Consider the following 144,179-nt stretch of genomic DNA (forward strand, 5'->3'; position numbering starts at 1 on the left):
CACGACTCTTTACAAACCCGATTGCACGTCCATCCATGTCTTGACCACCAAAACTTTGATTTGATGATTCTAATGTTGATTTGCTTTAAATTTCATTCCCTACAAATCTGCATGATCAATATAGCTTAAAAACTTAAAAAGACCATAAACCATCCAAAAATTTAAGATTTGAATTTAATTAGTTGAAATTAGATGTCCCTTTTCGGCAATATAAGATGTTGTTGGGTTAATTATGAAAATAAAGGCAGAATAAAACTGAGTTGTAGATTAATTGTTGTTTCAATAATTGTCATATAAGCTAATAACTGGTATGGATTTTTTTATAAGAGCATTACAAAATGAAAATTTGTGTAATTATTTTAAGTTAAAGAATTGATTGAAATTCGAATCTTTGTCACGTTTTTTAAACCTTACAAAAATTACTTAATCAAAAAAGAATTGACTTAGATGTATTTTTGTTAAAATTAGTTCAAAGTTGAATGCAATGGAGATGCATTATCCCTGAAAAACCCCTCAAGTCGTTGTTGTTTACTTTGGTCACTTTAGAATCCAAAAGAGCTTACTTAGGCATAACATCACCATGCAAGCACACTAGAGCAATATAAAATTTGAAAAACATAGCAAAATTATTAACCTCATTCATTTTACCATCAAAATTTTACCCCATAAAGAAATTAATGGCGACAGCGGAGAGAATGAAGCTTGGATCACAAGGGCTGGAAGTGTCAGCTCAAGGCTTCGGTTGCATGGGCATGTCGGTCTTCTATGGCCCTCCAAAACCTGAACCTGAAATGATCGCTTTGATCCACCATGCCATCAACAGTGGCATCACCTTTATTGACACTTCTGATTTCTATGGACCTCACACCAATGAAATTCTTCTTGGCAAGGTTCCCCCTTATGGTCTGTTTCTTTGCTCTCAATTGTATTTTGTTGAGCTTTATCAGGCATAGCTTTGGTCTAATTGCATACATCCGTAATTCCATCTGGTTAAGTAGAAAAAGAAGGGACGATTTTATGTTTGGGAGATGTTTAGACTTATTTTCACAGATTTGCATAAGGGTTATGTTGAAATTTTTACTGGGCCTGAAACAGAGCATTTTGTTCTCCGAATAAGTGAAACGTGTATCATAGTTGAATCTAACTGGAGTTGGTGGTGCTGGAGGGACTGGCTCGAAAATCCAGGAATTCTAGTTGAAAGATATCTAATGAAACCTTCTTTGTAAATAGCCAATGTATAAATACCATATATATTGGACAGTTCTTAGGGAGGGCTATGATTTTGGTTTCATATTTGTTTTGCAGAGGCTTTTTATGGGTTATAAAATTGATTGGTTTGCTTTTAATGTGAATTTTGGCAGGGTTTGAAGGGCGGGATGAGGGAAAGAGTTGAATTGGCCACTACATTTGGTGTCAGGCTCAAGTTGGAAATTTGTGGCGATCCGGCTTTTGTAAGGGCTGCCTGTGAGGGGAGCTTGAAGCGGCTGGACGTTGATCATATTGATCTTTATTACATTCAACGAATTGACACTCAAGTTCCCATCGAAGTCACGATTTGCCTCCATTTCAGTTTTTTTCCACTCTTTGTAGTTGAAGCATGCATCTTATTCTTTGTTCTTTTCTTGTGTGCTTTGAAAGATGGGTGAACTGAAAAAACTAGTAGAGCAGGGCAAAATAAAGTGCATAGGTCTGTCTGAGGCATGTGCATCAACAATTAGAAGGGCTCACGCTGTTCATCCAATAACAGCTGTGCAGTCAGAATAGTCCTTATGGGCACAAGATGTGGAGGAAGAAATAGTTCTTACTTGCAGGTAAGCCAACAATACCAGATGGAGCTAACTAAAGTGTTTACAGCCAAATAGAAAAGAAAAAAGAGATTATAGAAATTAGATATATTTATGAACTCTGATGCAAATCCGGCTGATTAATTTCTCGGGGAACTTGACATTGGGATTGTTGCATACAGTCCTCTAGGACAAGGATTTCTTTCATCAGGACCAAAGTTGCTTGAGAACATTTCAAAGGATGATTTTAGATTGGTCTGTACATAACAATTCAATCCTATTATTCAGAATGTATTTTGATGCACAAAAAAGAACAGCTTCCTAAAACAACATTTTAAATTCATCTTTTTGCAGAATTTGCCCAGGCTGCGACCTGAAAATCTGGAGCATAACAAAAAGTTGTTTGAGCGTGTTAATAAAATAGCAGGAAACAAAGGGTGCACCACATCACAGCTTGCTTTAACTTGGGTTCATCACCAGGGAGATGATGTTTGTCCGATTCCTGGAACCACCAAGATTGACAATTTCAACCAAAATATTAAAGCCTTGTCTGTGAAACTAACTCCAGAAGAAATGGCTGAACTTGAATCCATTGCCTCAGCGGACTCTATAAAGGGTGATAGATCTATGTATAGCTACGCTAGTTACAAGAACTCTGAAACTCCACCGCTGTCTCCATGGAAAGCTTCTTCTTAATAAAGCCTTCTCATTAAGTAGTTAATGTTATAAATTATTATGTTTGATAGGATTAAGAGTAAAATAATGCAATGTTTTTGTCTCAAACTAAATAAAGTAAAATGAAAAGGAACTAATTAAATTAAACAATTGGCTAGAGGTATATACAATTATGATCAACATTCCAAGAATTACACTGATATAATCAACAAATCAATATCATGTTTATTATACACTCACTTCTAATTTATGTAAATTTTAGTCTTTTCATCGGATTATTTTTATTTTTATCAAGAATTTCAGTAAATTGATACTTAAAAATCATAAAATTCGGCAATAATATCATTTGAATCTTGGTAAGTAAGTTTTTTTTGTTGTTTCTTATTTTTATTAAGGATTGTTGTGAATTTAAGCTAGAATTTGTGCAAAATATTAAAAAAACCATGAGTAGGCACAATTTGCATATTTGTTATTTTGTTGTAGGAATAGGGCACAAGTATTGTTTATAAAGTAAAAGCTTATATCAAGAAATGATTCTAGTTTGTTTTCAATTGCTATTTAGTGATATTTAAGAAGTAGTTTGAATGACAAAAGAGAAGACTTAATATATAAGAGTATAAGTTTAAGTCTTTTTTGATAACATATAAAAATCAAACTGTTGACTTAATTGGTTCAATGATAATGGGTCAGTCATATCCTACTCAATGTCGTTCCTCATTACCAAAAAAAAAAAGTCCTGAAAAATATATAGGGAAAATTAAATCATCATTATATCCTTATTGATAGTGTTTGAACTTACGGAGTGTAATACATGTGGGGAAATTTAAATCATCATTGGATCATTATTGATAGCATCTGAACTCACAGATCGTAATATTTGTTGGGTTGTGAGCATCAATCCTTGTTGACTTCAGCCATATGTTTACACTAACAGTCTGGACTCACAGAGTTAAACACTGCCTTTTTCATACAGTTGGCTTTGTTCCTTGTATCGATCACATCTTCTGAACGAGCTCCCTGTGAGGCAAACACTCATTTTTGTTTCATTTCTTTTGTCTTTTCAGAGATCGGGGAACTCAAAAAAACTAGTTGAAGAGGGTAAAATAAAGTACATTCGTCTACTGAAGCATTTGCTTCAACAATTAGACGAGCTCATTTTGTTCATCAAATAACAGCCGTGCTGTTGGAACGGTCCTTATGGTGACGAGATGTGGAGGAAGAGATTATTCCTATTTGCAGGTATGACATCGAAGAGACTAACTAATTGCTTTGGGTCGAATAAGAAAGAGATTGTAGCAGAATATAACTATATGAACACTACTCAGGGAACTTGGCATTGGGATTGTTGCATACAGTCCTCTGGGATGGGGATTCTTTTTATCAGGGCATAAGTTGCTTGAGAACATTTCAAAAGATGATTTTAGACAGGTTTGTAAATCACAATTTAATTATTAGTATTTGTAATGTATTAGGCATGCATTCAAGACGTGTTTTCTGTCACAACATTTTGCGCGGTGTGGGGAAAGGGCGGCAATACTATCGTTGTTCTCATGTGACCTCTCCTCCAAGGTAACAAACTTTATATGTTGCAGTGAAGGGGAAGAGTCGCCTGGCCATGTGTCCAAAGGGGTCTGTATTGTTGCCTAGTGGCATGGGGGATGTCAGCCGCATCATTAGTGCTTGTATTGTTATATAAGTCCCATATTGTGCTGTGTCAAACAAGTGGGACAAAAGTGTTAGAAAATCCAAGTGGTGAAAGACAGGGATTGAGAGGGCTTTATCTGTGGCAGAGTTAGTAGCTTGCTGGGTTGCGAAAGACAGGTTGGTGTGGCGCTATCCTGTGGCAGATTTAGCTCGTTAAAGCCGAGTATAGCATAGGAATTGAGTGAAACTGTAAAGCAGAATGCTTTGTTTAGATTGTTCTTGTGTTGTATACTTTGTAAATGCCTTGTATTGGAGAATGGTATAAGATTGGGGGATTTTCCCATAAGCTTGTGTCCTCACAGTTTTTTAGTCGTTGTATCATGTGTTGCCTATTTGGTACGTTTTCTTTATTTGTGGATATTCGATCCTTGGGCTTGGAGGGTTGATCAAGTTCACGCAACTTTTGCCATATTTATCCAGGTTGCAACCTGAAAGTCTGGAGCATAGCGAGAAGTTATTTGAGAAAGTTTATGAGATAGCAACCAAGAAAGGATACACCATATCACAGCTTGCACTAGCATGCGTTCATCAAGATGTTTGTCCAATTTCTCGAACCACCAAAATCGAAAACTTCAATCAAAATATTAAAAGCATAGTCTGTGAAACTAATCCTGAAGAAATGGCCGAACTTGAATACATTGCTGCAGCAGATAGATGCTGTAAAGGGTGAAAGATATGAGTGACTTTGTTACTTACAAGGACTCCAAAACTCCACTGTTGTCTTCCTGGAAAGCTTCTTAAAGGCATGCAAACATGAATATCATGCCCTCTCCACGCTTTTATCTACTTTCTGCAAGCCTACAAGAGTGCTGCATCTCCTCATTTTTTTGTGAGATTAGTAATTTGTGTGAAATGATTACTATGTTCGATATGGATAGGAGCAGAATCGCGCAATGTTTTTCTTAGAAACCTCCTTTGAAAGAATTCTGGATATGAATTTTTGACAGTAGTCCTTGCATGTTGATAAAATAAAAGAAATCATTCCATTTTTTGATTCATTTCTTGTAGAAATTTCAAAACCAATATGGTAATAACTTGAGCTTGTCTCTGTTGTGCTTGTTCTAACTCAGCCTCTTAAACTTAGGATGAGTAATCAGATTAAATATAGATCCACCGTTTTATTCGATTATCAATTCGGTTCCTTCTGCATGCTATCAGTTTGTTTTATGTATCATTATTACACCGAATCAAAAACTGAACGGTTTAGTAGGATTTGACACTCGCTTTGTCCACTTATTGCCTGAATCTTGAAAAAAATTAAACTCAAATTTAGTTATAAAATTCAATCAAACCGTGTTTTAAATTCTATTCAGTTTTGTAACTGAACAAAAATAATTAAAATAATATTATTTTAATACATATTGATTAAAACGATGTTTTTTTAATAATTTTTTGTTAATTTTTTTTGAGTTTACAAGTTTGATGAATCGAATTCTTCTTAAATTTGAGTTTGAACTCAAAAATATTTAATTATAGGACCCGAGCTTGAACTCAAGTTTGCTTGAGTCGAGTTCATTTCAAACTCATTTGAGCTATACTTATTTTCAAGCTCGAGCAAATACAACTCAAATCCAGCCCACCTGAATAAGAGTCTGAAAAAGGTTAACACAACCCAATTGAAATCCTAAATTTTCCTTCCCAAGTAACATGACACTAACATTTCGTTTACCACATAGGCTGTTCGTTTACATGACAACATCACATACCATACATTACTTGAGATGGAAAATTAGGGATATCACTCAAAATGTGTGATATTACTCCTTAAAAATAATACACTGAGAACAAATATTTGCTGAGATAAGATACAAACGGTATTGAATAAGCAACAACTATATTTCAACCGAACCTGAATCATAAACATTTCAGGTTTCTTTTATTTAGACCTCATGGCATTCAAGTGTCTCACAATGTTGAAGTGGCTAGTACATACATACAAAGCAGAAAGTCATATGATATGCTCCTATATCTTTAAATTAATTGAAATAATAAATAGGCTTTTTACCAGAAACTAAAAATATACAATCATCTATATGATTTCAGAACTATCTAAATTTAACAACTATTGTTTCTAATTACGCTGTTTCTGCTTAAATTAAAGCTGCTTTTCCTCTTCCATCCAACAAATGTGCTTGCTACTAATAAGGTCTAAACAGCCTCATCATCCAACATATTTAGTATATATAGTAGTTTCTTCCACATTACCTGCTTTATCTGATTATTCATGACGGCAGAATCTACACACTTTGCCGCCAACAATGTATACAGCCATGCTTTTCTCAGAACGAGGAAATCAGCAAGAAATGTTGCATTGGATGTATTAGTGTGTTCCCACATAACAATGTACATTTAATCTAGGATGGATTCCTCTCTGCACCACTACTTGGCTGAACCACTTTACTAGATACTCTAGAAGGTGGCCTATTGATCTTCTCAAGTAACCTACTGAACACTAGTTTCACTGGTATGCAAGCTACTGTTGTCGGCCCAGATGATGCCGGTTTGATCAATCCATTCATTTGATTACTTTTAGTATCGTATAGGGTCCTAGAACTGAGACTATAGTCAATAGCAATTGATGACAGGGTTCTTGTTTTTTGGCTAGCTGATAAACTTGCTTTTTTTGGCTGCCTTTTTGGGAACTTCTTATCCGTGACAGACCGGAGACCATGTGACTGGCTTTTCTTAACCACACTTTCCTTGTGATTAAGATTTCCTGTATTTTGTCTCTTGAATAGTACTCTGTCATCATCTAAAAAAGAATGACTTTCCGCAGCCATATCACCATTGTGTGATGATGATAAATGAGACCGTGGGACCCGAAGATTAGTCCTCCTTGCGGTCCTCCAAGCTGGTGAAAGTATTCTATCATGATCAATTGCTTCACTGCTGCCAAAAATTTCATTTGCAGGAATAAGACAATTGGATGAACCATCTTCTAGTTTTTCAATCTGAAGTGGATGTCCTATTATCGCCTTCCCATTTAACTTGCTCATCAAACAAACTATGGGAACACGCTCTTTTGGATAGCTTGCTTGGACCTTCAGATCTACATCCACCATCATAGTCCGTGACCTGCTGCCAAAACTATAGCGGCCAAAAAATCTCGGGCTAAAATGCTCCGCTTGGTGCCCCCAGCGTCCTCTAAAGGTGGGCTGCTCTTCCCACACCATGTCATCCCAATCAAGGATATTATGGTTGAAACTATTTTGACCTCTTGATGCGGCCCTAGGCATAAATCCATATCCTCCATCCAACCCAACCATAGGGGAAAAGAAATCCCTGTCATCAAAATCCACCTCATCCAAGGCATCATTGAAATAATCCTTTCTCCCAAAATTCATACTTCTTCGTAATGCTCTGGGGGTGAAAGCAGCTCCCTTTTCATTCTGATAAGTTCTGTAAATGGATCCATTAAAATCTCTTCGGTCAGCTCCCTCAGCAGAACTTTTAGTAAGATTGCGAATGTTTCTTTTGCCCTTCAACTGCCATTTAGAAACTGCTTCATTAGCAGAAAAAGGATCATGAGGATGGACATGAGAGATATCACCAGATAGTGCAGAGTGATCATGCTCTTCACTGCTCAAACTTCCATGTTCTCCTAGAGTTTTTGATCTACATCCTGCCTCTTGAGGTTCAGAAGCACCTGAATTGTTGATAAATTAGAGCAAATGAGCCAAAAAAAGCAAAAAGTCAATAAAAAGTAGATTGAATTGATAAAATTCTGAGACCTTTGTTAAAGTACCTTAGGTGAAGTACAATATAATGTAAAACAACTTAATTTAAGAAGACCAAGGCAAACAAAAACTATCACAGAACATCAAAAAGATTAATTAAGAGAAAGAAAAATATTGATAATAAGTAAATACGACAATAAAAATATTCATTCTTAAACAATTGATACTTTACAAAATGTCAACCACTTGTAACCCATTTTCATCTGAGATACTAAAAATTTCAGACAGCTTATTTGATCATATGACATGAAAGCATTCAAAAGCATATATCTACTAATATACACCTCGAGCATAATTTACGGGACCAAAAAAGATGCAGAGAACCATAAAGTGGTTTGTCACTAAGGATTCATCCCCGCAATTCAAGTGCTATGACTTGGGGAAAAAGAAATGAAAGGTGAAAGAGAATGGCAAAATCCTTGCAAAAAGAAAGACAAGAGGAATAAAGATGAGTAATATTCTATTATAAGTAAATGGTGAACACCAAAACCTTCTGTTCTGGGTTAAATGGTCACTAACTTGAAAATAATTATGGTTGTTGCATGTACTATATGTAAAAATGACACAAGCAAAGCATGGGAACACATCCAAGTGGAACATTTCTCAAAGCACCTATCAGGGCAAAATAAGCATACCTAGATGTCATATAAGCTCCATAAGAATACATTAATCTATATGGTTGAACAGAAAACAGCAAACAGTATATGAGCAACTGATTTTTGACTGTGACACTAAACTACACAAAACAGTCAACTTTTTTCTCAATAGAGAAAATAACAATTGGGACAAGGGATAGAAATAGTAAAAATTCAACCTGAAACTGTAGTCATCTCATGATCAATATCTGGTTCAGTCTCAGATGAATCAGCTTCTGACTCAGACTCAGAAGAACCAGATTCATCATCTTCAAGAAACCCTGAAGAGTTTTCTTCAACGTGAATACGCGGACCACAGTCAGTATCTTCAACCGGAAAACTTGACATCTCAGTCTGGCTTGGATTTATTTCTTTACCATCCAAAGCATCATTAGATTCAGATGGCAAGTAAACAAATCTACTCCTTTTTGCTGGGAAAGTACCTCCCATTTGCTCCTCTCCTGAAAAATAAGTACAAACAATATCAGATTCACGTGGAAGAGACAAGATAACTCTGAACTAATCCACAATAATTGAAAAAGTGTCACTCCTATCATGTGCCTACAACAAAATTTTCATCAGTAAAACCCTCTTATGATGACTTTTTTTTCTCTAAAGAATTTTACCATTTGCAAGGCTAGTTCTTCCCATGCTAGGATCAGCACTGGAAGGAGTCTGCAAATTGTTGTCAACTGTAGGTTTCTCTGGACCATCTGAAGCATCAGGAGTAGAAAGTTTCCGCTTTGCAGCAGCGGTTCTAAGCCCAAGGTCCTGTAAGCCTCTCATCCTAGGTATGACTTCAGAATGCTCATCTTCAAAGCTCAGTTGACTTTCATCTTTGATCTTTTGCAAATTTAAATATGTATCAGTAACCTCATCCTTGGTAGATGTTTCAACTCTTTTCAAATTTTGATTTGACTTGGAATTCCCTGATTTTCCACCATTACTATCTGAAGCTTCTGAAGGTGCAATGATATCCTTTTTCACAGAACCAGATGATTTACTTCTTGCATGATCTGAAGCTGAATCTAATTTTCCTTGTTTCCTCAGCAACTCCTTCTCCAGTTCCAGTGCATGAAGAATAGCATCTTCTCGACGAGCATATTTCTCTCTTTTCCTGGCAGGCATGCCCTGGGATGCTTCAGCCCTTTTAATACAATCATCAAACTCAGCACATCGAAATGCCTTCACACGTTTAGATTTTTCCAAATTGTACCAATCCCTGAGAAGAGACGCCAGTAACTATATCTTACAAGTGAAAACAAAGGGAAAATGAAACCGCTTGCAGATAGAGAATATATAAAAAAAATTTTTGCTCCACACTGCACCTAAGAGAAACAAACCAATTCAACAATGTGTAAGATGAATGATTATATTTCCATCAAAAACTTGCTTGCAATTATAGAGTTTTGCATATTTTGGGAATGGAAAGGAGATTAATGCATTGTTATGGTAATATCTGGGGAAAAAATGATACATTTGTTGGTAGCTAAAAGTAACAGATGAAATAGATAAGATTGCTTAATCCTAGTCTGATTTGCAATCTGGATACAGTTCATTTTAAAACAATATACACAAAAACTCTGAAGAAAATGCATTCGGCTTTTCTTCATAAACCATTAAGGACACATGCAAATTACAGCTAGAAAAAGTTTGTGGACCTGCCTAAAATAAGAACTAGGACCAAGAACCAAGAAACAAGCACAGCTAGAGGTTAGCAGTCCTTTCAAAATGCCACCAGCCAACAGCTCTGATTCTAATAACAGTATGATTATCTAAATATTTATAAAAACATGCAAACTATCTTGACCAGTAAGGAATGTTACTTATTAACTATTCACATACAAAAAAAATGGTCCACCAATTTAATATCACCATCACAGACCTTCCTTACTTGGCAAGAAGGTAAGAATTGGAGTAATCCCCTGAACCCAAACTAATTATATTTTACATAGATATCAGAAAAAGGTCCAAATCATTAGAAACGAGAATGATTTAACTTCCATCCCTAATTATTGTGCTAAAGCTGATGTCTGCTTCTAAGCATTGAGTGGCACACAAACCATATTTTTTTTAATTTGTCCAACATGTAAGGTTGGGATCGGGTGATAGGCACCATAGAGAAAGTTCAATATCAACCCCCTCTTCTCACTCAAGCATATGAAAAGTTAGAAAGAAACTGACAAACATCTATTGTTCTACGCCAATCCCTATTTTTAAGGCAATTAATCAATTAAGACATATACAATACAACCAATAAGCACAGCAACCCCTATAGGTTGATATGCTAGCTTGGTGTGAAACCAATAAATAACAAGAATCATTAGTGTATTAACCTTTACATACAAACATTCCATATTAATCAGAACAAGCAACTGATATCATGTATGCAATATTAGACTGGAATAACATAGTACCAGCCTTAAAGAACTTTATGCTGATCAGCATCTACTATTAAGAACATAAATTGTTAACCTCATAAACTTAGAGAAAACTTTCTCATTCCAGCTTCAATTATTAACAGCAACAAATTAACAATAATACTTCATCTTTTATATCACTCATCTACAACAACATACGATCCAAAAAAAAAAAAACAATCTTTTTGTTTCACCCAAATAACAAAGAAATCCCAAACCTGCTTAGCAGATGTAAACTTAAAACCAGGTCCCCGAAAATATCAAACCCGAGACCTTCATGAGGAAACCACAGTAAACTTTCAAATTTTAAAACCAAACAACTCAATACACAATGCACCCGTCAACAATTATACCAAAACTAAACTCTAAACAAAAAAACAAAATATCATTATAAACTAAAATTTAATTTGAAAGAATAAATGCATATATACAATGAAATACTGAACTACAAATACTAATTCAAAAAACGACACTTACACACTAGCATCATCTCGTCCAAGCAGCTTAACCGGGGTGCCCGATCGCGGTGAAGTGAGATGAGTACTGTTGAGCTCTTCGGGTCCGAGAATCTTGCCGGGCCACCACGACCCGTTTCTCCGTCGGACCCACACAATCGACCCGACTCCACACTCCCCTCCGCCTCCTCCTCCTTCACCTCCCGATGCCGCCGAACTACCCATCTATGCAGAAAACACACACTGTCTGGCCCTAAAATCCCTATTTCTCTACACAAAAACTACCCAAAACAAAACAGAAACAAAAACGGCTGGCTCGATCCGGGTCGGGTCCGGATTCAATTTCAGCCGCCAGCAAAGAAGAGAGAGAAACAGAAGATCCGGTAACGAAATCGAGTTGAGGATCCGAAGGGCAGGAATCGGGTCAGGGATAGAGATTCCATTCAAATTTGGGGATTTTTCATTTCTAGGGTTTGTAAATTTTTTGGTTGGAAATTTGATTTTTGGTATTGTTTTTATTTATTTTCTCTAGAAGGTTCGATTTTTTTAATTTTCTTTTAACGGTGTGTTTCGTAGCCAACGCGTTTTTTTAATGTCGTGGCTTATGATACGCATTTGTACTAGTTTCTAGGCGGTGGGGCAAGTCAACCCACGGGATTTTGGATTTTAGGCCCAATACAAATATATTTTTTGTTTTATTTGACTGTTAGGTAGAGAAGTGCCTGAGGAATACGCATTCTAAGGTTTGATTTTTTTTAGTCACGCTTTTCAATAACCAATTGGTTCGGACCATTGGTCGGCCTTTTATGCATCTCCCTCCTTGGTGGTTTTTCGATGTGAAAACCACTTAAAATCCAACTAAAATGATTGGATGACATCGCACAAATCTGTGTAGTGTCAATGGATATGTGCATCATTCAATCCTCTATGCATCAATCAAATGATGCACATGCTTGTGCATTGTCCAATCGACGCACAAATGGTTGAATGATGTACAAATCTGTGCAACATCACACAGATTTGTATAATATCATTTGACCATTTTGACCAATTTCTGGGTAGTTTTCACATCAGAAAACCACTGGAGAGGGAGATGCACAAAAAGCTAGTCGACGGCCAGAATCTATTGATCATCGGAAAGTGTGACTGAAAAAAATCAAATCCTAGGAGAAAAATGCATTTTTTCAAACTTTGGATAGAAAAATTGTTAGTTTTTTAAAACTACGGGGAGAATGAGAAACTACAGTTTTTACCTTTAACCATAACAAATAATTTTAACAAAATGGTAGATATTTGAGTTTTTAAAACTTTACGAGTGGGAGTTTGGAAATACACCAAACTGTGGGTGGGAAAAAGTCTTTTGGCCAATAATTTGGGAATATTAAAGAAAATTTAAAAAGTCATTAAAAGAGATTTGAATTTTTGCCTTCAATTAAAGAGTCGGTTGATAAGATATTCTAAATATTGTTTAAGATATTATTTTTATTTTCCAACCCACAATAGAAATACGCACTTTTTGGAGAAAGAGTTCTTACAAGAAGATAATATATAAAGAAAAATAGAGCTTAAAAAAGAGTTCGAAAAGCCATAGATCAAACAGGCTGAGCTAGGATAATCCTCTCAGTAAACTTCATATGATACACTTATTCTAATTCAAAGATTTTCTAGAGTAATGAGTTCTTCATATAGATATATATTCTTTCATAAGCAGAATTTTGAATCTTTGTTAGTGAGAGAAATAAATCATAATAAATGAAATATAAATGTCTTTGCACTAGGCTTTACTATAACGTTGTATGAAACCTATTCTTTAATTGTTAGCCAAAGTGACATATAACTAACTTATTATTACCTTGTCATGTCATTCAATCCCATTGTTAAGAAGACTTGTTGCTACTTTGTCCTCCATCTCCTAGTGGACGTTTATTTACCCATTCAAAGAATTTAATTATTTGTTGTTTTATGGATATAATATATTATTAATAATTATTATTATATTAAAAATTAACTACTACCACCAAAATCAATATTTCTATGTCTTTTTTTAATTTTTTTTCAAATATGATTCACTTTGTTAATGTTACACCAAGATCTTGGCATAATAATATGGGGCGATAATCCACATTTATAAAAATATTTATATTTCCATAAAAATATTACTTCAAGCTTATGATGGAATAACTAGATGCCATAAGGAACATTTATAAAACAGTTTTCATTTTCAAAACTATAACACCCCTCTTCTGAAATACCACCTTTTAGCGGAGATAATACATATTTAATTACTTTGCATGATTTTAACTTAAAATAAAACTTATGAAATTAACGAACGACTTTTAATTACTAAAATAAATTAAATATCATATAATATAATAAAAATGAAGCATATAAAAGATGTCTCAACCATACAAAATTATAAACTGTGTAGTATAATACTCAAATACAGGACATATCATAAATAAAACTTATAAACTCAACATAACCCTCATGCTCATCATCGGCTAGTGCACATCTACATAGTCGTTATCACTTATATGTAATACTCATAGATACATCTTAAGGACAGTTTAATCTTTTCACATGTATTTGTGGTTATACTTGATTGTGGCATGAGATAGAGTTTGATATAATTGAATTATTGAATTTCTAAGTTGGTGACTACACATGAAAGATACACACCTATTTATTTGATGTCACATCAACTAAGTGGATAACGTTTCTCATATAAAATTTTGAAAGGGATACACGACCATGTATATCAAGCATGCAGGCCTGTGCAACATGTTCTTGCATAAAAGTCTATATAAGACAAGTTATTGAGAGTTTAGGGATATTTGTTATTCCACATTCAGTGCGTTCTCATCTAGAGAAAAGAGAGGGATTTTTATAAGCTTTCAGTGATTTGACAATAGTCTGATGACATTTCTTGGTGAAGGTTGAAAGAGGAAAAGGAGAAAAGAGAGGGGAAGCAATTGGGGTCAAATCCACATACTGCGAAGGACAAGTAGCAAGACTCCTAGTTAAGTTATGGGGAAAAGGACTATTTCCCACCCATGTTTTAGGCCTATCTCAAACTCATACTTATGGGAGATGAAAATCCAGTTTTCCCACCCATGATCAAACTGTCGTCCAATTTCCCAGTTAGGGGCATGGGTAAAATCGATATTTTATTATTTAAAACCTTAAAACTTTAAAATTTCACCATTTCCCCTCTCCAGGTTTTAAAAACTGACAACTAAACTCATCCTCAAAGTTTAAAAAGTTTAGATTTCATCCTTAGGGTTTGCTTCCTTCTTCCACCACCACTGACGGCCGACGTATTCCACCGATCTCGCATCTTCGACTACAAAGGATGATGAAGGACGTCGCCCAGATCTGGACGACGAAGCGTCGTCCAGATCTGGAAGAGCATCGCGTCAGGATGACTCGACGAGAGACGAAGGACGACGAAGCATCGTCCTTCGTAGTCTAGGTAGAGCGACGAAGAGAGATGAGGAGATAAAAATCTCTTCATCGCACCACCGCCGTTGCACCAGGAGAAGGAGGAGGTCGATGACGACACCAGAGACGACGTTGGAAGATGAAATTGAGGAATGGGGGTGAAACTGCTATTTTTGAAAGTTATGGGGGACGACTGCGTTTTGAAAAATATGGAAACCCTAGGTTTGCGGGTGAAAATGTTAGTTTTCAAAGTTTAAAAACTTTGGTTAAAGATGAAATATTAGTTTTTAAAACCTAGGGGGGTGAAAAGTAATAACTTTATAACTTTTTAATATAAACAGTAAAATTTCGATTTTACCTCTATCCCTAACTGAGAAATTGAACGGCAGTTTAGTCATGGGTGGGAAAACTGGATTTTCATCTCCAGTAGGTATGAGTTTGAGATAGGCCTAAAAAATGGGTGGAAAACAGTCCTTTTCCCTTAAGTTATGACTGAATGTTTTATGGGATGTTGATTGCGTGCAAAGCCTAAAGATGTTGTTAGAATTGGTTAATGATGATTAAATTGATATGTTGCTATTATGTGCACAACACACACAACACAAATAAACCAAATAAAATTAACAAATAACCAAAATAAAATCAAAATATTGGTTGAATTGAACCTAAAAATAACAATAAAAAGCCATGGATTTTGAAATGTATCTTATGGGAAAACACAAAAATATTGAGATTAATTTTATAAGATTTAGACAGAAGAAAATCGATTCACAATGTTTCAAGATGGTGAAACTTTTTCTAGGGTTTGTATTGGAGGTACCAAAATAGTTTATGTGTGATGACAAAGAGAAAGGGTTTTTGTACTTGGATTCAAAAATATTTTAGTGACAAATATATATGAACAGTGTAGAAATTCCATTTGCTAAGAGAAAAAGTGAAATGTTAATGTTCTCAACTCAAGGGTCTCAACAGTGTCTTCTAATATAATTTCTCTTTATCCTTACCATTTCCAAAAATAATAGATCAACCCTGACAGCCTATCTGTCCAAACTTACATAAAAAATATTGGGCAAGATACTTTCTTTACCCTTTCCTTATTTTATTTTCCCCAGTAAAAGAAAAGGTAAAAAGAAAGAAAAAAATGTTTTTGTTTGAAGATGATCAATGGATGCTTCCAGTGGAGACGGCGATAGAGCTGGAATGAATTGGTACTGTCTTGCTGTGACTGGAGCAGGAAATTTTTTACCCTTGCACATGTTGCATGATTTGTAACAAAACTATGCTGAAATTTTTAACACTTTCACTAGCAAAAATGGAGAAGGGAGGAGTGATTGGCAACAACTTTGCGTTTTAAGCAAAGAGAGTGAGAGCAAAACAATTTTTTTTCTTTTAAGTAAGAAGGGCATGTTATATCATACACTAGAAACTAATAAAGTAAAAAGGGCATGGCATGTTATATCAAATTTTTTAGGAAAAGTCAGGGAGGGTCATCAAGTGACCTCCTTGACCTCATCTTTGTCTACTTCAACTTCCAATATCTTATTTGGAGTTTTATTTAATATGAGGTGTTTTTAGTGATTTAATTGTTTGTTTCCACTAGCATGATTTATAAGTTTAATCATACGTAAGTAGTTAAAAATAGTAAGATATCTCTTCGGAGGGTATAAATTCTAGAGAAGGGTGTTACAATCTTTAACTATTGTTTGTAACCTATGTTATAAAAGTACATTTTTGCATCAAGATTGATATTAAAAAGTGTCTTCATTGCATTTGGAAAACCAAAAAATTTATGCTCTTGGGCATTTTCCAATACATTTGTTCAATGGACTTTGTTCTTTTGTATTTTACTTGTACGTGTTACATTGAAGTGGTGATGACAACAACATAGTATGTATGTGGGAATACATTGGCAACCATAACGATAATCTTGGTATGTCGACCTTGTAGCAAAATTCAATTCAATGAAGCTTTTTCATGCCTAATCAAAATAATGGGAAAGTAGTTGTGGTGGTCCAAGACCTTGAAAAGTAGGTGTTGATTGTAACTAAAACTAGTTGCTAACTTAACTAATTTTTGGTTAAGGATAAACAATCTCTCGTCAGACATTTGATTAGGGACCCCACCCATTTTGATTGGACAAGTAAACCACCAGATAAGCCAAATTTCACATGTGTGAATAAGGCTCAAACTTATAATTTTTCTTTGGAAGTACTAATATCTATTAGTTTTACTAACTTTTGAGGTCTATTTTGTATTTGTTGTATACTTCTACTAAAATTAAATTATCATTTAATAAAAAAAGCGCTCTAAATATTATAAGAAGAATGACATTTGTTAATTTCTTTAAACTATTTCCCACTTAAGGTTTAGTGAAAAGATAAATTCTTACTCGTTAACTTTAAAAAACCTAACTGTTTATCAATTTGTTAAAATTCACTATTAGAGTTAAGAGTAAAATTTTCATTTAACTAAAAATATTTAAAAACTAAAAAATTATTACATTTTTCCTAGGTTTAAAAATCTAACATTCCCCCCCCCCCCCCAACCTAAAGTTTGAAAAGTCACCATTTTCCCTTAGGTTTTTTCTCTTCTTTGCCCGACATTTTCTCTCCCTCCAGTCTCTCTCATTGTTGTTCCCTGCCTCTCTTGTCACTGATGAAAACAATTCGTCATCTTTGTTTTTGTCTCCGATAAAGATAATTTTGTTTTCGTCCACAATAGGGGAGGTATGGAATGATAATGAAATAGACTAAAGGGAGAGAGAAATTGGGAGGGAGAGAAAATGTTGGCAGCCAAAGAGGAGAAGTGGTCACTAGAGAGAGGAAGAAAAACCCTATGAGAAAATAATGACTTTTCAAAGCTTGAGTGGAGGGAAATTATTAGATGTTTAAACTTAGGAGAAAATACGATAATTTTTTAGTTTTTTTAAAAATATTTTTAGTTAAATGACAATTTTACTTTGAACGTTAATAATAATTTTTAATATATAGGTAGATATTTAGATTTTTAAAATTTAACAGGTGAGAATTTGTCTTTATAATAAACCTTGGGTGGGAAATAGTCTTTTGACAAATCTTAAAATCACAAATTTGGTGGGGGTCAGGAATTCAAGTTAGGAGAAGCGAATTTTCTAAAAATAATTATATTAAAATAAAACCCACTAAAAATAATGCTTTAATTTAATATAAAACAATACAAATACAATATATATATATATATATTACCGAACTTACAAAAAAAAATTCTATTTTCTTGCAATAAAATTTATCTTTTGGAAAAAATTTTTAAAAATATATAATTTTTATGTTATTTATTTTCAAATAAAATAAAAAATAATAATTCACCAAAAATTACCATAAAAATCCGGAGATTTCTCACTCTCAAATTTTAGCCTTAAAAATGAAACCAGCGGGAATCACATTTTCAAATTTGAAATCGTGTTCCAACGGTCATATTTTTCTAGGTTTTTCTTCAGCGAAAGCTGTATATAAAATCCCAAGCTCTTGATGTTTTCTGCAGCAAAAACCAGAACCAAAACAAAACCAAACCCAAATCCAATAACATATATTTTTTCAAAACCCTAAACCCTTTTTTGGTGTTTTTGTTTTCAAATTCATCAATGGATTTCCACAGCCTTACAAGGAAAGAACTCCAGACTCTTTGCAAGCAAAACAAGATCCCGGCCAACATGACCAACGTCGCCATGGCTGATTCTCTTGCCGCTCTTCAATTCGTAAGCGTTACTTCCATTTCAGCAGTGCACATTTCTTGTTTCTGTTTGATATTTTTGAAATTTTATGGAAAAAGTTTTTCTATTTTCTGTCTGGTATCAATAAATATAGATTTTTTTAATTAAATTGTTGGGCATGAAAGTGGAGTTTTATTTGTACAGTACTTGTGTATGGAAATCTTGAAAATGATTTTTAATTCACTGTTTAATCTTGAAATTCGTTGGAGAATGGGAAAATCTTTTATGTTTGGTGTCTTGAAATATATATATATATATATATGTATTTTACAAATTGGTGGAAATGAAAATGAAGTTTCAATGCCCACTTTTTTGCTAAATTCTGAAATCTTGTAAATGAAATTTCTTTTATGGGTTCAATCTTGAAATTAGTTGGAGAATGGAAGAGATCTTCGGTATTCTTGAAATGAAATCTTGGTAAAAAAAATGTAGTTTCTGAATTTGTGGCAATAAAGAAGTTCATATTAATGGTTGTTTTTTGGAACTTTTGATATATTGGAATCAGCTACCAAGTTCTCGTGTCATTGTTTTGTGATCTAGTGTTTCGTTGAAGAAAATAGAAGAAATTATTGGACATGTAGTTATTGATCTTTTAAAATCAAGCAGTTACAGATTTAAATTTAATATCCTGATTTGGTGTGAATTTTTTCTTGAAGATTCTGAATGATCGCCAAGAAACTGTTTGTAAAAGGTGCTTTTTGATTTTGAAGAAACATCTTCTTAATTCTATCCTAAGTAGGACTTTGAAGAGCCTTTTAAAAGCTGTATCAGCTGTAACTTTTTCTGATGAATACAACAGAGAATTATAGTTGACATTCTTGCATAACAATGTCTTCTCAGGTTGAAGGACTTGATGGGCTCAGGAACCAATGTCAGTGGCCAGGAAAAACTGTTGCAACTGAATCACCATTGATTCCACGGACTGCCTACAGAACCTCAACTAGAAAAAAATCCATCAAAGAAGATCCTGACACCGTGCAACCGATGACCAAAACCTGCCGCACAGCAAGGAAACCATTAGACAAAGATTTGGGGCAGAAAAACCAGAATGCAAATGTGGCGGAGACTCCTGCAGTGCCTGTAAGCAGCAGGAGGGCTCCAGCAGCTTCAGCTAGCAAAAAAATGGGTACTCAAGTGAAGGACAATATGGAAAAAGAAATGAGTTGTGGGGTTAAGACTGAGACCCCTATGGCGCAGACTGGTCGGGGGAGGGTGGCTCAAGTGGGTTCAACTAGAAGAAAGTTGGAGGAATCAGTACAACGCGTGTATAGCACTAGGCGGTCAGTGAGATTGCTGGAGAAGACCTTGGTTGACTTGAGTTTGAAAGATGTAGCGAAGGAAGAGTCTGTGAAGATGGTTTCCTTGGATGAAACTGAGGAGAAGGATGGCTCTGGTAAGTGGCTTACTTCAATTTCTTAAGTTTATTATGTTCTGCCTAATTGTCAAGAGAGTATGACCATTGTAAATGTTGTGTGATGCAGAAGTGAGTTTGGAAAAGAGTAATGATTCAGAAGTTTCTTTAGGTGTAAGTTTTCTCAAGTCTTTGGAGAATGAAAGCCAATTGAAAGAAATTCATGAGGATGAGAAGAGTAATGAGCATGAAAAGGAAAATATCAATATGAGCACTCAGGATTTTGTCAATTCGGATAATGTTTCAGTTGTTGATGGAAAGGATGACAACCGTGATGAGACTTGTGATGCATCAAATGAGCTTTCGGCTGAGAACTCAAATGCAATCAGTATGTGATATTCAGTTTTATTTTATGCTGTTTTAATCTACTATTTATGTGAAGTTCTCGTAAAATATGTTGATTGCCTAGCAGAATCTGTTGATATTCCAGGAATGGAATTCATATCCGAAACTGAGAATGCTTCAATTAAGGTGATAGAACCTGAAGAATCCCTTGCTACTGAGACGTCTGATGAAATTTCTGCTCAGATGGTGGAGGATGTTGTCTATGAAGACCAGATAATAACCTCTCAAAAGAATTCGGAGGTTGATTCTGATCAATTTGTTGCCAATTCTATTGCATCTCCGTTGAAGAAACAGGTTGCAGTTGAATGTGTTGTTCCTGTTCATCTGGACAATTTTGTGGCAACCTGCAATTCTGAGAGTCGAAATATTAGGATAGACGATGAGTTTGGGTCAGACAAAGCTGTGGTGACAAATGTTTCTATTGCCAATTCCATCGCTCCTCCATTGAAAATGCAGGTTGCAGTTGAATGTGCTGAGAAAGAGAGTGTTTATTCGGATAAGGTTGGGGCAACCCACTGTTCTGATGGTCCAAATGCTGAGACAGACAATGCGTTTGTGTCAGATAACAGAACCCACAGTTCTGATAATCCAACTGCTGAGACAGATGATGAGTTTGATTCAGACAATGTTGTGGATGATCCAAATTCTGAGACAGACGAGGAGTTTGATTCAGATAATGTTGTAGCCCACAGTTCTGATGATTCAAATGATGAGACAAATGAGTTTGATTCAGATGAGGAACTTGTTGACGTTCATTTGACTAAAGCAGAAGTTCCCATATCTTCTGTAAAAGGACCAGAAGATTTGATTGAAACAGAAGTTCCCATTTCTGATGATATTGATACAGAAGGGACTGAAGAAACAGATCCAAATTCGGAGACAGACGACGAGCTTGATTCAGATAATGTTGTAACTCATAGTTCTGATGATTCAAATGATGAGTTTGATTCAGATGACGAACTTCTTGATGTTCAATTAACTAAAGCAGAAGTTCCCATATCTTCTGTAAAAGGACCAGAAGACTTGATTGAAACAGAAGTTCCCATTTCTGATGATATTGATACAGAAGGGACTGAAGAAACAGATCCAAATTCGGAGACAGACGAAGAGCTTGATTCAGATAATGTTGTAACTCATAGTTCTGATGATTCAAATGATGAGTTTGATTCAGATGACGAACTTCTTGATGTTCAATTAACTAAAGCAGAAGTTCCCATATCTTCTGTAAAAGGACCAGAAGATTTGATTGAAACAGAAGTTCCCATTTCTGATGATATTGATACAGAAGGGACTGAAGAAACAGATCCAAATTCGGAGACAGACGAAGAGCTTGATTCAGATAATGTTGTAACTCATAGTTCTGATGATTCAGATGACGAACTTGTTGATGTTCAATTAACTGAAGCAGAAATTCCCATATCTTCTGTAGAAGGACCGGATGATGCCAATTTGATCGAAGCAGAAGTCCCCACTTCTGATGATACTGACACAGAAGGGACTGAAGAAGCAGAATTTTTTTGTGAGAACAAGACTCAAAAATCTGTGAAGCAAATGAACTCCTCATTGCCAATTGATTCCGTCTCTGGGGACAAGACTCCAGGTTATCATCCAATGTCACCGTTAGGAGCTGATTCAATTTCAGGCCAGTTTCCACGACCAACTCAGTCGACACCAAAGCAGACTTCCACCAAGAAACAGGCCACATCTGAAAAATTAACACTCCCTGCATACATTAATGAGAACATTGACATCAGTGTGATGCAGTTGGGTTCTAAAATGGAAAACGTAAAGACGGACAAGAGAACAACTGATGTTGACAACTTGCAGAAATCATTGAGCAAGAAAAGTCTAAGAGAGCTAAACAAGATGCTGAAAGAAAAGCTTCAAATAACCAACAAGAAGAACAATGAAGATCATAATGCCACCAACAGGAGACCGGCTCTGCTAGAGAATGTTATGGCTCCTGCTGACCCAACTGAGATAAACTAAAAATAAAACCGAGGATGGAGACCACTTTTTGATTGTGGTGATTTCACTCTTTTGATGATCACAGAGGGAGTTCAAACCTCGGTTTGCCTCCATTCTTTTGCTTCTTTCACAAATTAGAATCTTGATGTTACTGGCTCAATGAAAAACTCCTAAAAGGAAGTCGATTTTGCTTAGACGACATCCGAGCTCTTTTATATGATTAAGACTAAAATGGTCTTTTACTTCCCTTACACTTTCCTTTCCTCAATTCTTCCCCTCTTTCCTCATCTTTTCTTCCTCTCAATTCTTAGATCTTTCATGGTGGTGCATGGTGGTGGGGAGCCTCCTCCCCAGCCTCACCTTATCGAACTACCTTGCACCCAAAACCAGAGCCCTATCAATTACATTATTTCTTCAAACCCTCCTCCACCAAAGTCACTTTAGCTCCTCTCATGGATCATAATCCCAAAAAACATAATGCATGTTTTCTTTACTTTTTTTTTTTTCTTGAGATAAGAAGTGAAAATAAATGAGATTAAATCAGGGTTCATTAAACTCACTCTATGAAGCATAACCAAAACCAACAAAAAACCAAAATCTACTACCTTCGTCACAAAGCAAAGCCAAATAAACAAAACCAAACCTCCCCAAAACCACGAAAAATTAACAAAACCAAATATCCCCATTAACTGAACTGGGAAGCGATAGGTAGTTAGTGGGAAAAACCAGTTCATGGACTGGGAAGCGATAGGTAGTTAGTGGGAAAAAACGACATCCGCAGGCTAAGAGAAAAAGAGTGATAGTGGCCGTACGATGAGATCCTAGAGGACGACAATGGCCTGGGGTGGGTTTCCAAGAAGCAACGAAAGTCTGAAGAGGGTGAGATGGGCTATCATAGGAAACTCTTTTGGATTTATGGCTGATTAGGCGGTACTATCTGACTTAACCAAAAAAACAAAATAGTGGTACCACCTGTGATGTGTTTCATGTGTTGATCTGGTGAGTTACAACCTTATAGTTTGGGTTTCGGATCAAAGAACCTAAACCTAAATCTATTTTGAATTAAAATTGTATAGAAATCTCTTTAATATAATTAATTTGTATTATGTTTGAGTTGATTTAACATGACCCTAATTGACTTGAATTATGTAATGGGTCTTATCGTGTCAAAATACAATTTATTTAATTCATTTCCCATGTTTGACACCAAAAAATGATTTATTATAAAATGATATATTTTAACACAAAGCGGCATATTTTAATATGAAACAACCCATTTTGTTAAAATGAAATTGCTACATTACAACTTCATGGTGTGCTTATTTTGATCTTTGCTTATAAAGAACTTATATAAATGACTTAGCTCAATTAATTAATGCAAAATGACTAATAAAATTATACAAACATATAAATATATTAATAAGAATTAAGAGGCCCACCAATTAAAAATTACATTGCATAAAAACATACTAAAGTACCGAATGCTTATTTAGGAGATAATTATACAGAAGTTTTACACTAGACATTATATGTTCAAATCATTACTACTGAGAACACACCGATAAACTTATAAACATGTAAACAAATGATTTTTTTAAAAAAATTTCAAAATAGTTTTGCTCTAATCAAACAAGACTCGATTTAGTTTTGGGTTGATTTGAATATGATCGAGACTACATATTGTGTAAAACATCTTAATCCTAAATTTTTTTGCTATTGTGTCAAAAACTACCGGCACTAAATGAGTTGATTAATTTATAGTGTGCAAGTTTGTGGTTGATGATTTTAAGATGGCTAGTGAAGAAATGAGAGCGAGAATGAAAGAAAAGAATTTAGAAAAATAATAATAATAAAGGTGTAGAAAGGAAGAAAGATTAAAGGCAGAATGGACTTTTTCCTCTGCCTTGTCTTTCACATTGAATGACAATGGACTTATTTTGATAATCCTAAATAAGATCCAATGGACTTTCACATTGAATGATGACACTACAATTGGGTCGCTCTTAGCTTTTTCCAAATTATAGTCACTACAACTTTTAGCCTCTCGGTAAATGTAAACATTTGTTTTTTACCATGTTTCTTCATTTGTAAAAGATTTGAGTTAAACCACGGCTATAAATAATGACTTTCACTTTCTCATTCTCCATGTTATCTTTTGCCCTAGTTTTCCTGAGCTGCTCTTCAACAACCTAATACACACTATTGGGAAATGGGGCTCACTTCTTATAGAGGTTGATTTCAATGAGATCTGGTGACTTTCACTTTGAATGATGACACCACAACTAAGTTGCTCTTGGCTTTTCCAAATTATAGTCATTACAATTCTCTAACCTCTCGCTAAATGTAAGCATTTGTTTTCTTTCAATGTTTCCACATTTGTAAATGATTTTTGTTTTCTACAGATCTAGTGATTTTCTTTCTAGGAGGAGAGGTTGATTTTTATTAGTATATGTTTAATTTTTATGCAATGTTATTATGTGAGTTTGAGAAAATCTTTGTAAGGTAATGTCAAATTCTGTTGAAACCTTAAACAAATCCTACACCAGTAAAGAGCATGAGAGATATTGGGTTTATGTGTATTCATCCCACATCGCTTAGGGATGTTAGTTGTTAGGTTGTGATTGGTATGATAGACTGTGTATTCAAAGTAGACAATATTTTGACAGTGCACTGAACTGTTGGATTAGGTATGTTTCAAAATTAATATTTGATTTTTATCGTGTCAAATTGTTCCCATTTGATAGCAAACGAGTTGAGTTGATGATTCCTCCATTAATCATTCCTGCTTCCGACACAATCCGCAAGTCTTTCTTTTAGTTTGGGGTATAATAGCAATCATTTTTACCGGGGAATTAGGCTAAGATGCTTGTAAAGCCCATTCATCATTATTCTAATATCAATTTATATGTTTTGTATTTCTACAATAATTTTAGCACCATAGCGTCTCTAGCGCGTCTAAAAATTTTAAAATGTACACTTACAATTTGTAAGGAAGGCAGATGAAGCCAAAGTTTGAGTAGGAATGAGAGCCACTGAGTGAGCTAGAACCAAAGTCAAAGATTAAGTTGTTTTCAATGCTAATGATTCAATAGGAATTGGAGGCACTAATTGAACTCTAATCGAGCCACTAATTGAGTTGGAGGTTGACAAGGATTAGAGCCCGCGACAACAATTTAAGAGTTCGGGTTGAGATAATTATAATGAATTTTTTTATATTTATTGCATATGTACAAGCACATAATATATATAGAGAAGTTACATGAAATGAATCCCTATAATTAAGCTATGATCCCACAATTACCATCCTATTCGCTCAATTACAGCCCCTTAATTTCCTATAATTAATTGTAATCTTCTAAACTAGGAAAATATGAATAACAAGAATTTGTACAGCTCATTACGGTATATTTCAACACTCCCCCTCAAGTTGGTGCATAAATGTCACACATGCCCAATTTGTCTACAAAATTTGAGAATACTCGGTTTGAGACTGCTTTGGTAAGTATATCAACCAATTGATCCTCTGATCGAATCTTAGGCAATTCCACAATCTTTTCATCCAACTTTTCTTTAATGAAAAATCTATCCACTTCGACATGCTTTGTACGATCATGTTGTATTGGATTATGAGCAATATCACATGCTGCTTTATTATCACAAAATAGTTGGATAGGTTGGTTAGTTGAATAACCCAAATCCTGCAAAAGGAGTTTTAACCATAACGTCTCATAAATTCCAAGTGCCATACTTTTGAATTCAGCTTCAGCACTTGACCAAGCTACAACATTTTGTTTTTTGCTTCTCCATGTCACAAGATTACCTCCTAGAAAGGTAAAGTAACCAAACGTAGATCGCCTGTTATTGACATCACCTGCCCAATCAGCATCAATATATGCTTTTATACTTTGATAGTCTTCATTTTTAGTGAACAATACTCCTTTCCCTGGAGCAGATTTCAAGTACCTTAGAATGCACATAACAACATTCATATGTTGTTCTTCAGGATTGTGCATAAACTGGCTAATAATACCCAAGGTATGTGATAAGTACATCAATCTCCTTACAAGTCTTTGATATCTTCCTTTATTAATTGGTACTTGACTGGTCTCTTCACGAAGCTTTAAGCCTTCTTCTACTAGTGTATCAACTGATTGACATACAAGTATACCAATTTCCTACAATAAATCTAAGACATTTTCTTTGAGATAGAAATATTCCTTTATTAGATCGGGATACTTCAATCCCAAGAAAATACTTTAGAGAGCCTAGATATTTCATTTCAAATTCTTTGGACAAGTAGTTTGAAGAGCTTTCCTTTCTTCAAGATCATTTCCTATAACCACCATATCATCCACATATACAATGAGTGCAGTGATTTTTCCTTGCTATTTTTTTAGGAAAAGAGTATGATCTAAATTACTCTGATTGTAGCCAAAGGCTCTCATGGATTTTGTGAACCTTCCAAACCATGCAATGATTTCTTTAGCCTACAGACCTTCTGGTTATGTTTTTCTAGTATCTTATACCCTGGTGGGAGATCCATGTAGACTTCTTTGAATAGTTCACCATGTAGAAAAGCATTCTTCACATCAAATTGTTGTAATGGCTAATCTAAGTTTGCAGCTAAGGACAACAATACACGAATTGTGTTGATTTTAGCTACAGGAGCAAATGTTTCTGTGTAATCAATCCCATAGGTCTGAGTGTATCCCTTTGCTACCAACCTTGCTTTAAAGCGTTCAATTGTGTCATCTGCCTTGTACTTCACAGTGTAAATCCATCGACATCCAACTAGTTTCTTTTCGAGTGGAAGATCAACGAGTTCCCATGTTTCATTCTTTTCCAGAGATTCCATTTCCTTGTTTATAGTTGTCTTCCATCTTGGGTCTGCTAAGGCTTCCTGCACACTATTAGAAATAGATACAATAGATAATTGATTCAAAAATGACATGTTTGATTCCGACAAACGATGGTTAGACACATAATGACTCATAGGATATTTTACTTTACTAGACAATTCAGGTTCATATGTGGGTTTAGGAGTACCTCTATTTTGACGTTGTGGTAACTGTCTTTTGTGTGGCTCAGGATTATCTTTAACAAGTGATTGGTGTGGTATGTCAGATCAAAGTGTAGTCATATTTTCAAAGATCTCGATGTGAGGTTGAGTTGGAGGTAGCCCTACTTCTTTGGCTATACCTTGATCTAATGTCAATTCACCCACTTTTTGATTTTGTCTAGTCTGAATGTCATCATCATTGGAGTCCAATGTTAGACCACTTAGATCTAAGTTAATCACATTCATGTTACCATTTTCATTATAATTGAGAGTCTGAATTTCTTTTTGGTGCTCCCCTGACATTCAAGCTCAGAGAAATACATTGTATCTTCATGAAAGATGACATCCATTGTGACAAATAGTCGACAGGTTAGAGGATGGTAACACTGGTATCCCTTTTGATGTGTGGCATATCCAATGAAAACACATTTCACTACTTGAGGAGTTAACTTAGTGCATTGATGCTTGCGGAGATGTACAAACACTACACACCCAAAGACATGAAGAGGTAAATTTGGGACTGATGAGGCATCAACTATTTCATTAAGGATTTGGAATGGTGTTTTAAAATTGATAGTGTTGGAGGGTACCTGATTTATTAAATAGGTTGCAACAGTGAGTGCTTCTCCCCAATAAGATAATGGCATATGAGTTTCAATTAATAATGCTCAGACAACTTCTAACAAATGTCGATTTTTTCGCTCCGCAACTCCATTTTGTTAGGGTATGTTAGGACACGTAGTGTGATGAATCATTCCTTGTGCTTCTAGATATTGTTAAAGTTTAATATTTTGATATTCTCCACCATTGTCACTATGAAGAATTTGAATCTTTGCATTGTATTGAGTTTCAACCATTTTATAAAACTTTTGGAATACTGAGTTCATTTCAGTTTTGGATTTCATCAAGCACAACCATGTCATCTTGGTACAATCATCAATAAATGTTACAAATCACCGTGACCCACCCAAAGTAGTGACCTTAGATAGACCCCAAACATCAGAGTGAATAAGCATAAAAGGAAGTGGACTTTTATTCAATCGTAACGGAAAAGAAACACGATGACTCTTTGCAAGTTCACACACGTCACACTTGAAATTAGCAACATCAACTTTTGTAAATAAATTAGGAAATAATTTTTTTAGATATCCAAAAGAAGCATGTCCTAAACGGTGATGTCATAACCAGATTTCTGATTTCCTTTTATCCTCCTAATGACTACCCATTTTCAAAGCTTGTCATAAGCTTTTGATACTTTGTGATTCCAAGTCCAAGTAATATAGTTTTCCTTGCCTAATACTACAACCAATCGTCTTCTTGGTTTTGATGTCCTTAAACACACAAAAAACAAGCAAAAAAATTACAACACAAGATAGGGTAGTTGTTATTTGAGACACTGACAAAAGATTATATTTTAAAGATGGAACAACTAACACAGAGTCTAAATTTAATATATCAGTTAGAGTCAAGGGTCCTTTCCCAATGACTGGGGTAGATGTTCCATTTGCAGTAGGGACAAATTTTTAGTTGGAAGGATCAAATGGTGAGACCTGCCTAGAATCAAATGTCATATGATCTGTAGTACAAGAGTCAATTATCCATGCACTATTAAAAACAGGTGTAGAAATATTTAAAGCCTTACCACCATTGTCTGCAGATAATGTTAATGTTGAGGTTTGTTCAGTAACATCATCTTCGATTTTTGTTTTAACAATTGCTATAGTTGAAGACCTTTTCTGATTTTTCTTTGAGCGACTATGATCCCACCATTCTGGATATCCCACGAGCTCAAAACAACTACTTTTGGTATGACTAGATTGATTGCAATGAATGCATTTAAAAAATGACTTGTCAATCCCATTGTTTGTTCTACTATTTTTTGATCGAGCACGATCTTGTTGAAGGCTATGAAAAATGGTATGCTGAAAATCAAAAGGTAAAAAGATGGTTATTAATGTCTATGACTCCAGAAATTATGAGGCGTTATTTATGCTTATACACTGCCTACGAAATTTGGGATGCCTTGTCAAAAGCATTCTATGATGGAAATGATGAATTGTAAGTTTTCAATTTGAATCAGAGGGTCTTCTCAGCAAGACAAAATAGACGAGTTCTCTCTGTGTATTGCTACGAATATAAGAGATCTTGTCCCTTTCAGCAATTTGTTTTTCCACTAGCTGAGACCATATATCATAATTTGTTTCTGTAAGGATTATTCCTGCATTGAATATTCCTTCAGATTGGACAACAACAAGAACTGTTTTGGATCCTTATGTTTCACTCATATTGTTTTTTTTTTTTAAATTACTCACAAAAGAAAAAAATAATTAGGAAACGTGTAGTGGTCTAAAACCAAGCTCTGATACCATCTTACTTATAATGAATTTTTTTATATTTATTGCATATGTACAAGCACAGGATATATATAGAGAAGTTACATGAAATGAATCCCTATAATTAAGCTATGATCTCACAATCACCATCATATTCGCTCAATTATAGCCCCTTAATTTTCTATAATTAATTGTAATCTTCTAAACTAGGAAAGTATAAATAACAAGAATTTGTACAACTCATTACGATATATTTCAACAGATTTTGTAAGAATTCAATCGAAGTTGGCCTCAGGATCCAAGGTTGATTGATTGACTATAGTGCAAGTGGGAGGTTGTTCAAGGTTTAGGGTTTAAAGTAGATGCTCTAAATCAATTCATCGAGTCAATGTTTGTAATTGTAACATGTTTATAAATAAATAAAATTGACATTATTTCATCAATTTTTTCAACAAAATTTTACTTTACGTGTTTAGATGAATGCCTTTAGGATTATGAACCGTGACAAAAGATAAGTGTATGTCAACTAATTGTAATAATCCTATATTTATATATGGTGTAGAAATGTTCATATTCTCAATAATATTTTGACTTAGAATATAGAGAATATGATTAGAACTATCATAGTGTTAAACAACTTTATCGAAAAATAGTGAAAAATCTAACATATCAAGGTTGCTTGTTGATAATTTGGTGTAACACATAACTTCATGTTGATCAAAGTTGTTTAAACTTGCATTGATATTCGGTTTAGTTAATCCTATCGTCACTTTCATATTGTTGCACTAGAGCTTGTCTTACAAATGGTTTTTTTCTTTTCCAACTATTTGAGTTAAACTCAATCTAATACTGACTATTTTGTATTTGAAAGAAAATATGATGGTCCAAAGTATAGAAATTACTATTTCAAACTATAGTTATATTACACAATGGACCAATGCTATCATGACCCAAAATTAACTTATCTTTTCAATACTGATGGCTTTCAATCGATTTCAACAAGTCTAAATAGTGTTAATGATTGGACAATGAATCTTAATAATTCATTTGGTGGGATGAGCCTATTCACTTTATAAATCTCTGACATTGTTACATTTAGAGATTGAACTATAATTACTAGCATATATGCACATCTTGATGAATATCATACTTAAACGATTAGATTGCTCCCATTGTTCATACATGGTAACTTCGCCTTAAGTGCTAGTTTTTATGGATTCAGGTGGTTTGTCATTTCTAATAACATGATCAATGTTCATATATGCTAATTGAAGAACTCTTTCTCCCTACAAATTTTATAGTTATCATCATTTAAATAAGTAACATCTCGTGAAACATACTAATACATATATCGTATTTTACCAATATATAAATGAGCAACAAATATATAAAGCAAATAACATAAAAACTATATGTAGACTAAGTTTTTAATTTAAATAAGGGTACATACATATACAAGACATTATAATAAAACTATCAAATTATATTCATTTTTTAATTCATGTTGGTAGTTGAGAAAATAATTTGTTATTTTGTTCTAATTAATCACATAAATATAACAAAAAATTATGTGAGATAAAATTTATTTTATTTATAATAATTAATTATAACTGATGTTATATAACTATATGTGATTTCTTGATACTTAATATATAATTTTGATATAATGAAAAATGTTATAGCTACTCTATAATTAATAAAATCATACTATTCACATAACATATATTTTTATGTATATATTCCTTAAGAAATTATTTAAAATAATTTAATTTATTTTTTAGTTAGTCAGAAAATTAATCTATAATGATTAAAATACTAAATTTAGATAAATTGATTTTTTTTTTTTCACACAACACTGGGTAGTCTACCTTAAAAATCTAAAACCCTTAGTTAGTAAAAATGTATATTATTTATGTTTAATTTACATTATTGTTTAATTTATATATGAAACACAGTATTTTAAAATTTTAAATTCAAAACGTATTAAACACATATTTTATATATTTCTTGCATTAAACGCGTATTTTTGTCACTTTATATGTTTTTTTTATGAATTTTTAAAGTACGAAAATATTTTTTACATTTTTCATTAATTACCGTAATACCAAAATTATATAAAATAAAAAACTCAATTTTTTGTCATTCAAATCTCTAATGTGTATTATACATTTTCAATAACATTATGAATGTATTCTATGAATCTCTCATACACGTTTAATTTTCTTAACTCAAACATTAACAAATCATATTATTTTGGTGATGATTTGATAAAAAAATTCATGAAATGATAATTTAAAATTTGTTTAATAATCAATTAAATATTTTATATTTGATAAAACAAATCATGAAATAATTTTTTTTGTAATGATTGAATTTTTTAATTATATATTATGTTATATTATGTTTAATATTTTATATTTAAATTGTTATATTAAATTTAACTAAAAGATTTATAAAAAAATTAAAATTATTATTGATATTACTATATTTTTAAGAAAGCATTATTTACGATATATCGTATTAAATTAATATATACACATTTAGTATTTTTATCCAAATTTTACAACATTTTTTATAAATATATTATTTATTATATTATATTGTATAATTTCTGTATCTTTTTTTTTTAATTTTTGCATTTATTGACTAGATAAAAATATGAAGAAAATATTTGCAAGAAAAAAAAAAGTAGTAAGAGATATTCTGCATATTTTTAAAAAATTCATATTTAAAAATAGTGATAAATAAGGATAATTGAAAAATAGCCAACCCTATCCAAAAATATCCAAATGCCAGTCGCTCTGCTGTCTCCTCTCTTAAACTCTTCTTCAATACTTTACCCTTTCTCCTTCAAATTCAATCCCCAAGCCACTGTTCTCAAAACCCCACAATCCAACGCCCTCAACAAGGACAAAGCCATCATCATCGGCGCCGGCCTCTCCGGTCTCGCCGCTGCCACCAAACTCCACTCTCAAAACATTCCCTTTCTCCTCCTGGAAGCCTCCGACGCCGTCGGCGGCCGCGTCCGTACCGATACTCTGAACGGCTTCCTTCTAGACCGTGGCTTCCAAATCTTCATCACTGCTTATCCCGAAGCCCAGAAATTACTCGACTACAACGCATTAAATCTTCAAAAATTTTATTCCGGCGCCAAAATATTCTACAACGGTGAATTTCACACAGTAGCTGACCCTTTACGCCACTTTGGCGACTCGTTGAACTCGCTGGCGAACCCTGTTGGCTCAGTTCTCGATAAGTTTCTGATCGGTTTGACGAGAGTTCGCGTTCTAACTCAATCGGATGAAGAAATTTTCAGTGCAGGTGAAGTTTCGGTTTTGGATTTGTTGAAGAGTATCGGGTTTTCGGATTCGATTATTGATCGATTTTTTAAACCGTTCTTCGGTGGGATTTTCTTCGATAAAGATCTGGAAACGAGTTCAAGATTGTTTGAATTCATCTTCAAATGTCTTGCTCTTGGAGATAATACACTTCCCGCCAAGGGTATCGGCGAAATTCCGAATCAGTTGGCGGCGAAATTGCCTTCCGATTCAATCTTTCTGAACACAAGAGTTGTTTCCGTCGATTTAAACGACCGAAATTTGGCAAACGTAAGGCTGCAGAATGGAGATGTATTAAAGTCTGAGCTTGGGATAATCTTGGCCGTTGAAGAACGGGAAGTTGATAAGCTTTTACCGGGAAAAGAGTTAAACCCACAAAGAAAAAAGTTTCGGAGTACCGTTTGCTTGTATTTTTCGGCGAATCGGGATAAAATTCCGGTGCAGGACCCGGTTCTCTTCCTGAACGGTTCAGGAAAGGGCATTGTTAACAACATGTTTATAGCTACAAACGTAGCTCCGTCGTACGGTCCACCAGACAAGGCATTGATTTCGGTGTCGTTGATTGGGTTGTTTGAGGATGTTTCGGATGAGGATCTGAGGGATGCGGTGATTCGCGAGATATCGGTTTGGTTTGGCAGCGAAATGGTGGGTTCATGGGAACATATGAGAACTTATCGGATCCGGTATGCGCAACCGAATCAAAGCCCACCAACGAATTTGATGAAAAATCCGAAACGAGAACCGGGTTTGTATTTGTGTGGTGATTATATGACTTGTGCAACTTTTGATGGCGCTTTGGTTTCGGGAAGAAGAGCAGCTGAAGCTTTGATACGAGAAAGGGCATTATAATCCATTTAATTTTTATTGTACTGTATTATAAATCAATATGGAATTGGAAAAATAACAATTAATCATTTGTTCATCTCATCATTCTTTTTTTTTTTTTTTTTTTCTCGTTAAGTAATGTCATAATTCTTGTCTACGTGTATAAATACAAACTTTCTCTACGTATAAATGTATTTTTATATATTGTCGTGTCTTAACCCACTTTTCTTTTTTCTATCACAATGATGGTATCATCCCTTTCACTGTAAATCCATAATAGAAAATAGTGAATCCGACAATTCTGCAGGTCAACGTGAACAATGTCATCAGGAAAATGGATGATTAAATTTTGTTAATAAGTTTAAACACGGCAAGATAGCATTTATCATCATTGTAACGTGAGAAAATATGTACCTGCAAAATAAGGGTACCAATTGGGACTTGACCATGCAGAACACTTATACTATTCCTTTCAGTAAAAAATTTTAGGCCAAAAGACTTGTCCCCACCCTATGCATAATGAAATCCTAATTTCCCACTTTTTAATTTTTAAAAACTCAAATATCTATTTATAAAAAAATTTTTATTAAAAATTTCACTTAGTGTTATAGGTAAAACCGATATTTATTAAAAAAAATTTAAAAATTAAAATTTTATTACATTTTTTTTCCAAGTTTAAAAATAATACAGTTTCCCTTTAACGTAAAGTTTGAAAAGTAACAAATACTCCTAGGGTTTGTTCCTCTTCTCTCCGGCACCAATTCACCATCTTCGATTATCGATCGTCCTCTTTCCCACCTTATCTCTTCCTTTCTTTTCTAACCGTCTTTTGCCAAAACTTAAATAAAATCGTCTTCATATCAGACAAAGACTAACCAAAGATGACAAATCAGTGCCGGAGAAAAAAGGAACAAACCCTAGGGGGTATTTGTTACTTTTCAAACTTTCAATTGAAAGAAAATTGTAAGATTTTTAAACCTGAGAGAAAAATATAATAAAATTTTAATTTTTTAAATTTTTTTAATAAATCACGATTTTACCTTTAACTCTAACTAAAATTTTTAACAGAAATTTGCTTATTTGTGGGTGTTTAGATTTTTGAAATTTGAGAGTAGGAGTTCAGGATTTCACTTTACCTTCTTTTGGCCAAAATTTTGAAACCTCCAACATATGTTCATAAGACACTCTAAACAATGGAAGAGCTTTCATTCTTATTTCCGTCACGTTAGAAACTTCCCACTGCAACATATTCAAGGACACTGGGAAATGCTATCTCAAAGATTGCTCTCTCTGTCAACCATAACAGCATGTTCTTAGACATTCTAATACAATTAACCAGTCAATTACCGCTTGAAGTGGAAGCAAATGAAACCCACATGTTTTAATCCATTCAGTGATCTCCTTCATATGATACGATATCAGGAACTGAAAAAGATTGTAGCCTCTTCCACAATCTGCATAACCATTAAAGTGCAGTAAACAATTTGCAAAAATTATAAATGTTTTAATCCTGACTCTCATTTGATGTTAATCACACTGGGTACTGGAGACAGGTACTTTATAAAAGGGCTCATCCAGATAACCCTCTTTTTTCAAATAGTCATTGAGACGATTGTATCACCTTCGTTTGAATTATTTTAATTTGTATAATGAGTTTTATAATTTAATTGAGTATATGTCTCTTAGATTGACCTTTTTGTTTCAGACAATTTAAATCCTTCAGGAAGTTTCATATAAATTTTAGTATCCAAGTTTTTATACAAATAAGTAGTAACTACGTCTATTAGACACATATCTAATCCTTCAGAGACTGTTAAACTGATTAAATATCTAAATGTGATTATATCTATCAGAGGTACATATGTTTTATTAAAGTTTATACCTAACTTTTGAGAAAAATCTTATGCTATAAGCTTGACTTTATATCTAGTAATCTCATTTTTCTCATTTTTTTCCTCACAAATATTAATTTATATCTAACGGATTGTACGTGTTTGGGTGTTAGAACTATAGACCCAAACACTTGATATTTTACTAAAGAAATTAATTCAATTCGAATTGTTTATTTTCATTTAGACCAATTATGTCTTTGCTTAGACTCAATTGTAATACGTAATTTAAAATTATCATAATTCATAATTTTAGTAGCTACTATAAATAAGAATGTATCATTAATATTAACCATTTTATGGTTCTACATCTCTCATAAATAAATATAATTTAAATATTTTTTAAGATTCTCAGTATATATCATTTATATGACCAGCGCTATATATATTCCAAACTTTAGCCATCGAGCAGGTGGCCTACTGTAAAGAGGTGGCCATAATATACATGATAAATAAAATATTTATTATGAAAATAAATCTAATTTTAATTTTGTTTTTACATAGATCAAAAAAAAAATAAAGAGGGGAGCCGAAGGGAAAAATGATCGGGATACACTTGAAGGCATAAGTTAACATGCGCAAACACAGAGACGTAATGTCTATCATTAAGGCATAAGGATTAAAATTTTTTGGAGAATATGTTTTGAATACAATTCTAAGTAATTGTTTAACACACCATAAATCATTGCATAATTAATAAATAAATAAAGTTTTAACTTATTATTTCTATAAATATTTTAATATTATAAACTTATTCTTTTTAGATCGAAATCACAATTATGAACTTATTTTTTTTAGATTAAAATTATAATGTCCGATAATGAGTGAAATTATAGATGTGGATGCATCTTTTTTTAAAAAGAAGGATAATTTTGGTATTTTGTTAGATATTTTGAGTATTTTTAATTAACTCCTTAAAATTTTGGGAAATTTCATTTAACTGCACAAAATGTGGGCAATTTTGATTCGGTTCATGAAATATGGGCATTTGATTAATATCCCTTATACTAATTATTATTAAAGGTAATTAAACCATATGATTTTATGGTTTATTTATCAGGAAAAGACTATTTTCTACCTAAAGTATCATTTAATCTCAAGTTCTCATCTTTTAATTTTGAAAATCTCATTTACTCACCTATGGACAGTTAAAATTATCAGAACCCTAACCTCTTAAAATTTCATTTCTTTTTCCTTTCTAAACTTTAAAAACTAAAAGTTTCCTCCGAACTCAAGTTTTAAAAAATGATAATTCCTCCCTAGGGTTTACTTTCTAGATCTTTGGTGTCATTATTGACAACCTCTCCCTTTTGAAGCTTCCTCTCCCTCCAACTGTATCTTTCCACTCAGTTGGACACTCGATCGACATCCAATGAAGCTTGGGAGATGAAGAGCTTTGTTGAGAAGACGAAACTCTTCATCTTCCAAGATAAAGACGAGGATCCCATATTCGTTTGAGAAGACGATCATCTTCCTATAAAAAGACATGTGGAAAGACGATCGTCTTCCTAGACGAAGACAAGATCTTTGTCTTCTTCTGGGAAGACGAAGAGCATCGTCTTTGTGACAAAGCTTTTCATCTCTCATCGTCTTCAAAGCTTTGTTGGACACTAATTGAGCATTCAACTGAGTGGAGAGAAACCATCGGAAAGAGAGGAAGCTTCAGGAGGAAGAGGCCGTTGGCAATGACCCCAGAGATCTGGAAACTAAACTCTAGTGAGAAACTGTCATTTTTTAAAATTTCGGTTATGGGAAAACTTTTAGTTTTTAAAGTTTAGGGGAGGAAAAATATATTATATTTTAATTGATTTTTAATATTATAGATAAAATGATGATTTGCCTCTAGAACCGTTAATTTTAATCAGTCATAGGTAGGTATTTGAGATTTTCAAAATTAAATTTAGGAAAACAATATACTTTGGGGAGGAGTAAGTCCTTTGGCCTAATTTTTCTTTTAAACAAAATCTTGATATTTCGGCAATTAAAATGATCAAAATGGTTACAAATAGGAATATTTCTATAAATCTCATCCGCATACATCTTTAATTATTTAATTAACAAAAGGCCAAAGGACTATTTCCTACACAAAGTATGCTGCTTTCTCAAGTTTCCCCCATTAACTTTGAAAATCTTATTTACCTACCTATAGGTGGTTAAAATTAATGATTTCAAGGGTAAAATTATCATTTTATTTGTAATATTAAAAATAAACTTAAATTTGATTTCATTTTCCCCCCTAAACGCTAAAAACTAACAATTTCTTCCAACTTAAAATTTCAAAAACAGTATTTTCTCCCTTAGGGTTTCTAAGTTTTCAGATTCAATTTTTCAATGATGTTTCTTCCTCTTCGACAACCCCTAGGCAATGTCTCTTTCTCTCCGATGTGACCTCCTTCAAACTGTTTTTTTCGGCATCATCATCAACAAAGACAACTCATCTTGTCTCGACAAAGATCTCGTCTTCGTCGATGACAACACCGAGGAGAACTGCCAAAAGGAGGCTGCTTCAAAGAGGAAAAGACGTTGCTTGGAGGTCGCAGGAGAGGAAGACACGTTGTTTTTGAAAACGTGGGTTGGGGGAAATTGTTAGTTTCTAGGGTTTAGGGGGTGAATATAACTAATAAACTTAGTTAATTTTATCTTCCCATGGGTGAGTAAATGAGATTTACAAAGTTAACAGGGAGAAACTTGAGAAAACAACATACTTTGGGTGGGAAATAGTCCTTTGGCCTTAACAAAACTTAATGACAAAATTTTGGGGCTCTTTCATTTTTAAAACCTTGGACAGTCTTGACATTGCTACCCCTGGTTTTACTTGCGCATCTGCCAAGGTGTCTTCAGTGATCCAGTCCATATAAGTCAAGTCTTCTCCGCATCGCCAGTTACCTTCCTCTCAAAACGGGTCGTGTTGTAGTTCTCAAGTCGGATCAGACTCGACCCGATTCGGTGTCTTTTGCCCCATATTAGATCCGACCTTACCCCGCTCATCGGTAAGCTTCCACCGTTACCTCGAGACCGAAACTGTGCGAGGTTCGTAACACTCTCTTTGGCTTTGAAGCACGCCTACTGTTTGTGGATTTGTCTCAGCAGAAAATTTAACGTTTTTGATGACTCTTACTAATTTTAGAGTTTGTTGTGGTGGGAAGTGAATAATTGTTTCTTTCTTGCTTGTTTATTTGATGTTGTTTTAGTTGGTCTATATGTACTGGCGCTTATAGTACTGAACTACTTTAGAACTACTCTCCAGGTAACATTACTGGAATGATGCCAACCGTTGGATGGGCAATTGATGTTTCTGGAACCATACATAGTTTCCCGCATTGATGTTGTTTTTTGTGTGTTACTATGTTGGTATCAAATCGATGTTGAATATTAGAGTGGTACAAGTATGATGTTGTGTATTAAAAATTGGTGATTCTGATAATGGTACCAGTATTTCGTTATATTCACTGTGCTGCAATTATCCCTTTTTTAGTTGGTTTGAGTTCGTGAATTCTTTTTTTTTGGGTCTTAGCAGACACTGTGGAGTGTATATGGAGACAGCATCGAATGAAAACGTATGGCAGTTGGTTGATCAACATCATCCAGCTGATCAACAGCATCCAGTTGATCAGGAGTATCCAGTTGATCAGCAGCACTCAGGTAATGAAGAGCATCCAGTTGATCAGCAGCAATCAAATGATGAAGAGCTTTCAGTTGATCAAGAACATTTAGTTGATAAAAAGCATTCAGCTGATGAAGAGCATTTAGTTGATCATCACCAGGAAAACATGGTTGCTGATGTCTCAAATCATGGGTACTTGTTACTGTATTGTATAGTGCTGAATTCAGAATATATCTTACTTTTATTGTAAACTTAGCACATTAAGGGTGCTTTTGGTTCTGTTTGTGTTGAATGTATTTTTCTTAAGCTTTTGGGTGAACGTTATTTTTATGAAGAGCACCAATACTGTTATCAATAAAAAATTAAAAAAATTACTAAAGTAGTATCTCACTTGGATTTCAGAGTTTCAGAACCCAAATCTGATTTTGATGAAGAAGAAATTAGACACACTCTGGAAGTCATTGCACGCACTGGGAAATTTTGGTATGGCAATCATAATTCCTTATCATAGTAAGGCATGGCTATTTTAATGCTTTGTTTATTGATATGCTCTTTATTATATTTTGTTGCATATGGTACAGAAGCAAATACTCACCTTCTTTCAGCCAAAAAAGAAAAGTACAAACACTTATAGATGTCTTGAAAGTAGGTTGAGGTCTTTTTTTGCAGCGTTGACTGTGTTTGCCTACTGCACCATTGCCTCCCTAGAAATCCTTTTATTATGTTTTCATCTTGATCAGGTTTCAGATTGACATGGTAGTAGATAGCCTATGAATAACATAATGCACTCTGTCATATATTGATGTTTGCATCTGGTATATTATGCTCCTCCTGGTAGATCAGGCAATAACCATAAATTCTTTAGCAATTTACTGATTTTATAGATTATTTTATTTGAAAATAAAGAGAACCTGCATCAGTTTATCCATTTATTGAGATCACACAGAGGAAAGAGAAGTCTAATCCAAAAAATATCTTTTAAAGAGAATGAGGAAAAGTTGCTGATGATTTTGGAGTCTAAGAGTTGTCTTAAACTCTTACCATTAGATTTGTTTTAAAAGCAGTTTCTGTATAGTGTTCTAACTATTAGATGTTTGTCAGGAGGAAGACATTTCTCTCCCTTCTTGTTACTTATGCAATCACAAATAAGTGATTGTAAGTTAGCTTTGGGTCCGCCCAATGAAAGACCTTGAGCTATCTTTTGTTCCTGCAGTTTCTTCTATCAAGTTAGCTTGTCTGCATAAATGTAAGTAAAGGTGCTCACCTGCAATCACTTGGTCTGGCAGTCACTGGAATGCTTATATTGCATAACAGTTTTCAGTTTTTACTATTGTCATTGTTGTCATAGCTTGATGAGTGAAAGATTTGCATAGTAATGTTTTTATTTTTGATGGGCTAAGTTTTAGGAAAATTATAGAATTGGGGGAAATGGTTAGGGTACATATAATTGAATTAGGTTTTAGAAGGCTCAGTCTTGGGGTTATTGGTGGTTGGAATATGATCATCAAAATGAGGCTTAAAGGCTTAGGGCTATAGTTCAATTAGGTTTGATGACATAATGGATGCTAAAGTTGTACTAAAGCTAATTGTTGCTTAAGGAAGGATTTAGACTAACTTGAACATATGGTTCAGATTAAGGTTTACAACAATTAAAGCAGTAGTGGATAGATGTGGGGAATTACTGTAGGGTATTACAGAAGTATGACAAGGAAGAAAATAGAAGAGAGCATGTACAGCAATCTTTGAGAAAACTCAGTGGGAACAAGACAAATTTTAGCTCCTGTTAGTTATTTCTGCCATCCTATTAACAATATTATTTTGTTTAAGTTATTGATTGGACTGTCATTATATAGTCCAATATTGGATTCTGTGATTGAATCCAATATTGGACTATATAACGTGGGGCTGTCAAATAACAATCTGGCTAGGAGTAATGCTCGTCGTTGATATTAGATCAATAGATCTTGGTGAAGTATTGTACCATTGCTGTTTATTTATTAAAGTGGTTGTGATTGAATTTGGTAATGTCTCATGGTGCTTGCACAACTGCATATGATTTTGTTTTTTAATTATCCTTTTTTAGTCTGAGTTGCGGATACTGATTATATAGGTACTTGTATATAACCGTGTGCAGTCTCTTTTTGGTTATATACTTTGGAAGTTTGCTTGTTTTTGTCTCATTTTTAAGTGCTCGTATTTGAATACAGACTAGGGTAAATGCAGTGGTAAATATGGATTTTTGTTTATTAATAGAATGTATTCTATTGTAGGCATGATTGGGACAAATTGAAGAGCATGCTATCCTTTCAGCTGAAGCAGGTATGGGGAGGTATGCCAGTGTGTGGGTCACAAGTTGCCTGACAATAGTCAGTTGCAGTTTTCAAAACTCTTCCAATGGAATTGCATATATCATTGTACCTGCAATAGTTTGTTTTACAGTTGATTCTAATTAATTCTCTTGTGAATATATTATGAAGGTCCTGTCAGAATATCCTGAGGTAAAAATGACTACTGAGCAACAAAGTGCTTCTATAGGAGAAACTTACCTTGAACTAGTGAAGCGATTGGATGAAGGTATTCCTATTCATGCCATATGATTGCTTTTCTTTGCCATACTGAGATGAGTTAATCTAGCAAACTGTTAGAATTACGGAGGGTAGAATGAGGGTTGGATTCAAGCAAAGTTGGCTCAATCTCGATTGCTAGCTTACCATAATTGAGTCCAAAATGAGTTATGATAGCTCGAGCTCGATATTAAACTTGAGCCATGGTTTTTAAAATTTTTGAACTTGAGTTTGAGTCAAGTTTTTTTTTAATTATAAAAAATGATTATATATACACACTTTCCCATCTATTATAAATGTACACTTTACCCAAATATGTGCCTTTTGAATGAAATAAGGTGCACACCTACCTATTATAAACATACATTATAAATACACGTCCACCCATTAGGGGTGGATTTGAGTTGAGTCAAACCGAACTCGAGCTTGAGCTTGTTGGACTTTGGTTTGGCTCAAGGGAGTTGAGCTTGGCCTAGGCTCAAGGTCGATGAGTTTTGATAGAGCCAAGATCAAGCTCTACATGAAGAGCTCGAGCTCGGTTAGAGTTTAACTCGTTACTGTAGCAAAATAAAATTTATTTACCTTTTCAATCTGTATTTACAATGAGTGGGTAGGTGGCTGTGTATGTATAATGGCTGGGTGGAGTGTGTACCTTCCCACATTGAAAAGCTTCACATATTGTTGGAATTTATATTTATAATGTGTATTTATAATGGGTGGCTAAGTGAGTGGGTGTGTAATTATAATGTATATTTATAATGGATAGGTGTGTACCTCTTTTTACATTGGAAGGTACATATTTAAGTGGAGTGTGTATTTATAATGCGCATTTGTAATGTGTATTTATGATGGGTAGATAACCCATTGGAAAAGGTAGATATTGGGTAGATTGAATATTTATAATGTGTATCTATAATGGTTGAGTTAATGGTATGCATTTATAATGTTTATTCATAAGGGTTAAGTGTCTACCTTTCTTCATTGGAAAGTTTTTTATCTAGGCAAAGTGTACATTTATAATGGATGGATAGGTGTGATTTGTATAATAAAAAAATTGGCTTGACCTCGCGAGAGCTTGGCTTCCATGGCTTGAGCTCGAGTTTAAAATATTTTAAAACCATGGCTCAAGTTCAAGCCTGACCTTGAGCCATGGTAGCTCATTTCGAGCTCGATCAAACTAAGTTAACAATCAAACTCGAGTCAGTTCGGTTCAAATATACTTGAACCACTCATCCACACAATATAAATACACATTCCATCCAGATATGTACTTTTTCGATGTGAAAATCTACAAACTTACTTATTATAAATGCACACGTAACACACCTATCCATCCACTTATAATTAATACAAATTATAAATATACACTTCATGTAGATATGTACCTTTTCATCTACCCAATATAAATACGCAACCATCCATCCACCTATTATAAATACGCACTCTTCCCAAATATGTAACTTTCCACATACCTCTTCAATATTGATAGATTGACACCTACTCATTGTAAATACAAATTATAACTATACACTTTATACAAATATATACTTTTTTGAGGTTGAAAGGTACACATGTATATCTTATATATACATATTATAATTACACGCCCATCCACTTAATAACCCATTATATACTCTACTTAGGTATGTACCTATTTACACTATTTCAATTTGGAAAGGTAGACATATACCCATTATAAATATACATTCCAATGTGGAATGGTACACAATATGATTATAATACACATTCCAACCAAATATGCACCTTTCTAATGTGGAATGGTACATATCTACCCGTTATAAATACATACCCACCTATCCAATTATCCATTATAAATATACACTAAGATATGCACCTTTTCAATTTTGAAAGGTACATATCTACCTATTATAATTCATCCGCTCTTGTATCTATACGACTGGATTCAAGCCAAGTTCAAAATTAACTTGATTTGAGTGGAATCAAGATCGAGCTCAAGCTTGCTGAGCTCCCTACAAAATTTTTGAGTTTGACTCGCTTGAGGGGATCTGAGATTGAGTTTGAGTTTAACTGATTACTAAAATAATATTGTTTTATTGTATTGGTCAAAACGACATCGTTTTAGTCATTTCATATCAACATTTTCTAGTTTCACGAGTCAATCACCCCTAAAGCTCAAGCTCAAGCTAAAAAATATTTAACTCTTAGAGCTCAAGCCAAGCTTGTTTGGGTCAAGTTCAACTTGAATCCAACCCTACCCATCGAGCCACCCATTATAAATATTCATTATAAATTCACGCTTCACCTAAATATGGATATTTCTATTGTGGAAAAGTATATCCTTTTCCATTATAAATACACACTCATCCACCTACTAGGGGCGGATTTGAGCTAAGCTGAATCGTGTTTAAGTTTGGTTTATTTGATTTCGACTCAGTTCAAAGGAGTCGAGCTAGAGCCGAGGCTTGAGCTCGATGAGTTTTCATACAGTCAAGCTTGAGCTCTATATGAAGAGCCAAGCTTGAGTTCGATATGAAAAGTCAAGCTTGAGCTTGACTAGAGTTCCACTCATTATTGAAGCAAAATTAAATTTATTTACCTTTGCAATGTGTATTTATAACGAGTGAGTGGAGTGTTTATTTATAATGTATATTTATAATGGGTGAGTGGGTGTGTATTTATAATATATATTTATAATGGGTGATTGGGTGGGGTGTATATTTATTATGTATATTCATAACAGGTGGGAGGAATGTGTACCTTTCCACATTGAAAAATTTCATATCTTGATAAAGTATGTATTTATAATGGGCGGTTTGGTGAATAAGTGTGTATTCATCATATGTATATATAATGGTAGGTGTGTACCTTCCTACATTGGATAGGTACATATCTAGATGGATTGTGTATTTAACTATTTATAATGTGTATTTATAATGAGTGGGTAGGTGTGTATATATAATGTGTATTTATAATGTGTAAGTTTATACCTTTCCAACCACATTTGGAAAGATACATATTTAGGTAGAGTGTATTTATCATGGGTGGATGAGTGGTGTATATTTATAATGTATATAAGTAGGTGTGTACTTTTTCACATTAGAAAGTTACATCTCTCGGTAGATTGTGTATTTATAGTGAATGGGTGGGTAAATGTGTATTTATAATGATTAAAAAAAAAAACCATGCTCAATCTCGTGAGCCAAGATCGAGTTTGGCTCTCATGATTCTAACTCGGGTTTAAAAATTTTAAAAACCATGGCTTCAGCTTGAGCTCAAGCCATGACACCTCATTTTAGGCTCGATTAAGTTTGAGTTAGTTCAACTCAAATATAGCCCTATCACCCACTTATCTATTATAAATACGCACTCTACCCAAATACGTAAGGTACACACGTACCTATTATAAATACACATAATAAATACCCACTTACTCGTCTATTATAAATACACATTCTACCTAGATATGTACCTTTGTAATGTGGAAAGGTACACACCTATCTATTATAAATGCACAATTATCCTTTTATTCATTATAAATATACATTATAAATACAAACTCTATCTAAATATGTACTTTTCCAATGTGGAAATATAGACAACTACCCATTATAAATACACACCCCACCCAAATATGTATGGAAAGGTATATGTCCATCCATTATAAATGCACACCCATCCACCCTAATCATTGATTATAAATACACTCTAGCTAGATATGTTCCTTTCCAATGTGAAAGGTACACATTTTTTCTTTATAAATATACACCAACCATCCATTATAAATATAGGTTATAAATACACCCTTCACTTAGATATATACCTTTCCAACATTGCAGCCACCCATTATAAATACAAACTCCACTTACCTATTATCAATACACATCGGAAAGTTTAATAAATTTAATTTTCTACAGTAACGAGTTGAACTCTAGCCGAACTCGAGTTTGACTCTTCATTTCGAGCTCGAGCCTATGTCTAAGTTTGACTCTCTTGCGCTGAGCCGAACTCAAGCAAACCCAGATTTGAGCTCAGTTTGGCTTGAACCCACCCCTAGGTACAATGTCGGTGACAATAAGATAAGCAAAGTTCTTTATTAGGCTTGTGTGTGATTGAGATGACTTTTTGAAAGGTTTGAACTTGGCTGGGGTGAGTGTCATATTACTAATTGATACGGTAATTGTCACCCATTATCTTGCTTTTTTGGCAAAACGGAAAATTTGAGTAATGGAAAGATTAGGTGGTCAAGCTGATTTTAACATGAATAAGTGATACCAAATATACGTGAGTTTGATATCTTTTTCCCCACTTAGTGTATTCAGTGATTTTGTTGAGCTTGTTTTTTATTTTAATCTAAAGTATTTGAAGGCCAAGTTTTGAGGATAGGAAGCCTAATTTTTTTCAAGTCGATGGACTTTGTAATTTCTGAGACTTGTTCTTTTCTGATAAAACTATTTACATATGTTTCTTTCTTTGTACAGCACTTCTATCTTTTGATAAAGGTCCTCCGTTTACCCTGCAGAGGCTTTGTGAGGTCATTCCTGTTTGTCTACATTTCCTACATATCTTTAGTTTTGTACTGACCACCGTTTTATGTCACTGTATTGGAGTTTTAAAGGTAGATCAATAATAGGGTTGCAAGCTCGATAGCACTCTTTACATTACGAAATTCACAAATCAAACATTACCAAAAAAAAAAAAAGGCATCAGCTGTGAACAGAATCTAGAGTTTGGTTACTATACTGTTGTCTGTTTTGTATAATATCGAGCTGTGATCTCTAATACTTATTGAGTTTATCTTATCTTCTAATTTGGGTTTTGTATTGAACAGATCCTTTTGGCTGGGCAGAGTATCTATACAAATCTCTCAAAGCTTGCTTTGGCACTTGAAAAAGTATGTTGGTTGATAAGACCTCTTTTGAATAGTTATATCTTTTTATTTTGGCACGAGCTTTTTACACATTTGGTGCTGTCAATGTAATGAAGTGATGGTGTACCCTACTCGGCTGATAAAAGGAGCCAAAAATTGGAGATTTTGAAAATATAAGATGCTATGAATTCCAAAATTTAAGAGAACTGTTTTGCCATGTTATTTGGCATACCTTTGTTCATTTTCTAATTCTATTTTTTGGCTTATTATTTTAACTTTGGCTGTTCTGCAGAATCTATCTGTGACATCTACATTGATTGTTTGTACTGACCCATATCCACAAACGACAATATATGGTCCAAATGAAGCAGAAAAACAAAGTGAAGAAACCCAGTTGCAATCAAATTCAGTGCAGAAAGGGGTTGAATCTATTGTTGAAGACAGGGATGAGGTAATGACAGAGGTAGAGCAGTGTGATATTGTTGATGAAATGACCATTGATATGGAAGCTTTAGAGGAGATAGTCGGATCATCAGAAACAAATGCCACGCCAACATTGAATTCCTAGGTTTGTAGTAAGCCTTTTCAGTTGATTTCATACCTTTTTTATGGGCCTCATGGTTTTATTGTCACAGAGAGGGACATGGCTGTGGATCATATTTCTAAATCTTGTATTCAGTGATGGGCTTGGTAAAATCTTCAACTAAAAGCAGCAAGGCTTATCACATGATATCACCACAAAATATTTCTATTATTGTATTTCTTTAGATGCTGTGCTGGGATGATCTGGGAAGCCTTATTTATCTGAGATTTGCTTAGATAAAGGTATTGTTTCAAAATATAGCACACATTGTTTCGGATTCCTGATCTTGGGGGTTTAATGTTAAAATTCACATAATCTAGAATTCTAATTTGGGTTAATTATTGTGGAACAATTTTACGTATCACTCTCCTTTATAATTTCGGCTAACTATATTGGACCCATTTTAGGTATACTGAATTGAATGATACATTCACTCTCTTTGTGTTGGTCTTATGACATTATAGGTGATTTATATATCAATCTTGCCTGGATTTGTAGCCATTACAGTTATCTTTGTTAAAGTAGGAGTTTGATGTGCAGATCATAGTTGTTTAGTTTGCTTTGCGCCCTTTGATTCTGGTTGAACATATATCATAATTTTCTTTACTTTTGTCTTTCCAGTCTAGATGGAAAGATCCTTGTGTTTTTATCTGCAAACTAAATAATGGTTGAGCAGGGGATGCCCCTCCTACAGTGTTTTATAGTATCGAGTATTCTTGAAAGTTTAATATTTTAGGTGGAATGACAATTTTGTTTGGATTGAAAAAAAAAAATGTAAAACCCAAATTAAAATAATATGACCCAAAAAAGAAAAAAAAAAAACAAATATTTGGTTTGATCCTATCTAAAATGACTTATTTCAAAACCCAAATCTATTAATCAATCAATCATTACAACTTTATTGTGCATAATTTTTAAACTAAGAAAGTTCACAAAAAAAACTCTTTTCAACCATAAAAAACCCTATTATATCATTTAACAACCCTCTACTATTTTATTGATGTCTCTCAATATTTAAATTACTTTTATATATATATATATATATATATCACACTGATTGAAATGAGACAATATATATTTTAATAAGAACACTATTAATATTTATGAGAAAAAATTATCCTAAATTTTGTTTAGAAAGTAAGATATAATAATAATAGCATGTGTTGTTTAGATAAAAAAATAATTTTATAAGAAAATTAGTATTCACTATTAATGTATATAATTTTATAGAATAATATTACTCTTACTTAGTTTTAATGATAACATAACTCTTATTAGAATAAAAAAGATTGAAATATAAACACTCACTTCAATAAGCATATGAGAAAATTAATATTATTACATGGAAATACACACACACCTTGTATAACCATTAATTTTAGTAACTACTATCAATTCATGAAAAAAAAAAAAACCTATCATATGATTTTATATTACCTTTTGATACTTTATTTATATTCCAAACCCTAATATCCTGCAATGATTTCCATTGCATCCATTAGGTTAATAGTTGGAAGTAGGGTTGGACTCGAACCGAGTCCGTTCGAGCTCGAACTCGGCTCGAACGAGCCCTAAACAAGCCAGCTCTAACCGAGCTTGGTCGAGCTCGAGCTCGAGTCAAATATTTCAATTAAAAAGTTTGATACAAAACGTCGTTTTGACTAATATGTATTAAAACTATGTCGTTTTAATAACGAAAAAAAACCGAACTGAATTCAAATCTAGTTTGAGTTTAGCTTTTACGAGTTCGAGCTCAGCTATATATAAACCGAACCGAGTTTGAACTCAACTCGACTCGAATCTAACCCTAATTGGAAGAAACAATTTTCCTGGTATTATTTCAACTCGTCAATCAATTTGTGTTGTAATATTTCAAATTCTTATAAATAAGTGAGCCTACAGTGGTTTTTCCATCACAATAGTAAACCCTGGCTGCTCACTTGAATCTACATCTTCTACATCCAAACTTAGACCACTCAAAATTCCATACTAATTTTCCCACGACATACTCCGAATGAATCATCACCAAATGTTGTCTTGGACAAATCCTTTTTCTTACTCGATATGACATAATTTTTATCTCCTTACACCCTGTAATGTCAAACTCAAACCCTTTTATATTATTGCTCAAAAACCTCTTTGGCTTGCGTTCCATGGGATCTTCCCACACTTTTGGATTTCAACTAATCTCTGTCACCATGAAATTCCCCACAAAAATTTTGGGCACTAAATGTTGAAGAGTAATACAAATTTATTTATTAAATAAAGATGAATAAGTCTTTTTGTATAGTTTGAAAGAGTCCAAATGTGATTTGTTTGTCTTTATGTTCCTAATTTTAAGTTAATTAGCTACGATGAAGGACATGTGAAGATTGGGTAATGTGCTTATAAAAACTAAGGTAGCGGACACTCATGTAAGCCTATAAAAGGCAAGTCAAATTCATTAATTTTATAAGTATTGTGTATAACAGTTCCTTTGTTAATAAAAAGTTTTAGTGTTTGTTTTATCTTTCTCCACAAAATACAACATTCTTAGTATCAAAGCTTTGTTACGGTCTTTGATTGGGCAAATAGAGCAAGACCAACATCCATCTTCAATGGTGAAAAACATGAGTTTTGCAGTATCAAATTGTAGATATTGTTCAAGTATCAAGAATTGTGAGACTTTGTTAAATGTAGATGCACTGATGTGAAAGAGCCTGATCCAATAGAAGAGAGCAATCAAGAATAAGGACGCCAAAACTTTATTTTTCATTCAATAATTTGTGCACGAGTCAATCTTCTTGAGAATTGTAACAATAGATACTCGGAAAATTTCGAAGTAGAGTTTCAAGGTTCAACAAAGGTGGTTACAATAAAATTGCAAACTTATGGTCATGAATTTGAAATTTTGCCTATGAAAAGTAATGAATTTGTGCAAGATTATTTGTCGAGAGTCTCTGCTCTTGTTAATCAAATGAAGTCTTATGGTCAAAAAATTATTGATGAATTAGTTGTTGCAAAACTTTGAGAAGCCTTACTCCAAAATTTGAACATCTAGTTGCTACAATTGAGAAAACATATGATTTATTTAATTATTATTATTTTTTGATAAACTGATGAGTTCTTTGCAAGCTCATGAAGAAAGGTTGATTAGGACACATGACAAGAATGAGTAAAAGTGTTTTAGGTAAAGGGGAGCTATCTTAAAAAGACATGACACAATATTCATTCGAAAAATTATAAGGCAAAAGTGGTTTTTGTAGTTGAGGCTGTGGTAGAGGTAAAGTATAATTTGGTGAAAGCAAGCAATATAAAAGCTCAATTCACTGCCACTATTACAATAAACTTGGCCATAAGGAAGTTGATTCCTATTTTCAAGAAAAAGGAATTTAAAATAAGTGACAGTAAGCAAACTCTATATTTTAAGAGAAAAAGGTAAAAATGATTTTTTTGGTTGTTTGTCTTTATGTCGATAATATGATATATAAGAAATCATGTGAGTCTATTACGGATGAATTTAAATCTTGTTTGTTGAAAAACTTTAAGATGTCAAAGGGTATGGATAAGGAGATTACCTTTCGATATTTATCAAGAACAAGTTGGTGCAACAAAAATCTTTTATAACAATAAAGCAACTATTGCAATGACAAAAAATCTTACATTCCAAAACAGAATCAAATACATTGACATTCATTATCATTTCCTTCAAAGTCTAGTAACAAATGAGATTATTACATTCAAGGCATGTGATACAAACGAGCAAGTTACAGATATTTTGACCAAGTCATTTTCTTAGATCAAACATGATTACTTCAAATTGCGCATGGGGATTTGCATATTCAAATCCAGGGGGAGTGCTGAAGAGTGATTCAAATTTATTATTGTAAAAGGATAAATAAGTCTTTTTGTTTAGGTTGAAATAGTCCAAATGGGATTTGTTTATGTGCCTTTATAAGTTCCTAATTTAAGTTAAATTGCTATTATTGCTTTAGAAAAACTAGGATAATGATTTCTTGTGTAAGCCCATAAAAGGCTGTCATTTCATTAATTTTAGTAGTATCGTGTCCTACACTTCATCTATTAATAAAAAGTTTTAGTGCTTGCATTTATTTGTTTTCATCTTTCTCCTAAACTACAACACTAAATAGCCATTCAAAACTGTGTCTTCCCTCACCGCATGTGGCAACACAAAATGGCCCGGAGAGTGGTGCCTTAATAAGTCTTCCAAAACTACTGCTTTTATATATGGAAACTTTGCAAATCTTCTTCTTCAATGGCCCATTGGTTTGAGTATTTTGCACTTAGATTTTGTTTCATCTCTATATAGAGCTTCTCTTGGATTTCAGGGTTCAAGTTTGCGAAGATCCATTGAAGAGTTATGATCACCACACAGTTGTTTACATTAAACAATTATTCAAAGCTATGTCTTTTGTCACTGTGCATGGCAACACAAAATGCCCCGGAGGGTGGTGCCTTAAGCGGTCCAAAACTTCTACTTTTAGATGTGCCAAACTTTCGCAAATCTTCTTTAATAACCTCTTGGTTTGTGTATTTTACACTTATATTTTGTATCATCTCCATGTAGAGATTCTTTTGGACATTAGGATTCTTTAATAATTTGTAAAGATTTGTTGAAAAGTTGTGATTGTAGTGTCAGTTCCACCATTGAGAAAATCTAAGGACAAACATACGAATTCACTTTCTTCAAACTTTCTTTTTAACTTTAGGGAGCTCCAAATCCAACAAACCAATGTAAGATTGGATTTGTGTTTGTTTAAGCTTGGATTCTCTACTAATATTCTTGTTATGCGGTCAAAAACCTATTTAAAGTTAACTCTCAAAAGATATTTCGATTGAAAGAAATTTAACGAGAAGTGATATTTCGCGTCCAACAACATTCAACAATTGGTGAACAATGAGAAGCAACTTCACGTTCATAGGATTAAAAGGTCTTAAAGGTCACACTTAAAGAATCTTATATGTTGTCATATAGGACCCACCTACTGAACTTAGATCATATATGTTGTCTATCATTGGATTAGATAGTAATTTTTTCATTGGATCTACATTCACATTTGAGAAGCCCCTAAACCCAAGTATGTTCCTACAAACACCCTAAGTATGGCTTTATTATGTATACTATGGTCATATTCTGATCTTGATTGTTTATAGATGAACACTACTATCATGAAAAATTTTAGATTTTATAATCTTGTTGTGTTTGTAGTGTTTTGATTCAATAACCAAGTCTTATAGTTGGTGTTGGTACTATTATTTTTTGATGGGGTACAATGTTGGTGGTAGTAGTGATGGTGCGTGGTGTTGTTGGTGATGACAATGTGTGAGCGTTTTGGTGGAAAAGAAGAAGGTTGGAGACAAAATGTTGAAGGAATTTTCAATGGGTCGCCAAAATGGTTGAACAAAAGTATTAAAATCTTTTGAAGTAATTGAGAAGGAGAATACTTAAAAGCTGACTTTAAGGAATACTTGAAAGAATGTGGCATAGTGTCTCAACTCTGTATGGGTCTGGATCCAAGCCAAGCTAAGCCAACTTAGTCTTAGAAACTTACTTGACTTGGTTTAGTTTAGTATGAGTTTGTTTTTTGTGAACTTAGGCTAAATTTGAACGATTGTATAAGACTTGACCAAAAAAATGAGTTGAACACGAATCAAATAAGGTTTGGTTGAAATGGCTAGTGAGCCAACCATTAGCTTGACTTGGTTCGAGTTGAGTAATGGGTCAGTTTGAGCCAACTCAAGAGGCTTAAAACTATGTTGTTTATAAAGTGACTATATAAACCCCTTTTCATTCTTATCAACATTCTTTGACTTTTTCCTTCACATGTGTTAACCCACAAAATCTTACCCTCATTTTTGTTGCTCTCTCTCCAATCCCCATTCCTATTCCTCTGCATTTGTTTCTTTTCTTTTCTTCGAAGATTACCATTTTGAGAACAAAAACAAGCAAGCAACCATAAATCCATCTTGATCTCTCTCCTTCATACCTTTTTTCTTATTGTCTCTCTAGATCGATGATTATTATGGTTGGTAAAAGTTTGTTTTAGTTGGTCACAATTCTGATTACACATCTTTGTCTTATTATCATTGACCGATACACTATATATATTCAAGTTTTCATCTTTAATAGTAAGAATCCTAATTGAAACTCTAATGTTTTTTTTTTAAATTAATCCATTAGAGATTCATATTTGCATTTTGTTTAATTACTTCATCAATTTGGTGGTTGCTTTTGACCAGCCAAGATGTTTGATGAGATAAGAAAGATGATGGTGGGTTGTTAAGAGATGTGGATATTATGTGATATTGTTGAATTTGTAAAATGAGTTAATGTATGTTTTTGGCATTCTTTGTTCTGTGTACAATATCTAAGGCTTAAAAGCTATTGTTATTTTTATTTTCTTTTGATTCCATCAATATTTTTGCAAATTAAGTTTCCTACCCTTAGACTAATGAAACATATACATTTTGTTTGTGGTATGAAAATTTATTCATAAACTCAAGTTTCGAACTCAAGCTATAAATTCAAGCTACAAACTTGAATCAAACTCAAACTTTGAATTTTGCTTTCGAGTCAAACTCGAACCTTCTTTCAGACTGACTTCAAAAACTCAAGTCAAACTTAAACTACCTTTAAAATCTTTCGAACCAAACTCAATCTAGCTTATGTTTGGGCTAAAAAATTTTATATAGTTGGTATCTTTAGTATTTATAGCACACATTTGACAAGTAATGGTATATGTAATTCTTTGACTTAAAGTCACCGAACCATTTTGTAATGAATCGATATAATTTGACGCTAAACCAATGTACTCTTTAAGAAAAAATTATCAAAACTCTGGTGATTGGTTATACTAATATATGTATGAAGACTATAGTAAATCAATAGATAATTTATCACTCTCAAGTATAAGAGTAAAAATCTCTGTTACGCCTACTAACAAATGTCAACAAACACTTAAATTTGTAATCATAGCGGGATTGAATTGTCGCTTAATTCAACGTTATTTACTAATTGTTACATAAGTCAACTAATACAAATCAAGGGTAATCTAAGATAGATACCATTTTGTGCCTCAACCTCAATGAAATATTGATTGATGAAAAGATTAAAATATATGATAATTGTGTTGTTGACAGGATAGTCGTCCATGATTGACATTTTGTTATTTAGGTGGTCACGATAACTTACTAGAGACTACTCTAGGTTTGTGTATATGTGGATAATGGATTGATTATACATTTGTCACAAATTTGTTCATGACTAAAATGATAGAGAGTCTATGGGTTATATACAAAAGAGGTTGATCATAAGATCTAGAGAGTAGAGACATTGGATTATGTAAAATGAATCATGTCCAAAATCAAAGATGACGGTTTTAAACTTTATGAGATTGCTAGACTTAAGTGAGATATGATTACTTTATGGGAGCAAGTTGATATAACCCAAAGATGGAATGGTTGGATTACAAACAGATAATGGAATTGTTAATGTGTTGCCAAAGCAATTAAGGATGTTTTTGTTTTTTTCTTTAATAGAGGTATTTTAGTCTTTTTATTGTTTTTACCATAAAATACAAGAGAATTTATTAATAGATATTGATATAGTAAGAATTTATCATTTTTTAAGTTTAAGGGTAAAAACTTATCATTTTGATATAGTAAGCATAATATAGTTATTTTCCAATTAGAAAATACTAAATTTGTAATAACAGTAATTTATTTTCATTTTATGGGATAAACCTATGGTAAGTTCTCGTTTTTGTTGATTATAATATAATAATTTGTTTAAGTAAAATGCACAAACAATGAATACAAACTTAAACACAAATGATAACATGTTATCATATGATTAAATGTTACTTTATTACTAATACAAAATTACTCAATTATATAATAACACGTTATTGTTTGTCTTATTGTTTGTATACACAACTTTGTTAAATTTGTTTATTTAGTTGTGAACTTTTCCATTTGAATATTTTGAAATGTCTAATATCAATCCTAGTATAATGAAAAGACTGATATCTAAATTAATATTGTCACAAGTCAATACATAATCTTATATAACCATTAAATATTTTAGATATGAATTCTTTCAAACGCATGCTGGAAACGAGTGATGCAAGTTTATTCAAGAAAGGCAAAAAAAAAAAAAAGTAAAATAAAAATACTAACACAATTTTATATTACTTTGATATACTTTCAGGCACTTGATTTTTGTCGCAAACCTAATATCTATTTCATATTCTCGGAGACAAATGAGCCTGCAATGGCTTTTCCATCACAACAGTAAACTCTTCCTTCTCACTCAAATCTACGTCTTCTCCATCCAGACGAGACCACTCAAAATTCCACACTAAATTCCCCACAAAATACTCCAAATGAAGCATCGCCAAATTCCACCCTGGACAAATCCTTCTTCCTACTCCAAATGGCATCATTTTTATCTCCTTACTCCCTGTAATGTCAAATTCAATCTCTTCTCCGTTACTCCTTAGAAACCTCTCTGGCTTGAACGCCATCGGATCTTCCCACACTTCTGGATCCCAACCCATCTCCGCCACCATGACATTCACCACGCCATTTTTGGGCACTAAACAGCCGTTCAAAACTGTGTCTTCCGTCACTGCGTGTGGCAGCACAAAATGGCCCGGAGGGTGGCGCCTTAAGCCTTCCAAAACTACTGCTTTTAGATAAGGCAACTTCTGCAAATCTTCTTCTTTAATGGCATCTTGGTTTGAATATTTTGCACTTAGGTTTAATTTCATCTCCATGTAGAGCTTCTCTTGGATTTTGGGATTCTTCACTAAGTTTGCGAAGATCCATTGAAGAGCTGTGGATGTAGTGTCAGTTCCACCATCGAGAAACTCTGAGCACAAAGCTACTAATTCACTTTCTTCAAGCTTTCTTTTTTCTTCGGGGAGCTCCAAATCCAACAACGTATCAACGTAAGAATGGATTTGTGTTTGTTCAGGCTCGGATTCTGTGTTAGTCTTCTCTTGTTTCATCTTGTTTCTTGCTCTTATAAGCGGGATCAATACGTTTTCTTTGTCTTGAATCAACCGATACAACTCCTCCCACCGCTTTCGAAGCAAAATCTTTCCGACGCTCGGCCAGAAGTTGAGAATCTGAAACCTGGAAAAACTCAAAAGTAGATTCCTCTGCGCACGCTCTATCTCTTTGATTTGTTCTTCTTCAAGCTTATCGCCAAAGCACATGAGTGCCAACAGGCAAAACATGGCGTATCGAAAATGGTCAACCACACAAACAACACCAGATTTTGAGCGAGACTTAAGTCTCTCGATGAGAATTTCCAATACCCACTTGCGTGCATGGGAGTATGACTTCACTCGCGTGGGGTTGAGGATTTCGGAGGTGAGGTTACGGCGGAGGACCCGCCAGTTAGGGCCGTAAAAGGCGGAGCTGATGTTGTGCTGATTCCTGGAGATGATTTTGTCAGTGGGGAGAGCCGGCGGACGGTCGGCGAAGATGGAACTATTTTGAATTAAAGCTTGATGAGCGACAGAGCGATTGGCAATGAAAATCGCAGGTTTAGAGCCAATTTTCAGAGTGACGACGGGCCCATATTTTTTATGGAGGTTTCTGAGGATGGATTCGAGTTCGGAGAAAGTTTTCAGAATCAGTAGGAAGTTTCCGATGATGGGAATGGTTGGAGGGCCAGGAGGAAGATTTTGGGAGAGCTTTTTGGAGAAAGGGTTGAAGACAAAGAGAGCGACGAGTACAGAAATGGGGAGGGAGATGAGGATGAGGAACCATGTTTCCATGGTTGAAAGTGAAGGAAGAAAATATGTGAAAAAAAAACAAATTTGTATCATTTATGAGGATAAGGTGTGAAGAGCCATATATATCATATACATGAGATTTTATAAATTATTGTAATTGTAATAACTATAGGTCACATTCAATGTAGAAATATATACGAGAAAAAATTGATAGGTACCAATTTGGTGTTCTTAATTTCTTCTAGATGTTTCAAGGTTAATTATTTTGAAGTAAATTAATAGAAAAAAAAAGATAATAATACATAAATTAATCTAAGCCACACACCCAAATTATAATCAAGATTAGTATTTTAACATAACTCAACTTGTTAGAGGGCATAGCAAAGTCTCTGGTCTTGGCTTTTTGTGATGAGAGACATAATCTTGGTATACTGTGCATCTGGGTGCAAACTCAGAACATGTGAGGGTAGACTCATACGTATCTTCGAATTAAAAAAAAAAACATAAACAAAATTATATATACATATTTTTTAACCTATAATTAAGTATAATTAGATAAATTTAAATTAATAATAAAAAAATCTAATCAAATGATGATATATACTTAATTATATACTAAAAAATATGTACTGAAGCAAAATTTACCCTCAAAAAATTAACAAATTTTGAATCACATACATGAAATTGATTATCAATAGTTTTGTCTATCCTTTTTTAAAGTTGTTAAATTGTCGTGCACTTCACTTTTATCAAAGATATTTTAAGGTCAACTTCATTATTTATTAACAGAGAGAGAAACCTTATCAATTCCTCTTGACAAAGTCATGTTATTAATTTTTAAGAGGTCATATAATTCAACAAAAATTTTAAGGAATTTTATATTTTATTACACCGCCCCAAAATTTCCAAAAAAATTTGGATTCTTTTTGGCAATTTGTAAATCCAAATATTTTAAGTATTTTATTTAGATCATTAGAATATTAACTTATCATGTATATTTATTGTTTGGCGGGGACAAAAACATTACACTAAGACAAAAAGGTCTTTTACAAATGAAGAGTTTCAAAAGTTAATTCTTGAAAAACGAACGTTATGTTTGAATTTCATTATTTGTTCATGACAACAAACCACAAATTTTCTAAATTTGTGATAAATATTTCCTGTGGATTATAATCGTTATAAATTATTTTAGATTGAAGTGAATTATGAGATCTAATTTTTTTTTTTACTCCACGCTAAAGAGATTTAATTGAATTATGGATTTTGTTTTTACATTCTTTTCTTTTTAGCTAGATGGTATTGTATTATTTCATTCATTTCTAAGGTTTGATGGTTTTGTAAAAAAATTTCTTAGTTGAATTACGTAGACCTTAAACAAAAATCACTTCAGAAAGTAAGTACTAATTTTAATGAGAGAAACAATAATAAAAAAATAATATTTAATCATTATAAATATTTTTTTATTAATTTTAATGATTAATTATTTAATTTTTATTAAAATAAAAAAATTTATGTCTTTAATAATAAAAATTTAATCATTAAAAGTTCATTAGAAAAACTTTTGTCATCAGCTGTTGTTAACAGTATTAAAGACAGAAATAAAAAAAAAAATCTTTGCTGGTTAAAGGTTTTTTTTTTTAGTAGTACATGATATCTGAATTAGAAGATACTGCTTAAACTTTGTCTCCCTGACTGCTGCAAAGTTTGCCAGATTTACACTAAAATATCCATTGCCATGTGTGCAAAATCTGAAAAAGTTTTATTAAATGCCTTAAAACAATAAGATATTATTATACCAGGAAAGAAATTGTTCTATTCTGAGTTTTTTTTGTCAAATGTAAATGATATAATATTGTTTCTCATAAATATTTTGATTATTACATTTGACAAGTAATGGTATAGGTAATTCTTTTGATTTAAAGTCACCGAACCATTTTGTAATGAATCGATATAATTTGACGCTAAACCAACATACTCTTTAAGAAAAAATTATCAAAACGGTGGTGATTGGTTATCCTAATATATGTATGAAGACTATAATAAAGCAATAGATAATTTATTACTCCCAAGTATGAGAGTAGAAATCTTTATTACGCCTACTAACGAATGTCAATAAACACTTAAATTTGTAATCATAACAGGATTGAATTGTCGCTTAATTCAACATTATTTATTAATTGCTACATAAGTCAACTAATACAAATCAAAGGTAATCTAAGATATATACCATTTTATGCCTTAACCTTGATAAAATATTGATTGATAAAAAGATTAAAATATATAATAATTATGTTGTTGACAAGATAGTAGTCTATCATTAACATTTTGTTATTTAGGTGGTCATAATATATTTACTAGAGACTAATATTGGTTTGTGTGTGGGTGGATCATGGATTGATTATACATTTGTCATAAATTTGTTCATGACTAAAATGATAGAAAGTTTATGGGTTATATACAAAAGAGGCTGATCATGAGATTTAGAGAATAGAGACATTGGATTATGTAAAATGAATCATGTCCAAAATCAAAGATGATAGTTTTGAACTTTATGAGATTGCTACACTTAAGTGAGATATGATTTCTTTATGGGAGCAAGTTGATGATATAACCCAAAGCAATGAAATATATTATTGTTTTTTTCTTTAATAGAGGTGTTTTAGTCTTTTTATTGTTTTTACCATAAAATATAAAAGAATTTATTAATAGATATTGACAAGAAGGTAAAAATTTATCATTTTTTGAGTTTAAGGGTAAAGACTTATCATTTTGATATAGTAAGGATAATATAATTATTTTCCAATTAGAAAATACTAAATTTGTAATGATAGTAATTTATTTTCATTTTGTGGGATAAACCTATGGTAAGTACTCATTTTTGTTGATTATAATATAATAATTTGTTTAAGTAACTCCATAGGCACAAATAATGAATACAAACTTAAACACAAATAATAACATATCACCATGTGATTAAGTGTTACTTCAATTCTAATGTAAAATCACTCAATTATATAGTAACACGTTATTGTTTATATACACAACTTTGTTAAATTTGTTTATTTAGTTGTTGAACTTTTCCATTTGGATATTTTGAAATGTCTAATATCAATCCTAGTAAAATGAAAAGACTGATATCTAAATTAATAGTGTCACAAGTCAAAACATAATCTTATATAACCATTAATTATTTTAGATATGAATTCTTTCAAATGTATGCTGGAAACGAGTGATGCAAGTTTATTCAAGAAAGGCCAAAAAAAAAAAAAAAAAAACTTACACAATTTTATATTACTTTGATATACTTTCAGGCTCTTTATTTTTGTCGCAAACCTAATATCTATTTCAATTTCTTGTAGACAAATGAGCCTGCAGTGGCTTTTCCATCACAACAGTAAACTCTTGCTTCTCACTCAAATCTACATCTTCTCCATCCAGAGGAGACCACTCAAAATTCCACACTAAATTCCCCACAAAATACTCCAAATGAAGCATCGCCAAATTCCACCCTGGACAAATCCTTCTTCCTACTCCAAATGGCATCATTTTTATCTCCTTGCTTCCTGTAATGTCAAATTCAATCTCCTCTCCGTTACTCCTCAGAAACCTCTCTGGCTTGAACGCCATCGGATCTTCCCACACTTCTGGATCCCAACCCATCTCAGCCACCATGACATTCACCACACCCTTTTTGGGCACTAAACAGCCGTTCAAAATTGTGTCTTCCGTCACCGCGTGTGGCAGCACAAAATGGCCCGGAGGGTGGCGCCTTAAGCCTTCCAAAACTACCGCTTTTAGATAAGGCAACTTCTGCAAATCTTCTTCTTTAATGGCATCTTGGTTTGAATATTTTGCACTTAGGTTTAATTTCATCTCCATGTAGAGCTTCTCTTGGATTTTGGGATTCTTCACTAAGTTTGCGAAGATCCATTGAAGAGCTGTGGATGTAGTGTCAGTTCCACCATCGAGAAACTCTGAGCACAAAGCTACTAATTCACTTTCTTCAAGCTTTCTTTTTTCTTCGGGGAGCTCCAAATCCAACAACGTATCAACGTAAGATTGGATTTGTGTTTGTTCAGGCTCGGATTCTGTGTTAATCTTCTCTTGTTTCATCTTGTTTCTTGCTCTTATAAGCGGGATCAATACGTTTTCTTTGTCTTGAATCAACCGAAACAACTCCTCCCACCGCTTTCGAAACAAAATCTTTCCGACGCTCGGCCAGAAGTTGAGAATCTGAAACCTGGAAAAACCCAAAAGTAGATTCCTCTGCTCACGCTCTATCTCTTTGATTTGTTCTTCTTCAAGCTTATCGCCAAAGCACATGAGTGCCAACAGGCAAAACATGGCGTACCGAAAATGGTCAACCACACAAACAACACCAGATTTTGAGCGAGACTTAAGTCTCTCGATGAGAATTTCCAATACCCACTTGCGTGCATGGGAGTATGACTTCACCCGCGTGGGGTTGAGGATTTCGGAGGTGAGGTTACGGCGGAGGAGCCGCCAGTTGGGGCCATAAAAGGCGGAGCTGATGTTGTGCTGATTCCTGGAGACTATTTTGCTAGTGGGGAGAGCCGGCGGACGGTCGGCGAAGATGGAACCATTTTGAATTAAAGCTTGATGAGCGACAGAGCGATTGGCAATGAAAATCGCAGGTTTAGAGCCAATTTTCAGAGTGACGACGGGCCCATATTTTTTATGGAGGTTCCTGAGGATGGACTCGAGTTCGGAGAAAGTTTTCAGAATCAGTAGGAAGTTTCCGATGATGGGAATGGTAGGAGGGCCAGGAGGGAGATTTTGGGAGAGCTTTTTGGAGAAAGGGTTGAAGACAAAGAGAGCAATGAGTACAGAAATTGGGAGGGAGATGAGGATGAGGAACCATGTTTCCATGGTTGAAAAGTGAAGAAGAAAATATGTGAAAAAAAAAAATTTGTATCATTTATGAGGATAAGGTGTGAAGAGCCATATATATCATATATATGAGATTTTATAAATTATTGTAATTTTAATAACTATAGGTCACATTCAATGTAGAAATATATATGAGAAAAAATTGATAGGTACCAATTTGGTGTTCTTAATTTCTTCTAGATGTTTCAAGGTTAATTATTTTGAAGTAAATTATAGAAAAAAAAAGATAATAATACATAAATTAATCTAAGCCACACACCCAAATTATAATCAAGATTAGTATTTAACATAATTCAACTTGTTGAGTACATAACAAAGTCTCTGGTCTTGGCTTTTTGTGATGAGAGACATAATCTTGGTATATTGTGCATCTGGGTGCAAACTCAGAACATGTGAGGGTAGACTCAAACGTATCTTTGAATTAAAAAAAAAAACATAAACAAAATTATATATACATATTTTATAATCTATAATTAAGTATAATTAGATAGATTTAAATTAATAATAAAAAAATATTTAATCAAATGATGATATATACTCAATTATATATTAAAAAATATGTACTGAAGCAAAATTTACCCTCAAAAAATTAAAAAATTTTGAATCACATACATGAAATTGATTATCAATAGTTTTGTCAATCTTTTTTAAAGTTGTTAAATTGCCGTGCACTTCACTCTTTATCAAAGATATTTTAAGGTCAACTTCATTATTTGTTAACAGAGAGAGAAACCTTATCAATTCCTCTTGACAAAGTCATGTTATTAATTTTTAAGAGGTCATATAATTCAACAAAAATTTTAAGGAATTTTATATTTATTACACCGCCCCCAAATTTCCAAAAAAATTTGGATTCTTTTTGGCAATTTGTAAATCCAAATATTTTAAGTATTTTATTTAGATCATTAGAATATTAACTTATAATGTATATTTATTATTTGGCGGGGACAAAAACATTACACTAAGACAAAAAGGTCTTTTATAAATGAAGAGTTTGAAAAGTTAATTCTTGAAAAACGAACGATATGTTTGAATTTCGTTATTTGTTTATGACAACAAACCATAAATTTTCTAAATTTGTGATAAATATTTCCTGTGGATTATAATCGTTGTAAATTATTTTAGATTGAAGTGAATTATGATATCTGAATTAGAAGACACTACTACTTAAACTTTCTCTCCCAGACTACTGCAAAGTTTGCCAGATTTACACTAAAATATCCATTGCCATGTGTGCAAAAATCTGAAAAAGTTATATTAAATGCCTTGAAACAATAAGATATTATTATACCAGGAAAGAAATTATTCTATTCTTAGTTTTTTTTTTTGTCAAATGTAAATGATAAAATATTGTTTCTCATAAATATTTTGATTATATCATTATTCTGTTATTTGATTTTTATATATTTTATTTTGAGAAAACACTATAACAATCTGACGGATATATTGATGAAGCCTTTATTGTAGTGGAAACATGATTTGATATAATGCAAATGGGATTACGAGGGCTTTGCCTTAAAGTCAATTGTGACTGTTGTATAATTTGATGTAATAATAATTTTAAATTAATAAAATGATATTATTTATATTATATTTTGTATATAATATAAATAAATATCTTTAAAATAATTGAATCATGACAAGAGTACAAGTGTATGTCAACTAATAGTGAGAACTTTGTGTTCATATAAGATGGTTGTTCTAGAATTATCCATATATAGTTTTGATATTACCTAGATCAAGGGCATAGGTAATACAATAAGAACTATCGTGGTGTTGAATGATTCCATCAAAAGGTGGTGACAGATCTCATGTGTTAAATATATTTGTAGATAGTTTAGTATAATATATGAGTATACATTATAGACATGTACATTAGACAAACCCACAAGAAAGATTTCATATGGATGATTATTCTAACGTATATGAAATATATCCTCTTGGTAAATAAAAGTATATGTGATCCATGAACTTAAAGTCATCGAATCATTTTGTACAAGGGTTGATATGGGTGATGTTTTGTAACATCTCTTTTTAAATACATATCCATAGAGAGAACATCAACTTGAAAAGACATGTTGACTATCATTTATACAATAAAACTCAACATACAATTATGCATGAACATTTCTTAACTTGCATACAAAAAAGTGTCTAACATAATAAACTAAATAATACTAACACCCATAAAAATCACAAGTCATATGCCAATCCAACACATCATAAAATCCATGAAATTGAAAAGCTTAACCATGAATCTAACGATACAAGTTCAAAACTAAAATATAAATATAAATTGAATCAACTAGGCCCCTATCCTCTTGCAACTTGATTGACTAGATTGTTGACTCCCCTAATGTCCTGTTATTGACCTCACCTACTATAACACCTACAAATACTTTCAAGGGTATTATGACCATTTTTTCATGTTTATGCATATGTATGATTGAGTTAATGTGAATTAAATGAGGAATTGTGGAATTTAAGTGAGAGGTGGTCATGCACGGGAGAGGCATGTTTGTGTGTTATTTGCTACGTCAATCAGAGTGGATAAGTGTCACATCAAAATTACACTAGGTGACAAACAAATGGGTGTGTGCAAGACACACACCCATTCATGGCATTACATGTATATTAGTTTAAAAAGACATTTTACCTACTTTTTTGGGATTTTTGATCCCATTACTAGGTGTGTCTATTTCGCACAAAGACAAATAGAAGAGAAAGGCCTATGACATATGTTTGACCCATGGGCAGATTTTGATGATTTTTTTTTTGACAAGAGCAATAGTTGTAAAGGAAAAAAAAGAAGAGGGGGAATTGTTTATTCGTCTAGACGACGAAGGTCCAGAAAAAGAGTTTTAACTCTTTGTTTGGATTTCATTAAATCCAAATGTCATCAGTTGGAGGGAAAGGGTTGAAGGGAGAGATGTCACTAAAAGGGACAGTGATCAACCATCGGTTGTTGGAAATTTGTCAGCAAAATTTGAAACCTTAGATAGGGGGAAAATGTCACGTTTCAAAACTTAATTTTTCAGAGAAATTGTTAATTTTTCAAATCAAGGGGGTAAAATGATATAAACTTTTATTTTTTTAAATATTATTATTAAATGATGATTTTACTCTTAATTCTAACTAAATTTTTAACAGATTTTAACTCATGCGTGAGTGTTTGGGTTTTTGAAAATTGAAGGGTGAGAATAAGTCTTTGGCCTTAAAAGATTACTAATATAATTTTGATTTTATTATAATTTTATCATTGCTAATTACTTTTTTAGTACAAATTGTTTTAATTTTTAATTAATATAATAAGTAACATAAAAATATTTTAAAATAATTATATCTAAAAATATTTAAATAAAATAATATCTTAGTATTATTTTATTACATCCAACAAAATACAATAATTATTTATATCTACTAATTTTATCAAATATGATAATAATTTATATTTAGTACTCTTTCAAGTAATTTTTCTTTATGGTAATATTTTATTTTTAGTAATAAAAGATTACATGAATAAAACATACCCTAAAGATAATCATTTAGTGATTAAGAAAATATTTTGATCATTCAACTCACCAAATAACCTATCTCAAGAAGAAAAAATTCACTAATAAAATTCTTAAATACAAATCAAAATGACCAAAAAATAATAAAATTTTAAGTTAGAGATTTTACTTAAGTGCACATCATCATTTATTGGCTAAAAATATCGAGTTAAAAGAAGTGAGAATCGAAAGCAAGTTGAAGGAAGTGGGTTTGAAAAAGGGTGAGGCCTCTACTTACTAAAAATTATTGGTTTTGAGGGTAGGTCTTGGCCTAACTTTGAAAGGGTTGGTTTTGCCCTTGAGATTAGTGCCAACACCCAATGACCAAACAATTTCAAATTTGTAGAAGAATTATTAGCGGTTATCAAAGAATGTTTGAGACCGAATATTAGTTATATCATCTTTTCAATGGTTACGTAGTATAAACGTTAACTTCCTCATAAATATAATGTCGTTGATATAGGGATATCTCTATCAATTTAAGTTTAAATCATGGGTTAAACCCAAAGAAAAAGGAGGATTCAAAAAACCTTTTTACCTCAAAAAAATTGTATATAAATAAGAGAACTTTGAGAGAGAAAAAAGGGAAAAAGAATGATAGACGAGTCTATCATTCTTGTGCTAAAAAAAGGTAGAAGGGATGAACATGGGCATTCTAATCATTGGTCGAACAACATAAAAACTTTAATGTCATATTCTTTTTTTTAATTTTATTGTTTACCTTGTCTTCATTCATTTCCATTATGGTGGATTTGATCTCTACACCATTCATCTGTCATCTATTAAACTCAAATATCACATATGTCACCTTCTCATTATGATTTTAAAAAATCTCTTGTTGTAACTTCATAAGCATAGAAATCTAGGACAAGAAAACTTTTCTACTTAAAGCATTTGCCACAACATTAGCTTTATCCAGGTGGTATGGACTCTCACAGTCACAACCCGTAACTCTAACCACCTCCTCTATCTCATATTCAACTTCTTTTAAGTAAAAAAGTATGTCTAACTCTTATGATCAATGTGTTAGGATACATTACAAAAAAAAAAAAAAAGGCTTTAACAAGGGAAACATTTTTTCTATTCTTGTTGTGAATACTTTTAACGAGGAAAACTATAATGATTGTATATAATGAGATTGTTTTTGTCGTTAAAATTTTTTAACGAAGGGAAATAAACTTTTAACAGCTATTTTTCTTTTGTATAAATGATAAATTTATTTGATTTTAATGAATATAAATAATTGATCGCTAAAATTATGAAAAAAATATTTATAACGACTAGATATTATCCTCTTGTTAATACTAGTTTTTTTTTTTGTAAGAGTCATCCATCACAACTATATTATTGTAATTGTAAGTAATCATTATTTAAATTAATAAAATGACATTAGTTATTTATATGTTAAATTTTATATAAATAAATGTTTTTAAAATAGTAGAACTATCACGAGGGGATAAATGTATGTTAACTAATTGTAACGACCTTATGTTCGCATGGAGTGCCTTCTCTAATACTCTTTATGTACATTCTTTTCTCATCTCCCTTCTCTTAAATATAACTTCAAGTTTTCAAATATCTTATGTAACAAATTTGGAATAAGATTTTATTTTATTTTTACAATAAAATGTATTTAGGGAAATTTTGTAACGTACTTAAAGATTAAGCTGAGAAGATGGAGGAACATACTTAAAATCTCGAAGATTTGAAGGGCAAGACTAAGGGACTCAACATTAGGCAAAGGCTATGTACTGACACATTTAATTTATGTTTTAGTATACACGTTAGGATTTTATTTTTAAAATCACCTTTTATGTGAATTAAAATTGGTGAGACATAATTAAAAATCCCTCATGTACTATGAAGTTGAAAATAATCAAAGCCTTCCAACATGACACTTTAGTTAAGTCATTGTTCATTGAAACCTTGTTCACCACACCCAAGTGTCACTTCTATTGATAAAAAATCAAGTGTTTTTTTGTGTTAAGTCTGACTTAACTAGCATACCTAACTTGTTTTCCAAAGCAAAGGTGCAAAGGCTCAGTAGGGATGTATAATTATCATTGTACGGAGATATATAGTATCTATCATACTAAAACTGAAAATCATAATTAAGGTCACATGATTTGTTGGCATAACTGTTTAACTTGAGATCATAGATTTTTATAATTAGTTTGATGACCTATCTATTTGGGTCAATTTGGTTTGTTCGTCAAAACGAAAGTTAAAATTGACTTCATGAGATATTGACTAACTAAGAAGTCCATGGGGACTTTCCAAGTCCAACAGAAAAGGTTGTTAACTTGTATAAAATAGTGAGAGTGTTTATTTAACAAAAACCTATATTATTAAATAAAATTAATTTAAAATATGTCTACTAATTTACTTTGTATGCACAATGTAGATCATTAACACTATAACAAGCAATTTTTCCATATACTTTGTTTTAGAACAAAACAATAGGTTGTAAGGCAACAACTTCTCCGACTGGTATAGAGATCTACATATTGTATTATGTTAAGAGAGGAAGCTACATGTTCTTAAAGGAGCAATACCTCCTAAGTTTGGGTTGGATGCCACCACAAAGGAGTAGGATGCTTACAATAAGTATCTTAATGACTCAACAGATGTCTAGTGTCTCATGTTGGCATCAATGATGCCTGAGCTACAAAAGTAGCATGAAGAGATGGATTTGTCATCCATTCTTCTTCATCTTCGTTAGATGTTCACACTCAAAGGCATTGTTCAGGTGCAAAATGGCTGAGATAGCGCAGGTTGGCCCTCATGTAACCAAAATGATTGGTTATATTTAGAGGTTGACATGTCTAGGTTTTGTAAGAGAGAATGACTTAACTAATGATAGAGTATTGTAGTCCTTTCTTAACTCATATTCAATGTTCATTATGAACTACAATATAAGTGAGATAGAAAAATCCCTACCTGAGCTCCTAAAAATACGTTGAGGATTAATAACAAAACAAAAAGAAAACTGGAATATGCTTATAGTTGAAGTTAAAGCACGAAAAGCCAACGACAAGGGAAAGGTTAATGTTGATCCCAAACTTAAAGCTTTACAACAAACTTTATTCAAATTATATATGTAATGATTAATTATACAAAATTATTTTTATATTTATTTAAATAGTTTATTAGTCTATTGAACCGCCCTCTTCATTGGGTCAATGTTCAGTCTACCTTTGAAAATATTGCTATAAACATTTTAAAGTTAGAGCTTATGCATATATAAAACTGATTTTCTTCACAATTTACAAGCAGAAAAGCTAACGGAAGAAGAGAAGAAAAAATTACAAAGTTGATATAAGTTACTCCTTTCTCAAGAGCTTCCTGAGATGCTAAAGCAATTCCAGCATCCTGGACAACCTTGGCTTTTGTTTTAGTGTCTAAACTTATCCCAAGTTTAAAGAGATTTATTCCATTTCCTCCGATCTGATAAGCTGTCAAAAGGAATCACTGCTTGAGTATCCTGCAAACATGTTTTTGATAAAATGGTGAAACATCCATATTGCCCAAGTAATTCCCGATACAATCGCTTCTCATTAAATCGTTACATCATTCTACCACCCCTAATGACTGCTAAATCAATAAAGTGCTTAAGGACCACTCAAAACCCCTCTTAGTACCAACATTACAACAAAAATAACATTTGTTGATTTTTTTTTTTTTGGGTATTCTATGAAAAACCATTAAAAAATATGAAAAATAAAAAATTAATAATATATTACGACATTTATAATAATTGTCATTATAAAATAAAAAATTCAAAACTTATTGTGAGATTTATGATTATTACTTCTATAAAAATATTTTCTTATTATATAAATTTAAAAATGGTATATTATTATTATTAAATCATAAAGATAACTTCTTGATTTAATTTATTAGGAGAAATTATTTTAAGAGAGAAAATTATTGCTTTATTAATTTCTTAAGGGAAATTACTTTAAGGATGCTTCAAGGAATATCAGTGAGAGATTCCAAGCAAAGTTTGATTTTCTAATTATTAATCAGATAATTTATTACATTAAAAATGATATTATCTTATAATTTATTCAATTGATTTCTGATTAATTTCAATAAAAAATTTTACTTCTTTTTTCGAAGTTTGATTGGCTTCATAAGTTTTTAGGGTTTTGTATGAGTTTCAATTGATTATACTTTGTTTTTTCTCAAATTTGAGTTTCAAATTTTTACAACTTCTTTACATTTTAAGATTTTTATCTTTTTTATTTTGGGTTTATGTTATTGTGGTTTTGTAGGATCTTTAGTATTGGTTTTCTTTTGCACATTAAATCAAATAGTTTGCTTGCACATATTTCTAGCAACTTGTCCAATGAGTCTTCTTTTTGTTTTTATTTTTGTTGGCTTTTTTGTTTGATCTTCATTAGTTCTTTTTTTCCTTTTTTTTGTTTTTTTTAAGTCTTAGGTAGATCTAAATCTCTATATTTTGGTTATTTTTATGCATTTTGATATGGTTGGTATTACTTTAAATTGATATATGGTCTTTTATTTTGAATTTATCAAGTTATAATGTGAATTGATTTATTTTAATTATTTTTTTCAATCTTCTATTGACATTTATCTCTTTTTTTTTTTTTCCTGGTCACATAATATAAATTTATTAATCATTTGGCGCTACATTTCTTCTATCTTTTCTTAGAGTTTATTACTTTTGAAAGTTATATATTATTTTTTCCTTGATGTACTTTTGTATATAAATTCTAATTAACTAATTAGATATAGAATAATACTATGTGTACCCACTTTGAGTATACAAATAAATACATATTTATCTGTGTCATTATATGATTAAATATTATTTTATATTTAATTCAAAATCATTTAATCACATTATGACACATATCAAGTATGTATCTATTTATATATTCAAAATAGGTACGCATAAATTTATTATTAGATATATCTTTTAAAGGAACATAAACTCTTATGTATGTTTCTAATATTGTGTAATTTTGTTATTTACAATGAAAGTATGAAATTGAATCGTGATTAATGGTTTTATACATATTGTGTTTTTACATTTCATCGATAGTTAAAAATCAACATAAAAAAGATATTATTAATTTAATACACACACACACACACACACACACACACACACACATATATATATATATATATATATATATATACACACACACACACACACTTTTTAGGCTATTATAAACAATATAAAAATCTATTTGGAACTTTTGTGCCATCTGCAGTTGTCATTATAAACAAATTAGTTTATGTAAAGATGATATTTTGGAGGTTTTAGTAACAATTACAATAACAATATAAATTATTTACAAAAAAAAAAATTAAATATCATGAACAATTGTTATTATATTGTTCAGTTTTTAGTGATAATTATTTTGTATTTATATTAGTATTATAAATAATTATTTGTAAAATTTATAACATCATATAATTTAATACATTTATTTATATATCGGTAAAAATAATAGCGACATTTATAAATGAAACTAAAATTCCTAAAAAATGTAATTGAATGGTTATTATGTTGTAATAAAGTATGTTACATCTAAGTGCAATTCTTTGATGACAAACGTCCTGATTCTAGATTTTTTTTAGTTGAATTACCTAGAATTCGCAACGAAGTGAAAAGCAAGAAGATGAAATTTGTTCGCTTATCACCCCTGTTTGATTGATAGGAAACAGTAGGATTTGTATTGCTGAGGAGAAAAAAAAAAAAAGAAATGGACCAGGGTTCAGAAAACAAAAGCAAAAGCAGCCCAAAAACCATAAAAACATGTTGGAAAGTTTTAATTCTCCAGCAAGTTAAAAAATGTAAACATGTAGCCCAAGGGCCCCTGTTTTTTCTATCTTTATTATAAAAATTTTATACATTGTTTGGATGAAATTACAATGCTAGCCTTGATAATGGGCTCTTGAGCACTTTTTCTAACCACATGCACCAGAAGCTAGTAGGGCCTCTACACTGACAATCAACTCGTTGCTCACATGGAGATTGACTACAAAAGAGTACTATGCAGTAGAGATGTCCCTGGTCTTGACTTTCTTGTTGCTGTGTATAATTTTCTATGTCACTTTCTGCGGGCCATTGTTGTGATTATTGAGGTATGAGTGTTAGACATGTCTCTCTCTTTCCTCTTTGGATCAAGATTGTCCCTAGGAAAGACCTCCCCAAATTCTTCCTCTCTCCCAAGCACATAATCTATGATTTTGAATTAAAATGAATCGATTTATACACATCAAGACAATATTTACATTTACACAGATGTTAACGTCTTTATTGGATAACTATTATAATGTAAGATTTAGTTTGTGACATCAATAAAACTCTTTTAATTAGATATTTGGAAAATTCTTGTGTTATTTTTTATCACATATTGCCCTTAATATAAAGAAATCTTTCTTTATGACAACAATGAAACTCTTTTAAATAGGCTTCGTAAGGAGTTTAAATATATATATATATATATATATATATATATATATATATAAATATATTATATCCCATAATTATAACAATTTATGAAGGAGGAAGCGATTTCAATTGAGCAAAAGAAAAGTTTATTGAGATCTTATCTTCTGGAGTGCACTAGTTCAACACTACAACCTTTTTCTGATAACCACTTCAATGCTAGAACTGGAGACTTGACTACTGACCGCATATAGTACTATAATATAATTTAATTCAAATATTTCAATTTCTTGGAGACAAGTGAGCTTGTAGTGGCTTTTCCATAACATAAGTGAAAAACTCTTGCTTCTCTCTCAAATCGACATCCTCTCCATCCAAACTTGACCACTTAAAATTCCACACCAAATTCCCCACAAAATACACCAAATGAAGCATCGCCAAATCCATCCCAGGACAAATCCTTCTTCCTACTCCAAATGGCATCATTTTTATCTCCGTACTCCCTGTAATGTCAAACTCAATCTCTTCTCCATTACTCCTCAAAAACCTCTCTGGCTTGAACGCCATAGGATCTTCCCACACTTCTGGATCCAAACCTATCTCCGCCACTGTGACATTCACCACACAATTTCTGGGAACTAAATAGCCATTCAAAACTGTGTCTTCTGTCACCGCGTGTGGCAGCACAAAATGGCCCGGAGGGTGGCGCCTTAAGCCTTCCAAAACTACTGCTTTTAGATAAGGCAACTTCTGCAAATCTTCTTCTTTAATTTCTTCTTGATTTAAATATTTTTCACTTAGATTTTGTTTCATCTCCATGTAGAGCTTCCCTTGGATTTCAGGATTCTTTACTAAGTTTGCGAAGATCCATTGAAGCGCTGTGATTGTAGTACTAGTTCCACCATCGAGGAATTCGGTGCACAAACCTACTAATTCACTTTCTTCAAGCTTTCTTTTTTCTTCGGGGACCTCCAAATCAAACAACGTATCAACGTAACATTTGATTTTTGTTTGTTCAGGATCGGATTTTGTGTTAACCTTCTCTTGTTTCATCACCTTTCTTGCTCTTATAAGCGGGATCAATACGTTTCCTCGGTCTCGAATCATCTGAAACAGCTCCTCCCACCGCTTTCGGAACAAAATCTTTCCGACGGTCGGCCAGACGTTGAGAATCCGAAACCGGGGGAGGCTCAATAGTAGATTTCTCTGCGCTCGAACAATCTCTTTGATTTGTTCTTCTTCAAGCTTCTTGCCAAAGCACATGAGTGCCAACAGGCAAAACATGGCGTATCGAAGATGGTCAACCACACATATAACACCAGATTTTGAGTGAGACTTCAGTCTCCCAATGAGAATTTCCAACACCCACTTGCGTGCATGGGAGTATGACTTCACCTGCGGAGGGTTGAGGATTTTGGAGGTGAGGTTGCGGCGGAGGAGCCGCCAGGTGGGGCTGTGAAAGGCGGTATTGATGTTGTGCTGATTATTGGATATGATTTTGTCCGTGAGGAGGACCGGTGGACGGTCGGCAAAGATGGAACTGTTTTTAATTAAAGCTTGATGAGCGAGAGAGCCATTGGCAATGAAGATTGCAGGTTTAGAGCCAATTTTCAGAGTGAGGATGGGGCCATATTTTTTGTGGAGGTTTCGGAGGATGGACTCAAGTTCGTGGAAACTTTTGAAAAACAGTAATAAGTTTCCGATGATGGGAATAGTGGGAGGGCCGGGAGGGAGGTTGTGGGAGAGTTTTTTGGAGAAAGGGTTGAAGACGAAGAGAGTGATGAGTACGGAAATGGAGAGGGCGACAAGGCTGAGGAACCATGTTTCCATGGTTAAAAACGTGCAATATAACTGGAAAGGAAAAATTATAAATATGTTTTAAGTATAATTAATAAAGCGAATAGAAGGAGAGAATTAGAAAGACTGAAAGGGAAGTTGAAAGGAATGGAAGAATCAAGGATCAAGTACGTATCCCATTAAGCAACTGTGGGTGAGTATTTATAGTGGTTTTTTTCCCCCGGCTAAGAGAGAGAAACTATTCAAAGTGTTAAATGACATCAAATACACACCTATAACGCATTTAACGTAATTAATGTGCAGCGGAAAGCCGCCCATATCAAACACTCCCTTTTCACAGCAGACATTCTTTTTGAATTATCATCATTTCTAGATAGTTTTATTAATTTTATTAAAAATAATTTAATAAAATTAAAATTAAAATATAAAAATATAATTATTTAATATTTTATAAAGTAAAATGAGATATATTTAACCTATCTTATTAGAGAAATTTAGTATGACAAAATTTGGTTAAAAAAATAGTACAATATATATTTTGTCTAATATTTTATTACTCCTCTTGATGAATGTTCTCTCTTTTTATAGTATAATTAATTTAGTTACTTATTGAGTTACCACATACTAATATTATATATTAATTTTTTAAATGTTCATGTTGATAGTATCTTGGTAAATAAGTTTATAAGATTGTCATTTAATTATATTTGTTTGACATCAATCTTTTGATTCTGTTAGAGCTCATAAGTGTAAAAAAAAATTTGGTGAGATATATTTGGTTTTGTCTCCTTTAATGTATCCATTTCTAACTTGGACAATATATATTGTATTGTCTTTCATATAATATAGAAGAAATGTCTATTATAGAAAAAAAACTGTATGTATTTCGGATGTGATAGATGATAAACTGTAACCATACACATTCTCAACTCGTTTCATAAAGAGCTAAAATTTTTAAATGATTTAAAGATGTTACAACTAAAATCTGTTTGATAAAGCCCCATGATATTGTTGTGACATTATAAATAAAAATATATCTTATCAACGAATGGACCTTATGAGAGTCGAAAAGATAACTGGTATCTAAATATTAACTAAACTAGGATTTTTAGGAGATTTAACGTAATAGACTAATTTCAAATTTCTAGTTCCACATAAATAACAAAACATAAATAACGAAGTATATACTTGATAACGTTCTAGTGACAACAAGTTGGTGTAGAGCTAAATTGAGCCAATAAACTCACTATGAATGATATATCTGGTCTAGTGCATTGAGTCAAATATAATAAGACACCAATAACATTAAAATATGAAATTTCAAGATCAAGTATCTTTTCATCTTCTTCTTTAAGACGAAATGAAGTTTTTGACAGAACAACCATTACTATGCTGAAAGAATAAACACTATCTATATTAATGTATTTTAGTAAATTTTCAATATACATTGATTGATGAGTAAGTATTTCAATTGAATTATGTTTGATCTGCAGGTGAAGACAATATTTTGTTTTTCTCAAATCCTTCTTCTCAAATTTTTTTTTTAAATATTCAACAATTTTTTAGAGTTTTTTAAGAGTCTTAATTAAATTCATGTCATTAATATAAATTGCTACAATAGCAAAACCTAATTCTGACATTTTTATAAAGACACATGAGTATACAGATGTCATTCACATAACCCTCTTTTTTCAGATATTCATTAAGACACTTGTACCACATTCTTCTATATTGTTTTAATTCATACAATGATCTTTGTAACTTGATTGAGTAAATGCTTCTTAGTTGACTTTTTTGCTTCAAGCAATTTAAATCATTTAAAAAGTTTTGTATAAATTTTATTGTCCAAATTTCTATACAAATTACATGTATTAGACGCATATCCAACCCTTTAGAGACAGTTAAACTAATTAAATATCTGAATGTGATTATATCTATTACAGGTATATATATTTTATCAAAATCTATACTTTGGCCTTTAAGAGATGTTTTAGGATTGTCATTATACTATTCGTACCAAAGCAATATTATGTGTGCTAGACTTAATAATTTGCGTTATTGAATCATATTTATATTATATTAATTTAAATTTTATGTTAGAGATTTTTAATTTTAACCTGATCTAAATTAGAATTATATAAAAAAATTTTAACTTTAATCCAACCGTTTAATATTCGAATTGATCCGATCAAACTCAAATTAACCCACAATTATCTATTGTTTTCGCTCTTCAAAATGTTTTTATCATTTTAATTTATTCACCAAATAACTCAAATATATTATTAATAAAATACACAATATAATATTTTATTTTGTTTACAAATGATCTAAAAATTACATGCTAAGACATTTAAAACGTGTCAATAATCTGACTAATTAAATCACATTCTTACGATTTAATAATAAAATAAAATATTCAAATATAAATAAAAATTATTATAAGTAATTACAATTATATAATAATACAATTATATGCAATCTGTAAAGATTTTAACTATTGACTTTTAATATTTTCTTAATTTATCAAAAAAACTACGTGTATACATTTTTGATACACAATTTGAATATATAGATAATATATTATCATGTAATTTAATGATTTTGAATTAAAGATAAAATAACACATAATCACATGATGACTTATTACTTGCATACTCAAATTATATATCAAAAGTGTGTATATATAGCATTACTCATAATTTATCTCTAACAAATTATATATAAATAACATTTCTTCAAAACATTCCAGTCAATTTGTGTCATGTCCGGTTACCTTCGTGTAAACCCTGATACTACCTGATTTAATTTTGAGTCGTGTCAGGTTGACGCGATATAAATTTCATATTAGAAAAACCTAACCCTAACCCAATTTTTTTTGTGTCGTGTCATGTCGAGTTAACAGATGGTGTCAAAAATTGCTAGCTTTAATGCATACTCATTTTTAGTATACAAATATGTATATATATGTATGTCATCATGTAATTTAAAATTATTTTATTATTAATTTAAAATTATATAATAATATAATAACACACATTAAATATATACATATTTATATATGTATAATTTTATTATTCGTAATATTATATAATAATTTTATTTAGGCTAAATATTCTAAAGTAAGTAAATAAATAAATCTAAACCGCGACCCGGAATTATAATCAAGATTTTTATTAGAAATTTACAAATTCACTTAAGTGACAAAAAAATGTTTATGTAAGCTTAATTGAGAAAATATTAAAGAAAGCGATTGGTTTGATTAATATTTTATTATTAAAAATAAAATATTATCATAAAGATAGATCATTTAATTAAAATATTACTGTATATAAATTATTACTATCTATAAAATTTACTAGTTATAAGTAATTATTATATTTGGCTGGATATAACAAAAGAATACTAAAATATTATTTTATTTAATTATGCTAAATATTATTGGGAATAATTATTCTAAATATTCTTGATGTTATTTGTTATATTAATTGAAAATAAAAATATTTTTGTCCTAAAAATTAATAAGGATTGAATTATAATAAAATCAAAATTACTTTAGTAATATTTTAATACGTAAGATAAAGTTGGTAATCAAATTACCTTATATATTATATTTCATCTCACCATAAGTAATAGAAAATTACTAAAACATTTTATTATACAACAAACCAAACAAAATATTGTTAGTAATAAAAAGGCCAAAAGATTAATTCCCACGCACAGTTTACTGCATCCCCAAACTCTCACCCGCTACGCTTTAAAAATTTAAATATTCACCCATGTATTAAATTTTGTTATCATTGGTAAAATCCAAACTCTCAATGATGTCTCTCTTTTCCCAGTGATTCCCTCATGATGGCATCATCCAAATGAAACCTTTGCTTGGACAACAAAGGCATCGTCTAGACTAATCATCTTTGTTTGAATAATTTATCATCATCTTGACAAAGACGAAGATAAGTCGTCCAAGAATCATCCTGGTCTTCATCTAAACGACAACAAATTGTTCATATAAAAACAATTCATCTAGACGACACCTTTGTTTTCCAAATGAAGGTTTCATACGGATTTGTCCTTTGAGAGAAAATGTTGAAATGAGCGACATTGCTGGAGAGAGAGAGAGACATTGCTAAGAGGAAGAGAGAACAGTTGTTGTTCGCCAAACATTCATTGGATTAGTTTTCCAAAACCTAGAGGAAAAATTGTAATTTTTCAAAACTTAATCTTAGGAGGAAATTATTAGTTTTCCCAATTGGGGAGGGGAATGATATAAACTTTTATATTTTTTAATATTACTGGTTAAATAACAATTTTACTTTTAACTTTAATATAAAATTCTAAGAGAATTTAGATTACGGATGGGTATTTAGGTTTTTGAACCTCACAACTAAAACTTTGTATTTGCACCATACCTTGGGTGGGAATAAGTCTTTTTGAGTTGGCCTTATCTTTTTTTCAAAATTTTTTAGGATAGTCATAATACTATTTATTTATTTTTAAGTAAATAAATAAATCTAAACCACACCCTAGAATAATAATCAAGATTTACAAATATATTAAAGTGACCAAAAAAGTTTATGTAAACTTAATTGAGAAAATGCTAAAGAAAGCATTTGATTTGACTAATAATTTATTATTAAAAATAAAATATCACCATAAAAATAGATTACTTAATAAAAAGATTAATGGGTATAAATTATTGTTATATATTATAAAAATTAGTTAGTATAAATATTTATTATGTTTGATTAAAATTAAAGATTATTAGATATAATTATTATAAAAATATTTTTAATGTTATTTTTTATATTAATAAAAATGAGAGTATTTTTTTAAATTAATAAAGATATAATTATAATAAAATCAAAATTACTTTGATAATTTTTTAATATTTTAAATAAAATTACTAATTCGATTATTTTATATATTATATTCTATATTACTATTAAAAATATAATATTTTCAAAATTGCATATTATTTAATAAATTAAATAAATAATATATTGTTAATAATAAAAATTAAATTATTAAAGTAATATTTAATTATTTTAAACAAACACCTCAGAAGTAGATATAATTAATAGAATGGTCAAACCATACGTTGATTAGACAAATATGATCGATAAAAGTAATGACAGCAATACAAAAAACTAATAAGAAAATCCAAATAATTAGTTTAAAAGCCCTATAATCTTAACCAATGAAACACGAGATAATCTAAACATGCAAGATTAAAGATTAAGAGGATCACTGGTAGTGGGTATTCAATCATTGCTTTTAGGTATATTTGATTTGATTAATTTTTTATAAAAAATATAATAAATTATAATAAAAATATATTCCTTAAAAAACTATTATAGATAAATTATTTTCATATTTTATAAAATTTGATAAATATAAATAATTATTATGTTTGATTAAAAATAATAAAAGAATACTAAGATATTATTTTATTTAATTGTTCTTAGATATACTCATTATAATATATTTTTCATGTTAATTATTATATTAAATGAAAATAAAAATATTTTTGTCATAAAAATTAATAACTAAAGATATATAATTGTAACAAAATCAAGATTACATTGATGATATTTTAATGTTGAAGGTGAACATGGTACTTATATTAACTTATAAACCAAACAAAATAATGTCAATAATAAAATATAGATTATCAAAGTAATATTTAAATATTTGAGTCAAACGCTCTCTTATGATTTATTTTTTTAATTTTGATTACATTAAATCAAATATAATAATTCTATCCTTCATACTAGTGTTAACGACCAATGACTAATTAATTTTAAATTTATTGAAGATTTTTTTCATGGGTATTAAAGAATGTTTTAGACCAAATTATATATATATATATATATATATATATATATATATATATATGAGAATTTTATAATTATTGTAATTCAATAACTATAAGTCACATTCAATATAAAAATAAATTGATAGGGACCAATTTAGTATTTTTACTTTTTTCTAGATGTTTTAGGTGCGTAAAATTGTATAATGATTTTGCTTAGACTAATTATTTTGAAGTAAGTTAATAAAAAAGACAATGATACATAAATAAATCTAAACCACACACCAGAATTATAATCAGGATTAGTGTTATAGATTTATATTTCCGAACCCAAAGATAATCTGATCCGAACAATATAAATGCGAAAAACAGGAAAAAATAGAATAACACGATTTACTTGGTTCGGATCTCGTAAACGAAATCCTACATCTAAGGCAGAGGTGTTCCTCTAGTCAAATCCACTAATATCAAGTTCGATTTACAATATACAAACACACGTATCTCTCACTGTACATCAAAACAATATACAAGCAAATACACGACAATACAAAGTCAAAGAGCACCTGACTTCACCGTAGAGACACCGCACATCGAACTCAGAGAGCAAACACAGCTACACAGCAGCCAAGACGCACAAGACGCACAAGAACAGAGAAGAAGAAAAACCAGCAGCTCACGCCTCTCTTTTCTCTCTATTCTCTCATTTCTCTCTGCTTTAGTCGGCCAATATTATGTTTATATACTTAGGTCAACAAAGTGCATGCCCAGCAAGTTTACCAAACTGCCCTCACTTATAAATGAAATGACCCATGCATCCTTAAACTCTAATTACGCTACTGCCCTTATAGTTTTTAAACAAATATTACAAACTCCACCTTGTTTGAAAACTACAAGACTCAAACATGAATTTAACTAGCCAAAAAACACCTCTGCAAGACAGACTCACAACTTTCCAATTTGCAATAAGTCTAAGGCACTCTTAAACTTATTTATTGGAACCACCTTTGTCAAAATATCAGCTGGATTCACCTCTGAAGCAATTTTCTCCAGAATTACCCGACCTCTAGACAAAATTTCTCTTATAAAATGCAACCTAACATCTATATGCTTTGTTCTCTCATGAAAAGCACTATTTTTAGACAGATGTATTGCACTTTGTGAGTCACAATAGATCACAGGAATACCACAATGCAGTCCCAACTCTTCTGTTATACCTTTCAGCCACAAAGCTTCTTTTGTAGCCTCTGTCAATGCAACATATTCAGCTTCTGTTGTAGACAAAGCAACAATATGTTGAAGACAACTCTTCCAGCTTATCACATTATCACCAAATGTGAAAATATAGCCATTTAGAGACCTCCTCTTGTCTAAATCTGCAGCATAATCTGAATCACAGTATCCTTTAACATGTAAACTGTTAGTATCAGATGCAATATATATAAGACCAAAATCACATGACCCTTTCAAGTATCTTAATACCCATTTCACAGCATTCCAATGTGCTTTACAAGGTTTTCCCATAAACCTACTCACCAAACTAATTGCATAAGCAATATCAGGCCTGGATCCTATCATAGCATACATTAAGCTACCTACCACATTTGCATAAGGAATCTTTTTCATATATTCAGATTCATCAGTAGGTAAATCATGCAAAACAGACATCAATTTGAAATGAGCACCTATAGGAGTATTCACAGATTTAGCATCATGCATACCATACAATTCAAGAACCTTTTTAACATATTCAGATTGAGATAAAGTTAAAATACCTTTAATTCTATCTCTATTAATATCCATTCCTAAGATTCTTTTTGCATGTCCTAAATCTTTCATTTCAAATTCATCTTTTAACAATTTTTTCAGCCTAGTTAAATCACTTATTTTCTTTGAAACAATAAGCATATCATCCACATATATCAACAAGTAAACATAGCTGCCTGTTTCAGTTTTACAAAAGTAAACACAATTATCAAATTCACTTCTAGAAAAGCCAATGGAGAGCATATAGTCATCAAACCTTTTATACCATTGTCTTGGTGACTGTTTTAGGCCATATAATGACCTTTTTAGTAAGCAAACCATATCTTCAGATCCAGGTTTCTCAAAACCCTCTGGTTGCTCCATATAAATCTGCTCTTCTAGATTACCATGAAGGAAGGCAGTAGTAACATCTAGCTGTTCAAGTTCTAAATCAAATAACACCACAGCAGATAAAATAAGTCTTATTGATATATGTTTAACAACAGGTGAAAAAATCTCATGATAGTCAATGCCTTCTACTTGGGAAAAACCCTTTGCAACAACTCTAGCCTTAAACCTTCCATTTTCAAAGCCTGGAGCAGCAGGTTTTCTTTTAAAAACCCATTTACAACCTATAATCCTTTTATTTTCAGGTCTTTTAACAAGAATCCATGTGTTATTTTTATGCAGAGAATCAATTTCAGCTTGCATGGCATTTAACCATTCATTTTTGTGTTTACTCATATAGGCTTGTTTGAAATTTAAAGGATCATTTAATTCAATGCAATCACCTATATTAAATGCATATGATATAAGATCTGTATGAGCATATTTAGATGGCAGTTTAATAGCTCTTCTAGTCCTATCTCTAGCCAATTGATAATAAAAAAAATCACTGTCTAAACTACTTTGACTCTGACTCTGTGATGGTTGTTGGTTCAAACCCCTATCTTCATACTTTGAAGTATGAATTGGATCTGAGCCTAAACCAGGTCCATCACTTGACTCAACACTAGCTGAATTTCTCAAGTCAGAATTCTCCACCTCAATATGAACCTGTTTAGACTGAAATTGGTTAGAGATAAACAGATCTTTATAAAAAGCAAATTCATTAAACACAACATCCCTACTAACCACACATTTTAATTCATCAATTAACCAAACTTTATAACCCTTAGTCCCTGTAGGGTATCCTAAGAAGGCAACCTTTAAGGCTCTAGGGTTCAGTTTACCCTGTTTCACATGGATATAGGCAAGGCATCCATAAGGTCTCAAGTGATTTAAATTTGGTGGTTTACCAGACCACAATTCAATAGGAGTCTTAAAATTAATAGCAGAAGAAGGTGATTTATTAATCAAATAACAAGCAGTAGCAACTGCTTCAGCCCAGAATTTCTTACTCAATCCTGAGTCAGCTAACATGCATCTTACTTTGTTCAGAATAGTCTTATTCATTCTCTCAGCAAGACCATTCTGCTGAGGAGTGTCTGCACAGGTTCTATGTCTCAAGATTCCAAATTGTTTACAAAAATCAGTAAACTGTTTGTTACAAAATTCAAGACCATTATCTGTTCTTAAAACTTTTAGTTTCTTATTTGTTTGATTTTCCACAAGAGTTTTCCATTCTTTAAAAAACTCAAAAGCTTGATCTTTAGTTTTTAAAAAATAAACCCAGACTCTTCTTGAAAAATCATCCACAAAGGTTAAAAAATAATGAGCATTAGACAGAGAACTAGGTACCTGAGGAGAACCCCACAGATCTGAATGCACATAATCAAGAATGTTCTTTGATCTATGAGTAGCAGCTGCAAACCTCAATCTTTGTGACTTCCCTAAAACACAATTCTCACAAAACTCTAATGCTGAAATTCTGTTAGAATTAATCAAGTTTTGTTTACCAAGTTCTTGCAAACCCAAGAAACTAATGTGTCCTAGCCTTTTATGCCATAAAATAGTTTCATCCACCTTATCAGGTTTAGAAGACATTGAGTCACTAACAGCTGTTCCCTCTAAAATGTATAACCCATTTATCAATTTAGCTCTCATTACTACTAAAGCACCTCTCATTATTTTAAGCACACCCTTTTCAGATTTATAAGAATAACCATTGGAATCTAACAAACCTAAGGATATTAGGTTTCTTCTCAATTTTGGAACTAATCTAACATCATTGAGAATTTTAATAGAACCATCAGCAAGTTTTAGTTTAATAGCACCTATACCTGTTACCTCACATGCATCATCATTACCCATTAAGACTTTTCCCCCATTTATCTGCTTTAGATCTATAAACCAGTCTTTTCTAGGTGTCATGTGATAGGTGCATCCTGAATCTAAAACCCATTCTTCCCTAGACAACCCCTCAGTTAAAACTAAAACTTCAGCACTGTCATAGCCATCAAGTAGATTTACAGACTCATGTTTTTCATTATTTGAAGGAAAATTCAGTTTCTTTTTTTTCAAGGCAGTTTCTTTTCATGTGGCCTTCTTTATGACAATTCCAACAAACTCTTTTTGGCCTAGATTTAGATCTATTAAATCTTTTATCTTTTTGTTGAAATTTCTTTTCAGTTCTGCCTCTTACTTGCAAGCCTTCACCTATGGTTTTCTTTTCTATCTTCATTTCTAAATCTTTTGACTTAAGAGCCCCTAAGACATCTTCTAAGGAAAGAGACTCTCTACCATATTTAATAGCAGCTTTTACATCTTTAAAAGTTTCAGGCAGTGAGTTCAAAATAATAATGGCTTGATTTTCATCAGAAATTTTCTCTTCTATATTAGCCAAATTAATAGTAATTTTATTGAACTCATCTAAATTTTCTTCTAAAGACTTTCCTGGATCCATTTTAAAACCAAACAGTTGCTCTTTCAAATATATTTTATTAGTCAAAGATTTAGTCATATAAAGAGATTCAAGCTTCAACCATAATTTTGCAGCAGTACTAACATCATCAACTTGTCTTAAAACATTATCAGATAGATGTAAAATAAACAAGCTATAAGCAGTTTCAAGTACCTCAGCCTTCTGAGATTCTGTCATATCAGAAGGTAAAGCATCTATACCTTCCAAGGCCTTTGCACACTTTTGATGCACCAAAACAGCCCTCATCTTTTTCCTCCAAATATTAAAATCATTTTTTCCATTAAACTGTTCTATTTCCAATCTTGTTGACCCCATTATGTTCTTTTTCTTTTTCTTTTAGTTTCTTTAATCCTACAAGTACCAAAAGAAAATACAGCAGTACCAAGAAAGCCAAGTACTCACAACAAGAACACAATCTTTTCGAAAATATTCACATATATCAAGAGACACAGCACATATATTTCACCAAAATATATTGCAAAGCATGAAAACCAAACACGCCTCAAGATATACACAAGCAGCCGAATATAAACGGAAAAGAAACAAAAATAGGTCACAAGATCACAGATCGGAAAGATCTTTTGTGGCTCTGATACCACTTGTTATAGATTTATATTTCCGAACCTAAAGATAATCCGATCCGAACAATATAAACGCAGAAAACAGGAAAAAATAGAATAACACGATTTACTTGGTTCGGATCTCGTAAACGAAATCCTACATCCAAGGTAGAGGTGTTCCTCTAGTCAAATCCACTAATATCAAGTTCGATTTACAATATACAAACACACGTATCTTTCACTGTACATCAAAACAATATACAAGCAAATACACGACAATACAAAGTCAAAGAGCACCTGACTTCACCGTAGAGACACCGCACATCGAACTCAGAGAGCAAACACAGCTACACAGCAGCCAAGACGCACAAGACGCACAAGAACAGAGAAGAAGAAAAACCAGCAGCTCACGCCTCTCTTTTCTCTCTATTCTCTCATTTCTCTCTGCTTTAGTCGGCCAATATTATGTTTATATACTTAGGTCAACAAAGTGCATGCCCAGCAAGTTTACCAAACTGCCCTCACTTATAAATGAAATGACCCATGCATCCTTAAGCTCTAATTACGCTACTGCCCTTATAGTTTTTAAACAAATATTACAATTAGTATCTAACGTTACTCAACTTCTTGATACGTAGCAAAGCTCCCTTTTTTTGTGGTGGCTTTTTCGTGATAATAGACGTGATACATTTGTACATGTTAGTGAGAATTCGAATCTATCTGAGCATAGACCCATTCGTAGACTCAAATAAAAAAAATATTAAATAAAATTATATGTATATATTTTTAAACATATAATTTGATACAAATAACGTATTATTGAGTGAATCTAAATTAAAGATATAATAATATTTAATAATATAATAATTTATCATCTAGATATCTAATTATATACTTAAAAATATATACACATAACAATGTTCAATAAGATTTCACCCACAAAAAATTAAAAAATTTTGGATAAAATACATGGAATGTTATAAATTTTATATAACTGGAAAAAAGAATTGAAAGAAAATGAAGAAAAGATTAAAGGTCTAAAAGTATACCTGGCCACGGCCGGTTTGGCCCGTGAACTGGATAGAAACTGGCCCAGATAAAACCAGAACTGGAATCGGACTGAACCAAAACTGAAACTAGATTTTAGCGGTTTGATTTCGGTTTACCTAATTTTGAACCGTGAAACCGTCGGTTTACACTCAGTTTATGAACCGAAATGTAAATAGGCGGTTTACTATACTGAACAAAAAATTTTAAATTTTTTTTGAATTTTTTTATTTTTTAAATTTTTTTAAAGGAACCAACGGTTCCCTGCACTATCAACCATTGGTTCATTGCAACAAGTGTAGGGGACCAATGGTCCCCTGCACATTTGAAAATTGCAAGGGACCGTTGGTCCCCTGCAATTTTCAGAACTTTTGCAGGGGAACGTTGGTCCCCTGTAATTTTCAAAATCACATTTTTACCCCCTATTTTTTAAAATTTTTGCCTATATATATACCCATTCAAATTTCAATCTCTCCACTCTCTCACTCAATCTTTCAAACTCTCATTCTCAATCTTTCAATTCAATCAAATTCTCTTAAATTTAATTAAATTCGTTCTTAATTTATTAATTCCAATTTCTATTTTTATTATACAATTCATAATTAATTATAGAATTTATTTCTATAATTAATTTTATTTATTATTTTTTTATTATCTTTCATAATTAATCATATAATTTATTTATATAATTAATTTTATTTATTATCAAAAAATGACAAGTAGTGAAAATTCTTCTGGTAATAGAAGATTTGGTCAATATTCACATATATCAAATGTAAATGAAAATCAATTTATAGATGATTTTTCAACACAAAAAAGTGAAAGTCAATATGTAGAGGTGGAGCAACAACAACAACATCAACAACAGATGGAGATAGAACAACACTCTCAAAAAATTCCTACATCTGATATTTTCAAAATTCATTTCAAGAAAATATAAAAGAAAAATAGCAATTTCGATGTTGCTTGCAATTATTATAGACAAATTTATAAATTCAAACAAAGAGGTGGATATAGGACGTTTAAAAGGTACTTGGAGTCAAAGTATCTGAAAAAATAGGGCAAAGTCGAGTCCAAACACAAATAATCAGGTATAGTTCTACACACAAATAATCAGATATAGTTCCACACATAAATCTTTATTTATGTATAGTGATAATACAAGTAAAGAAGAATTTGCAAAAATGATAACAATAGATCATTTAGCATTTAGTTTTGATGAAAATTTAGGTTTTACTAATTATTGTAAAACTGCATTAAATTCTGTACATAAAACTATTCCAAGAAGCACATTAAAAAGAACATTATTTAGTTTATATAAAAAATAAAACAGAGAATTAATTCAATTTTTTATAAATTTTGATGAACGTGTATCTATAAGTAGTGATATTTGGAGTTACCATTAACAAATTTACTCTTATATGGGTATAACTTGTCATAAATAGATGACAATTTTTAATTACAAAAAAGAATTTTAACATTTAAGGTGTTTGATGATCGACATACGATCAATAATATTTAAAGAATAATTAAAGGAATATTAGAATAATATAAATTATTTTATAAAATTTTTTCAATTTCATTTGATAATGCACGTTCAAATCCTGTCTCAATAAATGATTTAATTAATATTTGTAAACCTAATTAGGTGGTAGATTTTTTCATATTAGATGTGCATGTTATGTATTAAATTTATATGTACAGGATGGTTTACATTATCTTAATAATTATATTAATCTAATAAAAACAACAATTTCATTTTTATGGACACATCCTCAAACTATAAAACAACCTAATAGAAGACCAAAAAAATTTCCTAAAGACGTGTCAACTTATTGGAATTCAACATATGAATTACTCAACGAGTCTTTTGATTATAGGGATTTATTATGCTCATTTATTTCACAACATGTGTTATAAGTTACATTATATCCCCAACATTGAGATATTTGTGAAACAATTTTAAATATATTAAGAAATTTTAATAATGCGACTTATACTTTAAGTGAGGTTTTAAATGAAACCGTTAATATTATTGAGGTTTTACAAGAAGCCGAACAAAATATTATTCTATAAGAAACTATTTTTTTAATGAAAACAAAATGGTTAACTTACTATAAAACAATTCCAAAACTTTTTCTTGTTGCATGTTTTTTTTATCCTAGATTTAAATTAAATAGTGTCACAGATTATTTGACATTATATTATGAATGTTTGCAATTAAATTATGAGGATGAAGTTAATATTCTTTTAACTATAACTAACATTTTGAATTTAATTAAAAAAATTTATATTGAATATTCATTAATTTATGGTAACCAAGGTGGTTCTTCTTCCTCTCTACCATCTATTGTCTCATCATCAACCTAAAATATGAGTTATGGTGATCGTATTATGATGCAAAGGGGCAAAAGACCAAGAGGAACATTAGGCTCCACCTCGGAGCTTGATATTTATTTAACTACTATTTTTGAGTTTGGTGACAGTAATATAGGTAAAGACTTTTCAGTTTTAGAATGGTGGAGTCGACATGCATCAACTTTTTCAACATTAGTAGCTATTAAGTTGAGCGAATTCCTTTTAATCAATCAAATTAGATGATAAAATTTCTAACGGCTAGTTCACGTAGATCACTTGGAAGTGTCATATCACATATGGTTAACCGAATTTTGCATCTTCTGGGAAATTTAAACGGCTAGTTTTGTACATAACAGATACTTTTCTCTTGTTTTCTATATTAATCAATCAAATCTACTTTGGAAGGACTTTTGTGAGGTAAAATTTATGTACATTTAAGAGCAAAACATTATTGAGGTAACTCTTACATATTAGCTTTCTTGAATACATTTGTGTTAGACTATATCATGCTAAAACTGTCATATTTACTTTTTGAGAGAGCTTTAAACTTTATCTTCTTATAAATTTGTATTGTAAACTCCCTCTTGGTAAGGCTAAAGATTCTTAATAAGAGAAATTGAACTCTATTATTTGTAAAGGTTAATAATACCATAAAAGCTATTTGTATTATGAAAAGAAGTTTGGTTGAGGCTTTGTTAACCAAGAATTAGTAAAATACCCCAAAAAAGATAACTTAGAAGAGTAGACATAAGGTGACTATTTTAGAAATGTCAATAGTTCTGATATTACTTAAAGAAACACATAAATAATATAGTAAGAATTATCATAATATTAAATAACACTATCTAAAGATGGTGACAAATCACTGGTGTCAAACTTTTTAGTCAATTATAAACCATAATTTTAGCCAGATAACAACTTCTCTCAGAAAATTTGCTAGGTCATATATAAGTTTGGTTTATTTTTTTAATTTAAAATATCTTTTGGATTTTATTTTTAAAAAAATTGCAATTGCAAACACTTGAACTAACACCACATCCATTAATATAGAATTTGTATTATCAAGCCAAGTTAATTTTTATGTTAAAACAATTCAGATTATATATTTAATAGGTAATTACACAAAATTATTTTTCATATTTATTTAAATAGTTTACAGTTCACTAGACCGCTCTCCTCACCAAGTCGACTACCAATCTTGCTCTGAAAGTATTGTTATAAACATTTTTAGATAGAATTGATGCATACATAAAATTGATTTTCTTCACAATTTACAAGCAGAAAAGCTAATGGAAGAAGAGAAGAAAAACGTACAATGTTGACATTTCTGGTTCTCAAGAGCTTCATCACAAAAGATCTAAAAGGACGTTTAGTTTAGGTAATATTTTATTATAAAAATTGAAAGATTACCTAGCTATTGTATTTATTGAAAATGAGATTATTTTTATCTAAAAAAATTAATAAATAAAAATACAATTATAATAAAATTATGATTACCTTAGTAATTTTTTAATACTTAAGGTGAATATAGTAATCAGATTATTTTTTATATTATCTATCGTATCACCATTAGTAATAAAAGATTATCATAATTTTATATTATTTATAAACTAAACAAAATAGGGTAAGTAATAAAAGATAAATTCTTATAGTAATTTTTAAAGTCCTTTAACAATTATGTTACATTTCAGCGCAATTCTTAGATGAATAGTGTCCTGATTCTAGATTTTTTCGGTTGAAGTTCCTGGAATTTGCATGATGTGAAAAGTAAGAGGATGAAACTTGTTCACTTATCACCTCTGTTTGATTAATAGGAAATGGTAAGATTTGTATTACTGAAGAGAAGGAAAAACAAAATTGGACTTGGCTTCTACAGAACAAAAAAGTGAAAAGCAGCCCTCATGTAGCACGTTCTTGGAATAACAAAATCAGCAAAATAGAGTTCACATCAACGAGTGGATGTTCTTGGAGTCAGCATCTGACATCCATTTCAAGTTAACTAAAACATTTTGTGTGTTGAAGAGTAATTTGAAGATTTTTAGGTCCACCTCATGTGATACAAGTTCAATAAACACATTTTTAACAATACAAGGTAAATGTTAGCCTAACTTCATTAATGATATTCATACATGTTTATAGTATAAGATCATGTTCTTACATGATTCATACACAAATTCAAGTTTATATTTATATACAAGTTTAATGTTAAGTTATTAATAGTTCATATATGAGTTTGATATTAAGTTCATACATTTAGAATTTTAAGAGTCATCTTTATATCTATAAATACTCTAATAGTTTTACATTTGAAATATTAGTGAAATTTGCATATATTCCTCATAAATAATCCTCTCACACAAAGTCTCTTCCTTTCAAAATTCCTCTTCTCTCGAACATTGTGAAGTTATTGATGAATCTAAAAGCTTAACCTAATAGGTAAGAGACCAATTATATTCGCCTGGATTGAATCGACAGAACCACAAATAAAATCATAACCATCACAAGTTATTATAATTCAATTATATAAGAGGAGATCTGAACATAAGACCACTTGGTCAACCTGGCTCTAATACCATGTTAATATACCAAATTGTTTAAAAGCTTAAGCTCATAGGTAAGGACATAAGGGAGCTACAAAATTTTTACATACAACATTCTTACCTTCAAGCTTGGAATATCCTCATCAAATGCTGTTAAACTTTCATCATCAGGAGAAGAAATTCTATCATCCAAGGAAAGAGAGCAGCTTTTTGCAGATATTCTTCTTTGGCATCCTACTAGCAGTCCACATGAAAGCTAGATCAGCCGCATCTTCTGGAACATTTGAGGCTGAATGCAATTTATTACAAGACATAACATAAATTTAAAAGATTCATAATTTATTGCAAGAGAATGATATAATTCTAAAAAAGCTGCAACATAAGAAATATAACAACTTAATTAAAATTTCCAATCATATTATGTTACTGGTACAGATGCACATTCAGAATTGTGACTCTTAAAGATTGCACATTATGTACTCACCAAAACACTTGGCTTCTGGCACAAATGGACATGCACTTGAAGCCCGAGGTTCTGAGCAGACCTGAAGAACAGCAAAGCATTGATTTTCCAATTAAGCTTTCAATGCCCACAGGCACAATCTGGAAGCAAGTGAGCACCAAATTGATAAAGTCTCCTGTGCCACAGCTTGAGCCTTCGATGGTGGCAGAGCAAGGCTTAGAAGATAAAGCCCATCAAGTTATAATCAAATCTCTATGCTACAATATATTCGTTGAACTAAAACCCACTGACATCTTTATACGCTTTATAAGAAAAAAGAAAAATCCTACTCAAGTTGAAAATAATTGATATCTTGAGGCATATTTAACTAAATATTTCTTAATGGAATTAACAGCAATAAGAATGTGTTCAATCTCTTCCGGTGGACCTGATAATCAGAATCTTCACCAAGTAATGGTACTCAGATTGTGCAGAGTGTTATAAAACTAGATTATGATTAATGATAGATTCCAATGCATAACTAGACTACCTAAAATCACACATACAATTCTAATTCAAGATTACATAGAAATCTACAATTTCCACATTTGTCATAAGATTGATAGGAATCAAAATTTAGGGCCTGATTCACATTCATCCTTTGATGCCGGACGAGATCCAAAATTATATGTTAGTTAATAACAACAAGAGGACAACAACAGAGAAAGCCGGGCAAAATGTGTCACAGGATAAAGGCATAGATCTCTAGAAATTGCTAGTTTGTGATTAAATTTTGAAGTTTAAGCAGCACGATCCTTAACCTTCTCATAATCTGCCAGTATAAAATATTCCTTACAGGTACATGAACTTCAAATCTTCAATAAATTCAAGAGGAGAACTACAGTAACAATGCAGTGCCCTAAGAGAAACCCAGAAATGAAAAAAAGAAAGAGATATAATAGACAGAAGCTTTTAAAATTTTTAAAAAGTAGAAAACAAGAAATAAGGTGGTGGAGAAATCATCCAGCAATATCTGAAGACATACCAGCACATTTGGAATATAATTTCACTTCTGGTTTCTTTTTCGTTTCTCCCATTATTGTTATAAATAAAAACAATATCTGAAGACATACCAGCACATTTGGAATATGACTTGAGGCAGCCCTCTCCTCAAAACCCAACCCCTAGTCCTCTAGATAGAATTATAGATCTCACTATAAACAGGATGACAGAACCACAAGCATATGAAGGAAAGTAAATTGTTTCGCTTTTAAAAGAGAGCAAGGAAAGAAAAGAGAGAAAAGACTGATAAGCGTACTGAAATAACCAGCTTATAATACCTGATTTAAGTAACTTAATCTGGAATCGCCAGCTACTAGTTTTGTAACATCATCATCAAACTCTTCTTCTACACTGCAGAAAGTTTCGCATGTATCATCCACAACTTCATGGAGATCCCAGCGACTGTCAACAGCCTGCATCAGACTTTAAGATCTAGCAACGAGATAACGGCTTAATAGTTTGAGCAGCAAATTATTTGCTGCAGATTGACACTGTGTTTCATAACTTCGAGTTTTCATTTTCTTATATCTTACCATGCAAGAATGTAGTAAACTTTAATTAACTGTATGCTCAACATCATAGAAATTAGAAATGATAATGAGATTCCAATAAACGCACTAGTATTTCTTTCTTTACGATGTTTCCTAGAATGACAATCCAGAGATGTTGCATATGGCAGACAATGGGACTGTGAAGTCCCACTTTCGTGAAAGAGAATAATAGTGAAAACAATAATTTTCTTTGACATACTGATGCCAACCTTTAATAAAACAAAGTTTTATTTCTGAAGCTACTAATAAAAAATGAAAATTTTTATGCGGTCATTATATACATTATTCTGAGATTATTATGTTCACTACTCTGTAATTCCTACTTTATATAATGCAACTACATGTCATTATAAAATTTTTTCATTCTTGGAAAGAAACAACATAAACACAAGAAATCAAAAACTAAAAGCTACGATAGAAATTCATACACATTTGCCGCTTGTTGGAGACTCAAATAAAGAATAAAGAAAGAAAATCTCACATCTAATAAATAGAACATAAGATAGTTGTATATAAATGTGTGAATTGGACATTAACATAAACTAATTGGTTTTGTGTAATATATGTTTCAATCTTCATACTTGTAAGTCCAATATAGATTTCTGATATGACATCAGAGCACAAACCAAACAGTAGGTTTAACAGCCTAAGTGTTCCTGGATACAAGTGACAATGCACCCAGCCACAAATCGGCTGAGCCGAAAAACAGGTCTAACAGCCTAGGTGCTTGCATTTAAACGGGGGTGTTGGAGACTCAAATAAAGAATAAAGAAAGAAAGTCTCACATCTAATAAATAGAACATAAGAGAGTTGTATATAAATGTGTGAATTGAACCTTAACATAAGCCAATTGATTTATGTAATATGTGTTTCAATCTTCACACTTATAAACTCAATATATATTTTCGACACTTAATGGGACCAGCATGGCTAGGATTCTTCCAGTATGGATATAATGCGACAAATAAGGATCTCCCGTTTTGCCAATTGTGAGGCTTTTTAGCAAATGCAATAGCCATTTGCACCTGCCTTCACAATACGGTTTTAGTGACAGAAGATGACCACATATGAGGAAGTCATGATATGAGAGAGATGGAACACCTTTGCATCACTAAATTTAGGGTACCCCCGTCACATCAACTCCATCCAATACAAAGGAACCTGCAACTCTTTCGATATAAATAAAACTATATACAGTAAATATCATCTATAAGCTAGCCCTACTGAATGAGACAAATCTTTTACGTACAAAGTACTTAGGAAAAACCAAGTAACAATATTAGTGATGATACATAATATCAGTTGATGCACTTCTAGCCTCAATATTAAATATCAAACTCGTGCTTCTAGGATTTTGCTACATTACCACCCACAAAAATCATATCTTATCCTGTAAGTTGAAGAACTATTTATAGTATTAGTATATATGAATAGGGATTTGATTACAACTTGATAATAAATAATATAAATTTGTTTTATATCAACATTTAGTCACAAAACACTCTCTCTCGAAGCTATTGATGTTTTAAATATAGATAAATTTTTATTCAAAAATGATCACAATTCAAGACTTAATGTATCACAAACATACATTAATACCACATTGAAGAATTTTATTATGTTTTGGATATGCAACTTCAAAATTGAATAATTATTTCAATAAGGTAGATATGAATTGTTTATTTATTTAGCATAATTATGTCTAAAAAAAGATTTTGATGTTTTTGATAAAGAAAAATTAATGTGTTTTGCGAAGATTTTTCATAAATATTTTTCTCACTTAGAATTTATGATACTTAATTTTGAATTTGATGTTTATATTTTAATTATGCTTTCTAATGTTAAATTTATAATTTTGAACACGGTTGTAGATCTTGCAAAAGTAATGGTTAAAACTACAAAAAATAAAATGTTTTTATTGGTTTATTTATTAGTGTAAATAGATTATTTTTAGTAATGAATTTTATAAATAATAGTTTAGTTATATATATAGAAATTATGTATTTGATAGTATTTATAATGTAGTCATTATACAATATTTTCAAAAATAAAATCCCATCGAAGGCAATTAAGAAGGTTTAATTAATGAATGTTTTATTAATACAAATATTATTATTTATTTTATTTTAAATTTATTTATCTAACTTTGATCTTTTTAAATTTTATTTTTTATGGCTGCCCCTATGATGATGAAAGTAAGAAGACGAGAGAAAGAATCTAAAGAATGGAAAATTAATAAATCTGAAATAAGTAAGATTCAAAAGATTTATGGTGGGGTCGGTGAAAATGAATGGCTGGGATTTAAGGTGAGGGGAATAATAATAATAATAATAAATAAAATTAATAATAAAGTTGTGGTTACATGGTGTGGAGGGAAGGCAATTGACGATTAAGTTTTCATGACGATCGGTTGGGCGGGGAAACGGGTCCGGTGGAGTGAGAAAAAAAACATTTGCTCTCGTTGAGAGTCGAACTCAAGACCTCCCGCTTACTAAACGGGTGCTCTAACCAACTGAGCTACGAGAGCCTCAATATTCTAATCTCAAAATCAAGCTTTCCATTGAAAGTTTGAGATTTATTTAATCTGAAGGCCGCAGTGGCCTGTGAAAAGTATCCCCCGTAACAAAGGGGTCCTCACAATGGGCTAAGCCACAATTTTATGCGGCTAATGATAATCTTGGCATAAATCTTTCAAATGTCATTGTTTATTGAAGCATCTCACTTACTCGTTTTTATTTACTCAGGTGTGTTTACATAACTAGATAGATATGGTTGTTGACTTCATTTCTAATTTAAAATCATGACGATAAGTTTATAAATATAGCATTATCAATGAAATAAATGATCATACTATCTCTGTAACTACTCAGTGAGAGAGAGTAATTCAAAAATCATTTACCTCAGAAAGGGGCATCTCAAGCATATATAAATCCCTAGAGTCAAGTTAATTTCAATAGCAGGTTTCATCTGAATATACATACGAGGAAGTCACACATTCAATTGCCAACTATGGTCAAAGGTAAGCAACCACATTAGACTTCATTAGCTACCACTCATACAACCCAAAAAGATTGACTAGTCAGGACTTCCCACAGGGTGATTAAGCATGACTCTTGACCTTCATCATCGAATAAACCGCAGAGCATCATCCACACCTGTTTCAGTGGAGGATTGATAAGAATCTCTAGTCGTCCATCATGAAAGGAAATTTTCTGTAAGGATGATATTGAAGAGGAACCACAATGTACAAGTTACTTATTAGTAACGAGGTAAGAATTTCGACCTGGAAGACTAGAATGTTGAGGTGCCTGCAGATGAGTATCCAGCAGCTCTCATCTCCTTTAGGGTTGAAGCCAACCAATCCAAGCCTTCGTAGAGTCCATCTCCCCTAAGTGCACAAGTCCCTTGAATGTGCCATTTCCGGTTCTTGAGATCATAGAGACCTAACCCTTCGCAAACTTCCATTGGGGTCATCGCTCCTTTCTGGAAATATAAATTTGTTACATAAATACCATATTGGATAGATATATTTATCTGGATGTGTCACATCACTGCTTTCAAAAGCAAAATTTGCACAAAAAAACTGAATAAAATTTGTAAATGTGTTTACTTGTCAGTGATTCCCTCAAAGAACCACTTAATGTTCTTACCTGACCTCACAAATGGCCTTACTGGAAAGCTATTAGATAAAGTAGATTTGAGCAACAACTGAGGGTAATTGAGTTCTTTGTAATCAGAGTATCATGAACCAAATAAAACCAGCTAAGCTCCAGAAAGATGGAATTGAATATGTATTGTTATTGTTAAAGACAAAATATCAAATATAACAGAAACAAAGGAAGCATATTTTTTTCTCACTTCATTTTCTAATAACCTATTTTCACAGACAGACAAGCACCATCATTGTTATTAGGTCTCAGTCTGAAAAATCTTCTCTTTTCTCAGTCTGGCAAAAATCCAGAAAGATACAAATTCATCATACTAAGAAATGAAAGGGCCTTTTCCTAGGCTGATCATTGTAGAAAATGATGTATGAGTTTAATAAAAAATTAAGAATTTTGAATGCATGTTAGCCCTTTTTTTTTTGGGCAAGTACATGTTAGCTTTTCAGTATGAAACAAAATAACATCAAGCCAACCATTACTAACTCTAGTCCCACAATGAGGCCGGTACCACGCTACCGATATCAACAACCACAGCAAAAACCAGCACAGCTGCTCCACTAACTTCTCATACTCTCACAAGACCCCAAAAGATTTATGGTGAATTTGTAATTCAGGAAACCTGAATGAATCACCTTTCTTTGTCACACTAAATGCTTAATTAGCCAATCAATAACAGAAAATGTACTGAAAAAAGTCTAAAGACTCTCTTTAACTCAGAGGTTATATTCCCAATAGCCTGAATTCAACAATCATACACAACAGAGTTGAACATTTTTCTAGAGATGTATGCAGGTGAATGTCAGAAATGCTTTACTAGCTATAAAATTTTATGCATCTACAGTCAAATAGTTTTTCAATTCCCAGACCAGATTGCAATCCCATTGCATATCAAGCTGCCACAATGATGTATGGTTGCAGGGTATTCAATTGGGAAGAGTTCCAGGATGCAAATCACGTAGATTGAAGTGTGGAAATGATAAGGTATCTATTACTGTGCTCGTGCATCAGTATTTCATAGAAAAATGCCAAGAACAAAAACTTGTATTACTCTCTTAAACTTTCCTCACGTACTAAAATATTTTCAAAAGCCAAAGATTATAGGAATAATTCAACCTCAATATACCCATTACTGCAAGTTCAAATTACTTTTATCGTTTAGCATAAGCTACTAAATACATGTTTGACTTCTACCTAGATTAAAATCTTGTTTAAGAATCATGAAAAAAACATGAAGACATATAAATGATGCAGAATCTAGAATCTATATTGAGAAGTTGTTACGATAAGTAATTTGTTTTTTAATACTTACATAAAAATCTTGGCATAATTTAATGCTAAGATGCATACTAATAACAAAAAGGAAACTTTGCTCTTTCATAGCAACTTCCTCAAAATATTTAAAAAGTTGAAACAGTGAAGTAACAGGATCTGCAGAAACAATACTGGTAAAAGAAAGAGTTTATGATAACTTGTGGCATTCTTCTTCGTAATTGTAAAATCATTTTAAATGCCAACATGCAATTTGTCTTCTTGAGCACAAAACTTAATTTCAAAGCTAATTTTTGGAAGCAAGCAATGAAGGCATCATTTATGCAATCAAACTTTGTATGATTAGTATTTCTTTTTTCTTGATTACCCAGAACCAGAAATCTCTAACCACTGGATTGAAGTGCATGGTACGTGCATCATTCATGTAAAATAAAGACAAAAATCTGTCCTAAATAACAATGGCACACCAATTTTTTCAAAACTTTACAAGCAAAGGACACAGGGTATCAAGAAATAAGTAATATAAATTCTTATATATCTACTCATACAACAAAGATGCACACACAAACAGACACAAAATATGTATACATATATATGCGTGTGTCCAATAAATTTTTGTAAGTTGTTGAACTGTAAATGAAGAAATCAAATAAGAAACTAATAACGGAAACATACCAGATCCTGCTTGTTTGCAAACACCAAAATGACACTATGGAGCATAAATGGATCTTTGATGATAGCCTGTAAGAAATAGGCTGGTAAAATTTAGAAACTATTACCCACATTATCTTATTTATTTATATACCTATCCAAACATCCACAACCTGAAATTCTTGCTTTGCTTTTCCGATTCTCTCTCGGTCCAACGAATCAACAACATAGATCTACATAGACCAACACACCAATTTAAATACTAACAAGTGTGACAGAACCAACATTGCAGATTAACAAATGAATTTGCATACAAGCAAAGCTGGAAAAACTGATATGACAACTGCAACACATTCAACACAAAATCACATAATAGTGGCACAAAATGAGAAAACAAATAGGTCAACAATAAACATAATCTAGCATGATTAAACCATAGGCTGATCATTACCAGTCCATCTGTATTATTAAAATAATGCCTCCACAGTGGCCTTAATTTCTCTTGCCCACCAACATCCCAAACTGTGAACATGACATTCTTATACTGAACTTTCTCCACATTAAAACCTACAGGGGTCAAAGAAGAGAATACAATTATATCAATTTGTTGAGCCATTTAACAGCACAAAATCACATAGCTTGAATTCACCTTCATTTTCAAACTGAAATTTTAAATTTAATAGAGACATCTCAAATGATTATTGATTTTAAATGACAATTTCCATCGTTCTTATCAGTCCACTACTTTAAATACATGCATAGTGTAAATACAGTCAAATAATCAAAATGCATCACTGTAGCAGACATGAGAGAAATAACTGAAATTAGAAACAAAGAAAACCCTTTTTTATCTACAAATAAAGAGAATAGAAGCAAAGTTACCTACCAATTGTGGGAACAGTAGATAACACCTCTCCAATGTGCAACTTGTACAGTATAGTTGTTTTACCAGCAGCATCTAAACCCAGCATCACAACCTACAACAGCCCCAATGAACTACTTTAAAAAATTAAAAAGATCGAAGGAATACTAACAAATAAATGAGATTTCATTGTCAAAATTTAAAAACTAGATCATGACCTGATGATCAAATATTTACAAATAGAGACACAGAAGCTTCTCCATGCAATAAATTGAGAATGTCAAAGGACCTAACAAGAAATACGAAAAGAACAATCTGCAAAAGTAATACGAAAATAAAAACAAGATAAAAAAGCTGGAAACGTCCCTCATCAGCACTAAATGAATGCAATGATTTTTAACCCATTTATGGCCAATAATGGTTGTTGCCAAGTAAAAGGAAGCGTAAATATCATAACTTCCCTGAAAATTTGGACTTTATACAGCCGAAGCCCAAATTTTCGGAAAACAGTCATACACCTCCCTTCATGAAGAAATTTCCAACAACTTTACAAAATTTCATGACAGTTCCTATACCAATTTTCAGAAAACAAATACGACCCATAATCAGCCCCAACCTCAGGGCAGGCCGATGAATTTTCATAACTCAGTGCACTAAGAACCACAAAATCATCATCAAAAGATCAACGACACTAAACATAAAAATTAGGAACAAACAACAGTTTCTTTCTTCAAAGGGGATGATCTTCAAGCAGAATCAAGAATCATTTCCGCAAAGAAAATATATTGAAAAAAATACAATCATCAAACTTCAACTGCCTTTTTTTTTTTTTTTAATCTCAATAACTTATAAACAAGAAATCAAAATCAATGACCAAAATAGATGCGAAACTAACGATTCAATATTCAAAACAAACAAAATTCACAAAAAATTTTAAAAAAATTAAAAATCAAATTAATAAACACGATTAATGACGAAAACGAAACCTAGAGGCGCAGAAGAAATGAAATTTGAAAATAAAAAGTGAAAGAGAGGGAACTTGCTCGCATCTCACTGTTGCCGAAGAAGGCATCGAAGAGTTTGCGGAAGGCTTGGCCCATGCTTCTTTCTCTCGCTTCAGCAGAGCGGATATGCGTTGTGCGTTGTTATTCAAGTATGAGCTTCGATTTTGGGGATCGACTTGAGAGAAATTAAAGAAAGCTAGACCAAGAAAGAAATGTAAGCGTGGCTGATTTTTCCTGCAAGCTGCTTCTTTCTTTTTTGTTGGAAGAATAAAACCAACGGTGATTTTCTATTTGAAATATTCTTAATACCCCAATATTTTGATCAGTGTTAACTTTCTCATTGGTGAGGTTCTTTTAGACATTTTATGCATACGATTTTTTAAAAAGGGCAAAAGGCTTATTATTACAAGATTTGTTGCATCCAAATTGATATTAGTTAAATATTAAATAATTCAAATTTTCACTCATAAATTATAAAAAATAATAAAATTTAGTTTTAGAATAAAATTATTATTTAATTAAAATATATTAAAAATAATAAAATATTATCTTTTTTTTTTAAATTAATAATTTCTCTTATGATTAAATTTTAAAATATTACATTTTCTTTTATAAGGTTTGTCTTTTTTCCCCTGTTTTAGTGATGTCTCTAACCTGCTTCTTTGTTCCTTCTCTTTTCTTCTCCTTTTTTGACTTTCCCTTTTCCAATGTTTTCTTTAAACGAAATAATTATCTTTATCTTTAACGAAAATAATTATTTTATTATTTTAATATCATTAATTAAATGATAATTTTATTTTTTAAATTAATAAATTTTATTAATTTTAATAGTTTAAAAATAAATAAATATTTGAGTCTTTAAAATTTAACGAATAAAAAATTGAAAATTAACTAAACCTTGGGTGGGCAAAAGTCTTTTTATCCTTTTTTGAATAGCATACCAAAAAGGAAGAGCAGTGACAAAAGGAAAAACCACATGAAAAACAGTGACAAATACCAACAACCTTCATGCTAATAGAAGCATAAATTTCCCAATAGAGACATTCAAACTTAGCATGCCTAATGAATAGCGAAGAAATTTATGGCAAGTGTCCCATGCATGCATGCATACATACATCTACCGAACTCGACCAAACACAGGTAACTGACTTCAGCCATGGCAAACAAAAGAAATTGGAAACTTACAGGTTGCTGAAAATTCTCTCTTTCAGCCCCCACTCCTCATTCAGCACATCCTGTGGAAGCAATCCGTAATCATCTCAAGTCAACTGCACATTCCTAGGAAAGACTTGGTAAGTAATAGATTAAAGATGTGATTGCCAATTTATGTTCTTTCTCCTTTCTTTTCTTTTCTTTTCTTTTCTTTTTTCAGTATGTATTTGAAGGCAGTTGTAGAGAATAATCTGAAGAAAATTTGATTTCAGTAAAGTCAGCCTCTGATTTTATAATTTGTTTTCTCTGTAATTTGTACACCTCTACTTCAATTTAGGAAAAGGCTCAACTCAAACATGGCAACTTTGATGATCAAGTTGAAAATCTTATTAGAGCAGTCAAGTCAAATGCAGCTGGACTCCAGTAAATGAAAGATCCTTCTCATCTCTGTCGTCAGCAAAGCAGACAGTTCATCATGAAAATCAATGGCAGGAGTCTTTTATATATATAATATGATGTAATGGAGTTTGGATTGGCCCCACTGTGGCCACGTTATAATTACTAATAATTAAATTATCATAAATTAATAATTTGAGAGAATAATAAGAATAAAACTTAATACATACTCATCTTTGTGATTTTTATTTAACTCTTATTTAAAAAAAAAAAATTCTCAATATTTCTTTTACTTTTATGTTTATTAAAAAAGAAAAAAAGAAATTTCGTAATTTTTAATAAAATTAATAACTTTCAATAAAACATGTATAGTTTTACCTTTTTAAAAATATCACTAAACATACACATATAATTATTATATTCAAGAATTATTAAATACATTGTTTTATAATTTTACACACAATTATTATATTTGCGAGAAAACTTAACCTATGATTATACTAAAAAAAGAGATTAAAAGGAATGAAAATGTAGGTTATCATATTTTTACATGTGAAGAGAAAAGAGATGAAAAAGGAAAATGAAAGAGCGAGACAAAGAATAAACTTAAGGGGGGAAAATTAAAAATAATTTTATTAGAAATAATTCACCATTATTTGTTCAAAGTACTTTAATAATTTTAGTAAAAATAATGTTATGTTGATAATCATTATTCCATTGATGAAGACAAACTAATAATTTATGATAAAACCAAACAAAGTTTACTTACGTAAGTAAATAATTAGTGGGTAAATAAAGTTTTCAAACTTTAAAGATAAAAAAACTATTTTTTCGTGGAAAATAATATTCTTTCCTTAGGGTAATTAGTAAATTGATATAACTATAAACACTCTTATTAACTAAATAAAATTTATTTTTCTTTTAAGCTCAAAACTTATTGTAGGAATCTCCTCTTCACTTTTGTCCTACCTATAATCCATAGGGGTGGGAAAAATGACCGAGGCCCAAAGGGCCCAACCTGCAAAACCAATCCAAGGACTGGTTATTGGCGGGACCAATCGTGAGATTGAACCAGGCCTACAGTGGGGATCGACCCAGACTGGTTCCTCCCCTCCAAGGTCAGATCCCAGACCCAGTCCTTGGTTAGTTCTGCTCCTCGGCTAGGACTTTTTGACAAAAAGGTGTAACGTAGGTGACCAATTCTGGCCACACAAGTGGAGGATAGCTCGTGCACTATTTCCCCAACAAACTTATGTTTACATAATTAGCCATATACAAAAACTATACAACTATGTATATAAATCTTATATATAAATAATAATATGTTATCATATAATTAAATATTATTTTATCTTTAATTTTTAATTATTCAATCACTTGATAATACGTTATTATTTATATATAAAATTATATACAAAAATTATACACGTAACACTATTTATGCAAAAATAACCAATAATCACAAGGCTATACCTATATAACCAACTAACATAGTTAAATACAATATTAAATTATTAGTGTATCCCACAATCAATTCGTTGAAACATTATCACAGCCACCTTTGTCCCTTGCAACCAACAAACAAATCAACAATTTGCCCATCGCCAGAGGTTGAAAGTTATGTTGGGCATAGGTATAGGTCCCCCTGCCATGTATTTTTTATTTCGAGTGCTAAAACCCTAAAAATAAATTATGGTCTAAATTTATTTTTAATTAAAATTAATATAAATTAAAGATTAAAATATATTTTATAAATTTTTAGCAGTAAATTGTTATTTAATTTGAAGTTTTTTAAACATTTTTATAAAAAAGTTAATAATTTTTTTTACAAATTTAATAAGAAATGGTTTTCTCCTATTTTAAAAGGCATGAACATGTCTTAGAAAATAGTTATTTGACATTATTATAATTACAATAAAATTATGTGTATCTATTTTAGGTACATAAATATATACACATTTATATATATCATGATTGAAATATTTTAAATTAAAGATAAAATAATATTTAATTATATGATAATATATATAAATATGTATATATTTATATACTCAAAATAAATATACATACATAAAAGGAATGAATATTTGAGTTGCCCATTAATTAAATGCAGCATATATTTCTTGCTTTGGAGGCGGATTAAAGGCTTTAAAGGAGTCCACCTTTAATGCTATTCAATATTTAGGGTGGTCTCTCTCTGTCACATGATAGAGACCCTAGTTAATAAAATACATTAACGAGGAAAAATAATATAAAATTTATATGAGTATAATATAATAAATAATAAAAAATATATTTATAAAAAAATAATAATAAAATTTAGATATAACAAAAATATAAAATGTATATATATGAATTTAATATGACACATAATTAATACTATGTTTTTCAAAATATAATAATATTAATCATAATTTTAGTACTTCGTATAAATTCTTGGATTAAAATCCGAATGATAATTTAAATGAAAAGTATCAAATTTACTATTAAACCTAATATGATTATTCAAATGCAACACCAAAAAACAATATCAATATTTAGAGAAAAAAGAAAAAAATTGTCTTTCCGATCATTAACATATGCTAGCTTCAGATTGATATTCTGATTGCAAGCCCAAAGCTAGTTATTGTTATTGACCTGTTTTTGAACACATACAGAGTGGAAGAGAAGAGATTGGTTACTAACTATGAAGAATGAAGAACAACAACTACAGATGGAGTGGAAGAGAAGAGAGTTGCTGCTAGCTTCTTATTAGTGTGAAGAACGACACCAACAAACAAAGTAGAAGAGAGGAGATTAGAGATTCGAGCAAAAATAAATTAGGGGTTTTTGTTTTGTATAGTCGTGACATTATAGTAATTGATTAAAAATGTCAAGGGTATTTTTGAACTTTAAACTTACTATAAAAACGATGTTATTTTGAATTTTTCTAAAAATTCATAGAAAGTAAAAAACATAAAAAATGACAAAAATACGTATTTAATATGTTTTTGATTTAAAAATTCAAAACGACTTGTTTAAAATGTGAACTAAATGATAACACAAATAATACGTGTTTTAACTAACTATGATGAAAAAAACCATTATAAATACTTATCCATTTTGTATAATGAGATATGATTTCATTTCTCTGTGAAAATTACGTTTCTTTGTCTTTTTAATTCTCTTTTTTTATCTACAATTATTACTATAAATATCAATCCATTTTGTGCAATGAGATATTTAAAGTAATATTGTATATGTAACTTTTGTATATAAATAATAATATATCATCATATAATTGAATATTTAAAAATTAAAAATAAAACAATATTAAACACATTATAATATAGGCTAAAGGACTATTTTCCATCCAAACTATGCTGAATTCTTAAAGTTCCCCCCATTAACTACGAAAATACCGTTTACCTACCCATGAGCAATTAAAATTAACGACAGTAAGGATAAAATCATCATTTTATATTTCATATTAAAAATAAACTTAAATATGATTTTATTTCCTCCCTTAAATTTAAAAAACTAACTTTTCTCCCCTAAGCCAAGTTTGAAAAAATCACATTTCCCCCCTAGGGTTTAGTTTCCAAACCCGTTCACTTTCTTCGGTGCCATTGCCGGTTGTCTCTCTCTTCCAACGGTTTCTCTTTCACCTACGGCCCGCCTCAACTCCACCCCAACCCATCCGGCATCGAGAGACGTTGTCTGGGAAGATAAATCGTCTTCTTAGATGACGAGAATGAGATCGATTGATCTCGTCTTCATCGTCTGGGAAGATGATTTCTCTTCTCAGATGACGTCTCTCGGCGTCGGATGGGTGTGGATGAAGTTGAGGAAGGTCATCAGTGGAAGAGAAACCGTCGAGAGGGAGAGGAGGCCGGCAATGGTGCTGGAGAAAGTGAACGGATTTTGAAACTAAACCCTAGGGGGAAAATGCGATCTTTTCAAACTTAGCTTAGGAAAAAAATGTTAGTTTTTAAACTTTTAGGGGGGAAAATGAGATTAAATTATCAGGGGTTAGAGTTCCGTTAAATTTAACCAACCATGAGTAGGTAAACGATATTTTTATAGTTAATGGGGAGAACTTTGAGAATTCAATATAGTTTGAGTGGGAAATAGTCCTTTGGGCTATAATATATTAACTGTTATAAAATTAATTAAGCAAATATGAAAGATAAAGAAATGAAAGGAAGAAACAGCAAAGGAGAAGAGAGCAAGGCTATGAAACTTTATTTCCGGATGAAGAAAAGAGAAGAAAAATCTATATATCTTATGAAGAGTAAGGGGGCAATATTTATAGACATTTGGCTGCCCCATTAGTCAACAAAAACGGCTGTAAACATAGCCAATTTTCCAAGCTAATTTAATGCATTCCCATGCTATTTGTCAACATTTACCGCATGTGATGGAAAATCCACCAGATATACAATACTCCCCCTTGGATTTCCACCATTTACAGATAATTATATTAACCTTGCTAAGAAAAAACCCAGTGGGATAAAAACCAAAGCAAAGGAACATAATTATTAAATGTTTTGTAAGTTGGCGTTGGACGTGTTTAAACTGCCTCGTTAAAAACCTTACTAGGAAAACCTAGTGGGACAAAACCTAGTGAAGGAAAAAAGAGTACAGTGCACCTTTTGTCCAATATTGAATAAACTTCAAAATTTTGCCTGGTGAATGCTCCCCCTCTTTGTAGTAGGATTAACTTGGTTGCGTGTTGAGCCGCCACATACCGATGTTATACACTAACTTCTCAAATGTTGATGTCGGTAGTGTCTTAGTGAACAAATCTGTAAGATTCTCACTAGATCTGATTTGCTTAACATCAATCTTTTTACTCTGCTGGAGCTCATGAGTGTAAAAGAACTTCGGTGAGATATGTTTGATTTTGTCTCCTTTGATGTACCCACCTCTAATTTGGGCTATACATGCTGCATTGTCTTCATATAATATGGAAGGAGTGTCTGTTATAGAAGGAAGACTGCATGCATTCTAGATATGATGGATGACAGACCGTAACCATATACATTCTCGGTTGGCTTCATGGAGAGCTACAATTTCTGAATGATTTGAAGAAGTTGCAACCAAGGTCTGCTTGGTGGAGTGTCATGATATAGCTGTGTCATTATAAGTGAAAACATATCCCATTTGTGAACGGGCCTTATGGGGGTCAGAAAGATAACTAGCATCTGCATATCCAACCAAACTAGGATTTTTAGGGGATTTGGCAGAATAGAATAATCTCAAATCTCTAGTCCCACATAGGTAACGGAGTATATGTTTGATTCCATTCCAGTGACGATGGGTTGGTGCAGAGCTAAATCGGGCCAATAAATTGACTGCGCATGATATATCCGGTCTCGTGCATTGGGCCAAATATAATAAAGCTCTAATGGCATTAAGATATGGTATTTCAAGACCAAGTATCTTTTCATCTTCTTCTTTAGGACGAAATAGATCCTTTTTTGGATCAAGAGACCGAACAACCATTTGGGTGCTCAAAGGATAACCCTTATCCATATTAAAGCGTTTTAATAATTTTTCAATATACGCTGATTGATGGATAAGTATTCCATTTGAATTGTGCTCGATCTGCAGGCCGAGACAATATTTTGTTTTCTCCAAATCCTTTATTTCAAATTCTTTTTTCAGATATTCAGTAGTTTTTTAGAGCTCTTCAGGAGTCCAAATTAAATTCATGTCATCAACATAAACTGCTACAATAGCAAATCCCGATTCTAACCTTTTGATAAAGACACATGGGCATATAAGATCATTCACATAACCCTCTTTTTTCAAATATTCACTGAGGCGATTGTACCACAGACGTCCGGATTGTTTTAATCCGTACAATGATGGTTATAATTTAATTGAGTACAAGCCTCTTGAATTGACCCTTTTTGCTTCAGACAATTTGTATCCTTCAGGGAGTTTCATATAAATTTCAGCGTCTAAATTTTCATACAAATAAGCAGTAACTACGTCTATTAGACGCATATCCAGTCCTTCAGAGACTGTTAAACTGATTAAATATCTGAATGTGATTATATCCATCACAGATGCATATGTTTCATCAAAGTCTATACCGGGCCTTTGGGAAAAGTCTTGGGCTACAAGCCTAACTTTATATCTAGCAATTTCATTTTTCTCATTTCTTTTTCTCACAAATACCCATTTATATCCAACGGGTTGTACGTCTTGAGGTGTTGAAACTACAGGCCCAAATACTTGACGTTTTGCTAGGGAAGCTAATTCTGCTTGAATTGCTTCTTCACATTTAGGCCAATCATGTCTTTGTTTGCACTCAGCCACAGTACGTGGTTTAAAATCATCATCATTCAGAATTTCAGTAGCTACTGCAAATGAGAATATATCATCAATTATAATTGTTTTACAATTTCACATTTTTTGTGTATGAACATAATTTAAAGATATTTCAATATTCTCATTTTCCTGTTCTTCAGGATTTTGTACCACTTCAGGGGTTTGTGCCACTTCTGGGGCTTGAGTCTTTTCAGGGACCATAACCTCTTCTGGAGGAATATTTGTTTGATTATTTGCCTTTCTTTTTCGAGGAACAGTGTCCTTCGATCCAACAGGTCTACCACGCTTCTGGCGTGAGATAGATGGATCAGTCACGGCTCGAATAGACTGTTCAACAGTCACATTGATTCTTGCTAGTGTATTAGCAGCTGGAACATGTGATCTTGTCACTTTTGCCATATCAACAAATGCATCAGGCATTTGGTTGGCAATAATTTGTAATCGCACTATCCTTTGCACTTCAGTTTCACTTTGGGATGTACGAGGATCTAAATGAGACATGGTAGGTACATACCAAGTAAGTTCATGCCTAACTTCAGGAGACATTTTCTTTTTCCCTAAAGATGGGAGAGTTGTCTCATCAAAGTGACAATCTGTAAATCGTACAGTAAAAAGATCACCTGTTAATGGTTCCAGATACCTGATAATGGATGGTGAATTATATCTAACATATATTCCCAAACGACATTGGGGTCCCATTTTTGTGCATTGAGGGGACGCAATAGGGACATATACAGCACAACCAAATATTCTCAAATGAGATACATTAGGTTGGTAACCAAGAACCAATTACAGGAGAGAATATTGATGATAAGAAGAAAGTCGCAAGCGAATTAACGCTACAGCATGTAATATAGCATGTCCCCAAATAGAAGTAGGTAATTGACTTTTTAATAATAAAGTGCGTGCAATTACCTAGAGTCGTTTGATAAGAGACTCAGCTAATCCATTCTGTGTGTGGACATGTGGGACTGGATGTTCAACCTCAATCCCCATTGACATGCAATAATCATCAAATGTTTTGGATGTAAATTCACCAGCATTATCTAGTCGTATTAACTTGAGTGAATAATCTGTGAAATGTGCTTTTAATTTGATAATTTGTGCTAACAGTTTAGCAAATACAACATTTCGAGTAGGCAATAAATAAACATGATACCATCATGCAGATGCATCAATTAAGACCATAAAATAACGAAATGGCCCACTTGGTGGATGAATAGATCCACATATATCCCCTTGAATCCTTTGCAAGAATGATGGGGATTCACTTCCAATTTTAGAGGGAGATGGTCTTATTACTAATTTGCCTTGAGTACAGGTGGTGCAGAATTGTTCACTAGACAATAAAATTTTATGATTCTGTAATGTATGTCCATGTGAATTTTCAATAATCCTACACATCATTGTAGATCCTGGGTGGCCTAAACGATCATGCCAAAACATAAATGCTTTTGGATCAACGAACTTCTGGTTCGATACTGCATAGGTTTCAACTGCCTTTATGATTGTATAATACAATCCAGATGATAAAGCAGACAATTTTTCTAGTATAAGCCTTCTTCCAGAGGTATTACTAGTTATACAGATGAATTCTGTACCATTTTCACTCATAGTTTCAAGATAATAACTATTTTTTCTTATATCTTTAAAACTTAGTAGATTTCTTCTAGATCTACTTGAATATAATGCATCATTGATGCTTAATTTGGTCTCATTGTTTAACATAATTGTGGCTCTTTCGGAGCCTTCTATCAGATCAATTGATCCTGATATGGTAGTTACTTTAGCTTCAATTAATGCTAAAGATAAGAAAAATTTCTTTTCCTTAAGAATTGTGTGCATTGTTGCACTATCCATCAAACATATGTCTCCTACATCAGCTTTTGAAGTCAACGCTTCAATTTTGGAGTCCATTTCCTTTCATTTAAAAATTACGTTAGTTATAACGTACACAAAATATTGAAAGGAAGAGAACATGACAATAAAATACAAAATAATATGCATGACTCCAAAATAAATATATATGATGGATTTAATTACAAAAATTTTTGGGCATTTCATACTCATAATAACTACTTCTGGTAGTTGCGTTCACTTCAGGGAACGATGTATAACGAAAAAAATATTAATTTAGAATTTTTTTTCTGATATTGCTCCTACAAGAGCAAAAATAAAATGTGGGGAATATTTTAGCTTCCACATTCAGGAAAAGATTCTGAATATTACAAATTTATACTAAATATAGAGTCATTGTATTCATATTTCGACTTGCAATCCTTCAGGGATATGATGCCAAAACATAATAGTCTTGTATTTGTCCTTCTGGGATATTTTATTTAGTTAGTTTTTCAAGGCTCACAAATTCTAGGTGGAGACTCATGCAAAAAGCTCATTTAATATTATCCATCTAATTTTAAAAACTCCGGGTTCAATTATTGTTATATTTACAAAACTTCTGGTTTTGTAGACAATATATATAAGTTAATCTTTGAAACTTCAGGTTCAAATATTATCTCATATGTACAAAATAGCTGATTTTGTAGGAGAAATATTGGAATTAATTTTGGAAGCTTCAGGTCCATATATTATCCCATATATACAAAACTTCTGGTTTTGTAATTAGTTTTCATAATATTATAATATGTATTCTGATTATGTTTTGGACTTCAAGTCCATATTTTTCACACTTTATGCAAACTTCAGGTTGCAAAGGTGATATTATTATTCTAAAATAAAGACTTTGATTAAACTTGGGACTTCTGGCCCATATATATGTATTCTCTTGATTTTACAAACTTCAAGTTGTAAATTATAAAATTCGGGACTTCGGGCCCATACATATGATTTTCTCACAATTTTACAAACTTTAGGTTGTAAATCGGATATAAATAAAAATAAAGATTTAAATAAATAAATATACGAATAAATAAATATTCAAATAAATGGAATACAATAAAAATAAATATTTAAGTAATATCAGGACTTCTGGTCCAAATTCTTGATTTTGTAAGCTTCAGGTTACAAATAATATTTATGACTTCAGGTCACAAATTTATAATTTCGTAAACTTCGGGTTACAAATGATATTTAGGATTTTAGATCCAGATTCATGATATTCAGGACTGCAGATCCAGATTTATAATTTTGTAAACTTCAAGTTACAAATAGGATTCAAAAATTCAGGTTCAGATTTATGATATTCCAGACTTCAGGTCTAGATTCAAGAGTTTCAGAACTTCAGGTCTAGATTTACAATTTTGTAAACTTTGGGTTATAAATATTGTATAATTATAAAGAAAAATTAAGCAGAAATATAACAGAAACTAAAAGTCAACTGGGACATCACAACTGGGATATCTGTATTTATAATATTAAGCAGCATAATGGCATAATATAAATATATAATATATTTGAGCAAATGGTACTGATAACGTGTTATAAAATTAATTAAGCAAATATGAAAGATAAAGAAATGAAAAAAAGAAACAACAAAGGAGAAGAGAGCAAGGCTATGAAACTTTATTTCCGAATGAAGAGAAGAGGAGAAATCTATATATCTTATGAAGAGTAAGGGGCAGTATTTATAGACATTTGGCTGCCCCATTAGTCAACAAAAATGGCTGTAAACATAGCCAATTTTCCAAGCCAATTTTCCAAGCTAATTAATGCATTCCCATGCTATTTGTCAACATTTATCGCATGTGGTGGAAAATCCACCCAGATATGCAATATTAACAACAATTTAAACTTTTTATAAGGAAAATATTGAATGGTAGTAAATGTGAAATGTAACTAACAATGGTTGATAAATGTGCCAACCACCGTTCATATTCTTCCATTTTGCTACGTAAACCCACTCACACCGCCATAGCTTTTCAGCTTTCGTTCATCATCACAACCACCAGCCATGTCTCAAACCGCTGCCACTGTGGGATCTCACGTGACCATTTTCCTAAGTATCCCCTTTTTAACTTTGACAATATCAAATATCCACTCATGAGTAGTTAAATTTAACAAAACTCTAACCCTTTAAAATTTTATCTCTTTTCCCCCCTTAAATTTTAAAAACTAAAAGTTTTTTTCTAACCTAAGTTTTAAAAAACGACAGTTTTCCTTAGAATTTGGTTTTCAGATCTCCGACTCCAAATCTAGTGTCATTGTCTGTCGTTTATCCCTCCCGAAGCTTTCTCTCCTTCCGATAGTCTCTTTCCACCCATTTGGATGTTCGATCGATATCGAATAAGACTTATAAGACAACGGGAGACGGAGAGCTTCGTAAGGGAAGATAAAACTCTTCGTCTTTCAGAAAAAGATCGATGTCAAACAGACATCTAAATGGGTGGAGAGAGACTGTCGGAGGGAGAGGAAACTTCGGTAAGAATAGACGGTTGGCAATATTGTCAGATTTAGCACTAGAGATCTAGAAATCAAAGCTTAGGGGGAAACTGTTATTTATTAAAACTTCAGTTGAAAGAAAACTTTTAGTTTTTAAAGTTTAGGGGAGAAAAATAAGATTATATTTTAATTTATTTTTAATATTATAAATCAAATGATGATTTTATCTTTATTATCATTAAATTTAATTACTTATGGGTGAGTATTTAAGATTTTCAAAGTTAAAGGGGGACACTAGGAAAACAGCAATCCTTGGGTGGGCATTGTTTTGGTCTAGTAAATATGAAATGTAACTAACAACGGTTGATAAATGTGTCAACCACCGTTCCTATTCTTCCATTTGACTACATAAACCCACTCACACCGCCATAGTTTTTCAACCTTCGTTCACCATCACAACCACCAGCCATGTCTCAAACCACTGCCACCGTGGGATCTCACGTGGCCATTTTCGCCTTCCCCTTCGCTTCCCACGCAGCTATTCTTCTCCCCGTCGTCCACCGCCTGGGCCTCTCCTCCCCCACCACCATTTTCTCCTTCTTCACCACTTTGCACTCCAACAAAACACTCTCCTCCACATGCAAACACTACCTCTCGCTGTCCAACGTCAGAGCTTTCGACCTGGCCGACGGGGTTCCGGAGGGTTACCTGTTTACCGGGAAGCATCAGGAGGATATCGAGCTGTTCATGAGCGCAGGGCCGGTGAACCTAAGGAAGGCAGTGGAGACGGCAGTGGCCGAGACAGGGAAGAGGGTAAGTTGCGTGGTCAGTGACGCGTTCTTGTGGTTCACGGCGGATATCGCGAAGGAGCTGGACGTGGCGTGGGTGCCTTGCTGGACTTCAGGGGTGAACTCACTTTCTGCTCATGTTTATACTGATCTTATCAGAGAAAAAATAGGAGTAGAAGGTAAGTAAAGACAGTTCAAAATCAAATGGGGACTCATGTCCCCACTAACCTCGGCAATAATTTAGAAGTAGATTCAAAACAAATTTGGCTCAAATGAGCTCGAATTTAAGTGTAAACATGAGATTTAAAAATTTTTTAGCACAAGATTTAAGAGTGTTACAGTTGTTAAGTTCATAAATATAAAAACTTTCTATATAAATAAATTAAAATAATATTATTTTAATTAATATACATTTAAATATAATAATTTTAGTTATTTGTGTTTAAGTGCAGTATTGAACCAAACTTGAAACTTGTTCAAACTGGACTTAAATCTTTTCAATCTAACCAAACTCGTACATTTTTAAAACAAGTTTATCAAACTCAAGTAAAGTCAAATTCACTTGAGTTTAAGTAAACTTAAATTTAATTCAATTTGAATTTAATCTCTCTTGCTATAACATGGAAGGTTTCGTCGTTTATGTACTGAAAAAATCTGTGCTTCATATTTTGATAATTATGGTTAATTTTAGTGTTTTTTATTTGTTAGTAATTACTTAATGTTCTATTTTTCCTCCGAATTTGCCCCCACTGAAACAAAATCCTGCCACCTGTCACTGCAGGCATTGAAGAACATTTAGACGAAAATCTCGATTTCATTCCAGGAATGTCCAAAGTAAGAGTGCGTGATTTGCCAGAAGGAGTTGTTTTCGGAAATCTGCAATCACTTTTCTCAAACATGCTTCACCAAATGGGCAGAAAGCTGCCTCAAGCTGATGCAGTTTTCTTGAATTGTTTTGAAGAATTGGACCTCACAACTACGAATGATCTCAAGTCCAAGTTCAAGAAGTTCCTGAACGTTGGCCCCTTCACTCTGTTGTCTACGCTGCCCCCGGCTGAAGTTCCTGACAGAAATGGCTGCCTTTCGTGGCTTGACGGGCAGAAGAAAGCTGCTTCTGTTGCTTATGTCAGCTTCGGCACGGCGGTGAAACTGCCTCCTGCTGAAGTTATTGCCATAGCTGAGGCCCTAGAAGCTGATAAAGTTCCGTTTATATGGTCACTCAACGAAAACTTCCAGGTATAAATCTCCATGAAACCATATTTATAAATTGTAGTCTGTCTAGGAGAGAAAATATTTACGGATGAGGAAACATTTTCGGCTTAAAAAATTACTAAAAACAATTTTTTCATTCCCTCTTGTTTTTGCTAGAGATGGCAATCAAGATAATAAAAGTTGAATATCTTAATTTTATCTACGTTCTTATAAGGGAAACCTTTTTTTGTCCCTATCTTATCTTCGATATAAAGATGATAGAAAATTTATGTGTTTTTCTTGCAGGAAAAATCTATCTCCCCTTCCCCTTTCCCTTCCCATTCTCCCATTAGCTAGAAAAATAGTAAAATATTTATTAGATGTCAGAATATATTTATAATAATTTAAAACTTTTAAAAGTAATTTAATATATAAAAATTTAAAGAATATATAAGAGAGAAGACGGAGTGGGATATATTTACCCTACTCTGCCCAGTCTCCGTTTGTGAAAGTTTTGATCATCTTGGTCTCCATACCTATCTTTATAGAGGATTTTCCTCATGGGTCAAGGTTGGGCGGGCCAAAAATCCAATTTTACTGGCTGAATTTCCATCGCTAATTCTTGCCCATGAAATCTGTACAAAGAGATAAAAAAAAAATCTCATAAATAAGGTACCGAAAAAGAGGCTATGACTTTCCCATTCGGATGATCCGAATGATTTTTTTATTTTTAATTTTTTATATTCACAATTTCTAAGGAATAAAACAGGGAAATATAAAATTATGCATATAAATGAGCATAATAAACATTGGCTACTTCTGTGTAGGTAGATTTACCAAATGGGTTCAAAGAAAGAACAAGATCTCATGGAATCGTGGTGCCATGGGCTCCTCAAGTAGACGTCTTAAAGCATGAAGCCATTGGAGTTTTCATAACACATTGTGGGTGGAACTCAATGCTGGAGAGCATAGTTGGAGGTGTGCCCATGATTTGCAGGCCATTTTTTGGAGACCACAGGCTGAATGGGAGGATGATAGAGAGTGTTTGGGAGGTTGGAGTGAATGTGGAAGATGGGAAATTTACTAAAGATGGATTGATAAGGAAATTGGATTTGGTTCTAAGGCAAGAAGGAGGGGAGAAAATGAGGAAGAAAATCAGAAAACCAAAAGAAGACCTTCTAAAGGCCATTGGACCAAAAGGGAGTTCTGTAAAGAACTTTCGAATGTTGTCAGAAATTGTTTCAAAGCCGAAGTGGGTTGATTGACTGGTAGTTGAGAAATGTGATGTCTCAGCTTCTGTGATGATATTCCTGTTTTGGGTGCAACAATGAATAAATTGTAAGGCTTAATACATTTTACCTTACTAGTGTTACCAAGTCCCTAATTTAAAATAATAATAATTGTTTAGATTATGAATCTGATTTTTATAAATGTATGTGCATTCATTACATTGATTGAATTGAACAAATTTGTAATAAAATCAGCTAGAATGATCTTTAGAACCTAATCATAAGCAAATATATGGTGATTGAGGATGGAGAAACTCTGTAAAATCAAGATTGTATGGTATTAAAAGGTATCACAAATGCATACACATTATATAGTTATTAAATTCAATTTGAATTTGCATGAAAGTTAAACTTCAACATAAACATGATCGAAGGATGAATCAATAAGAACGATAAAAAAAGACAATGAAAATAATGTACAATACTTTTCTTCCGGGTGATTTATTTCTCACATACAACTTCTCCACTATCACATTAAATATAAATAAAATTATATTAGATATGACCTGATATGATGATATATGAAAATAATCCCTATAGTGAAGACACGTAAGAGAAGAGAATGGGCAGGGATTGATCCAATCTCCATTGCCAAACCTAAATTTTTTCCCTCCGTGCAATAATAGATAACCAACTTTGCCTTTCAGTAGATTTGGGATTCTATTATCCCTCCTCCAAACTCTGACAGCCAGGATAAGGAATTAAACAGAATGAATATGGTAAATACTGATAGATAGTTGATATGCGAAAAGACAAACACAAAAAAACAGACCATTCATTCTATTAATATGAAATATTAACGGAATTTTCTTCACAACTCACCCAGGTCACTGCTGTAGTATCTATTAACACCTAAAAGGACTGAATCAACACTTGAAAATTAGTCCACTGAATACAAAAATATAAAACTGGATTCAGAAGAAACTGCTACAATTACTCCACTTGGTATAACCCCTACATTAGCATTCTAAAAATTACCCTACACCCAACCAATAAAGAAAGACAGAAGCACCGACGCTTGCATCAACCAAACATTGGCACCATTGCCCCTTCACGATCCACCACTTTCCATATATGAATTAAAAATTCTTGGGATGATAAAGAATGGGAAAAAATGCTCCTACCTCTGTTCAGGTCTCACCACCTGATTCCTGTAACTGAATCGAGACGCCTAGAGCAACTCCCAGATTAAAAAAAATTATAATGATGATATTGATTTCCAATAGCAAAGTTAGCCATTCTATGAGTCCACCATTTCATCTTGTATCTCACTAGGGGCAATAAGCCCTGGAATAGAAAGCATTCGTTGCCGCTCTCTTTCCCGTTGAGCGGCAGCTTCTTCTGCATATAGATCTTTGTTGTCCTATAGAAAAAAAAGTTTTAGAGATAAACAAAATTAGACTCCTGAAGCATAGAATAGTTCAAATAAAATGAAATGCACACACTGGAAACTAGTTAAGCAGCACAAGATATAAATACTACTTCCGAGTATCACCTGAGCTGAAAATTCTTTTGATTGCACCAGAAAGTCCCGTATGTGATCCTTAAATGTGGAAAGGTCAGTTCTTGACTCAAATAATCCATTCACAAATTGAGTCACCTAAGAACATGTGCATTCAAGTCAACAAACTAATTTAAATATTAAAATAATTCAGATCTCATGAAATTTAATATTTTATACCTCTGATACAGTCATGTTGGGAAATGAAGTACCCAAAAGTTTTATGGTATACTCACGAACAAACATTGCATTATTCGGATACGGATAAGAAATTGTGGCAACATCCCACAAAGGCTCCGTTAACAAGCCACTCTCAGCCTGAAAATAGGTTCCTGTCAACTGAAAATTTCAACTCCCCAAGGAAAACAACAGACAAGACATTACATGATACATTACCAAGCAAAACAAGTGCTGGAGTACTAGAACATGCAACTTGAACCCAGGTTTATGAAACGTGTCTGTCAAAACAGCAAATATTTCTTGCTCAATTGTCAAAAAATATGTCCGGTAGAAATGGTTACAGAACTCAGAAGCCTGCCAAATTGAAAACAAGGAAAAGTTAAGCAAGATTTCTTCAATCCAGTAAGAATATGCAAGATGGCAATGAAAATGTTACCTGGAAGTTCTTCAGCATCTCCAATAAAAGATTTAACCCAGTTTCGGCAATATTCCGTTCAGTATGCCGAAATGCCCAAATAATTGAATCCATTACCAGCTTTAATTGCTGATGAGAACAAACATACCATTAGAAACAATAACACTTCACTGATACAAATCTTTAAAGAATAAAAATGATTTAACATCAAAAAAAGATTAAATAACATTTAACCCTTTGAAGAAACAGATGAAAAGATACAATTATAAAGAATCCAGTCACTAATAACTTAAAAATGGCTCAGCAAAGTATGAAAAACAAATTTAGTCACCAACCTGACTTGACAGCCGAATCAAAGCAGGAAAACAGTGAGTTGCAATGGCACGAAGCAATGAAAAGAACTTGAGTCGATGTTCCGGGTAATCTTCAAAATTTTTGGTTATCATCTGTGCAGCAATCAGATATGTCAATCAAACCTCTTACAAAGGAATATTCTGGTAAGTAGCAATGATGCTAAGTAAACTTTCAAAAGTAATCCTTTTGCGCAAAAAGTTCACTAACAAGAGTTGGCTTTCCATCAAAATCAAGGGCAGACATTGTTCAAAACTATATTATTAAATCAAATTATATAAATGGTGGACATTAGTCCTTTCAAGTCAAAGTAAATATCGTATAAATATATATCCTCACCTCCAGTGTGCACTGGAAAATGGCTTCAAATATCCGAGGCACATCATCTATCATTGCACTCTTGTACCTTCAAATAAGGAGAACACCATAAGAAACATTAAATAGAAAACAGCAAGGTAAAAGAATTTAAAATTTCATAGAGATTAGTCAGAAAACAAGAATGCCGCCTCATTCCACACAGAAACCTGACAGATAGTTGAAGAAAATCACTGCTATAACTCATTAATGAATCAACGATGTGTTGCAGCTAAAAATATTATCAGCAAAAAAAATACAGTACTTATTTATTATTGTTGCAAAAAGGGATAACACTTCTGACTCTCTGGCATCAGGTACATTCCTAGCATAGTCACCAAGGACAGGATCCATCATTGGGGGCACAAACTGTTTTCCGATCTGCGGTTGATCTTCAGCCTTGTCCAAGAATGTGTCAATGAGCTTTAGAGTCTCCCTCTTAACAGAACTGCCCAATTTACAATAAATTAAGAAAAAGAATAATGATCGTCAACCAAGACACAAACGAATTCCAGAAACTGGATCTTACCGCAGAAGTTTTACATATGATGTTTTAGATGCAAAAGGCCCACCTTCTGCTATGCTACTTGATATAAGCTCACTGTACATTCTGATATTAAAAGTTGTAAATAACAAGATTAGTAGACTAGAAACCCACAACACTTGCATTTATGAATAATAATGCAGACGAAATTACTTGTAGACATTTAACATGTCCAAAAAGATCACAGAAATTTGTGACAAGAAGAATGTTCCAAGAGAACTGGCAACACTTGTATTTGTCTGCAATATAACAAAGGCGCAAATAAGTCAAGAAACTCAGGAAGAAGTAAAAAAATCAATGAATCTTCAATTTAAGATTCATTTGCTTAAAAATCTGCTCATTAAGTCCATGTACAAGAATAATAAGATTCAGTACTCATGAAACAAAAAAAATTTAAAAAGGGAAAAAGATAAGATATTCATCACAAATGCTTAAAAAAACCATTGTAGGTTCTTAAAGAAAAGAAACAACAATAACAATAATAATTTAAGAGCAATGCTATATGTATTCATTTTATGTATACAATTTGTATACACAGATGATGTCATTATGTGATTGGATGTTGTTTTATTTTTAATTTTAAATCACCCAATCATATGATAATACATCATCTGTGCACACGAATTGTGTACCGAAAGTGGGTACACATAGTTTTAATGATAATTTAATAGAATCACTTTCCTTTTAAAATCCATTTGCTTTGCTAACGGTGCCATTGCATAATCCTCATGTAGACAGCATTGTTCAATTTAAAGAATTAACAGAAGTTATACCTGTAAAATATTAAGCACGGTCCTCACGACATCTTGATCTTTCAGAAAATCCACACTTTGATGTGCCTGTGCTAGAATTTCAGCCCATTTCTGCATCAAAACATAATGCCACAAAGCCATCAATAACCAGCAAAGTTCAGTTTGGGCATCTGAGAGAGTATGAAATCCACTGCAAATCAATTCATCTCCTAAACAAACCTGGTTTGGAAGAGCCATCAACCTCTGTAAGTATTCCTCCCTCTTCTGGGTATCAGACTCTGCTTGAACCATATGACCAACCTGAAAACAAGAGAAGGGGAGTACAATTGTCATGAAATAGTGGATGTGATGCATTAAATTATTGATACAGACAAATAAAGGCATACAGATTCATAAAATATATGGATCTGGTGAGGTTCAAGATCTGCAACAGTTGTTGCAAGGGCTGATAGAAGTTCAGACACAAATGGTTCATTTTCTCCAACCTGAAAGCATGAAAAAATGCATCATTGTGGAAAGTGTTTGCTGAATTAAAAAATAAATGATTGGATATCTCAGTAAATACATAAATTAGGTCAAATTACTGAACCTAAAGAAATGGTAACAATACATAATGACGATCCAAAGATAGTACCATCAGAAAGAAAAAAATTTTGAACAAGAAGTTACCTGTACAATCACAAACTTACGCTTGCATTTCTGAACAATTTTCAAGAATGTATCACAAGCCATATCCTGGAAAAGATGTAACATGACAGTTGGAAACACATCAATGGATAAAATGTAATTCTAACAGCAGAAAAATGAAACACAATCACATAGGAAATGGATGAGAAACACATGAAAAACACGACAGCCAAAAATTAAAAATGAATGTCACTACAGAAATAAAATAGAATCTATAATTAAAAAATCCATGTTAATGCACGAATAACATATCAAAATTGAAAAATGGTATACACAGTTTGCACATATGGTATACAGATCCAACAAGGCAATCACATGTATCTACTCTCACAAGCAACAGTGTAATTAGTGGAGTTGTTAGATTTATAGAGACAACCAAAGATATCACTTCAATCAATCTACAAATATAACTAGAATTTCTTGAAAAAAAGTCTTACTCAAAAACTGTTTGGAAAACAATCAAGTTACTGCCACGCACAGTTACACAAAATCTGATACTTCATCGCCAATATCACGCATAATCTTAATTTGGTTTAACACAACAGAAAAAATAACCTGAACTCCAGGATGAGTTTCATGCATGAACTCAAATAACTTATTCACAACTGTTTTTAAAAACTTCCAATGAGCTCTCAAAAATCTTGGATACTGTCCAACAACATACCTGCAACAAAATCAATAGGAAACATATCAGACAGGATAAAGACCAAATCCCCAATAACAATTCTACTTCTCAGTCCATCCAATTACCAATCATTGGACGCTAATTCACTGTACAAAGAACTTGATGCTTTCAAGTCCGGGCACAGGTAATTCACAGGAGAGTTACATGCAAACATAATTTTACAGAAAGCAATTAAAAGAAATACCAGGTACCAAATAATTTCTCTAAAGCTTTGTTTCAGAAATATTGGAATATCTTGAAGAGGATCATATGTAAGGGTGGAAAACTCCAGGAAAAAGGTGTAAACGACAACATACTAATGCAGCCTTCGTTTGCCAAATCACAGAAACATGCAATTCTTGAACATTGGTTATGCTCATCAGACATTTTTAACAAAATTTGACCTTGAGATTGAAAAGAGTCTTGGAAGAAACCATACGATACTTGATCAATCTTTATGTCTATTTCCTTACTAATAACTCTTATTGAACATATCGAACTCAACAGAAACATCTGCCAAAAATATCCAATAATATGAACTTACATTATATTACTTGCAATAACAGCTTTGTTATCTTTCCCTTTAGTCATTTCACATAGATTCAGTAAGTCACGAATGACCATGACTAGAAATCTGTTTTCCTGAAAGCACACCAAAAAGGTAAGAAGTGTCAAGACATGCAAATTACAATACTGAAATGTTGAAATTAAAATACTAAAAAACTAAAAATAAAAATCCGAATGATGAGCCCTCAAACGAAAAATGAGTCTAATCTATACCTTTTAAGATCAACATTACTGACAAATTTCAATTTCTCTGAGGCAACATGTAATATGAGTAAAATCAGGCAAATTAAACCACCAATCAATAACAAGAAAGATAAAACCTGAAGATTTAAGCAAACTATAATTAAGTTTACTGCATAATTAAGGATAGCCAAACACTTGAAAAAGGAAGGTAAAGAACTCAGCCAAAAGGCAAGAATAGAATAAAAAAGGCTGAAATCATTCATCATTTACCCAGCAGTAAATTAAAACACGACTTAGATATTATAGATTTTCCAAAACTAATATTTGTTCAGAAATACTTAACATGTGTTGCACCTAAATATGCAACCATTGCGTCTAAAATAAATGAAGCGCTACTAACTCAGCCTAGTTAGTTCTGAGTAATGTGACAACAAGAATTGCAGAACTCACTCACAAATTCTAGAGACTGGTACCATGTAAAAAATCTTCAGAAATAATAATGAAGAAAACCTAAAGTAGGAAATGGATTAACAGAAAGCAGAGACTTAGACAAGTAAGAAAAGATAGCACAGAAGAGGATATAGTCAGCGGATCATTCTCCCAAGAGAATTAAAGGATACCTGCTCTTCCATCATGGACCCAGATATGGATCCTATGGCCCAACATAAAGTATTTAGATTGTTCCACGTCCAATCTTCACCACTCAATTGTTTACTTAACTTTTTTAGCATCTGCATTGTATCATAACATAAATAAGCACAATCCAGTTTAAGATATCATTGAGTCTCATATACATTCAACACAAACATGGCAAGGGAATGACACATGTAACGTAGGTCCACAAAAAAGTGGAATCCTTTCATAACAGTCCAAAGTCCCCTTTTATCACAAAAGTAGAAACAGGAAAAAAGCCAAGTCCAAGATAAGAAACAAGGACAACATCAGAAGGAAAAATGGGCAGAAACCAAGTCCATGATTCTAGAAAACAGAAAATAGGAAAATTATTAACATATACCTGCTTTTCAGTATCCTCATGATCAAGGTGTGACAAGTATATCAGCGTCTCCCTCATTATCTGCAAGATTGAATTAGCTGTAAAAGCTAACTATGAACATTCAAAAAATATTATACAACCACATCATGAAGAGTACTGAAAAACAAGTTCTTGAGAAAATAAAATGATAAAAGAAGAAAGCATATTTTAGCACAACTTCATATTAGATTTACAAATAGGGTAATCATGCAACTTATAGTCTCAGTAAATAGTCAAGTCAATACGATCACACACGCATGCATGCAAATAGACAACTTATAGACTAACCAGATCAAACCCATTCACGATAAGCATTAATTCCACATGCATTCTTCGGATAAATTGATTTCTTATAAATTCTTTCGATAAATTGATTTCATACAAGTTCTTCAGATAGATCGCTTCTTATAGGTTACCCATTCATATCTAAAGGCATGCATATGTAGACAAAATTGACTTCTATACCAAGAGGTTTATCACCTTATATTGAACAAGAACATCATTGTCCTTCATGGTTTCACGGACAATGTTCCCATTTTCATCTTCAACTATCAAGACTTCTTCAGGCTTAGCCATACGACAGATCATCAGCATTCTCAATTTGGACATTGGAAGAGCATAAAGCTGCCTTCGCTGCATCAGTTGTGCTCCAATACCATCAACCACGGCTGGAATTAAAGGCATCTGGTGTTCCAATACAATGAAAGCCACTTCAGTATCCATCTTGACAAAGCAAATCACTTCATAATATTAAAACACAGCCATAGAAGCTGCACAAATCCAACATACCGGCAGGTTCATCATGTTAGCAGCTACTGCAGGATTATCCAGATTACGGTATGCATTAAATAACTCCAAAACCAAATAGTTCCAATAATCCAAGCAAACCTGCTCGTCCAAACAACCAATAGAGCACATAAGTAGATTATTTTAACCGCCGACATAGCAAATACTTCACACAGGGAAAATGACAAATCACCAGACCTTAAAAACCTCTGTGTCATCCACATATGAGATATTAATTAGATATTCAAGACCCATTAGCAATGCATTTATATTCTCTTGTGTGGATTCCAGCACTTGGATATGAAACTGCAACAAAAAGAAGAAAGCTATATAATTAGAATCTCAGCACCACAACACGAAACTGCTGCTACACAAGGATGAACATGTATAAACAAGTACAGTGTGTCTGCATCTGTTCTTCTATCCGAAAACAATATGTGCATCATTACATTCACTTACAACAAAGGTAACCCATTGTTTGCCAATTTCACAAAACAAGGCCAAGCATCTTGGTGACTCCTAACTGCAGCTTGTGCTTTTTTGAGAGCTTAAGTATCACATTGAGATAAAAAAAGAAAAATGAACAATCTGATTGACAGAACATGCACTGTCTATGTGAATGTGATGATGGATGTGGATGGAAAGAAAATAAAGTTTAACAGATATAATAAATAAATTTTTTCTGACATTTGTGCTCTGTAAATAAAGAACAGAAGAATAAGAAATAACAACTCTAAAACATATGGTTCTAACAAAATGTACCACTAGAAGGATCAACAATGTACATGGCTGCTTTCAGTGAATATCTGCTCATACTTGACATTATTATTACAAAGCGAAAAACACTGTTAGATTGTCTTCACAATCCAACACAGTGTAATTCCAATTTATCATTAATTGTTTGACATCATAATTTGCATAACTGGTACCAGACAAAGAGAGTCACCTCTTTTTTAGCTATTGTACATTAAAAGACCAAAAGAGAAACTTACCTTGTAAAACGATGTAAAAAAGAGTGCAAGATTCTGGATAAATGCCTGTAAAACAAAATGTAAAAAAATAATTCAGCATAAAAAGTTAAAATACATCATGCTATGAGACCCCAAGGAAACTATACGTAATAGGACCCCTCACCTGTTCCTCACCAGAACCATGCGCATAAGCCTCAGGAATATTTGTATTTGGTGGGAGAATGGTCTACAAAGGTGATAAAACAGATGTTATAAATAGAAAAGCTAGAATAAAAATTTCACGAAAGAATTAATGCACAATTGATACCAAATCTAAAGCACATTAGGTATCAATGTCCTAACACACCTGTAACTGAACCGTGAATATGTTGTACATGTTAACATACTGCCCATTATAGAAGTCACCAAAATTGAGGGCAGCAACCTGCATATATCAGAAAATAAACAATATCCAAAAAAATTATAGTAAAAAGACAAATTTGATTTACCAAAACAATATCAAAAAAGAATTTTAAAAAATCACCTCTGTTAAACACTGTAGAGTGAGATTCCTATACGATGGCAGGGGAAAAAATTTCAAGAGTGTTTCAAGCTACAAGGCACAACCAGAACTAAGAATGTGAACACCATGATAATTCAGATTGTGGACTAAATAAAACATCAGAAGAAAACACATACTAATGGGGATTCAAAAATATAGCCCAAGGGAATCCAAGAAAGAAATGCGTGCAAGGTGGACAGTGTCACTCGTATAAGCTCAGTTCTCTGAGAAGCCGATAACACATACAAGCATAACTCATGAATGAGCTGAAACTCACTGCAATGAGCAAAAAATGGTCAAATCATGACAGCGCAAAAACATAAAAATGTGAACCAGAGAAACAGATAAAATATCACAAAAAGAAATTAAATAGCTTCAATAATTAAAGTTTCCAAATACGAGGAGACCAACATGTCAAATCAAGAGAGCCAAAACATAATTTCTAACTAACAACAATAAGAACAAAAGTTATATTATTGAAATAAACTTCATTTTCACCCCTTCAGTCAGTTATTAAATTAAGCAAAAACAAAGAAATCTATCAAATAGCCTTTATCCAACAAATGGAACAATTCCACCCATAATGACTTCTTTTACTTTGGGATCCAAGGACAAATAATAAATATATTCAATGTCTGACCATTGAGGGAAAAAAATGCTAAGTACTACTGAGATCACAGAAAATTATTAGTTTACTATCAGGCACAGCTGAACTGTAACAAAAGAGCATCTGTGCCAGGAGCAACTAAATGAACAGTCATCTAAGCCCCTGAATCAAACCAGGAAAAAGGTCTTGTAACACTAGTTTCCCAATTAAATTATTTGTAATTGAAACTTCATAGTGGCTAAGTAATGCAAATAAGAGTGCAGAAAAGATTTGATTGCTTCTGTTAATTCTTCTGAAAACTAAGAAAGCAACATTAATGAAAAAATTGACATTTGCAACAGATTTTCTCGTGCAAAAATTGAGGCGGTAGCACACTTATGAACAATGCATGGTACTGCACCTCCCTGACATCAGGATAATATAAATACAGATTTCCTTGAATCATTTTGTATAGAAAACAGAAAAATGTCCTTGTATCAATTTGAAAAGAAAAGTTGAACAAAAAAAGGGCAATAAGGAAGCAACCAAACATATGTCACTTGAAACAACCATAAGAACTCCATATATATCCATAGACTTGCCTGTTCAATGATTGTTTGAGCTCTTTGATCTTCTGCTGAGTCATTTCCCCTCTTGAAAAATCAAACACTTCTTCACTTAGAAGCTGACTTAAAAAAAAAAAATCAATTTAATCAACTATGCCAGAAAATTATATTATTAGAGAGTGACAAGAGCATACCTTTAATATTGCCATGCAATTCTCACATATTGTTTCGCTGGTTTTGGCAGCAGCAACAAGATCTGGAATAAAGCTTTGCCATCTAGCAGGCCACTCATGTTTCAAAATCTGCAAATTCATTAGGCAAATATTTTATCAGATAAACAGCAGAAATTCATGTTTCAAGGCCATTCTTTATAAATTAAAACAAAAAAATAAAACAGCATCCTCAATAGCCATTAATAAAAAAAGCACACATCAGAAATATTGTTAGAACAAGTTTCAGTATTTGGTTGAATCAAACCGAGATTACCTGAACCAATATGATATCCAGTTTGTTGACATACAGCCGTTCTAATCGAAAAGATCCCTCGTTGCTTGAAAGCTACACGCAAAAATAAAGAAAACTCAAGGGCAGATAAAATTTCGAGATATTTACACAAGGAAATAGTACCATCAATCCAACCCCTTCGGAGATATTACTTCAATATGTATACCTGTACAATGACTTCAGAAATATAATTCTTCATTCCATCACGCTGCTCAGAAGGCAATGCATTCCATCTATATTTAATAACTCCTTCAAGAACCTGTGTATTGTACAAGCATAGATCATGAGAAAGTTGCTCAAAACCAAAATGTCAAAAAACAAGATAACATAATTTTAATTTGAAATTATGTAATACATCTGTGAATACCAGGTGTGAGGCAATCTGTTATGTCACTAGGAATATCAGTTGATTGTTGATAACAAAGTGAAATTTCCCAGGAGTTCCAATTTAAACTACATCTTGCTACATAGGTACTCGACATCATCAAAGCCACCCAACACTCGGCAAAGAGAGTTCCAAAAGAAACACCCACTTAACCAAAATTGCTGGCACAATAAAAGATTCACTACAACTTTGCAGTTACCAGCAAATTTTCAAGAACTGAATATTCAAAAAAAGGCAGCTGCAGCCCATTCATAGCAAAATGATAATTTCTTAGACGTAACTTCAACAACCTACAGTTATATGACATAAGGATTTTAAAGTGAAAATACAACCACCGATAGTTATGAGCAAGATACTTGTAATTTCTTCCAGCAAAGGTCAATTCTGTTTGCCACCTGGATGTTTAATTAAATTTTGACACCGAACACCCACCTCCCTGAAAGTAAACCAATCCTGACCCCCCACCCCCAGCCAGATTTTTATTCTAATTTAAAACAAGGAAAAAAGTTCCTGTCAAATTTTAAAGAATGACTCACCTTATTATATTTAGCATAACACCAAAGGTAATGAATGCCATAAACCCAAAATAAATTTTATGTTATTTGCGTTATTATAAATAACTAAAACGGCTACTTAAGATGTACTTGCTGCTGAGATATATACTAGTCTATAAGCTTAGATTTTGGTAAGCAGAGATGTTTCCACTAACCTGCAAAGCAAAAAACTTGGTGTTCAGGTTATTTGTGTTCTGCAGGATGTGCACAACCTGGAGCCACATGTCAGGATTGTTTTGCAAGTCCCGCAAGATCTGATCTGCAGCTGTCCTCTATATCACCAGCATAAAAGGAAGTAACAGTGAGATATAAATGAAATGTATGGTAAGTGGTAACAAAGAAAATTATGTGCCTATAACTCTGAAGTTCCTAACAAACAAGGCATCATAATTTATAGACAGCTGGCAGCTACCAACATTAGAAACCTATATGGTACAATAATCCAACAAAAAAGATTTTTCCATGGTAAAAATTAATCCTTCATGTCTCAGGTTGTACATTTGATTATATTAAAATTGTAATAACTAGCAAAAATGTTAGTAAAAACAAATCAGGTAATCTTAAGTGGGTAAATAAAAAAGTCAAAACATCATGAAAAGATATCTGTGACCCAGGGATCCCATCCAATAAAATGATTTATCATTCAAAAATGAACAATTGAGTTAAAAAAGACCCTAACTTGGTCATATTATACTATAAATGTGAGGACACGAAAATGTGAACTCCATAATTAAAAACATCAGGTTCAGAAAGAATATGTCAGAACCACATAAACATTCAGGAATCACAAATTCTCATGAAAACCAATAAAAATGCTGAAAGACATATCAGAAGACTGAACAGACACTATACAGCTCATTTTCATTCTAAAAGTAAGAGCAAAGCCTTCAAGTTTCCTCATTTCCATAAATCTAGGCCAAAAAAAAAAGAAGTACTCATACAAAAGCCCCATTAAAGTAAAAACATTAAACCCAATTGATAACAAAAATTGGAAAATGACATAAAAGCCCTAAAAGTAAAGGTCGTGCTAATAGAACCACAAAAATTGGAAGCTCACTTCTCTCCAATTTTTGGAACCTAAAGAAACTAGGGTAAGAGAATTAAAAATCTGATTTATCACATCAAAAACACTTGAAGCGAAAGCTCCAAATCTGCCCCCTTTTTTCTCACATTCAAAATTACCAAACAGAAAGCCCCTGAAATATAATAATAATAATAATCAAATGCGCAACTAAAAAGCCCCTAATTAAGAGAAAATGCGCAACTAAATTACACGAAGTAAATGACTAAACCCATTAAAACGTAATAACAGATAAAAAATTCCAGCAATCCCTCATGTCAAGTACTTCCACAAGCAATTGCTTAAACCAGTAAGACTAATAAAACCAAAAATGAAAACACAGACTTCCTCTCACAAGTCACTTTTATTCAAACACTATCCCAGCAACTCCAACAAATACCAAATTTCTGCTCATATTCAGTAACTTCTTCGGAAATAAAGAGATCATTATAGGGAAAATGAAAAGAATCAATAGCCCTCTAACCCTCACTAAAGGACACTCAATCCATTCCAAACAAGCACCAAAAATATCCCTTTATATTCCATAACTTCCTTAGAACACCACACTTCCTCCAGTACACTCAAAACATTCCGTACAAAACACCAATTATCCACTCACACCCCTGAACTTCCTCGGGAAACAAACACAAACAGAAAAAGGCCGAAAAAAAGAAATGCTCACTTCTTCTTTAGATCCGGTGCCGTAGAAGGCGGCAACAGTGGCGTCGAGCAAGGCGACGTCAATAGGCTGACTCAAATCTCGAAGCCTCTCAGCCGCCATGGCGGGGTGAAGTGAAATCGACAGTAATCTCAGTTGCAAAAAACAAGGACGACGACAATCTCAAGAGAGAGCAAGCGACAGTCAAGTAATAAACCCTAGAAAGTGTACGGACGATCGAAACCTTAAAAAGAGTAAACAAAAAAAACAAAAAAGGAAAGGTGATAGATTTGATTTTGAGTTGTAGAGTAAGAAAAGAAGAGAGAGAGAGTATTTAGGAAGAGCAAGAGTCCACAGAGGGTTTACATATAGAATGAAGGGAAAGACAGCTTAAAATCGAAGCAGAGAGGGAGAAAACCAGACTTTGAATTGTGTTTTATTAACGATTTTTTTGGCTTTCCTTTTCAAATTCATTTTCTTTTGACGAGATGTTTGGCTGCGGGTTTAGGGATGTACATAGGCCAGAATAGATAATATTTTATTAATAAAATTAAAATATTATTTTTAAAATTGGTTAATTACAAAATTATTATATATAAATAATTATTATATTTAATAAAATTTAATAAATATAAATAATTATTTTACTTGATTAAAGATAATAAAATAATATTAATATATTATTTTATTTAAATATTTTTTTAACGTAATAAATATAAAATATTTATTATATTAATTTTATCAAAAAATTATATACCAAATATGTTATATAAAGTTTTATATAATTGTTCACGAGAGATCACCAAGAAATTCACACATGTAAATAAGATTGTTATGTTTTTTTAAGGTTTTTTAAAGTAAATCTGAGTGTTTAGCCTTATGTGTTTAATATTTTTTAAATGAGGAAACACTTATTTCAAATATTTGATTTTAGCTCTTTTTTTTGTTTAAAGGGTGTTAGGTTATTCGATTTAAATCTATAGCAAGAAAAAGATTTTTATTATTTATTTAAATGTGACATCCAAAATTTGTCTGATTTAATTAATAAAATTATTTAAAATTTTGAATGGTAAATTAACAATAAATACTTATCATAAGTAAGTTAAAATAACGTATAAATATACAAAAAAACAAACTCATATAAAAAGAAAATTCGATGTATCAAATTTTATTATAAAAATGTTATAACTATTAAAATTATTTACTTAAATTTTTAATAACATATATATTTTTTATATAAATAATATATTATTTATAAGATTAGATATTATTTTATTTTAATTTAAAATTATTTAATAATATAAAAATAAATTATTTATAGGGATATTAATTAAAATCGATAATAATTTTTTCATTTAAACATTTTTAAGCAAACATACATTGGTTTTACTTTTATAAACAAGTTTAGTTTTAATTTCAAAAACACTTTTTCGATTAATTACGTTATTTTCAGTTATTTACGTTAAACTTGACTAATTATTTGAATTTAGTGTAATTTTTTTTAAAGATTTGATAAATTTTGATTTGAATATTTAATAAATCGTGCTTCAAAGATTCAAAACATATTTAAAAATTGATAATTTTTTAAAAATACAAATAAGAATGAAAAAATAAACATAAACGAGAAAAATAATGGTACAAACGGATGATGTATAAGGTATGTAAGTTATATAATATAATATAATATAATATTTAATATAATATTATATTATAAAATATCTCTTATTTATATATTTAAATTAAATATTAAAAATTTTATGGGGTATTATATATTATTTAATTGGATAATTTATTTCCCGTTATTGAATTTGCAGTGGCAAGTACGGAAGATTTTAGAATCAGTGGTACGTTACATTTGCGAACGACTTATGCTACGTCATTGGATCCCACGTCATATGGAAGATTCAAATAAATTCAGAAAGTTCAAGGCATCAAATTAAGGTTCTAAACGTAAAGTGGGGTGTAAAGGGAGGTCCATGTTATTTGGAGTAAAAATGCATGAAACCCCCTTAGTCTGATGTGATATGTATGCAAATGTTGCAAATAAAAAAAAAAAAATTTTTAACTAAATGACAATTGCCCACCCAAGGTTTAATGTAAACTCAATCTTTCATTAATTAATTATTAAAAACCTAAACTTTTATTTTTGGGATATTAATTAAAATCGATAAATATTTTTCTACGTAAACCTTTTTAGATAAACATACAACGGTTTCACTTTTATAGACAAATTTACTTTTAATTCTAAAAATACCCTATCTCAACTTATTACGTTACCTCCAGCGATTTACATCACACTCGATCGCCTAAAATTTTTTAACAAATTTGATAATTTTTTATTCGAACTATCACTAATTCATGTTTTAAGGATTAAAAACATACTTAAAAATTGATAAATTTTTGCTTAGATTTCAAATACAGATAGTAACGAAAAAATAGCATACATGAGGAGAATGATAAGTGCTAACTAATACTGTAAGCATAGGATACATGCAAGGTGTATGGGTGCATGCAGGGTGCGTATAGGGTGCGTGGGTGCATACAAAGTGCGTAGGTGTATGCAGAGTACGTGGGTACATACAAGGTGTGTGCAGAATGCGTGGGTGCGTGCAAGCTGTGGAGTGCAGGGTGTATAAAAAGTATAAATGTATAAATAAATATATATATATATATATATATATATATATATATATATATATATATATATATATATATATAATATATAAAATAATATAATATTAAAAAATATAATAATATAATATATATTTAAAAATTATTATTATTATTATTTACATAATTATATTAAATATTATAATATTTATAATATTTAATATAATTATATAAATAATAATAATAATAATTTTTAAATATATATTATATTATTATATATTTATTATATTTTTAAATTAATAAAACTATGTGTACCCACGTTGGATACACAAATGTATACACATTTATATGTGTCATCATTTGATTGGATGATTTTGAATTAAGAATAAAACAATAACCAATTATATGATAACACATATGAGTGTGTATACATTTATGTACCTAAAGTGGGTACACATAGTATTGCTCTTTTTAAATATTATATATATATATATATTTATATTTATATTTTTTACACACTCACGCACCCTGCACACACCCACGCACCTTTTACACACTTTATGTATCCTACACGCACCTTGTACGTACCTACTCACCCTGTACGACCCTTTACACTTCGCACACGGAAGTTGTTGAAAGTGACGTAATAAGCTAGAGATTGTATTTTTGAAATTAAAAGTAAATTTGCTTGTAAAGGTAAAACCGTTGTACGTTTGCCTAAAAAGGTTTAAGCAAAAAAAATTTTACCGATTTTAATTAATATCTCTTATTTATATATATTATATTAAAATTATAAAATTATAATATTTAATATAATTATATAAATAATAATAATATTTTTAAATATATATTATATTATTATATTTTTTAAATATTATATTATTATATATAAATATATATTTATATATATATATATATATTTATTTATTTATATTTATATTTTTTATACACCCTACACTCCGCACTCACGCATCTTATACGCACCCATGCACTCTGCACGTATTCACGCACCTTGTATGCACCCATGCACCCTGTATGCACCCTGCACGCATCCACACACTTTGTATGCATCGACGCACCTTGTACGTACCCTGCACGCACCTTACGCTTACAACATGAGTTAACACTTATCATTATCCTCATCTATGCTATTTTTTCGTTACTATCTGTATTTGAAATCTAAAAAAAAATTTATTAATTTTTAAGTATGTTTTTAACTTTTAGAACGTGAATTAGTGATAGTTCAAATAAAAAATTATCAAATATGTTAAGAAAATTTTAGGCTGCCGAGTGTGACGTAAATTGCTAGGAGTGACGCAATTAGTTGAGAGAGGGCATTTTTGGAATTAAAAGTAAATTTGTTTATAAAAGTGAAACCGCTGTACGTTTGTCTAAAAAGGTTTACGCGGAAAAAATTTTGTCAATTTTAATTAATATCCCTTTATTTTTGAACTTTTAAAATTAGGAAAAATAGTAAACTATAAGAGTAAAATCATTATTTAATTAATAATATATTAAAAATAATAAAATATTTTTATTTTTCTATAAGTTTAGAAAACTGCAATTTTGCTCTAGCGTTTCTCTGTCCCTTTTTTGACTTATGAACCGATTGGTTTTGCTCTCTCTCCCTTTTTTCCAATGCCTCTCCAACATCTTTCTCCCACTGTGAATCGCGATAGTCATCAAACAAAGACGAATTATCTTTGTCCAATGATTATCGTGATTCACAATTGGGGAAGACATTAGAGAGGCGTTGAAAAAGGGGAGGGAGAGAGAAACTGATTGATTCTGGCATTGGAAAAGCAGGAAGAATAACCCTAAACTTTAGGGGAGAGTATAAGATTTTAAAATTTAATTCTAAGAGAAATTATTAATTTTTTAAACCTAAGGGAGAAATGGATAATATTTTACTATTTTAAATATATTTTTAGTTAATTAATAACTTTAACTTTGAAGTGAACTATTTCTGTTAATTTTAACAATTTATAAGTAAAACTTTGAATTTTCAATAGTTAGGGGTTGAAGGTTGGGTTTCCATCATACCTTGGGTGGGAGTATGTCTTTTGGCTTTTTTTTTTTTTTTTAAATCAGGCTTAACACTTAATCATATGGAGGATTTTTTTTTTCAGGAGCTTTTGCTATTTTAATAAGAATTATGGAGGATTAATATTACTGAATCTGTCCTTGAAACATTTTGAGGGTTTAGACTTTGATTATGTTTATTTTTTATATGCATTGTTGAAAATGTTTGGCCCACGTGTTATTATTTTATTATCTGATTATAAATATTGAGTTATTTGTTTTTATATAATGTAAACATCTAATGCTCTATTTTTAGAGATGACAGTGAGTCACAATAAATTGGGTTGGGCCATTTTTGACATAACTAATCATATGTGTAGGTCTACTTAGTGGTTGGAGGTGACTTGTTAGGATTGAAAGGTTAGTGGCATGACTCAAGCCTTTCTAAATCCTGTCTTCACGAACCTTTAGCAGGTTGACTCATGTGTTTTTGTGGGTTAATCCCCTAAATTATATATTTTTTTAATTTTTAATTAATTTTTGTTTATAAATGAAATTTCATTATTTTTTAATGTGCTAACCCACAGGTCTTACCTCAAGGCCCCCTATATGGGCGACATGCCCTGCAAGGGTGACCCCCTTAATATGTTTGCTCTATGTGATAAATATATCCTTATGAAATTATTTTTATGAGTAGAATACATTTTTCCCATCCAAGGTTCAACCTAAAAGTGATTTTCATCCCTTTGATGATATAAATCACACTTTACACTTAAAATCAAACTTTGTTAGTATAAAATCTATATTAAAAAGGCAAAATTGTTATTTTTATTTCTTAAAATTTAAAAAAATTGAAAAATGAACAAAAAAAGGAAAAGTGGGAGTTGTGAAAAATGCAAAATGAAAGCGGTGGTGGAGGTGAAGTTAAGATTGACAGTCACCATTATGTGTTTTGACGTCCTTTATGTTGTTTATATTACTAGCCAATATAGGTTTACCCTATGCTCAATTCACTATGTTGTCTTACAAATTCTTTGACACATCAAAGGCAACAATTTATGGGTCTCTTCAATCTTTCTCACTCCTTACTTCAGTTGTGTATTTATTCTTATGTTGATTAGGCAGAAGACCCTATGATAGTGAATCTACCACTTGGTATTGTTTCTTACTTGGTGACTATCTCATGGTGAAGTAAAAAACAATCTGCCACAACTCGATCTAGCATAAAAGTTGAATATTGCGCCTAAGCTAATACCACTGTTAAATTCCTATTCACTATGACAACCAGGAGAGTCATATAGATTGCTAATAATGACTTCTTTAATGAGCTGTTAAACACATCAAAATTGATTGTCAATTCATTTGTCATCACATTATTCAAGGCATTATTAACCTTTTATTTGTTTGTTTGGATCAAATTGTTGATATCTTCATAAAAGCTCACCGTCTAAGCTGATTTAAGGGTTTAGTTTTTAATCTAAGAGTAGGATCCACATAACCACCTTGAGCTTGTGGGAATGGTGGAGATGCTAGCCATATGAATGACATGTTACTAACTTGATTTAAGTCATTGCCAAATAAATGGGTTAAATTAATGGTTTCAGTTTTTTTTTTTTCGTATTAATAGCTTAGATACTTTTAGCCACATTTAGTTTAAACACTCTTGAATAAATAAGGATGTATGTGTACACTCGTACAAAAACATGTTATATGAACTCTTTTGCCTTACTTTCTAGTGTTGTAACACGGTGAATATTTGTTTCATTCCAATATATTTATAGACTAAAATCTTGTTTTTTAGCTCATAGGATAAACACAAACATGTAACTTAAAGAATTACGTAATTAGAAATGACAAATTAACCTGCCTCTTTTCAAATGAGAATTTTTTTTTTTGATAGAAATAAGAATAGGACAAAGATGGAAATAAATAAAAATTCTTACAATTGAGACGAGACAAGTATGTGAATAAATATATTCCCAACTTGTCTTATTCTCTACACATTTATTAAATTATTAAGTATTGAAATACTCTAAAAGTTTTGAATTATTAGTGGGATGAGATGGAAAAGGGGAGAGAGATTTTCCCGTAAAAGGGAATGGGATTCCTCATCATTCCTATATTGGAGACGAGGTAAGGTTTCCAAATGGGTAGTGGTTCTTCTTTGCGGGGAAAGGTTGTATCATATTTAGTTGTTACTTCGAACGTGATCAAAGTTTTATGCTGTAAATAATAAAAATATTTCTAATTATTTTACTAATATTATCGTTCTACATCAAGATAAATAAACTAATCTTCAAAATATAAGGGTACAAGCATAATGTATGTAGATGAAAACATTCTCATCATTTTACAGAGGATGAAAACTTCATAAATCAATTCTTGCATTCAATGAAATAATACATGGACAGAATCAATAATCTATCTAGGAAAGGATAAACTATCCTCAAAAGAATTTAATTCAGCGAGAACAAAATTAGTGTCATCAATATTAATATGGTGCATACTTGAAGAGTGTGTTGAAGCTCTAATCCCAGCCAATTCGATTGCTGCCTCCCTCATTGTAGGTCTATTTTTTCCATTTAAGTCCAAACATTTTATTATGAGATTGGCAAATTTCATAATCTCTTCTTTTCCAGCTTCTTTCATAACTCGAGGATCAAGGATTTCAAATAGGCGATTCTCTTTCATGGCATATAGAAAATACGTTGCAAGACTTCTATCTTCATCAATATTAGTAGAACAAATTGGCTTTTGCCCAGTTAAAAGCTCAGCAAGAACTACTCCAAAACTATAAACATCGCTTTTCTCAGTAAATTGGCTTGACCAGAAGTACTCTGGATCAAGGTACCCGAATGTCCCTTTTACTTGAGTTGTCAAATGAGTTTGATCAACTGAAATAGACCTTGAAGTTCCAAAATCTGACACTTTCACTTGAAATTTTTCATCCAAAAGTATGTTTGCAGATTTGATATCTCCATGGTATATAGATATTGACGCAGCTGAATGCAAATAGTTTAGCCCACTTGAAACTTCAGAAGCAATCCTCAATCTTACTTCCCATGTGAGAGGAAACTTTTCATTTTGGTCATGTAAATGTTGATACAGATTTCCATTGGAAACAAACTCATAGACTAAAACAGGAACTTTAGTCTCCAAACAACAGCCTACTAATTGAACTATATTTCTGTGACTAATTTGTGACAATAATATGACCTCAGTAATGAATTCTTCAAATTTACTTTCATCCACTATCTTGGACCTTTTAATGGCTATGATTCTTCCTTCTGGGAGCATTCCCTTGTACACAGTGGCTTGGCCTCCTTCACCAATAACTCGACTGGCATGATAATTGTCAGTGGCTTTCTCCAATTCTTTTGAGGTAAACAATTTTGTTTTCTCAAAGTTTCCACCATTGATTATAAATAACTTCTGCTTCAGCTTGATTGCTTTTCTTTTTTGTATGAATTTGTACAACCTCCATGTTACAACGATAAGTAACATCACTCCGAGCCCTGCATCGAAACCTGCACAACTCAAACAGCATTCAACCGTGAGTTTTGCATCAATAGTGCTAAAGAAATGTTGAAATTGAAGAACAAAGGGTACCTATGCTGATTATATATTTGACTGGAGGTTTTCTTATTGATGAAGGTGAGCACCATGTTTCTTGATCTTCACTTTGATAAGGTTCATAGCCATATGGGCATGTGGAGCAACCACTGTTGTTCTTTGAAACACAAAGCAAACCACCTACACAAAGTCAACAAAATTTACAAATGACTATGACTATGAACATAATTAATTTAGTACCTCTACCTTTGCAGACTCCATAGCTGTGAGATCTTTGATCATGGCAAAGACAAAAATAGTCCGAGTTTAATTGTATGACACAGTTATCATCTGTGCTGCAATTGGTAATTTTGTGTGAATTATAGAATTCCACACATGAACCTCCATATTTCCCCCATTCTATAATTGCCGGAAAGACTTCTTTTTCTTTCAAAACATATGGATTTTTTAACTCAAGCCAAGCTTTATGAACCATAAAGGCGGAACTGCAGTCCCTGGGAAAACTTTCAGGATAAATTTCTGACAAGTTTACATTGACAAACTTACGGTTTTGAGGAAGGGTACAAAGGAAATTACAGCAGCCATCATTTTTCTTAGGATCACAAGTACAAAAAGAATGGCAGCGACTGTCTTTCTGATTGAGGTAGTTTTTGCAACCAATGGCAATGACCATATTGTCTGCATTTGAAAAGGAAAATGGGGTTCCAGATAGGTTGAAGCTTGAATTCCGGGGGAATTTGACGATGAAGGAAGAAGAAGGATGAAGAATTCCGGTTAATTCTAGACGAAGGCTGTTTAAGAAAGCTCTTGGAGAGCCAGAAGAGTTGGCGCAGGTTACTTCAAACAGCTTGTTTAAGTAGCAGCCTTCTCCGATTCCCAAAGGGTACGATATTTTGACACTGCCACAGCTATTTGGGCATAAATTTTGTGAAGCTTTGATTTGCCAAAGTGAGAGAATGATATGAAACACTGACAGCAGAAGAAGAGGGTGAGCACCCATTTTGTAATTTGTCAATAGAAGATTAATGGGGATTTAACACATATTTATGCATTTCCTGCTTTAAAACAATTGGCTATAAGTGCGCACTGCGCCGCGCAAAGACTTGGAAATTTTTTGTAAGACTTGTGTTTTCTTTCCAAACATCAGATTCTCTTTTCGCAAAATTAATAGTAAAATGTGAGCAGATAAAATTTTCTTTGGGAAAATTAATATTAAAATGTGATTAGAATAATTTTTCTGGGCAAAAATAAGAAAATTTGAAGAGATAAATGACTTTTGGGAAAACTGTAAATTGTTTATTGCTCACATGGGTTCAACTCTTGGGTAGTTTAATTGAGTTCTCTACAATCTACTATAAAAATCAGGATCTAATCAAGCAGAGAAATTTTTCAGAAATGATTTTGTGCTGTGAGTGGATACGAATCGAGTCAAATCCGATTACCATTTAGCTCAAGTTCGATTTGAATAAAAAATAGTTTGGTTCGAGTACATTAAACCAATATTAAAGGTGATTCGAGTTTGACTCGAATAAAAATGATATAGTTTGAGTTCAGTATCAGTTTGACTCAAAGTTATGGTTTTAATCTATGACTTGAATTTGTGACTCACATTCATGATTTGAATTTGTGACTCAATAACAAAAAAACAATTTTTTGTCTATGAAAGGTAAAACGATATCGTTTTAACAATTATTTAATATAATTCGAATCAAGTCATGAACTAAGACTTAAGTTTAAATCGAATCAAATCATCTAACTTTCCAATTAGACCGAACTGAACTCTCTCTAACTTAAATTCGACTCAATATAAAACACAAACCAAACCTCCTAATTCAAACTTGTTTCAAATGTAAGTTAAATAAATTTAAAATCGAACTGAATTGAACTAAACCAACTTTTGAGTTCAAGTCAGTTTGGTTCGAATCTTATCTTAGCTCTGGAAAATCAATTACACATATATCAAACATCAAATTAAATAAAATAAATAATGAATTATACAAGGGTACAATAATCCAATGTGAATCATCATGTTAACAAATCAAGAAACACGTTTAGCTAACTTGGTTAATAAGAACGTGGCTGTGCGCAATAGCCAAATTTTAAAAAACAAAACCTTTCCGACATGAACAAAATTCAGGTTAAAGCAACCAGATATTCACCTGCCCTGTAAATAAAATATTAAGTGGAAGACCAAGATTACATCTCCCTGTGCTCTATTGGTTGCATGCAATAATAAAATATATTCATCAGCCTAACTTTCTTGAATAACATTTATGGGGGACAGCCGTCAAATCTGTCTATGATTTCTTTTTCCCACTCTCAACTTTGTCTGGGAAAGTTAGCAAAACGCAAAACACAGAAACCAGGTATTCGAGTGGCGAGAAAAACTAACAGTTGCAGAAGTCTTCGGAGTCGGTGCAAACGTAGAAGAAATTCAGTGAAATTTGATGACACAATAACAATAATGTTATATACACAAAATTAGTGGACCAAAAAAACCACATAGACTGACATAACAGAGATGTCAATATTATCATGCTATTACTATTAAATAATTGTCATATCAATCTATGTAATTTTATTGTATATAAATTCTGTACATATAGCATTATGGGACACGATAAAACCAGCAATGTGGGCGTGGGTGTAAATTATTTATTGGATTAATTATAATGTTTAGCTTGCTCTCCAAAATCGGCTACCTTTCTTTAATTAGTTTATGAAGTGCCAGGTGTGCTCTTGGGGTAGTCGGTTTGATTTTAAACCTATGTGATTATCATTTTTGAAATCCGTGCACTGGAAAATCCTAAATTTGGTCTTTTCTAGACTAAAAATAATCTTTTAAATGGTTGTACTTGTGTTTAGCCGGTCAGTGGCCAACACCGACTGTAAACATAAATTAACATGAAGACACAAATTAAATACTAAATTAGTGTTCGTTTATATTGTGATCTCATACTTGCTGGATGTATGTCCCACAAACTTCTCTTTATTTGAATCGTTACAAACAATTATGTTCAACGACTAGCTATTGTAGGTAGGATTAGATGTATTTCCTATGGACTTTTCATACAGGAGCAAATATATGTTTTCTATCTCAAAACAACAAGAACTTAACAAAATAACCTAACCTATCTCATATGTATCTATAAGATTATTTTTCTATTTTTCCCTTCGTATCTACATGAGAATACTAACTTTTCATTTCTAATCGAGATTACGTTGTTAATATGATTATCTTTTTCTATTATAATAAGAGTAAATCTTAAGAATTATAAGTGAATTAGATTATATTATTTGAATGTAACTTCTCCCATTTGCCCCATAAATATGAAATATTAATACAGAGGGAACAAAAAGAGAACGGTATGAGATACACTATTTTGGATCCTAGTTTTAAGCTATATCCTTCCTCTTAGGATATCTTTCGTTATACCAATATTGACCAACAAAATACCATAGATGTAAGTTTTTCAATTGTCAAGTCAAACCACGTTAGAAATCTTTTGTCTTTTTCGTTTTCTTTACATTCAATTTATCTTACAGTATAATGGATATCGCGATTTAGTGATGAATCCTTAATGCCATTAACATAGTTTATCTTGCACAACACTCTAAATTGCATGTATGAGTTGGTGATGATAAATCTCATAAATAGTTTTTTTTTTTTAGGGGGGGGGGGGATGTAGACAACAATAACTTGTTAATAACCAGTAAACTAGTACTCTCCCATCGCTTGTGGAGGATGACATAAAAAAGTCTTGCATGACTAGACATACAAGAAATTTCTAATGCAGGATTGTTTGTTCTCGATGTTCATAGTCAATCTACCACAACAATTGAAACACATAGCAATTGACCTTTAATATGGTTGTCCAACCAATATAAACTAGGGGACACTACTAAACATATATGTAATAATGCTTTTACAACATATTCATCATCACCAAGGGGACTCGTCCCCCGAAGGGGAACATCCACAAAAACATCTATTTCTCATCCAATTATCACTTGCACTCATCATTGATGATAACAATGAAATACCATTGAGTAAAAGATCTCTAATCCTCCCCAGTGTACTATGTGCCACAAACTTGCCCTCTATTAACAAATGCTCCCCATCCCTTAATAAAAGACACATTAAAATACTTCTAAATGCATGACATCAAATTTTGCTTGACAAACCAAACATTGTAGCCTTACAACTACCACCTAAGATATTAATAAGCCCAACAAGAGTTCAAGACTGGTTAATAATAGAATAAGCAACTTTGGCTACCTAATGTCGACTCACCCATGTAAGGTTATCTGAATGCCCATTGGGCCTCTTTGGAGAATTCAGTTAAATGCACTTTAGTCAAATAGTGTCTCCCAACCAACTAGACAATCTTTTGTTGAGTGAGCACTATTTATAAACTATAGCCATGTGTGAGCCCTTCTAGTTGAAAAAGACAAGGTGGCTCAAGTTGTCTAGTATGAATTACAAAACATCAATTAGTGCATAACACTTATGGACACATGAAAGCATGCCTTTGATCAAAAGAATAACATTCGTGTATCACCCAATGCATTAGTTCTATAACTAACTATGATAGACTGACTAATTCTGATCACTAAACCTATATGTCAAATGTGTGTGGCCACCTAAATGCCTTTTAAGCCTCTTAGAAGAAGGTGGATAAATGCACAAAAGCGAAAAACATCCTAGAAGGCATGGGTAACACTTTTATCAAGGGGGTTCCATCCACCTTACGAATACCACCCCCAAATATGTAGTCTACCTCCAAAGTTAGAAGTCTCATTTACTTGATGTTACGATGCATCAATGTCATAATTGACCTTGATAGGAAAAAACAACCTTGATCATTACGTTTAAAGATCAAAGTGGCACCATGTGGATATCATTCCCTACCATTCAATAGATACCATCTATTCAACACCTCAGTGCATTGAAGCTCTAATTGGCCAACTAATCAACCTTAGTCACCAAAACTAGCTAATCAACCTTAGTCACCAAAACTATGGATTGATATGACAACTTATAGATACCATCTTTAGATGTAAAAAGTGTACCTCTCAATAGAAGAATATTATCTGCCTAATACTTAAGGCATTAGATGAGTAATTGACTTTGACACACTAAAAAACTCAAATTGCCTAGTTTGAAGGCTAGATTTGTGCGACCACTAAGCTTAGATATGATCCAAGCTGGCTTAGTCTCAAAAGTTGATTCGACCCAATTTAACTCGGTTCAAATTTGTTTGATTCAAATTCAGATCGAACTCAAGCTAAAAGATTTGGCTCGTTTTTCAATTTGAATCAAACTTGAGTCAAGGGGTGTTCGACTCAGTTTAACTTCAATCTGGCTCGAATCAATAGTTTAAATTCATGACTCGAATAAACTCAAATTCAATAGTTTGAATTGACAATTTGAATTTGCAGCTTGATTAGGCTCGAATAAAAAATTTTGAATATTATTTAGGTGTAATGATGTTATTTTGTCAATGAACCACGAACTCGAGCTATATATTTGAACTATAAATTCGAAACCATTAATTAGAGTTGAACCGAACTATGAAATCGAACCAAACTCGAACTGAACTGAGCTAAGCCATTTTTCATCCGAGTTGAACTTGAGTCAGACTTAATTTTCACTCAACAAACTTGAGTCAGACTATAATCTATTTGAGCCAAGGGGTGTTCGGGCTCAACCCAACCTGAATCCACCCTTAGTGACCACTTGAATGACCATCAAGTTTCTCTAAAGAAGGTGGTCAAACGCCTCCCAATAGGTGTCCCATTGGGCAATGTTGCATACACCTTCAATGTTCTCATGGTCAGATGATAAAAATCTTTTGTAGGAGGACAACACACTTCACTCCACCAAACATCTTACCTAAGGACTCTCAATAGACACTTTAATGATAGGCAAGAGAAAACCAAAGAGAAAAGTTTGTAAAGATTGACAGTAGGACCTCATGAAGCGTCGAGCAAAGAAGCCAAGAAAGGCCAACTTAAAATTATTTTCTGGTCAATTCACTCAACTAGAAATATGTGACTTACAAAAACACGCGACTGTCTTTGCATCTAAAAGTAATGAAGACAATGCTAGATGAGACCACATATAGATGTGTCAAAGAGAGAAAGTTAGCATATTACTATTTTTGATCTTGGTTTAAAGTTATATACTTCTCAAGATATCTTTCATTGTATCAACATTGACTAATAACATATCGTATATGTAGGTTTTCTGATCATCAAACCAAACCACGTTAAAAATCGTTTGTGTTTTTTTTTTTTTTTTCTTTATATTCAATTTATCTTACATTGTAATGAATAATTAGAATTCACACTTAAAAAAAACTGGTAATAGCAAAAGGAAAATAAATTATCCAATCATTATAAATATTATTTTTATGATTTTAA

At 32.1% G+C, this 144,179-nt stretch overlaps 11 protein-coding genes, 1 long non-coding RNA gene, 1 other non-coding gene and 1 pseudogene across 21 annotated transcripts; 5 read left to right on the forward strand and 9 right to left on the reverse strand.

Moving 5' to 3' along the window:
- The first annotated feature begins 643 nt into the window (after positions 1-643).
- LOC123221813 lies at positions 644-2,527 on the forward strand (annotated as a pseudogene).
- Positions 2,528-5,998: 3,471 nt separating this feature from the next.
- LOC123220961 (uncharacterized protein At1g51745-like) lies at positions 5,999-11,948 on the reverse strand. 4 transcript variants are annotated; one of them, XM_044643591.1, is made up of 4 exons: positions 11,433-11,948; positions 9,162-9,757; positions 8,715-8,996; positions 5,999-7,809 (listed from the first exon to the last, which is right to left on the reverse strand). In XM_044643591.1, the coding sequence occupies exons 1-4, from the start codon at positions 11,633-11,635 to the stop codon at positions 6,518-6,520; spliced, it is 2,373 nt and encodes a 790-aa protein (XP_044499526.1). In that variant the 5' UTR covers positions 11,636-11,948; the 3' UTR covers positions 5,999-6,517. The 4 variants fall into 4 exon arrangements, with proteins under 4 accessions (XP_044499526.1, XP_044499527.1, XP_044499528.1 ...); XM_044643592.1 differs by having other exon boundaries at positions 9,162-9,863; positions 11,433-11,560; XM_044643593.1 differs by having other exon boundaries at positions 9,162-9,857; positions 11,433-11,556.
- A 6,424-nt stretch (positions 11,949-18,372) lies between these two features.
- On the forward strand, positions 18,373-22,569 carry LOC123220153 (protein PFC0760c-like). Its single transcript, XM_044642183.1, has 4 exons — positions 18,373-18,584; positions 19,440-19,992; positions 20,081-20,338; positions 20,423-22,569. Exons 1-4 carry the CDS (start codon positions 18,471-18,473, stop codon positions 22,342-22,344), a joined length of 2,847 nt encoding a protein of 948 aa, XP_044498118.1. The 5' UTR covers positions 18,373-18,470; the 3' UTR covers positions 22,345-22,569.
- LOC123220154 lies at positions 19,157-20,747 on the reverse strand. The gene is made up of 2 exons (XR_006502994.1): positions 20,492-20,747; positions 19,157-19,594 (listed from the first exon to the last, which is right to left on the reverse strand). It is a non-coding gene; the product is annotated as an uncharacterized LOC123220154 (long non-coding RNA).
- Positions 22,570-32,473: 9,904 nt separating the features above from the next.
- Positions 32,474-34,080, forward strand: LOC123220120 (15-cis-phytoene desaturase, chloroplastic/chromoplastic). Its single transcript, XM_044642146.1, has one exon. It carries the CDS (start codon positions 32,505-32,507, stop codon positions 33,900-33,902), a length of 1,398 nt encoding a protein of 465 aa, XP_044498081.1. The 5' UTR covers positions 32,474-32,504; the 3' UTR covers positions 33,903-34,080.
- A 4,483-nt stretch (positions 34,081-38,563) lies between these two features.
- Positions 38,564-47,705, forward strand: LOC123221658 (serine/threonine-protein phosphatase 4 regulatory subunit 2-like). Of its 4 annotated transcripts, none has more exons than XM_044644537.1 (9): positions 38,564-38,797; positions 39,015-39,193; positions 39,285-39,563; positions 39,774-39,854; positions 41,642-41,690; positions 41,849-41,945; positions 46,396-46,448; positions 46,746-46,808; positions 47,077-47,705. In XM_044644537.1, exons 3-9 carry the CDS (start codon positions 39,301-39,303, stop codon positions 47,350-47,352), a joined length of 882 nt encoding a protein of 293 aa, XP_044500472.1. In that variant the 5' UTR covers positions 38,564-38,797; positions 39,015-39,193; positions 39,285-39,300; the 3' UTR covers positions 47,353-47,705. The 4 variants fall into 4 exon arrangements, with proteins under 4 accessions (XP_044500472.1, XP_044500470.1, XP_044500473.1 ...); XM_044644535.1 differs by having other exon boundaries at positions 39,015-39,187; XM_044644534.1 differs by lacking the exon at positions 39,015-39,193 and having other exon boundaries at positions 38,566-38,797; positions 47,077-47,352; positions 47,420-47,705.
- A 7,827-nt stretch (positions 47,706-55,532) lies between these two features.
- Positions 55,533-57,209, reverse strand: LOC123220096 (cytochrome P450 89A2-like). The gene has a single exon (XM_044642111.1). The coding sequence runs from the start codon at positions 57,204-57,206 to the stop codon at positions 55,611-55,613; it is 1,596 nt and encodes a 531-aa protein (XP_044498046.1). The 5' UTR covers positions 57,207-57,209; the 3' UTR covers positions 55,533-55,610.
- Positions 57,210-60,377: 3,168 nt separating this feature from the next.
- Positions 60,378-62,067, reverse strand: LOC123219982 (cytochrome P450 89A2-like). The gene has a single exon (XM_044641961.1). It carries the CDS (start codon positions 62,001-62,003, stop codon positions 60,459-60,461), a length of 1,545 nt encoding a protein of 514 aa, XP_044497896.1. The 5' UTR covers positions 62,004-62,067; the 3' UTR covers positions 60,378-60,458.
- Positions 62,068-72,137: 10,070 nt separating this feature from the next.
- LOC123220607 (cytochrome P450 89A2-like) lies at positions 72,138-73,950 on the reverse strand. Its single transcript, XM_044643033.1, has one exon. The coding sequence runs from the start codon at positions 73,833-73,835 to the stop codon at positions 72,288-72,290; it is 1,548 nt and encodes a 515-aa protein (XP_044498968.1). The 5' UTR covers positions 73,836-73,950; the 3' UTR covers positions 72,138-72,287.
- Positions 73,951-95,233: 21,283 nt separating this feature from the next.
- TRNAT-AGU lies at positions 95,234-95,307 on the reverse strand. The gene has a single exon. It is a non-coding gene; the product is annotated as a tRNA-Thr (tRNA).
- Positions 95,308-95,674: 367 nt separating this feature from the next.
- LOC123221627 (ADP-ribosylation factor 1-like 2) lies at positions 95,675-100,552 on the reverse strand. The gene is made up of 7 exons (XM_044644497.1): positions 100,271-100,552; positions 99,252-99,342; positions 98,817-98,932; positions 98,539-98,598; positions 98,390-98,455; positions 96,064-96,263; positions 95,675-95,935 (listed from the first exon to the last, which is right to left on the reverse strand). Exons 1-6 carry the CDS (start codon positions 100,325-100,327, stop codon positions 96,072-96,074), a joined length of 582 nt encoding a protein of 193 aa, XP_044500432.1. The 5' UTR covers positions 100,328-100,552; the 3' UTR covers positions 95,675-95,935; positions 96,064-96,071.
- A 12,283-nt stretch (positions 100,553-112,835) lies between these two features.
- On the forward strand, positions 112,836-115,833 carry LOC123220308 (anthocyanidin 3-O-glucosyltransferase UFGT-like). The gene is made up of 3 exons (XM_044642435.1): positions 112,836-113,405; positions 114,008-114,462; positions 115,245-115,833. The coding sequence occupies exons 1-3, from the start codon at positions 112,907-112,909 to the stop codon at positions 115,680-115,682; spliced, it is 1,392 nt and encodes a 463-aa protein (XP_044498370.1). The 5' UTR covers positions 112,836-112,906; the 3' UTR covers positions 115,683-115,833.
- A 628-nt stretch (positions 115,834-116,461) lies between these two features.
- Positions 116,462-129,986, reverse strand: LOC123220307 (protein EXPORTIN 1A-like). Of its 3 annotated transcripts, XM_044642431.1 has the most exons (32): positions 129,573-129,986; positions 127,986-128,102; positions 127,058-127,150; positions 126,874-126,945; positions 126,582-126,689; positions 126,424-126,506; positions 125,373-125,511; positions 125,218-125,286; positions 125,041-125,118; positions 124,858-124,920; positions 124,716-124,760; positions 123,922-124,029; positions 123,727-123,825; positions 123,418-123,621; positions 122,920-122,979; positions 122,525-122,635; positions 121,699-121,796; positions 121,046-121,154; positions 120,473-120,538; positions 120,190-120,288; positions 120,023-120,103; positions 119,825-119,914; positions 119,205-119,290; positions 119,037-119,117; positions 118,773-118,955; positions 118,493-118,559; positions 118,138-118,248; positions 117,824-117,931; positions 117,604-117,741; positions 117,388-117,525; positions 117,202-117,306; positions 116,462-117,069 (listed from the first exon to the last, which is right to left on the reverse strand). In XM_044642431.1, the coding sequence occupies exons 1-32, from the start codon at positions 129,669-129,671 to the stop codon at positions 116,947-116,949; spliced, it is 3,231 nt and encodes a 1,076-aa protein (XP_044498366.1). In that variant the 5' UTR covers positions 129,672-129,986; the 3' UTR covers positions 116,462-116,946. The 3 variants fall into 3 exon arrangements, with proteins under 3 accessions (XP_044498366.1, XP_044498367.1, XP_044498368.1); XM_044642432.1 differs by lacking the exons at positions 127,986-128,102; positions 129,573-129,986 and adding an exon at positions 127,259-127,433; XM_044642433.1 differs by lacking the exons at positions 126,874-126,945; positions 127,058-127,150; positions 127,986-128,102; positions 129,573-129,986 and having other exon boundaries at positions 126,424-126,510.
- A 6,615-nt stretch (positions 129,987-136,601) lies between these two features.
- LOC123221487 (wall-associated receptor kinase-like 9) lies at positions 136,602-138,753 on the reverse strand. Its single transcript, XM_044644332.1, has 3 exons — positions 137,994-138,753; positions 137,790-137,933; positions 136,602-137,707 (listed from the first exon to the last, which is right to left on the reverse strand). Exons 1-3 carry the CDS (start codon positions 138,751-138,753, stop codon positions 136,602-136,604), a joined length of 2,010 nt encoding a protein of 669 aa, XP_044500267.1.
- Positions 138,754-144,179: the final 5,426 nt, after the last annotated feature.

This window comes from Mangifera indica, chromosome 7 (assembly GCF_011075055.1).
Source record: "Mangifera indica cultivar Alphonso chromosome 7, CATAS_Mindica_2.1, whole genome shotgun sequence".
NCBI lineage: Eukaryota > Viridiplantae > Streptophyta > Magnoliopsida > Sapindales > Anacardiaceae > Mangifera > Mangifera indica.

What these genes read in the sequence shown, in the direction of transcription:
- LOC123221487 (XM_044644332.1), bottom strand. Translation starts at nt 138,753, where the DNA reads ATGGGTGCTCACCCTCTTCTTCTGCTGTCAGTGTTTCATATCATTCTC. An exon ending in TGGAGTCTGCAAAGGTAGAG is followed by an intron (nt 137,934 to 137,993) that starts GTACTAAATTAA and finishes GACTTTGTGTAG; the next exon opens with GTGGTTTGCTTTGTGTTTCA. An exon ending in CAAATATATAATCAGCATAG is followed by an intron (nt 137,708 to 137,789) that starts GTACCCTTTGTT and finishes TGAGTTGTGCAG; the next exon opens with GTTTCGATGCAGGGCTCGGA.
- LOC123219982 (XM_044641961.1), bottom strand. Translation starts at nt 62,003, where the DNA reads ATGGAAACATGGTTCCTCATCCTCATCTCCCTCCCAATTTCTGTACTC.
- LOC123221658 (XM_044644537.1), top strand. Translation starts at nt 39,301, where the DNA reads ATGGAGACAGCATCGAATGAAAACGTATGGCAGTTGGTTGATCAACAT. An exon ending in GCACGCACTGGGAAATTTTG is followed by an intron (nt 39,855 to 41,641) that starts GTATGGCAATCA and finishes ATTCTATTGTAG; the next exon opens with GCATGATTGGGACAAATTGA. An exon ending in TTGCTTTGGCACTTGAAAAA is followed by an intron (nt 46,809 to 47,076) that starts GTATGTTGGTTG and finishes GCTGTTCTGCAG; the next exon opens with AATCTATCTGTGACATCTAC.
- LOC123220607 (XM_044643033.1), bottom strand. Translation starts at nt 73,835, where the DNA reads ATGGAAACATGGTTCCTCAGCCTTGTCGCCCTCTCCATTTCCGTACTC.
- LOC123220120 (XM_044642146.1), top strand. Translation starts at nt 32,505, where the DNA reads ATGCCAGTCGCTCTGCTGTCTCCTCTCTTAAACTCTTCTTCAATACTT.
- LOC123221627 (XM_044644497.1), bottom strand. Translation starts at nt 100,327, where the DNA reads ATGGGCCAAGCCTTCCGCAAACTCTTCGATGCCTTCTTCGGCAACAGT. An exon ending in AAGCAAAGCAAGAATTTCAG is followed by an intron (nt 98,456 to 98,538) that starts GTTGTGGATGTT and finishes TATTTCTTACAG; the next exon opens with GCTATCATCAAAGATCCATT. An exon ending in TTGCAAACAAGCAGGATCTG is followed by an intron (nt 96,264 to 98,389) that starts GTATGTTTCCGT and finishes TTATATTTCCAG; the next exon opens with AAAGGAGCGATGACCCCAAT.
- LOC123220308 (XM_044642435.1), top strand. Translation starts at nt 112,907, where the DNA reads ATGTCTCAAACCACTGCCACCGTGGGATCTCACGTGGCCATTTTCGCC. An exon ending in AGAAAAAATAGGAGTAGAAG is followed by an intron (nt 113,406 to 114,007) that starts GTAAGTAAAGAC and finishes CTGTCACTGCAG; the next exon opens with GCATTGAAGAACATTTAGAC. An exon ending in CACTCAACGAAAACTTCCAG is followed by an intron (nt 114,463 to 115,244) that starts GTATAAATCTCC and finishes ACTTCTGTGTAG; the next exon opens with GTAGATTTACCAAATGGGTT.
- LOC123220307 (XM_044642431.1), bottom strand. Translation starts at nt 129,671, where the DNA reads ATGGCGGCTGAGAGGCTTCGAGATTTGAGTCAGCCTATTGACGTCGCC. An exon ending in ATTGCATGGCAATATTAAAG is followed by an intron (nt 126,507 to 126,581) that starts GTATGCTCTTGT and finishes TTTTTAAGTCAG; the next exon opens with CTTCTAAGTGAAGAAGTGTT. An exon ending in CCGTGCTTAATATTTTACAG is followed by an intron (nt 119,291 to 119,824) that starts GTATAACTTCTG and finishes GTTATATTGCAG; the next exon opens with ACAAATACAAGTGTTGCCAG.
- LOC123220153 (XM_044642183.1), top strand. Translation starts at nt 18,471, where the DNA reads ATGGATTTCCACAGCCTTACAAGGAAAGAACTCCAGACTCTTTGCAAG. An exon ending in TGAGGAGAAGGATGGCTCTG is followed by an intron (nt 19,993 to 20,080) that starts GTAAGTGGCTTA and finishes TGTGTGATGCAG; the next exon opens with AAGTGAGTTTGGAAAAGAGT. An exon ending in TGAGAACTCAAATGCAATCA is followed by an intron (nt 20,339 to 20,422) that starts GTATGTGATATT and finishes ATTGCCTAGCAG; the next exon opens with AATCTGTTGATATTCCAGGA.
- LOC123220096 (XM_044642111.1), bottom strand. Translation starts at nt 57,206, where the DNA reads ATGATACAAATTTGTTTTTTTTTCACATATTTTCTTCCTTCACTTTCA.
- LOC123220961 (XM_044643591.1), bottom strand. Translation starts at nt 11,635, where the DNA reads ATGGGTAGTTCGGCGGCATCGGGAGGTGAAGGAGGAGGAGGCGGAGGG. An exon ending in GGACGAGATGATGCTAGTGT is followed by an intron (nt 9,758 to 11,432) that starts GTAAGTGTCGTT and finishes GTCTCTTCTCAG; the next exon opens with GGATTGGTACAATTTGGAAA. An exon ending in TGAGATGACTACAGTTTCAG is followed by an intron (nt 7,810 to 8,714) that starts GTTGAATTTTTA and finishes TCAACAATTCAG; the next exon opens with GTGCTTCTGAACCTCAAGAG.